Source organism: Mesoplodon densirostris, chromosome 15 (assembly GCF_025265405.1).
Source record: "Mesoplodon densirostris isolate mMesDen1 chromosome 15, mMesDen1 primary haplotype, whole genome shotgun sequence".
NCBI lineage: Eukaryota > Metazoa > Chordata > Mammalia > Artiodactyla > Ziphiidae > Mesoplodon > Mesoplodon densirostris.
This window is the reverse complement of record NC_082675.1, coordinates 20,508,612-20,650,603: the sequence shown is the minus strand read 5'-3', so window position 1 is coordinate 20,650,603 and position 141,992 is coordinate 20,508,612. Positions and strand designations below refer to the sequence as shown.

Below are 141,992 nucleotides of genomic sequence, written 5' to 3'. Positions count from 1 at the left end.
TATGAAGGGACCACGTAAACGATTGAGAAGGGAGCTTGCTCTCAACACGTGGGCCAGGAGGCTGACTTGAGCCCTGCGAAATATCCCTGAGCATCCCAGGAGCATCGTCCCGACGCCTACGCCGTGTTAACCTAGAGGCAACTAGTCGACACCACCCGAGCTCACCTGTTGACACCTAGGGACCAAAGGACCGTTGCCAACCACCTGTCAGGACAACAACTCACTTTTGGCCTTGACACAGGATCTACCCCCAGGGAACAGTCATAAAGTGGCCTGGGACCGGCAGGTAAGTCCCGGTGGTTTGTGTTGCCGCTTCGTGGAGAACAGCATTAGAAAGGGGTGTACAGGTTTCCCCTGTCTTCTCTCTGGCCCCACCTAAGGCCGCTAAGGTAATTAACCTGGGCCCCTACTGGAGAAAGGCACCATTGTATTAACCCTGTGGCCTGTTGTTTAACCACCTCTTCAATATTCAGCGCCGGCTGTGGGGACCGAGGGTGGACAGGTGGTGTGGCCTGCAGGCAGGACAGAAACCACAGGCAGGGTGGGGTGTCTCAGTGCTGTGACTGTTGGTATTTTGCTTGATGGTCATGATAGTCCCTGTCTTGTGCCTGTTGAACAGCGTTCGTTTCGACCCTGGTCTGAGTGGAGGGAATCTGTTCTCAGACTGGGCGACAGTGGTGGCCTCTCTGCGAGATGAGTCTGATTGCTGGGTCCACAGCAAGATGCCGTTGTGGTCCTCCGCTGGACTTACATGAAAAACTGACCCGACAAGCACCTGGCTTACTTGTGATGCTCCTTAGCTGCTGGTGTCTAGATTGCATTTGTGGTGTTTGGTTGCGGTGCACCCCGGCCTGACCCCAGGGATATCGGGGAAGAGAGGTGGACCAGGATTGCAAGGGTCGTGTGGGGTCTGTAGGGGTGGCGTGTATGGTCAGGCCTCTCAAGATGGATGTTCTCTTGCTCTCTGTCCATCCCCTGCTCGACCAGCCCCTGCTTCACTCACATGACCACCCAGTAGTCTTCATTATAGGGCTTCCTTAAGTCCCTGTTAACTGACCTGGCGTCAATCCCCCCCTATAAATGGCAGCCTCCTTCTCCCCCAAGTAGCTGGAGAAGATGCCATGTCCTGCCTGCCGTTGACTGCATGTGGTGAGGTGTTGCTCCAGGACCTTTTGTGTAAGATCCCCCGTCCAACAAGTCATTTGATGTCTCTCTCGCTGTCTTGGCTCTTTCTTCGGGTCTCGAGGCGGGGTAACTACAAGCCTCACAGGCCTGCAGGTGCAACCCAATGGTGCATTTAAAGTGCCTTGCATATGCTAACCATTCCCTACTCAGAGGGAGAGATGGATGGGCTGAGTGGACTTGACGCTGGCCAGGCCCCCTTCCCACAACACCCAGCAGAATCCTCTGGCTCTCCGGTGCCCTGCCCTGTCATTGCACCCCTCAAAAGGCAAAGCTCCAAATGTGGGTGGTTTGGTCTCTCCCTAACTTCCAGATGCCCAAGTGCCTTTGGGATGAATATGCCACCTTTCATGGTCTAATTATTTTGGTTGAAGATTAGTGGGATCTTAGTGCTCCTGGGGTGTAGAGTGCCGTTGTGAATGGTTTATGCATGCTGACTTTTACCTGATTTCCAACACAAGAGCTCCCTCCACAGAGAAGCCCATTTCAATAGCCTTGGCACCGCTCTCTTCAATCCCCTGGTGGCTTGAAAGCACAGGAAATGGAGCAACGGGAAACTTCTTGTCTTGACCACTTCTCTCAGGAGGGCTCATACCTGGGAACCAGTTTGTTCAGAGGCAAATACCAGAGCAGTGGGAGAACACACCTTGGAGAATGAGGTGGGTGGCCAGCACCCAACACCTACAGCTGCCAGCCAACCAAAAGCAGTTTTATAGGCGTCCCAACTATGACCACCTGTAGGATGAAAATCAGATTCACATCTGGGAAGATCAAGGGGAAATCACCATCCCTGTGCTCTAAATCTCTCCCCCGAAGATCAGTGTTGCCATTGGTAGGAAGAGAGGAAGAGGAGAAGGGGGTCATGTCTCCTGTTCAGAGCTGATTTTAAGAGACATTCATTTGCTCAGGCTCTGTTTGGGGGGGATATTTTTACCAGCCAGAGCTGGAACCCAACTCAGGTTCACCTGCTCGTTGCTCAAAAGTCAATGTTTAAGAGACAAGGATTGGTGGAAAAAGATGCATTATTCAGGAAGCCAGTGACCTGGGTAGATGCCAGACTAGCATCCCCCAAAACCAGCTCCCCATTGTCAATCAGGGGGCAAGAGCTTTTAAAGGAAAGCTTCAAAGGTGTGCGGGCAGGGCTTACGTGCAGAACGGCACACTTGGCTCCATCAGTCATCTTGAAATTGGTCACGTGGTGGTCTGGTCAGCGCCATCTCGATTGTCTTAAGAGCAGTTAATCTTCAGCTCCAGGGTTGGTTTGTTCCCATTTCCTTGAGACCAGTTCTTGGAATTGTGCAAGATGGAGCAGCTTATGTCATGGCTACAGTCTGGTCATCATGCAGTTAGCTTTTCCCCTCTGGAGGTGGTTTTAGTACCTGTAAAACAACTCAGGAGTGGGCTTCAGACACTGTTATCTGTGTCCTTCAGGGAAGAACTAAAGATTCTGTGACTCTATTTCCCTAATTATTAACTGCTTGAGCTTGCTCTTTTGGGACTCAGGCGAGGTCTGGGAGACCAGCTTTTCTACAAATAAGAGAGGGGACTCAGAAGGGCTTCTGTACCTGGCAGGGCCCTGCAGGGTCCTTCTTGGTTTCATTGTAAGGCAGATACTATCCTTACCCTTAGGGAGAGAACAGCCCAGTGGATTCAGTAAAAGAGGGGAAAGGGCTTCCCTGGTGGCGCAGTGGTTGAGAGTCTGCCTGTTGATGCAGGGGACGCGGGTTCGTGCCCCGGTCCGGGAGGATCCCACGTGCCATGGAGCAGCTGGGCCTGTGAGCCATGGCCGCTGAGCCTGTGTGTCCTGAGCCTGTGCTCCGTGGCGGTAGAGGCCGCGACAGTGAGAGGCGCGCATACAGAAAAAAAAAAAAAAAAAAAAGGTGGGAAAGACATAAAAGAATCACTGGAGTTATGATATGCATATAGAATTATTAAGGAAAAATGTTGGTAGACTCTGAACAGTGGACCTTGTACAAACAGGTGTTATGTATCCCTTTATATATTTTATTTATTTCATGTTAAGTAACTTTCATCAACCGGGTGCAGCAAAATTAACAGGTGTATCTATTGAAGGACTTAATCAGTGCCTTTAACGTAAGGATATGCCCTGGGCTTCTCTAAATCTGGCTGATTGTCAGAGTCCTCTGGGAAGCATCTCAGAAGGACAAATGCACCACAGACCTACGGAATCAGAATCCCCCAGAAGTGAGGCTAAGGAAACCACAGTGTTACAAGGCCTCCAGTTTGGTTGGTTGGTTGGTTTTTTAATGGTCAGCCAAAATGATTTGGAGATTAGAATTTGGGACTGTTAAGGACTGGAATGTCTGTGGTCCCTCCCCCCACGCCCACCAATTCATTTGTTGAAATCTAGTCCCCACTGGGATGGTACTGGGATATGAGAGTTTGGAGAGGTAATTAAGTCATGATAGTGGAGCCCTCATGAATGGAATTAATGCCTTTATAAGGGGGGTAAAAAAAAAAAAGCTAGTTCACTTTTCCTCATGTGAAGATATGAGAAGTTGGCAATCTGCAACCCAGAACTTACCAGGATCCCACTATGCTAGCACCCTGATCTCTGACTTCTAGCCTCCATAACTATGAGAAATTTCCATTTATATACCATCCAGTCTATGGTACCTTGTTATAGCAGCCCAAGTTCAGACAGGGACTACAGGAATTTCCCAATCTTCTCGGACTCCTGAATATATGTGCTGAAACACTTCAGTATACATTAGTCTGGATACCTGGTCCTAGCTGTGTTTATTTCCCTATTGCCATCCATTCCCCATTAGGAAATCTGTGGGAATCCCAGTCCAATCCAGATGTGCATATTAAAGACAGCCTGGTTCACACACAACCACAGCCCAGTGTCGGGAGACAAAAATCACTGAGAGCATCAGAGCAGATCATGCACCTTGGTCCTCTGGATTTCCCCTTTGCAGAGCCTCTTGGGGAAGATCTGGTTTTGCTTTTCCTAACACACAGGTGCAGATGCTGGCATGATCTCAATGGCCACACTGAGACAACAGTGGCCGATGAGACATCCAGAGGCTGGAGGTGGGGCTGCCTGGGTGGTCCCTGACGGGGTCCTGAAGCAATCACAGCAATGAGGGGGTCCTATAGGGGATGGTCTTTAAAGATAGGGGGCCTTGGGTGTCCCTGGTGGCGCAGTGGTTGGGAATCCGCCTGCCAGTGCAGGGGACACGGGTTCGAGCCCTGGTCTGGGAAGATCCCACATGCCGCGGAGCAACTAAGCCCGTGAGCCACAGCTACTGAGCCTGCGCTCTAGAGCCTGTGCACCTCAACTACTGAGCCTGCGCGTCTGGAGCCTGTGCTCCGCAACAAGAGAGGCCGCGACAGTGAGAGGCCTGCGTACCGCGATGAAGAGTGGCCCCCACTCGCCGCAACTGGAGAAAGCCCTCACACAGAAATGAAGACCCAACGCAGCCAAAAATAAATATAAATAAGTACATAAATTTATATATATAAAAAAAAAAGATAGGGGGTCTTGGTCATGTCTGAACTCGTGGCCCCGTCTCTCCTCTGCAGGATTTCAAGGGGCTGACCTTGACTTTTGGCTGATTTCCTCCTGGAGTTCCCATGGGCAAACTGTCTCCCGACAAGCCTCACCCCGGTATTTACAGCAAGGCAGCACAGGGTGCTGGACAGTCACGGAACTTGTCAAAATCATTACCTCCCCAGTTCTTCTCTGGACAAGTTGTTCACTTGCAGATTCCTCACCTGCAAACAGATAGAATAAAATCTACCTCCCAGGATGGGAGAGATTAAGCAGATGTGTACAGAGTAGATCTCCAATCAATGGCAGTTATTCCTTACTCCCTTCTTCCCCCAAAGGGCTCTTCATTAGAGAGTCAGGGGAAAGAGGATGATTCTACCACCAGCCTGTGTGTGACATTGGACATCTCTCGGGCTCTGAATTTTGGGGAATACGTTTGTTGGAAAGGAACTGACATTCAAATTAACTCAAGAGGGGGAGGTAGGGAGAAAGAATAATTTTTATTAAATGCAGGGGTGACTCATAGAACCTGAGCTGGAACACAACTAGGTCTCAGAAAAGGGCTGGAAATAGGGGTCAGGATGTGCTAGGAAACCTGTATCCCTTCTCTGTGCCTTCTCTCACCCTTTCTCCTCTCTTGGCATTGCTTTCGTTTATAACTACTTCCCAGCCCACAGGACAGATAATGGCAGTCAGCACTCTCCTGAATACCCATGCTGGGCCAAGGGACCACTTCCCTTAAACCTACTTCCAAATTCCCAAAGGCTTTCATTGGCCCACCTTGGGCTGGGCCTTACCCCTGATCCAATCAACAGGGTCCAGGGGTGGGGCCATGTTGCACAAACACGGCGATTCCTATCGTAACAAGGTGGATGTAAAGAGGAAGGGACCATCTCCGGAGCAGGAGAACTGGATATGCCAAACAATAAGTGACTTGTTGGGATGAACGAGGCATGATACCTGGCCTCAGGGAACTCAGTTTCAAGAGGGAGGCAGACCCAGGGACAAACTCCATTCCTACTTAGAAAAGGCCATCCAATGATAGGATTCAGAGGACCACATAACCAGCCTGTGATGGGAAAAGTTCTCAGAAGCTGCACCGACCACCGCCCCAAAGCCATCATAGGACGTGATGAGCTAATTAATCACAATTATTATTTATGGCAGGGCCAATCCACCTGCTCGTGTCTCAAGACATTAGTTATTGCCAGGAATGATGAATCCCAGGATGTAGAACATGCTAAAAATATTAATCTACAAGTGAAAATGATTTTAATTGGATTTCGCCCTCGGGGTCGTGTCAGGGTCCCGCTTTCAATCAGACTTGTCCAGTCAGCAAAGCGGACCCCAGCCTTTCAAATTGAAACTGTGATTGGCTGGCAGAGGTTAATAGAAATGTTGGGAAATAAATAGGTTATTGATTGATCATAACAATCAACTGGCTCCCGGCTTACCTTGCTGACCTCGCCCACCCAATTTTATGGGAAAACTCGGTTAGCATCTAATTATAGATCACTTTTACAATACTGTGTATTAATGAGCAGATTATACAGTGAGGGAGGTAGGGGAATTCTTACTGGAGAAGTTTCCCCCTGGCAGAAAAATATGATGAGACTGCCTGCTTACTTGGGGACTATGCATGAGAGAAGGGAGGGTCCTAAGAGGGATAGTTGCTCTCCCCACATGTCTGCGAGAACCTCATTCCTTCACTCAACACACATTTAGTGGGATGAGCTTAGTGCAGGGAGCCTGGGGACCGTATTCGATACAGCCCCTCTGCTCAGGACCTCATTCTGGGATGCGTTGCTTCTACACTGCTGTATTTAAAACGGATAACCAACAAGGACCTACTGTATAGCACAGGGAACTCTGTTCAATGTTATGTAACAACCTAAATGGGAAAAGAATTTGAAAAAGAATAGATACATATATATGTATAACTGAATCACTTTGCTGTACACCTGAAACTAACATAACATTGTTAATCAACTATACTCCAATATAAAATAAAAAGTTAAAAAAAAAAAGAATTACTTGGCAGGCAGCTTGTTAGAAAGGCAGATTCTTGAGCCCACTCTGAGATGCTGATTCAGAGGGGCCTGCATTTTTAACAAGCCCACCCAGCCTCAGAAATTCAGAGGCAGTGGGGGAACCTCATTTTAAGACACAATGACCTGGTTGGAAAAAAGATCCACACGAGGAAACAAAAGTCAGAGCACTGGGTGCCGGGCTGGAAGCTGGTCCAGGGTCCAGCGGGACACGAGGCAAGCAAGGTCAGCTGAACCTGGGAGTCTTCACGGGGCAGGTGACACTGGCACTGAGTAGAAATTTCCAAGGTGAGCCTGAAGAGCAGTTTGCCCCCACAAAGTGTCACTGTTCACAGGCACCACCAGTGGTATGGCTGGCTGGCCCCACCAGGGAGACAATCAGCGTCTCTTTGCCCTCCGAGGGGCTAGTAACCTGGTTGGGAAAACAAGCGTATAAAATAACTTTGAATCACCTCCTCTGTTCCACGTGATTCCCTGCTTGCCCCCTACCCCACCCTCGTGACCTGAGCCCCAGCCTCTTGCACCCCAGCCTTGTCCCTTGCCCTCCAACACACCAACCCATCCCCACCTCGGGGCCTTTGCCCCTGCTTTTCCCCCTGCCTGACACTCCCTTCCTCCTGATGTCACATGGCTGACTCCTTCCCAGCAGCTCAGTGCCACCACCTGACCTTGTCCACCCCCCCCGGACACACTTCCCCATCGCTCTCCTCGACTTCTTCCATAGCAGTGAATGGCCGGAAGTACCTCACATGTTAGTTTCCATGTCTGTTTCCCCCACTGATCTCTGAGGGTGCTGTGCGCAGACAGGACGTGGTGGCCGGAGGGGCCTCCTCCTGGGCCTTGGGGAACAAAGAAGCCAGGCCAGGAAAAGACAGATGAAGGTTGTAAGCTGAGACCCAGCACTCCAGGCAGATGAAGTTGTAAGCCCGTGATTTACCCACTCTGCCCATCATTTATATATCAGATTCCTGTTCTGTGTAAGAAAATGGGAGTCAGGAAAGGAAGCTGCCCCGGCTGCCCAAGATGGAAGTGCTGGAGGTGTGGGTGAGGGGAATGGCAGAGGGATGGAGGAAAACGGACAGAATCAAGAGCTATCCGTGACTTCTCCCAGATTTCGTCTTTGGGCAACCAGAGATGAGATGTGGGGCTCTTCACTGAGATGGGAGATGCTGGCAGAGGACCAGGATGAGGGAGGAAACATCCTGAGTTCAGGCAAGAGAGAAGCAAAGACATTTCTTAAAAGGAACTGTATCTATTGTCTGTTTCTGCATAAGGATCCACTCCAAGACCTAGTGGCTTAAAACTAGAATCATTTCTTTTGCTCCTGAACCTGCAACTTTGGAAAGGCTCAGTGGGGACCGTTTGTCTCTGCTCCATGAAGCATCAGCTGGGCCAGCCCAGCTAGAGCTAAAGGATCCGCCTTTGAGATGGCCCAGTTGATGGGTCTGGGGGCTCAGCCAGGGCTGTGGATGGGGAAAGGGGTTGGGGGCTTAGGTCCTCAACATGCCTTTTCACAGCTGCTTGGGCTTCCTCACAGCATGGTGGCTAGGCTCCAAGTGAGCAGGACTCGGCCTTGGAAATCACATACCATCACTTCTGCCATGGTCACAAACCCACTGAGCTTCAAGAGAATGGAAGGAGATGGGAGAGATTGGAAAATACAACCAACCACAGTGACAATAATAACGAACATTTGCTGCACACTTACTCTGCACCAGGACCTGCCCGTGCATGGGGTCCTTTCACCCTCATGATAATCCCAAGAAGGAGGTCCCATTATTAACCCCATCTTACACATGGGGACACACAGGCCTGGACAGGTGAAGTGACTTGTCCCACATGACACAGTATCTGAGTTCAGATTTGAAACTGGATCTTTCCCACCCGCAGCTGGCTCAGAGCAGAGCTCAGTCTGATTTTTCTGTACCCTTCAGTGCCCAGCACAGGACCCAGCCCCAGACCCCAGGGGGCTGGCACTGGATGAGAGGCTGAAGTCAAGACAGTGCAAGACCAGCAGGAGCTCTGTCACTGCCAGACTGAGAACCTGGGAAAGCTTCGAGGCATTTGAGGCCTGACCCCAATGGCAAAAGGTGATGTCTGGTATGAGCTCCCCGGTGGCCCAGCGGCCCTGAGATAATTCCTGGGAAAGTGCCCCCACGGCCCTGTGCTTCCAAGGCGCTCCTGTCCTGGGGCCCAGGCTGGAGGCTCCAGAACATTCCTTACATTCCAGGGCTTTTCTCTGGGAGGAGGCCTCCTTCCCACAGGAGAGGACTGGGAAGATCCTTGGGTTTTAGGCTAAACAGCACCAGCTCTCCACGGCAGCCTCTGTCTCCCCACCGACCCCAGCTGTGTGGCTTTGACCCTCTTGTGACCACTTGGCATTGGAGATTCTGTTTATCTGCCATGGGACCTGGTGAGAAATGCCCACAGGGAGTTGACCACCAGGACCGCGGCTCCTGGGGTGCCTGCATTCAGGTGGGCTCAGGAGCTGGGAGGACAAGGCAGCCTGAGCCCCATTTCAGTGACTTGGCCCAGTTGCTCCCCCGTCACATTCTCAGGCTGTTCTACTTTCTGCCTGGATTCCGTTGGCAAACCTTACCTACCTGGCGCCAGTAGAAACCACAGATGTGGGAAAAAGGGATTGGGGACCCTTCACATGCTGATACTTTGCATCTCCTCTTATCAAATCCTCACAACTTCTTAGAGGGACATGGTGTTATCCCCATTTTACAGATGAAGAAACTAAGGCTTAAAAAGGGGAGATCACTAGCTGGAGGTCATGCAGCCAACGAGGGGTGGATCTGGCTGCTCCTGAGTCAGCTTGGGGCACCGCCCACTTTCAAGTTTCCAATGGCTCCCCATTTCATTCATTCAACAAAATCTTCTGGACCCCCAACTCTGTGCCAAGCACGATGCTGGGTGCAGCACAGGGTATAGCCATGAAGCAGGCAGGCATCATCCGTATCCGTATGGAATTCACAGACCAGAGGAGGCAGCACATGAGCAAAACAAATATGAAATCACAAACTATGTTCAGTTCTCCAAGGACAGGGAACACCCCGCAGGGAGAAGGAGTAACAGGAGAGAGAAGCCGGTGTGGAGACAGTGACTGGGCTCAGTCTTACTGGGAAGATGGACTCAGCATCTGGGGATGATGTACCCCTGTCGCCATGGTAACCATCTTGGACTTAGGATTCCCCATCCTCCAGCTGTGCATCTCTGGGCAAGTCTCTTCACCTCTCTGAGCCTCAGTGCCCCCCTCCCATAAAAATGGGGGTAGGGAAGCCCACCTCTCAAATACTGTGAGTGCTCCAGGAGCCAACACGTAGAAACCATTTAGCACAGAGCGTGGCACGCAGTAAGCACATGGAAAATGGCAACGGCCATCTTATGTCAACCCGGGTGGGCTGAAGCATGGGGTTTGGAGGTGGGATGAGGAGAAATGGTCTTGCCTGCAGGCAGAGCCCACAGCATCAGCTTGGTTCTCGGAATACTCTAGGGGGAGAATATTAGGGGACCCTGAATTGTCAGAAACACCAGTGTCGTCAAAATAAAGTGACCCCTGCTAAGAGAACCATGGTGAAATGGAAGCCAAAATCATAGTTTGCCCATTTTGCAGAGAAGAAAACTGAGGCTTCAAGAGGAGAAGTCACTTGGCTTGGCTTCTATTAAGAACAGAAGCCCTCAGCAGAAATGAGCAAAGCTTTTCCAAAGCTTCTGTCCAAAACTGCATTCTCTCCCGCCTTTTCCCTTCCCCCACCCATACCAGGCCCACCCAATGCCCTGAAACTCTGGAATCCAAAGAGTATCCCCACAGAGCCTCCCCCAAAAGCCCCAGAGAGGAACCAGGTTTCCAGTAGAGTGCGGTGGTCTTGGTGCAATGCCGTCACCTGCTGGCCATGCCTGAGAACTGCAGCTCTGGTTCAGCCACTTTGAGCACCTCCAATGGGCTCTGGGACCCTGCCTTCTAGGAACGTACAATAAACAAGACCAGAGACAGACAGTAAACAAGGAATCAGAGGAGTAAGCAAGGTCATGTCAGATGGGCACAAGTTTTCTGCAAGAAATAAACAGGTTTCTGTGACAAAGCAGCAGTTCTCAAGGTGTAGTCCTGAGGTCTGGGGACCAGAGAGAAATTAATTTGTCCATTTCATCTCCTTCCCTCACAAGTGCACGGTGGAGTTTTGCAGGGGCTACATGGACATATGACATTGCAGCAGATTGAATGCAGAAGCGGATATCAGAATCCAACAGACTCTGTCTTCTATTAAGCCAGACATTAAAGAGATTTACCGAAAAACAATGTCTTCTCACTAACTTTGTTTTGGAAACAGTTGTTTTTCATAAAGTGTTATTTATGTTAGCATGCAGTGTTTATTTTTATTGTCTTTTTTTAGTGAATTAATAAACAAGTCTTCTAAAAGTCTCAGTTTTCATTTCTATTATGGTAATGAATGGATAAACCAGTCTGTCTAAAACATCTCAGTTCTAACTTATAATATGGTAGACTCTCTCTATGCCGATTTCTCTCTCCTCTTTTTCTCCCTGGGAGGTGTTCCCTGTCCTTGAAGAGCTGAGCGCAGCGGCCTCCCCTGGGCTGTGAGTTCCACAAAGGCAGGGGTGATACCTGGGCTGTGAGTTCCACAAAGGCAGGGGTGATACCTGGGCTGTGAGTTCCACAAAGGCAGGGGTGATACCTGGGCTGTGAGTTCCACAAAGGCGGGGGTGTTACCTGGGCTGTGAGTTCCACAAAGGCGGGGGTGATTCCTGTCTGCTTCTATCTGTACCCTGGGCACCCAAGGTGGTGCTTCACACACAGTAGGGATAAGATCTTTTTAAAATTTTTTATTGGAGTATAGTTGATTGACAATGTTGTGTTAGTTTCTGCTGTACAGCAAAGTGAATCTGTTATACATATGCATATATCCACACTCTTTTTTAGATTCTTTTCCCATATAGGTCACTACAGAGTATTGAGTAGAGTTCCCTGTGCTATACAGTAGGTCCTTATTATCTATTCTATATATAGTGGTGTGTATATGTCAATCCCAACCTCCCAATTTATGCCTCCCCCCTTCCCCCTTGGTAACCATAGTTGGTTTTCTACATCCGGAACTCTATTTTTGTTTTGTAAATAAGTTCATTTGTACCACTTTTTTAGATTCCTCTTATAATATTCCTCATATGATATTTGTCTTTCTCTGTCTGACTTACTTCACTCAGTGAGACAATCTCTAGCTCCATCCATGCTGCTGCAAATGGCATTATTTCATTTTTTTATGGCTGAGTATTATTCCATTGTATATACATGCCACATCTTCTTTATCCATTCCTCTGTCAATAGACATTTAGGTTGCTTCTATGTCTTGGCAATTATAAATAGTGCCGCTATGAACATTGGGGTGCATGTATCTTTCTGAATTACAGTTTTCATTTTTTCCAGATATATGCCCAGGAGTGGGATTGCTGGGTCGTATGGTAACTCTATTTTTAGTTTTTTAAGGAGCCTCCATACTGGTTTCCATAGTGGCTGCACCAACTATTACATTCCCACCAACAGTGCAAAAGGGTTCCCTTTCCTGCACACCCTCTCCAGCATTTATTGTTTGTAGATTTTGTTTGTTTGTTTGTTTGTTTGTGGTACGCGGGCCTCTCACTGCTGTGGCCTCTCCTGTTGCGGAGCACAGGCTCCGGACACGCAGGCCCAGCGGCCATGGCTCACGGGCCCAGCCGCTCCGCGGCATGTGGGATCTTCCCAGACCGGGGCACGAACCCGTGTCCCCTGCATCGGCAGGCGGACTCTTAACCACTGCGCCACCAGGGAAGCCCTGTTTGTAGATTTTTTGATGATGGCCATTCTGACTGGTGTGAGGTGATACCTCACTGTAGTTTTGATTTGCATTTCTCTAATAATTAGTAATGTTGAGCATCTTTTCATGTGCTTTTCGGCCATTAGAAGGTTTTGTTGAATGAATGAAATGGGAAACCAGTTGAGCCTTGTGAGTCGGCAGAGCCCAAGCGGACTCGGGGGTGACCACTTACTATATGGTAGGATATAAAGGGGTCCTAGGACCAAAATATTTGAGGACAAAAACGATAGAATCACTATGGATGGGGTGGTCAGGGGAGAATTCTATGAGGAGATGACATTCGGCTGAGACCTCAGGGCCACAAAGAAGTCAGCCATGGGAAAAGGGAACAGCCAGTGCAAAGATCCTGGAGTGAAAAAAAGATAATTGCCTTAAAGAAACAGAAAGGCAGGCAGCCTGGCATCCCAGAGAGTAGGGCAGTGCCCAATATACAGGATGGACTCAGTAAATGGTTTCTAGGTGAATAAAGGGAGAGAAGGAAAGAGAGAGAAGGTGAGAAGAGATATGGATTTTCTCCGAGGCACTGTCCTAGGCACAAAGTAGTGCTATTTAAAAAATAAATTGATAGTGGTGATGGTTGCACAAGTGTTACCATTGTAACTTTGTAACTTTGTAATTCAGTACCACTGAATTGTGTACTTAAAAATGATTAAGGGGGCCTCCCTGGTGGCGCAAGTGGTTGAGAGTCCGCCTGCCGATGCAGGGGACACAGGTTCGTGCCCCGGTCCGGGAAGATCCCACATGCCGCGGAGCAACTAAGCCCATGCACCACAACTACTGAGCCTGCGCTCTAGAGCCTGTGCTCCGCAACAAGAGAAGCCACCGCAATGAGAAGCCCGTGCACCACAACGAAGAGTAGCCCCCGCTCGCCGCCAACTAGAGAAAAGCCCGCGCACAGCAACAAAGACCCAACGCAGCCACAAATAAATAAAATTAAATAACCATTTTTAAAATAAATTTATTTAAGATGGTAACTTTTGTGTGTTTTCCCACAAATTACAAATGAAATCTGTACCCTATTTTGTTGACTTTTAAGGCCATGGTCTTGAGAAAAGGCTGGCAGAGCCCACTCCTATTCCTTGAAAATGCCACTGGCTCTCCCCTCCCCACCCACCCCACCTCCAAATTATGCACCCACCTGCCTCTTAAGCCACAGTCATCCTTTGGGTGTGAGGTAGTTTTAATATCAAAATGGTATTTTCAACAAAAGAAACTACATTCGTGGGTGAAAACAAAATGCCAAGTTCAAACTCCATTGCTGGATCCACATAAAAATATTGTTTTTAATCAACAGCAGAATTTCTGTCCCCACATTCAGCATCCCCGGAGGCAATGACTTGGAAAATGTCATTTCTGGTCTATTCAAGTAAAACAGTGGGTCCCTGGGTAGATTCTCAAGAGGGCCTTTGGGGTCTTTTGTAGGGATGGGACCAGCCCCATCCCCTGCAACATATCCCTCCAGCTCAATACGTACATATCAATATCTACACAAGCACAGCCCCCCGGCAGGGACCACAGTCACCAGTCCCTCCACGCTGCCTATTAAAGGATTAAGCCTCCCCTTCCAGCTGGGAGGCCAGCTCCCGACGTCCTGCTCCTAACGAGCTGGCTGTTCAGTGGAGTCAAGGCCAGGGTGAGTATCAGCACCCCCAGGTCAGGGGGTGGAGGACAGAGCTGCCTTCTTGGGCTCAGCTTCCTCTAGTATTAAGTCAAGGACACACACACTCACACAGAATCCTAGAATCCCACCACCATCATCAGTCTCAAAGGTGGCCTAGTCCCAATACTTCTGCCTCCAGAAGGTTGGTTACCCACCAAGACACGTTTTTCCCTCCCTGGGACCAGCCTCTCGGAAGCTTCCTCCACGCATGCCTGCCCCCGCTTTGCAGCCACCCAGGACTAACAGGGTCCCTCTCCAGTGAGATTCTCCCAGCCATTAACCACATGCCCTCGGATCTTCTGGAGTGGCATGACACCAGGGGCTGGGGGTGATGTGCTTTTAAGGCTGTTCTTCTTCCAAGCTGTCATTGCTCCCTCCACCAGGCCCCTGCCTGGCAGGAACACAGCCCACCTTATGTATCTTAAGGTGGATTTGAGGGTCCTCCTCCTTTCAAGAACTTTGAACCAGTTTTCTAAAATTTGGCGAGAACGTATTAGAAGCTCCCCAGAATTCCACCTGTGCTGAAACAGTCACACGGTCAGCCTAGAACTCAAATCTAACCTCTCACCTCCTCAGATCACATCCAGAGCGCACCGCCACTGCCCCTGGGATAAACTCTCTGGCAGCACCATCTGGTATTTGTCCACTTCCCACCTGCCTCCTGCTGTGCTCTCCACGACCTTTCCAGAATTTCTTCGATCCTCTCTGATCCCCAGAACTTTGTGTCCGCCATTCCCGCTTCCTGGAACCCATCCCCACTACACTCTGCCCAGCCAGGGCTCGGCTTAGATGTCTTCCTCTTAGAAAATTTACCCTGACTGCCCACACCTCACCCTACCCCACCCCCACTAAATACGCTAGCATTAAAGTTCCTGAAGATTGTGTGATGTTTAATCACCAGTCATCCCCAACGCCTAGCACCGTGCCTGGCACGCAGTAGGTGCATCTCACCCTTGTCTGTCTCCTGGGTGCTTTCACAGCCCCACCATCCCTATCATGGCACCCATCTTACTGCATTACCTGTTTATTTTCTTCATCTCCCCCACTGAGTTAGATGAGCACTGTGGAAAAGCCCATGCATGGGTCGCAGACCCAGAGCAGTGCTGGGCACATAGTAGGTCCTCAGCAGCATCAAGTCTTTGTGGTTGAATAAAAAGGCCCCCAGAATGGGAGATGCTTCGAGTGAAATGGGGCAAGGCAGCCACTAGAGGGCAGCAGGCACAGGCTTTCCCCAGGGCAGGCTCCACCCCAGCCCCGGTTCTGCAGGCTCCTCTGGATGCATTCTCCTCTCCTTCCCTTTGCAGCTCAGACCTCTGGATCGCCCTTCAGGCCTCACCACCAGCTCTGCTAAATTAGCTCTGAGTCCCTGCCTATCAGAGAAGCTTTGAACCCCAGAGCAGTATTCAGTGACCCAAGCAACTTGCCTGCAAGGCCTCCAGGCAGGCCTCTGACCCTGCCCCTGAGCTGATTCAGTCCTCCAGGCCCTGCCTTGAGCTGTCCTCTCCCACAGACCCCGACTACCAGACTGAGCCAGCAAAACTGCCCCCTCTTCCCATCCCCCCCCCCGACCTGGTGCCCCCTCTTACTCCCACCCAAGAACCCCTGGACTCATTGCTTCTCCTCTCTGCTCCCAGAGGATCCTCCCCCAGCACTGAAGAGATCCAAACTCCCTTCCAGCCAAACTCTCATCATCTCAGGGCAGCTAAATTGCACAGAAGTTAGAAGAGAAAGCTGAGCTAATTTACACCAAGGTGTAAATGAGTGATAGATTTACAAGCGGTCTGACTATTCCAATCTAAAATTTTATGTCCTAGAGCTTCCAAAGCTCTAAAGTCCCCACATCAAGGACTCTAGGCCCTCACCTGATGACTGATAATTCCATACACAATGGCATATCCTCTGTACACACCAGACAGGCATATTTAGGGCCACCAACACTGCATCCACTATTGCAACTATCAGGCTATTATTTAAAAGAATCAGAGCCCAAATGCAGGTTATAAGGTGTTGATAGCATATGTCCAGTGGCCAAAATCTTGGGAGGCTGACTTTGTTTCTGACCCCACCTCAGCAGACACCACTCCTCCATCAGGCCTGAGCCACAGCCCAGCCCCTCCTTTAGAGTACTGAGAGCTTTCCTGACTTCAGATGGCTCTTCACCAGAGCAGTGACCACGTCCAACGACTAGCTCCGCCTCTCCCTGTGTTAGTCACCCAGTCCCAGCCATGCCGACATCCAAGCTGTTAATAGTAATAGTAACGAGATGGGTTAGACCTGTTGTTAGTCAGAAAGAAATCCACAAGCCGTTAGTTTCTGCTGAAAGGAACAGACCAGGAGGGTAGGAGTTAGTCAGGTGAAGGAGAGGTTAAGAGCAGGTCAGAGCCAGGCCAGGAGGCTGGAGTCCCCAGATGGGTAGGGTTGGCTGTTAGTGGTCAGCCCTCTGGGGCAGCCAGGGCGAGACAGGGATTAGCTGGGTGAGAGCAAGAGTTAGTGCAAAGGAGCCAGAGATTAGCCCAAAAAGACCAAGGTGCCCACTGGAGGTGAGGCATAAAATCACCCCCAGGTGTGGCCCTGGCTTAGCGGCTGGCGGGCTCTGGGGAGGCAGGCTGGTGTAGGGACATGGGTGTGAACAGGACAGGGAGCCAGGGATGAATTTCTGGCTGGCCCGACGGTCTGCAGGGCTCCGTGGGCGCCTGGGGTTCGTTTGCTGCTTCCCGCTTTCTCCTGCAAACCCCGAACCCAAGATCTGCTTTCTTGCCTGGTTTCTCAAACTTCCCTCCTGTGGACTGCCCTTCTCAATGACTTCAGTAGGAAAAAAGGCCCACATCTACTTCCAGTGTGGGAAACCCGGGTCTCCCAGCTCCAGGGATGGGAAGGGCCCCTCTAGCCAACTTCTCGTTCTAGGAAAGGCCCCTCTCACTGATCTCTTGGCCATTCCTTCTCAGCACCTTGTGATAAGGCCAAAAGTCCCCTCTCACTGACTTCCGGTGTAAAAGATACCCCTCTTCCCATCCTTCAAATGTGGGAAATGCCCCCTCTGGCTGACTTTCCTGTACTAAATGTTCCACTCAGTGATTCTCAATGCGGTTAAGACCCTTTCAGCAACTTCCAATGTGGGGAAATCTTCACTTACTGACTTCCGGTGTGGGACACGCCCCTTTACTAAGTTCCTGTGCGAGACACACCCCCTTGCTGACTTCCTGTGCAGGACACGCCTTTCATTAATTGCACCGCGCCTCTACCGGCCACTTGCCAATAGAGAAGATTCTACCCTCGCTTCCCTCCAGAGAAGGACACACAGGCGCCTTCTCTCTGCTCCCTTGTCTGGCAGGAGCCCAGAGCTCCGCATTCTAGACCCACAGGCCTCCACACTCACACCCCAGAAGTTGCCCTGCTCCCGTCCACTCCCAGTGGCAACCAGCCTTGTGCACAGAGGAGGGATGCTGTGCTCAGAGGTCGGCCTCCCTCCCACACCCGCAGGACCACCTCTTCCTCTGGGCCACTGGTGTGGTTAGTAGAACCGGTCCAGTGGACTCTGAACTCACAGCCAATCGGGGCAGCAAAGTGGGGCATCTGTCTGCAAGGTCAGCCCCAGGACATCTGCTTGCCAAAAGGAGGGGGACCAGCCCCGAGGGGGGGCCCAGAGCTCGGCAGGGCTGGGGTTAGTAAGAAGAGAAAACAGAGTTAGTAGGGGCTGGGTTAGTAAGTCAGAGCACAGCACCAGCGGACAGGGGCACCTCAGCAGACACACACTGGGAGTCGCTAGGAGAAAAGGAAGAACACACGCAGGTCCATTAGTTTGTTAAGGGGTGGTCGGGGTGCAGTTGAGGCCCCCCGGGGTTAGACGGGTTAGTAATTGAACAAAAGAGCTGTCTACGGAAAGAAAGCTGAAGAGGAGGAAGAGTGTGGGGAAGAGACGGTTAGGGGTTCAAAGCAAGTGTCCAGCCCCAGGCAGAGGGGTCTGTGTGCAGACCACCCAGAGTGACCAGGGTCTGCCAGGGTACATGTTGGGTCGGGTTTTCTGGGTCTCCCACCCCTGCCCTCATATATATGTTTTAAGCATCTGCCATGTGTCAAGAGCTTTATATTCCTGGGAATTCTCACTGCCACCTGTGAGGTGAGGAACAGGCCTCCCATTCTACTGCCGAGGAAACTGGGGTTCAGAGAAGTGAGGTGACTTGCTCAGAGTCACCCAGCAGGAAGCAGCAGAGTTGGCGAGTCCTGTTTGCGCGCCCTGTCCTGGAATGTGGGTCTGCACAGAGATCCCAGGCCCTGGGCAGGGGCTTCCGGAGCCTCGTCTGCCCCACATCCTAGCCCCTGGAAAGGCCCACGAGCTGCAGGGTTAGTAGGGTCTGGCTGCAGGGGGTTAGTAGGGCATGCTCGGGCCTGGTTAGTGGGTTAGTCAGTTGGCAGAAGGCCAGGCACCTCGTCACACGCCACAGCGTCCCGGCCGAGCCCTGGGTTAGTAGGTTAATCACACCATGCAACACTGCCCCAGCCCCTCCAGCTGCAGCTCCAGAGGCCTCCCGCCCCCACCAGCCAGGGAGCCGGGTCTGACCAGGGCAGGGGGTCTGCCTCCCAGCTCCTCAGCCCCACCAGAATCAAGGCTAGCCACGTAGACGCTGCCCAGAGGAATTTGGCTTCCCTACTTCTCAGCTCTGGGCCTCAGGGGCCCTCCCCCACACACTTCAGTTCCCCTGAAAATGGACCCTGCTGCTTCTGGCTGGAAACCCCCTGCCTGGTTCTGGTCATCCCCTTCCCAGAAGGCTGGATCCTGTCACACTCAGGCACGCGCACACACACCAGCATCTTCCCGCAGAAAGTCTGTTGCCCTAGAGCCACCGGGTCCAGTGGACAGCTTCTCCGTCCCTTATTGCCAGGCCTCTGGCTACTCCAAACAATGGCCTGCCCTCCCCCAAATACTAAAACTGCATAGAGCTCACCTGGCTCCTGGAACCAAGTTCAGACTTCCCAGCCCCAGGGAAAGGGCTGCCTTTCCAGCCGCTGCTGAGTGTGCCCTAGTTTTGTCATCTCTTTTCACAGTTGTAATTTTCCCACATAAACCCCCATGTAGACTCTCCACGGTTCTAAGTGATGCTCTGTAAGAAAAGGGTTCTGTTGCCAGTAAAGTTTGGGGGGAAACACTTAATCTTCTGTCTGTCCTTGAGTATTCACAATTCCCATCAGCACTTTCAAAGGCTCTGATAAGCCCCTGCACTACAGAAACCTACTGAATTTGAACTTTTTTTTTTTTTTTTAAAGAGCAATGACGTCTCCTAGAACTTACTTTGGGCATCTCTGCTCTAATTTTCCCTTGGAAACTCTCAGCTAAACCACATCTTTCTCATCCTGCAAGGTCCTGATTAGTTCAGCCTCGCTGGGAAGCCTTTTCAGCCTACTCTGGGGTCTTACTCCCACCCACTCAAGCACCAAGAACCTGTGCCTCAGTAGACTGTTTTCTGCCCCATCCCCTAATTCTCTGTGTGAGCTGGTTTTCTCCCACTCGGCATGGCTGTGAAATCCTGCAGGCTTGAATCATGGCCATATCTACACTTATATTCCCCTCAAGCGACTAGTACAGGGAAGGGCTCACGGTAGGTGCTCAATTCTGATGAGAGGGGTAGATATTAAATCCCCCAGGAAGCCTTTGGAGCTACTATGGAGGCCATGCAATGCAGCCAATTCCTCAATCTGATTAGAGAGGGATATTAAAAATACAAGAGGGGAAGCCCTAGTCAGAAATGCCTCTGGATCAAAGATGAGGAGTTTACAGTCCAGAGTGCCAAAAAGAGAGAAGCCCTAAATCTAAACTCCAAGATGGATGAGAGTGTTTATTGAGCACCTACTAAGAGTCAGGCACTGTGCCAGGTGCATGATCTCACTGACTTCTCCCTGTGCCCCACCCCCACCCCGCGCCCAGGTGAGCAGATGGCTCCAGTTTCAGAGGGGAAATTGGACTCACAGGGGTGAGGTGAGTTGCCAAGGTTGTACGGCAGACTGCGCACCCTCAGACTCCAAAGCCCAAGCTCTTCCCGTAACAGCCCTCTGCTGGGGGCTCCTCCTCGCTGCACTGGGTCTGGTGTCTCCCCGAGGCCTCCAGGGCCACCCTAGCACAGAATCTCCCAATGTTTCTACTTCCCATGCCTCTATTCCTCTTCCTCCTCCCTACTGGAGGTGGGAATTCTAAAGGGGAGTTGGCTCCAGCTGTCCATGTTTGTGGTGACCACCTGCTGTGGACTGAATTGTGTCTCCCCCCAAATTCACAGGTTGAAGCTGTGACCCCCAATGTGACTATATTTGGAGATAGGGCTTTTATGTAGGTAATTAAGGTTAAATGAGGTCATTAGGACGAGGCCCTAATCCCATAGGACTGGTGCCCTTATAAGAAGTAGAAGAGACACCAGATACCTATTTCTCTCTCTCTCTGTCTCTCTCTCTGTCTCTCTCTTTCTCTCTCTCTGTCTCTCTCTCTCTCTCTCTGCATGCACAGAGAAAAGGCCATGTGAGAACACAGCAATAAGTTTCTATCTGCAAGCCAAGGAGACAGGCCTCACCACAAACCACCCCTGCCACTTTGATCTCGGACTTCCAGCCTCCAGAACTATAGGAAAATGCACTTCTGTGGTTTCAGCCATCCCAGTGTGGTACTCTGTTACGGCGGCCCAAGCTGACTAAAACAGGTCCCCTCCCCGCCCTGGGAAAAGGACGTTGGGGCTCTTAAACGTGCCTAAGGAAAGCCGAGGCAGCTCTTGTGCCAGCACTGGGACTGGCCCCGCTGCGGGGGCTGGAGGGAGTGGAGAACGAGGAGGGGGGTGTGCAAGTGAGTCTGCGCCGCGTGATGGGGAAGCTGCATGTGTGGGGAGCCTGCCCTGCCTGCCTTTGCTCCCCAGGGACAGGGGTGTGGCAAGGGGCAGGGTCTGAGATTGGGCTGGGGTGAGGCTGATTCCAGACCATTCCCTTTGGATGTCGGGAGCAAGGCCAGGTGTCTGTCTCTTTCTGGTGAGCGCCACCACGCACACCCCTCCCCACCTCCAGCCTGGGTCTCCTCATGTCTTGGAAACTCTCTCCTTTCAGGAGAGCCCCTCCCAGAGCTCCATAACACTAGGGAAATGCCCAAGCTCCCCCCAGGCCCACCTGCCTCCTCCTGGTCACCATCAGGGAGAGAAGCAAGAAGCTTCACAACCCATCCAAGAAGCTCCCACAAAAACGAGAATCACTCACACAGCAAACGGCGCAAGACAGACTCCAGCCCGTGGCGCCCCGGGAGCTGCATCCACCCTCCATCCCACTGGGAGCTCCTCCCTGACTCCCGTCCCAGGTTCCTGCCCCTGTCCTGTAGAGTCCTTGGAGACCCAGCCTTGGCGAGGGTGTGGTCAGCGGGGCCTTGGCCCAGGCCCAGCTCTGCCTGGTCGCTGGCAGGGATTCAAGGAGAAATTAAGTCCTCACGGGGTCAGGGAGGGCCTCGAGGCCTGGACTGTAGGGCCCAGCAGGCAGGTCCAGACAGAAGCGGAGGGGACGGTGGGCTGCCAGCCTCCCTCACAGCCCTCGCGCTGTCGTCCAGAGCCAGGTCCTGTACCCGGCTGAGCACCAACCAGGAGGGGCCTTTATCCCCAGGGGGCTCCAGCCCAGGAGTTGGGACGGATGAGGTCTCCAGGGAATTGTCCAGGGTTCCAGAAAACCACCAAAGGCTGCTCCCTGTGTCACCGTGGCCAGAGTCCAGGGTCACCCGGGAGTCCTGGAGAGGCAGCCGGAGCAGGCACAGCAAGTGAGGATGGGGGCCTAGCCTGCACCCCGGCTTCCCACAGCCGCACCTCTGAGGGGCCCCTTCAAAGACCCCCAGTCTCCCTCCTGTGCCACCAAGACTGAGACGGGCGGCGTGAGGGCTTCGGATGCTCATAACGCATACAGAGGGTGCCCCATCTTGGCAGGGCTCGCATAAGGGCTGTAAAAGCAATAAAGGGGCCCCGGAGCCAGCCCACAGGCTTCACGGGTGGACAAGAAGCAAATGTCCAGGTGGGCAGAAAGGGCCTTCAGAGTCCTCGGGAGGCTCGGCTTCCCTTTACAACATTCCCGCTGAGGGGACCTCGGTACGCCTCTCCCCCAACACACGTACACACACACACACACACACACCCCTCCCAGGACAGGGAGCTCATTCCCTCACAGAGACTGTGATAAAGCACGTTCTTACATGAAGACCTGAGGGGGCGGGACCGCATCTCATGTTGACCTCCGGATCCTCAGCTTCTAGCCGGGAGAAGGCGCTTGGTCCATGTTTGCGCTGGATGAAGGCATGTGCTGAAATCTCTGCCGTGGACCCACCCGCAGTGCTCTTGATTCAGTCCCATCACCTCCACAAGACCACGCACGACGGCAGGAGTGTTTGGGCCAGACCTGGGTACCTGGGCCTGGATGGGGGGAGAATCAGCCTCCAAGAGACGAAGCGCAGCGGAACCCCTCCCTGACACCTACCCGGGCTTACCTGGCAGCGTGCAGCTCCCAGCTCCTACCCTACGCAGACCCTACAGGTCCATCCTGGAAGACAAAAGAGCCAACCACAACACAGGAGAAAACCGCACCCAGGCCCCCTCCCCAGCCCAGGCCGGGCCGCAAGTCTCTGCTAACAAGATGGCCCCGCCCCAGGAGCCAGGGAGGCCGGGCCCAGGCACCGCGCCCACCACCTCCCTCCCTCCCTCCCAGCCCAGAACACCCCTGGCTCCCTTCAGCCGCCTCCCTGTTCCCAGCTGGCAGCGGAATGTGACCCCAGAGAAAGGGGAAACATCTTGAGAGCAGCAAACAGAGCCGGGAATCTGGAGGTGTGGTCCCAGCTCTGTCACCCCGTGTAGCCGTGGGAAGTCTGCCCCTCTCTCTGAGTTGTGGAGCCCATCCCGTCCGGACACTCACCCAAAGCGCACAGTAATAACCCGTAGTTTGAAGCAGTGGATGGGACGTAGGAAGCGCCCTTCTGCTCAGCCTCAGTTATCTTTATGCCCCCGCCCTCATCTCCCATTCTCTCTTCTGATGCCCCAGAAAAAGAAAAGCTTGGGGAGTCAGATGGTGGGCTGGGGCTCTTCGATGACTACCCCAGGTCTCCAGTCTGGAGAGGACCAGAGAAAGCCCATGAGTCATGAGCCAGGACCATCTCCCAGGCTTTGCTTTCAGTGACAGCTAAGCTGTCTTCATCCACTAGCAGACCTGCGCCAGGAGAGTCAGGGGCCCTCCTGGCATATTTTCAGAGCTTGCTGTCAGCACCTGGACTTAGGGCATGGGTCCAGAGCTGGAGATGTACTCAGACCCTTACACGGCGAAGCACGTGCCATAGGGTCACAGTGCCAAGGTCCCCACTTGACTGCCAGGCAAAGGAGTCCTAGCCAAGTTTTATAAACATGATGACAGAGGGTCAGAACTGAGAAGGGAAGGGCCAGCCCAAATCACCAGGAGTCCCCAGTCTCCTTCTGACACCAGATCTACAGGTGCTCAAGATGAAGTCATTAAACTCAGTTCCTCAGAAGTTCCCGATGGTGGAGTTTGTAAAATACTAGCCTTGATGCCAAAAGTGGGGTAGGAAAATTACTTTCTGGGGCCCCATAAAACGGGGACAAGCTCTTTCTTTGTGGCATAGAAGTGAATGAGCCGCAGCACTGATTTCTCCCCCGACTTGGGGATTCGGGGATGCTGTACTTTCAGGTACAGACCAGGAGAGGGCAGGCTGGTAGGCTGTGGGCTGGTAAGTTTGAATACTTATCTGCAAGGCTGCTTCCCAGTGTGGTCCCGAAGAAAATTCCTTTCTTTTTCCTCTATCCCAGGAACCTGCTGCACTCTGTAAATAGACCCTGCATTGCTCAGAGGAACATTGTTTAAACACAATAACCCTTTCCCCTGACCCTGTAGACCCAGAATCCCTGTTATGAATAAGGCAATAGAGGTTTCAAGGGGAACTTTAGCTCCTGCATCAAGCTGACAGCTGTCTAGGAGGGTATAAAGGGCTCTGAGGTCAAACAAAACATGGGTGAGATTATGGCTTCCAAACCCCACGTACCCGATGTATGACTCAAAGTTAATTATTCTCGAAGGTTTAGCCAGTGCCTGGCACACAGTGCATGTTCCAAAAATTATTTTCCCCAGTTAATGATTTAAACTTTGAGTAAATCTTTGTGTAACACTGATGTCCCAGAAATATGGGCCATATTTATCCTTCAGGATTATATGTCTCCAGGGGCAGGGGCTGTATACACCCCACTTAGGAGGCACGGATTAAATTTAAATCCCCTGTCTTGGTGAATGGATAAATAAGCTGTAGTACACTCATATAATGAAATCTACTCACCAATAAAAAGGAACAAACTATTGCTACACACTATGACAGGATAAACTTTGAAAATATTATACAGGGTGAAGGAAGCCAGGCCCAAGAGACCACATGCTGTATGAGTCCATTTATATGAAATGTCCAGAAAAGGCAAACCTATACAGGCAGAAAGCAGATTACCAGCTGCCAGGGATTAGGAATGGGCTGGGTTTAACAGTAAATGGGGGTGAGGGATCTTACTGGGCCAGTGGAAATGTTCTAAAACTGATGTGTAGTGATGGGTACAGAACTTGGTAAATTTACGAAAAAGAAACATTGAATTGTGCACTTGAAATGGGTAAGTTATATGATAGGCCTCCATGAAGTTAGACAAAAAAAGGGTGAATTACTGACACAGGTGATAACAGTATGAACCTCAAAAACATTATGCTGAGCAAAAAAAGCCAAGAACAAAAGATTCCCTAACAATGAAACGTTAGGAAAAATGTCAAATCTATAGGTATAGAAAGCAGGTCAGTGGTTTCCTGGGGCAGGGGCTGGGAGGCGATTGGCAGGGGGACATTTTAGGGTGATGAAAATGTTCCATATCTTGATTGTCGTGGTGGCTACACAGGTGTATACAGTTATCAAAACACATTGATGCTTTAAATGGGTGCTTTTTTTTTTTTTTTTTGCGGTACGCGGGCTTCTCACTGATGCGGCCTCTCCCATTGCGGAGCACAGGCTCCGGACGCGCAGGCTCAGAGGCCATCATCCCAGACCGGGGCACGAACCCGTGTCCCCTGCATCAGCAGGCGGACTCTCAACCACTGTGCCACCAGGGAAGCCCTAAATGGGTGCATTTTTACTGCATGTAAATTATACCTCAATATAGTTCGCTTTTCAAAACTCACTTAGATGTGATGACAGAGGGCAAGAATCAGGAAGGGTCAGATCGAACGCCACACAGGGACCTGGTGGTGGGCTCCCAGGTCCCAGCATCTCAGCTCCCACTAGCCCACACAGACTCCACCCCACCCCTACTTCAAGCCAAGGTCGGGGGCCCCATCAGGAAAGCTTCGTTCCAGGGATTGGACACCAGAGAATCCTAGAGGTCCCTCCTATTGCTGAAATCCACAAGGTCTCCTGTGTGTGTGGATTTCGTGGTGGACCTGACCACACAGCATGAGGCTGGTCTCCATCATCCCCAGGGGTGCACAGAAGGAGAGGAAGGGTCACCTTGGTTACTCCTTTGATGCTGTTAGGGTCCTGGTGGCCACGTGAATGTGTCTGGTACCACATGGTGGGCAGGGAGATGCCTCCATCTGTCATTGAGAGAGAAAGAAAGAGAGATGGGGGGATAAAGATGTAGCCATGGGCACATCAGACAATAGATGCCAGGGTCCTGTTCTGAAATCACAGCATTTGCCAAAACTGATCTCCTTGGGTGCAGATTAGAAGTGAAATGAGAAACCAGGAGGTATCTTGGTGGGGCCAATGCCAACCAAAACATCCAAATGCGTTGGAAAGGACTTAGGCTTTACACTGTGGCTTCCCATCCTGCTCTGCCACCTCTAGCAAATCCGTTGCTTCCCTGGGCTGGTCTTCTTATCCACGCAATGGGGATAATGATGGTGCCCACCCCACAGGGCTGTTGTGAGGATTACATGAGATGATAACTATTATTTATTAGCTTGCGTTCTCTTATGATCTTATATTATTATGACTACCGTTGTCCACAGTGCTCATTAATACCATCCATGGATACTCATTTTTTTCCCCTAAAATCTGCACTGTTCCTGGTAACAGACGACCAGCTGCCAGGAAACATGCATTTGGTTGCATTTTAGGATCCCTCTGGGTTTGGGGTTATTTTTTTTCTCTGACTCTGGAATAAAATAGCTGCTCAGAGAGCTGAGGCATAGGAAAGACGTTGGCCTAAATTGCTTTGGACGAGTGAGTGCTGAGACACAACAGAAGTTCCTGGGAATAAGCGGATGTGCAGGGTGCCTTGCAGGAGACTTGCACAGGCAGAGGCTTCTGCGCATGCGCAGAACACACTGTTTCACAAAGTATTCAAATACAACCTACACAAAAGAGGAGCTTCAGTATTCACCTCTTCCTCAAACAAGGGAACCCCCGAACTGCGGGTGGGGGATGCCTTTACCTGACAGAACAATGAATGGGGTTTTTATTCCCATTTTACAGATGAGGAAACTGAGGTTCAGAGTCCAGTGCCTTGCTCCACGATTACCCAGCTAGAAAATGATGCCTCTGGATCTAACCAGGCCTGTTGAACCCCTAAGGGGCAGAAGGCTCCTGTTCAGATATGGGGGTGTGGGTTAAAGGAGAAAAGATCTGAGGAAGGGATGTATCAAATGCAAACAATAGTCATTAGTGTTAGTGTTACTGTGAGGGAATCCCTGATGATTGCTAAACCATCTGGGTCAGTTTATTCCAGTGGCTTCTGTAGTCTTCAGGCAACTGATTATGTTCACTTTTAGGAGAGGAGGTGGCGTAGTGTAATAGATGCACAGACACATTTCACAGCCATACTAGTTCCAGGTTCAAATCCTGACTCTACAACTAACATGCTGTGTGACCCTGAGTTAGTCACTTCACCTCTCTGAGCCTCAGTTTCCCATCCGTAATGCCCAATTCCCAGCCTTATCGTGGAGTCTCCAAGAGGCAGCACCCAGCAAGAGCCTTGGTAAACGGTTAATAAATGGCAGCTGGAGTCAGTTACCATTAATCATCTACTCCACACCCCTGAGTACAGGATGGCTCAGCCCCTCCCTCCCCTCCATGACTCACCTGGTAGCTTCCAGAGCGGCCCACCTGGCACAACGAGGGAGCAAGGAACACCTGCCTCATCTGATCCAATCAGCCTGGAGAGGGATGAGGAGACATGTCACCCTCAGCCGGCCTTTGCCTCTGCCCCTGAGTATCGCTGGCTATTGTTCCACGGAGCTCCAGCTGACAGATGAGCCAGGCCTCAGACACACGGGGAAGGATCCTTTCCAAACAAAGGACTAGCCTTTAAGTTATTCACCAGCCCATTGAACCTGCACAATGGCCCCAATGCCCCAGAAACACTGCTGCTCGAACAGCCTGAGTTTCACCCAGGAGAGGAACCGACAGCCCAGTACAAATAAAAGCAAATAACGAAGTTTTCTCTACAAGATTCAGGGGCGGTAGAAGTGACCTGAGCTGACAGTTGATGCACTAAAGCAGCAGTGTCTTTACTGGGTGTCGGGCACTTTACACATACTGGTTCAGAGCCTCACAACAGCCTTTTAAAGCAGGGATTATGATTCTCACTTGACAGATGAGGAGACTGAGGCTCAGAGAAAGGAAGTTACTTCCTCCTGAAACTGACAGAGTGCAGGTGGGGAGGAAGATTCACACAGAGATCTGTGTAACTCAATGCCTTCTCTTTCTACCACACTGCAATGCATCCAGGAGGGATCAATTCAAAGAGCAGAATCCTGCCCTGGGTGGAAGCAGGGATCAGGTCCAGAGAAAGGATCTTAAACGCAGAGATGTTAAAAACAACTGGCAGGACCAATAATAAGGAAACACCAACCCGCTTACAATGATTTCTGCCAAGGGCATAAACACACAGAGAAACACCTCTGATGTAACTTTTTTTTTTTTTTTTTTTTTTTTTTGCGGTACTCGGGCCTCTCACTGCTGTGGCCTCTCCCCCCGCGGAGCACAGGCTCCGGACGCGCAGGCTCAGCGGCCATGGCTCACGGGCCCAGCCGCTCCGCGGCACGTGGGATCGCCCCGGACCAGGGCACGAACCCGCATCCCCTGCATCGGCAGGGGGACTCTCAACCACTGCGCCACCAGGGAAGCCCTCTGATGTAACTTTTTAAAAGCAGTATACATAGAGCACAATTTCAATTAGTATCTTCAGGAATAGAAAATATACTGCAGGGGAATATGTGAAAATAGTAAATACAGTAGTTATTCTTGGGTAACGAAATTATGGAGTTTTCATCTCTTTTTTTTTTTTCAGTCGTTTGCAAATCTTCTACAGTTACCATGCATTCTATTAAACTCACTATGGTCGTTTTAAAGATCACCAAAAAAATTACATTTTTGAATTCATTTTGAATGTCAGCATAGAGAGTGTTTCTTCTAAAGCTCGTGGTACGAAGTTATGCTTCCTTGTGGGGGACTCCGAAGACTTCACCCCTCTCCTCCCTGAAGGAGTGGAGAGATGCGCCAAAAATGCAGCAAGAAGGTTATAGGGTAGATTTCAGAAACTTACTCAATGGCAACGGTCATTAAATAATAAAATAGGTAGGCAAGGAAGGCATAGGAAATGTTACCCTTAAAATTCTTTCATCGTGAAATTAACCAAACTCAAAGCTAACCGCTGCCAAAGTGTCCCGGAGGATACCTTTTTGCCCAGAGTGCTACATCGTTCTGGGCTGGGGTGAGGGGAGAGGTCTGATCATCTGCATGACGAAGGGGAAGAGGGGATCTGAGTAAACATCCAGATGCCCAGCCCCACCCCGGTCCTGCTGACTCATCCCCCTGGCCACGTGGCCTGGACATCTGCCTATGTGAAGCAACGCCCCTAAAGTCTGAGAACCACTGTCCTCAGGTTTCCCAGTCTGTCAAGAGGAATTACTCATCCCTACCCTCCCCCACCAGCCCAGGCAATCGCGAAGCTCCCAGGCGCTCCCAAATGGCACTGCGCTTTGGAAGGTAGAGCGCCGTAGCCTGAATGAGCGTTTGGCTCTGGGCCTCACTCAGACTGAGGCTGGCACCGAGAAAAACAAAGCCGTTCTCTCCCCACCTCTCCCCGCACTACCACCTTCCCCCTCCCCTCCCCCGCTTCCCGCCGCGGCACTGCAGTGGGGTGTGCGCCCCAGCAATCCCGGAGCAGGGCAGCCACTGGTCTGGAGTCTGGGATGACGGTGAGGAATCTAGGCCCCTGGCTTCCCCTTTCACTGCAGAGAAGCAATTTCTCTCACCGAGCCTCCGGTGGGGGAGAGGAGAGATCTGGCCCCCTCACTCCTAAATTCCCAGCCTCTCTAGAGAGTGTGTTGGGGAGGAGTAGGTGGGCAGCTGTTGGGGTCTGAGGTCCCCCCAGACCGTTTTAAGGATGTAACATAGGCTTCAGAGTTGGACCCATCTGGATTCAAAAATCACTGTCTGTGTGACCTTGGACGTGTAGCTAACCTTCTCCGGAGCTCAATTTCCTCATCTTTAAAATGGGGATCTTACCATCTCCTGGGACTGTTGTGACAATGCATGCAAACCACTAAGCGTGTTGCTGGCACACAGAAAGCTCTCCATAAACTGATGTATTATTATTATCATTGTCAATATCATTATGCTTCTCAATGAAGAGGTTTTCTGACCCTCTCCATCCTTTTGGAAGCTGGACATCTGGAATTTGAGTCCCAGAAGTGGAGCATGGGCAGGTGCGGGGCGGGGGGCCGGGGGAGGGGCTTGGTGTGAAACAACAGGGACTCAAGAACCACGCTCCACCATCCCACCCCCATCTCCAGTTCTGAGACCATTGAGGGTCCCTCCAAGGCTTGGCCAGCTCCGGTGGGTGGAAAAGGTCCAGGGGGACCCCTCCTGTTCTATCTGGTAGCGGGGGGAGGGGAGGGTCTTTGTTCCCCCTCAGATCAAGACTGAAAGACCCCCATGGGCACTAGACTCCATTGCGAACCTCCCCGCCTCTTCCCCTATGCCCCACCCAGGCCGGAGTCCTGGCTTCATTTGACAACTGCGGGCTGGAGAGGCTCTTCGTCCAACAAATGAGGGGCACTTCACGCAGTGTTTGCCACCCCTGAACCCTGCCCGGGACCCTGCACCCTGCCCGGGACCCCGCGCTCGGGAAATTAGGCTGTTCCCAGCGTGCAGACAAGGATGCTTGGGAAGGGAGGGCTGTTAGGATGGGGCGGCGGCTTACCTCGGGTCCGCGGTCCTGCGGCGCCAGTGCAGAGGGCTCTTTGTGCCCCAGCTCACAGCGCAGAACTGGGGGAGCCCCTGCAAGCGCCTCCCATCGCAAACTCCTCCCCGCACTCGTCCGCAGCCTCCCTCCCTCTGGTCCCCCGAGCGCAGCCGGCGTCGTCTTTGTAGCTGCTGCAGCGCCCATGAAATTTTAATGCGGGAGCGGCTGGCGGGCGGAGGCGCCCCACCCCCGGCCCTCGCCTCTGCCCTCCTCTCGCCTCACCGCGCCCCTGCAACCCCACACCCTACCCTTTGCCCCCTCCCGGGGGTCGGGGCCGGGGAGGCGGGGTGCGGCCGGGCGTGGGGGGAGCGCACAGCCACCCCCGCGGCACAAAGGGGAGAGCCGGGCAGCACGCTCTGCCTCCAGCGTCCCAGCCAGCAGCGGTGCCATGGCAACGCTTGCCAGGCTGGACTCGACAGCGGAGAGCGAGCGCGCAGGGATGGAGAGACGAGAGGCGAGAGGCGCATGACTGCGGACACGGGGAGCAAAAGCCTGGAGCCGCGCATAGGAGGACGAAGAGGCTGGTGCCGGAGTACCAGGTGCTTAACCAGCACGGCTTGGCTTGGGTGTATGCGTCTCAATTAACCCTGCACGTGGTTATGGTGGAGTCAAGGTCCGAACCCATGTCTGAGACCTCATGGCCATGTTCGTGCCACTATACCGCTTGGCCTAACAACTCTTATAGGTGTGGCTTTTTTTTTTTTTTTTTCCCCAAACTGCCCTCTCCTTTGTACCTACTATTTTTCTAGAGTAGCAATGTTAGAAAATGGTCCTAGAGCAGTCGTTCTAGACCGGATCCTAGACAGGCGCCATTACATCACTAGGAATGGAGATACTCAGGCCTCTCCGCAGAGCGACTGGATCAAAAACGCTGGCGTGGCGGGCCCAGAGATCTGTGTTTTAACAAGCCCTCCGGGGGATGCTGATGCTTGAGAACTACTGTGGCTAGACAATTCCAGTGGCCTCTGCAACCAGGCTATCCTGGGTTTAAATTTCAGTACTGTCCGTGCCCCTTAGAGGATGACCCTAGGCAAGCTTCACTCCCTTTCTGAGACTCAGTTTCCTAGTCCACAAAGTAGGGATAATAATGGAGTCCACCTTATAGGGTTGTGTGGGTTAAATGCAGGAATACATGGGGGGAGGGGTGCTTAGCACAGTGCCTGGCACTTAGTAAGGGCTCAAAACATATTTTTATTCCTATAATACTATGACATCTCCTTTCATTTTCACCCCTCTGTGTATATTATTTATCATCTTCTCTGCTCCGAAAAGGACATTAAGGCTCAGAGAGGCAACCAGAGCTGCCCAGGTCCCTGGTAAGGGATTCAGGTGGGATTTGAACCCACCATTTCAGGTTCTAAGTTTACTAGCTATTCACTCTACTACACATCTCTTGCTGGGACCCCCAGCCTTGATCTTCAGAAAATCCAGACCCAGTTCAACAAACCTGTAGCACATTTCCAATGTGCACAGCCCAAGGCCATTGCAGGAACCGCGAAGATGCCAGGGAGGCCAGAGATACTGCCTCCACCCAGACAGACCTGGCAGTCCTGCCAGAGAAGTAAGACTCACGTGGAACAGTAAGAGAACAGGCATGATGGGGTCTGGTCACAGCATAGCCCAGAGTCCACAGCCAAACTGCTGTCATTACAGGTCTACAACTTTCCCCCCTATCACCAGACCACAAACATAAAAGGAAATGGGGTTCAGCGTGACAGGTTCTAAATTAACACAAGGGATGCACGGGGATCACTCCTTTCTTTGTTAAGTATTCCCAAACCACCTATTTCATAATCAGTTCCCATATCCTCCTGAGGATCCACCTGTCATTTCCAATATCCATTTGGGGAAAAAAAAAAAATCAAGGCACTTGCTGCTCCCAAATTTTCAATGCTTCTCCTGTTCTCTGGGGCTTCTCAAAGATGAACAATAATGATCCTGTGATCCTATTCCCAAGCGTCTTTGGTTCTAGGGATATCTTTTCAAGGAGAGCAGCGGGAGGAAGAGAGGGGCAAAAAAATCATCAGAAGCTACTGTGGATTTGCTGGGAAGACACCGTGTCTAATACAGGTGGCTTCAGCATGATCCATAAACTGGATGATGCAAGGAGAGGGCAGACCCCATGTCCAGCGGGTGCTGAAACCAGTGAGGTGTGGTCCTGCCTGCTGCCCTCTGTCCCTGGTTCTCTCATTTCTTTATCACGGGCAGCTCAAACTGGTTCTCCTGAGGGATTCAGTCGGTTGCCTTTCCTCTGTTCACCTGCTGAGTACTTTTGCAGTGAACAAAACCTTCCCTTGAATTCTTCATTATCTTGGGAAGGGGAGGGACCCACGGTGGTCTCCTTCATCTCCTTTATGCTCCGGGCACCGCTGCCGCCTCCTCTGGGATCCACGCCTCGTCTGATATCGAGAGTTGGCATCCTTCTTGTCTCTAACCCTCACCTTATCCTGCGGGTAGACCCATGACATGGCAGAGTACATCCCCAAGATGGTAGATGTCATTCTCACCACAACTCACCAAGAACCCCATCCTCCAGGGGACATTTACGGGGCTAACCTGGGCCCCGGGCAACCCACAAGTGGATAAGAGCCTCAGATGGCGCCCCAAAGGGAAGTGTCAATGTCTTCTCTTCTGCCTCTCTTGAAAGTGGCTTGAGCTGCTTATAATGGAGTGCCGGTTGCCATGGCAACAGGAAGAGGCGCCATCATTCTGGAGATCCATTTCAAAATAAAGTTTCCTCCTGTAAGCTGGACCAGGTGGTTACCTCACCTAGTCACATGAGGCTCTGCAAGCCTAGGTAGTCTTGGACTCATTACACCTGCACCCCCCACCCCGCAGCCCAAGATTTCCAAGGGAATTCTGACGCTGGTAACATGTCCAGGAGAGGGGACTCTGATTTCTCTTTATCCCTAGAACAGCCCCTGGAGACATTCAGGTGGCCCAGGAGTCCAGGGTTCCGATTACAACTCTGTCATCAGCCTGCCTGCTGCCTCTGAGTAGTCACTTACCCCACTGTGCCTCCTTTCAAAAAAGTTTTTAAATTTTTGATTTTATTGAAGTATAGTTGATTTACAATGTTGTGTTAATTTTTGCTATACAGCAAAGTGACTCAGTTATAGATCTATATATTCTTTTTCATATTATTTTCCGTTATGGATCATCACAGGGTATTGAATATAGTTCCCTGTGCTATACAGCAGGACCTTGTTGTTTCTCCATCCTATATATACTATTTTGCATCTGCTAATCCCATACTCTCAATCCATCCCTCCCCCCACACCCACCTTGGCAACCACAAGTCTGTTCTCTACGTCTGTGAGTCTGTTTCTGTTTTGTAGATAGGTTCATTTGTGTCGCATTTTAGATTCCACACATAAGTGATATCATATGGTATTTGTCTTCCTCTTTCTGGCTTACTTCGCTTAGTATAATAATCTCTAGGTCCATCCATGTTGTTGCAAATGGCATTATTTCATTCATTTTAATGGCTGAGTAATATTCCACTGTATATATGTGCCACATCTTTATCCATTCATCTGTCGACGGCCATTTAGGTTGCTTCTGTGTCTTGGCTATTGTGAATAGTGCTGCTATGAACATAGGGGTGCATGTATCTTTTCGAATTATAGTTTTTTCTGGGTATATGCCCAGGAGTGGGATTGCTGTATCATATGGCAACTCTATTTTTAGTTTTTTGAGAAACCTCCATACTGTTTTCCATAGCGGCTGCACCTAAAAAAAAATTTAGGTGAATTTCACATAATGTAAAACCAACCACTTTAAAACAAGCAGTTCAGTGGCATTTAGCACATTCCCAGTGTTGTGCAGCCACCACCTCTATCTAGTTCCAAAACACGTTCATCCCCTCCAAATACTACCCCACACCCACTAAGCAGTCATTCCCCATTCTCCCCTCCTGCCAGGCCCTGGCAACCCTGAATCTGCTTTCCGTCTCTTATGGATTTACCTATTCTGATTATTTCCTATAAATGGAATCATATAATATGTGTTCTTTTGATTCCGGCTTATTTCACCAAGCATAATGTTTTTGAGGTTTATCCACATGGTCACGCATACCAGCACTGTGTTCCTCGTTATGGATGAATCATATTCCATCATATAGATACAGGATATCTGTGTGTCCATCCATCCGTTGATGAACATGCGGGTTATTTCCACCTTTTGGCAATTGTGGATCATGCTGCTGTGAACATGTGTGGACAAGGATTTGTCTGAGTCCCTCTTTTCAAGTCTTTTGGGTACATGCCCCTCTGTGCTTCATTTCCTTTTATACCCCCCCTGACCCTGCACCTGGTCAGGGCATTCTGGAAAGGTGACAAGATGGGCTTCATCACCTTGTTACCTAAACTAATCACACAGACCCCCTCCGCCTCCCCAGCACCACCTCTCTTCCTGGCCACACCTGCCGTACCCGCTAAGGAAGGGCTCTGAGAAAAGCCAGATTTCATCTGCCCTCCAGCCAAGCTATTAACCAAGCCTGTGTGCATCCATCGGGGCCTCAGGGGAGCTTCTCTCTGAGGGCTGTTCCCCGGAGCCAGCAGCTCCCAGCTCACTCAGATAGAAATTTCATTTTGACTCATCCTCGCTGGGGGGAGGGTGGAGCTCCTTAAATTCAGGGGAAGGTGCTTGTACAGCAGAGGAGAGGCGCCTTTGGTGTGGCCCCGAAAAGCATATGCTTTTCAACTGTTCCCCTGTGACCTCTGCCTTCCCTTGTCATCACCTTCAGAAGCAATGAACTTAACCCCTGGCCCACTTACTTGACACTATTCAGCGGGCTTTACCCACATCCCCTGCCCCCGGCATTGTCTGAGGAAATGTCAACATCATCTCCATCTGATAAGGAGAGAGAAGCTCAGAGAGGGGGAGGGATTTACCCAAGGTCAGCCAGCTAGAAAGCCTTGAAGCTGAGATTCAAACTCAGCACTGTTTCCGAAAGCTGCGCTCAGATCTCTGAAAAAACCATCTGCATTCACGCTCACCCGATCCTTCCCCTAGGAAGGATGCAATGGCCCACAGTCAGCTCAGCCCCACCACCTTGCTGGGGTCCCTTCATTGTCCTGCCCTGGGCATGCACAGCAGCTGTTAATATCCGTCCAAGAAGCACATCATTGGTTCAGGATCATTGCCACGGGCGAGTAGAGTTCAGGTTTTCCAGTTTTATCTCTGTCCTGCCCCCAGTGGCTGCCTTCCTGTGCAAAGGCCAGCAGTCCCGCTAGATAAGGCATGGACAGGAGCCTGGACTATGATACATACAGACTCCAAGACAAGGATTCAGGTACATGTAGTTTATTTGGGAGGTGATCCCAGGAAACATTGAGAGTGGAGTAAAGTAGTGAGACAAGGAAGAGAAAAAAGCCAGACTAGGTGGATTAGGGAGTGCATCACTCTGCTAGGGCTGTAACAGAAGGCCACAGATTAGGGGGCCTCGGCCACAGCCACTATTTTCTCACAGTTCTGGAGGCTGGAAGTCCAAGATCAAGGTGCCAGCAGGGCCGGTTTCTCCTGAGGCCTCTCTGCTGGGCTTGCAGACAGCCAGCTTCTCCCTGTGTCCTCACCTGGCCGTTCCTCTGTGTGCACACCCCTGGTGTCTCTGCCTCATCTTATAAGAACCCCAGTCCTGTTGGATTAGGGCCCCATTCTCGGACTTCATTTAATCTTCATGACCTCCATAAAGGCCCTGTCTCCAAATACAGTCACACTGGGGCCATGTTCAATTCATCCTATGAATTTAGGGAGACATAATTCAGTCCATAACAAGAACCAAGTTGTTGTGGCAACTAGGACACAGTCCTGCTGGGGTCCCTCTAGGAGACTGGGTGGGACACGCCTGAGTTGTCCCACCTGAGGTCCAGGAAACCAGGGTACTTACTCACCGACTCTTATCTGTCATGGTTGAAGGATGCTCCCCATGCATCAACCCCTTGCCACCTCCAGGCTGCCCTTGGTGCAGACCAAACACATGCCCTTGGCCAGAGAAAACCATCAGCAGGGAGTCACAGGGGCCTGCAGTACGAAGCCACTGGTGTGCCTGGGCATAGTGAGTGTCCAGGGGACATCCCATGGGGTCAATGGATCATGCATACTCCCATCACCCACCACAGCCCCATGCCACTCAGCAGAGCCCACCCTGGGCTCCATGAATCCAAGGTCTCCCCAGTTTGAGGAGCTTCCACCCTCTATGTGCCAACCTGGCATAGGATGGTGAGTAACACAGGGCCCTGCCCTCTAGAAGCTCCCAGCCTAGTCAAGGAGAGGGCAGAAGTCACTGTGAGCAGAACATCACAGAAGTTCAGGGAGCTTATGGGAATATACATTAGTGACCCAACTTGTCTTTGAAGTCAAGAAAAGGCCTACTGAGTGCCAGATGCTGTACCAGGGACTGAGAATTAAAAGTCACAAGATGTATAACTATTCTTTTTCAGGACCTTTTCAGTTTCAAGTGGCAGAAATAAGTCCACCACTATAATGGTTTCAGGCACAGCTGTTTCCAGGTGTCCAAACAACATTACCAGGCATCCATCTTTCTCCAGCAGTGGGGAGGCACTCACCAAAAACTGCCAGGCTTTCTGCCACCCGGGTCTTTGTCTTATTTCCTTTCTCTGACTTCCTCTCAGCTCGGTTGGCAGCTAAGACATTAGATGCGGGAGTCAGGCAGACTTGAGTTTGCATCTGCCCTTTATTCAGTATGTGACGTCCCTCTGGGTCTCAGTTTCCTCTTCTGTAAAATGGGCATAACACAACCTGTCTTGCAGGGCTTTCCAAAGAATAAGTGATTTGATTGCAGAAAACATATGGCATGGTTATGGGATTAGTAAACATCCTCTCTCTCTGTCTCTCTCTCTCTGTCTCTCTCTCTCTCTCTTTCTCTCCCTTTCTCAGTTGGAAGGACCATTACAGACTATCCAAGACTTGGAGTTCTTAGCCCTGGGAAATTATTATAAGTGGGTCTTACAAACACCACAGACACCAACCCTGTCTGCAGAGCGTATAAGTAGCAAGTCCTATCCACAAATCACTTGCTCTTTTACATGTGTGTGTCCAAGCTGTTGGTTTAACTAAATGCAGGTTCATGTGGACCCCACACCACATTCACGGTCACTTTCTTTATCATCACCATCCACAGGACCTGAAAGTGTACTCTCAAATTTATGGAGTCCACGATCAGTTTTCCTGTGAGGAAGAGACCATCGGATGGCGAGGTTCGGGGCCTACTGGTGTCCCGCAGCCTCTTTGTTTACGGTGCCCAGAGCAAGGCTCCGAGACCAGGCGGCCTTGCCCGAGGTCACGCGAGCCTTCCCCCCTCCCTCGCTCCTTGTTCTGCGCAGACCTGCCTCTGCCCTCCTCTCCTTTGTCCCCGGTGTGTGCGTGCCGTGTGGGCCTGCCTCCTTGCGGGGCCGTGCCCTGTGTCCCTGCTGCTTCTTTGTCTGGGCCTTTGTGTCCAGAGAAGGCGGACAGCATGTGTGCCATTCTCATCCATCCCGTCTCGTGATCCATCTGCAAACAGAGCCCCTCCCGACGCCCCGCACCTGCTCCCCAGCCGCTCCAGCAGGGGCTGCAGCCAGCCTCTCCTGCTGCTGTGGAGAGCAAGGCGCCGCCTGCAGCCTGCGGCACAGCCGCTGCCTCCCCATCCTCCCCACCCCTCCCGCCTCGGCTCTTTTGCGGTAAGGGCAGACGCTGGCAGAGCCAGAGGTGGGGCCCGGAAGGAACTGGAAAGGGGGAGATGAGCCCTGCAGAGCCTCGCTCCCAGCTCCACTGCGCCCGCAGCCCCATCAGTGCATCCTCTTGTCATTTCACCAAATCCTCCTCACCCCACCAATTGCCACCAGGGTCTCTCCCTCCATCGTCCCCAGCTGGGACCTCCAGCTTCCACGCCAGGGCCCTCCAATCTGTTCCCCCTGCTCCAACCAGAAGATTCTCGAAATGCAAAGCTGACCTCATCACTCCCCCTGCCCACAGCCCTTCAGGGTCTCAGGATGAAGAGGAAGCTCTTTACCTTTCCCAGCAAGGCCCTGCCTTGGCTGATCCCTGATCATGGCTCCACGTCCATCCCTCACCAAGCTCCTCCTCCAGCCATGCACCGCCCGGCCCCCCCCCAGCCCTGCCCAAGCATCCTTGTCTCCGGTGAAACCTTCTCCAGCCTCCTGGTCAAAGTCAAGGCCATTAGTTATACACACTCCTTGATTGACCCATGTCCCGCTCCTTCAGGGCTGATTTCAGTTTGAGATTATATATTCATTTGCTTGTCTGTTGTGTACACGCACACGCACACAGACACACACACACAACACGCACACACCAGCTCGCAAGATCCTTCATGGAAGGAACCTGCTGTTTTTCCACCTTCGCATCACCAGAGCTTGGCCCAGGGTCTGACTCACAGGTGGCCCTCCATGTATGTTTGTCAGAAGTCCATCTGAACCTTGAAGTGTAAATGCTACAGTTCTGGAATGCCTCTCAGAAACCATTTTATAGATGGACAAACAGAGACCCAGAGAAGGAAAGTGACTTACCCAAGGCCTCTGTTCCAATGCAGCCGTGCTAACGGTGTAATCTATGTCCCCAGGGTCCCCAGCTCCTTCTGTCTTGAAAGATCACACTCTCCTTTAGAAGCCAGTCAAGCAGTTCAAGCACCTACGCAGAAATGGCTGCAGAAATGCTGTCCCCTTTCTGGAACTGGTCTGGCTCTCGTGTGTTGGTGGTTGTGTCTTCATCTCTTGCTCCAAACACCTGCTGCTGTCGCCTTGAGCCTCTCTTCCTGTTTCCTACCCTTCCTGTAGCCTGTAATCCTCTCCCCACACTCAGATGCAGTGTGAACCCCATCCTCATTGCTCCCCAGAGCAGAAGTCTCTTGGGGAAGAGACTAAGGAAATTCGGGGCAAATATAACCGTTACTGAGCATTTACTGTGTTCCAGCTCGTGAGTTAAATGCTTTAAATGTGATGGCTATAGCAGCCCAATGGCACTGGTACTGATATTATCCCCATTTTACAGATAAGGAAATTGAAGCTAAGGGGCACAGTTAGAAGGTGTCTGAACCAAGATTCAGCCTCAACAGCCTGCATCCAGCTCCTGCCCTCATGGAGCCTCTTCCCCATCCTGGCCCCATTACACCTTCCTAGGCTCTCAGCGTTCCCCCCCACCCTGAGCCGCCGCTGGTATGGGACCAGCAGTGCATACAGTCCTCCCCACCTCCCGTGGCTCCTTCTTACCCAGGCGTCCCACCCCCGTGCAGCCATGCTGCAGCCTTTCTGCAGGAACAGTACACACTTTATTTATGAGATGTACCTGGACTCTCTGCAAATTAGCTGGGAATGCCGCAGCGTCTGCAGGCAGGAGGCAGAAGGTTCTGGAGGCCAAAAGTCTTCCAGGAGGTAGACAGGGACTGGGCTCAGGGCGCCAGGCTCAGGCAGGGGCACCCAGTAGGTCTACAGAGCACAGAGTGGGTCTGCAGGCAAAGTGATCTTTGCTTTGGATCCCCTTTGCAACCTGACCTGCCCTAGGCAAGCAGCAGAGAGCCCAGGGCAGGGGGTTGGAGAGATGGGAAATAAGGCAGGCACTAATATTTACCCGGCATCTCCCCAAACCCACACAAAACCCTATAGGGCCGGGATTCTTGTGCCCACTTTATAGGGGAAAAAACTGAGGCTTGCAGAAGGTAGGAAGTGCTTTCTGAATTTTTAATCCTGCTTTGTCATCCCTCTTCCCCACAAAGAGGGAAATTAAGGTGGTTTATAAGGATGCCCTCAGCCCAAGCAGAAAACTAAATATAAAATAAGATAGAAAAATGAGGCTCAGAGAAAGGAATATGGAGTCAGGGATTAAGCTCCTCTTCCAAATGCCTGCCACAAGGTAATTTAGTTGCCAGTAGTGGATTGTACGTTGGTCTGAGCATCCTGACAGCCAAGGCAAAGAGGGAATGCAATTCGTTTCAAAAGTGCCCAAGGGGGCTTCCCTGGTGGCGCAGTGGTTGAGAGTCCGCCTGCCGATGCAGGGGACACGGGTTTGTGCCCCGGTCTGGGAAGATCCCACATGCCGCGGACCGGCTGGGCCCGTGAGCCATGGCCGCTGAGCCTGCGCGACCGGAGCCTGTGCTCCGCAACGGAAGAGGCCCAAACAGTGAGAGGCCCGCGTACCGCAAAAAAAAAAAAAAAAAGGTGTCCAAGGACTACAAGGAGAAAAAAAGATGTATAGAGACCCAGGTGTGGCAGAGAAACAGAGAAGGAATCTCAGGCCCCTAATCAAATCTCAGATTCCAAAATTCCTAGAAACTGCCGCATCGATCCCTATCCCACCACCCCTTTCCCCATCCCATCCTCCCTAGGGCAGAACAATCTCCTGACAGCCCCTTGGAGCGTGTGTTTTTATATGTGACCACCAGGTGGCGGTGCGGCGCAGGTCTTGGGCGGACGTTTGTTAGATCCGGAGGCAGCCTGGTGGGCTGAAGAAGCCGGGAGGTGCCTGAGGGACCTCCAGGAGTTGGTGCCCAGGCTTTGGTTGAACCTCAACGAAGAAATCGGTCTCATACTCGGCAGAATTAGGCTGCACTGCTTCCCCACAGGGGGAAGGAGGAAGAGCCCTGGCCAGAGTGTCGGTCCCCAGTTCGAGTCCCAGCTCTGCTTCCGGTTCTCTGTGCAAAGGAGCACATTAGCTTGCACGTCTCAGCCTCAGTCTTCTCACCGGAGCAAGGGTGTGAATAGTGCCTGTTGGGGGAAGAGGAGACTGAGACTGGGATGGAGAATGATCGTGGTCACTAAGGTCGAGAAAGGCCAGAGGGTGAAAGACTGAAAGCTTCTGAGCTACGGGCGAGAAAAAAAGGGGGCCCACGTTCCCCGAAAGAAAAGCCACCAGGGCCCCTTTTTAGGACAAGGAGGGGAAGTGGTCAACTCCTCTCTGTTTCCCCTCTGGTGGGTTTGGAAGAGCCAGGACTTTTTCAAGTGTAAATTACAGAAACCCATCTTTAAATGTGTTAAGAAAAAAAAATAAAACCAAAAACGGGGAGAAGATGTTTTTCGGTTCATGTGATGAGGAGCACAGGCGGCATTTGCGTAACAGGAGGGATGGACTCATTCTCTCCGTTTCTGGTCTCTAGGACTTTCCCCACCTTGGTTTTGCTTTCAGGGCTGCGTTCGAAGGCAGGTCACAAGCTTACACCTGTAAACTTCACAAGCCCAGCACGTAGAAAGCGTCTCTTTCCGAACGGTTCCAACCAAAGTTCCAGAGCAAACTGTCATTGGCTCCCACTGGGTCACGTGCCCATCCCTTGGCCCAATCACAGTGACCGTTACCTGGGTCGCTGGTGTCTTCTTCACCTCTGGAATCAGGTGAGTCAACCTCATTGGATGCGTTGATTCAGAGAGGAGGATGGGCAATTCTCTAAACCGAAACTGGGGTGAAAAGGGCAGACTGCCACCTCAGGGAGGAAACGGTCGTGACCTGCTGGCCTGCCTCCCCCAGGTTTTGTGTCAAGAGAAGATTCAGGAGGCAGGAAAAGAGCCTCTGCACCTTGAGATATTTCACCTCCATTAGTCTTGTAATTAGGCGACAGGTAAACAGCCCCAGGAAGTAGGGATGGGGGGCGGTCATCACCCACTGAGTGGGCTTGTGCCAGACTCCGCCCCCCACCCCGGGTGCTGTGGCTGGGTGGCGGCTTCCCAAACTCAAGTCCCTCAGCTGGTGAGCTGGGGGCGATGGCCTGCTTTGGGGGGTGAGTGGGGGAGGAAATGGTTGAGTGCCTGGCCTTGTGCCCAGCTTGACGCAAACCTCAATAGATGCTGTTTCTTGACAAAGGGCTGCGGTGATGAGCTTTGTTACTGTAATCATCATTGCTTTGGTCCTTGTTAGTGATGAATACGTGTTCCACCCAGACGCTTATGGCAGGATTTGCAGGATAAAGCCCAATATCTCCCTCCCTCCCTCTCTCTCTCTCTCTCTCCCCCTCTCCCTCTCCCCTCCCCCTCCCCTCCCCTCCCCCTCTCCCTCTCCCTCTCCCTCCCCCTCCCCCTTCCCCTCCCCCTTCCCCTCCCCCTCCCCCTCCCCCCCCCTCTCTCTCCCTCTCCCTCTCCCTCTCCTCTCTCTCTCTCCCTCTCTCTCTCTCTCTCTCTCCCTCTCCCTCTCCCTCTCCCCCTCCTCTCTCTCTCTCTCTCTCTCTCTCTCTCTCTCTCTCTCGATCTTCCACTTCTCACCTCCTTTCATTCTAGGTGGTTTCTTTACTTTCTATCTGACCGTTCCCACCATCATCTTTGTCACAGCCTCTTTGCTCGGTAAGACAGTAGTGTGAGGACCCTGTAGACCAGAGAAAGAACCGGAAGGGCGGGGGCGGGTGTGCAGAGCAAGTGAAGAATAAGAAAGAGAAACGTCACACAATGTCCCATCTCATTTTTTACAGCACTTTTTTTTTTTTTTGGTATTGTCACTGTTTTTTTTTAATTGAAGTATAGTTGATTTACAATGTTGTGTTAGTTTCAGGTGTACCGCAAAGTGATTTAGTTATACATATATACACATATATGCGTGTGTATATATATTCTTTTTTACATTCTTTTTCATTATAGGTTATTACAAGATATTGGATATAGTTACCTGTGCTATACAGTAGGTCCTCGTTGTTTATCTATTTTATGTAAGTAGAGTGTACCTGTTCCTCCCAAACTTCTAATTTATCCCTCCCCTTTCCCCTTTGGTAATCATAAGTTTGCTTTCTATGTCTCACAGCACTTTCTCAAGTATCAATTTCCCCTTTATGAGATAAGGAAATTGAGGCTCAGTGAGGCAAAGCACCTCCCCCCCCCCACACACACACCAAAGGTCATCCTGTCTGGAAAACTCAGGATCCAGGATTCAGACTCAGGTGTGTGCAGCCCCAAATGTGTTGCCATCCTCTGTGCCATGCCACCCACGTGGGGTGGGAGTATCTGGGTGATGAGGCTTAGGAGCAGCCACGTGGATAGTGCTTGCTGTGTGGTCTTAGACAAGTCCCTTTCCCTCTCTGGGCTAAGAGGACGCTGGTTTGAGATCCGCAGTCCCACACCCTTTGGTCGGTCATGTTCTCCAAGTGTGGAATTCTGGATGATGGGTGTTCTGTGCTTACCACTTACTTCTGAACAAAGAGCATCAATAATTCAAATTCCCCTTCCTTTAAAACCTAGGAGAATTTGTCTCCCAGCAAGATATGAAAAATAATTTCACGCTCTCTTTCCTTCCCTCCCAAGATCACCCCTGAAAAATTGTCTCTTTATTGCCTGTCTCTCCAGCCGTCATCTCACATCTGGGGTCCCATTTTTTGTAGTTGCCAGTCTCACTCTTGGCTCTGACTGGGTCTGACTCTTAATAGGGCCGCCATCAAATGCCAGTGAGGCTCCCCCTATTCATTCATTCATTAAGCAAATATGGCCTGCTTTGACCCCAGGAATCCACAGCTTTCCTATGGTAGATGAGAAGTTCCCTAGTTATTCATACTGAAGTGTGAGGGGCTACTTTCTTAACTATTTTAAAGGAGGACATGAACCTAGTAATTTACTGTTTATAAATCCCATTCGTGCCTAGTATGTCTTTAATACTCCATGAAACCTTATACAACCCGTAGTGAGCTCAATGCTCGTACAGGCTGGGTGGCCTCAGGCAAGTTGCTTGACCTCTCTGAGCCTCATGTTCTTGGTGAGTTTTATAGGGATAATAATAATGTCAAGGAGTTATTGTGAGGTTTAAATTATACCCCATGTGAAAGAAACCAATGCAATATGTATCATCAATGTCACCATCATCGTCATTATTATGAGGAAGGCATACCCCAGGTAAGGGGGTTGAGGTGGAGATGGGGGGCTATGAAAGCAAAAAGACAGAGAAAAGTAGACTAATACTAATAACAATACTGAGAATGATACCAACAACTTCCACCAACTTTTCCTGAGAGCTTACCAAGTACCTTGTATATGTTCTGGGCACAGGCATGTGTAATATGTCATTTAACTTTTCACAAACAAAGAGGTGGGTATCGTGTTTCCCCCAGTAACAGATGAGGAAACTGAGGTGACAAGCTGGTAAGCCCAGGATGCAAATCCAGGGCTGTGATGGCCTCTGCCTCAGAGGGTGGTACCAACTCAGAGCTGTCGGGTTCAGACAGCTGCCCCTGTATGGTGGGTACAGCTTTAGGGGTACAACCTCCCTACATCCAGTGCCTTCTAGGGTCTCAGGGGCTCAGGGTGAAGACAATTCTGTTTGGAAGATGGTGACCAGGCCCAGCCTCCATCCTAGGCCTCAGCAAAACCTCAGAATCCACAGAGATTGACTTTAGGACCTTCTCTCTAAATTGTCCTCATCCCTATGTCTTTCTAATGCCCATTCCCTAGGACTGACCATGAAACCACTTCCTGGATAGTATCCCTGCTCCCATAGCAGCACTTATTATTTCCACAGTGCCTTTCCTAAAGCCCTGGTGAATGCCGGGACCTAAACACCCCCCCAAAACTAATTCATACTAGGCTGTGAATGACTATCACAGCTAACTGCCGCTTTTCCCACCTATATTTCTCAGGTCACTCATGATGCAAGATGCTCCACCAAAAAAATAAAAGATAATAATAGTTGTGTGGTCAAATAAGTTTGGGAAACTCTGAACACTATTCTCCCTTCCAGAGAGTCATAATACACAGTAAGTTCTTGCAAGCTGTGAGAACTCCTGCAATGTTGATACCAATGGTACCCAAAGCTATAGGACATAATTTTGTTTCAAGGAACAAAGTAACGATATCCCCAAATGGCCATTGATAAATCCTAACTGAGGAACCCTGGAGTGTGGGGATAACATCAGTGTCCCTCCACCTAGAATGTAAATCCTTCAAGGGAAGGGATTTGTATCTGACTTGTTCCCTTTTAGATCCTCAGTGCCTGTAATGGTGTTTGGTACCTAGTAGACGTTTGATCAAAGTTTGTTGAGTGAATAAATGAATGAATGAATGGAGGTGAGTTGGAGAACGTCAGGAGGTCTGTGTTCTAATCCCGACTTTGCCTCTAACTCACTGTATGTCCTTGGGCAAGTTCCCATCCCTCCCTGGTTTCCATTTCCCTACATGTAAGAAAGGGATGAGGCTACATTACACATTTACAGTGGGGGCAAGAGTGCCCCCGAAGAGGTGAAAATTGGTTCTTGAGGAGCAAACAAACCAAAGAAACCCCCCAAACCTTATTCTTTTTATGTATAAAGCACAGATATACATATTGGCCATACACAGATATACATTATATCTGTGGTATTAAGATTCCACGGAGGAGAGGGGTGGCAGTTTGGAAAACAATGTCTAAAAAGACTCTGGAGGGTGGCAATAATGAAAAAAAGCTTGAGAAACACTAGACTTGATCTAGAAGGTTCCTTCTAGGTCTGACAGTCTATGAATCCCTGATTCTAAGTGAAAGGATTGGTGGGAAATGTCTGAGGAAACAGGGAACAGCAAGAATCAAAAACCTCAGGCAGGAATAAACTTGGTGTTATGGACTGAAGTGTTTCCTCCCAAAATTCACAAGTTGAAGTCCAACCCCCAATACCTCAGAATATAAGGGTATTTGGAGAAAAGGTCTTTTAAGAGGTAGTTAAGTTAGGCTTTTAGGGTGGGGCCCTAATACAAGAGGACTAGGGTCCTTATAAGAAGAGAAAGAAGCACCAGGGGTTGACGCAGAGGCAAGGCCACGGGAGGACACAGGGAGAAGGTGGCCGTCTGCAAGCCAAGGAGAGAGCTCTTACCAGAAACCAACCCTGATGGCACGTTGATCTTGAACTTCTAGCCTCCAGAACTGTGAGAAAGTAAATTTCTGTTGTTGAAGCCATCCAGTCTGTGCTATTTGGTCTTGGCAAACATAGCGAACAAATACACCTTGGATGTTTAAGGAAGCATCGCTATAGGGACATGAGGTCAGAGAGACCACAGGGGAGGCAAATGATGGCCAGCCTTGTAGGACTAGGAAATGTTTTGTTTTGTTCTTGGAGTGGAATGGGAAGAGTGGGAGGGTTTTGAGCAGGGGAGCGAAGATCTGCCTTACATTTTTAACAGGACCACTCTGGCTGCTGGGCGGAGAACAGGTTGTTCAGAGGCGAAGGTGGGACCAGGGAGACTGAGGAGAGAGGGGAGGATGGCTTGGACCAGGGTGGGAACAATGGGGATGGTGATAAGGGACTGGATTCTGTTACATTTGGAAGGTGCAGACATCAGGATTTGCCAGTGGATTGGATTGTGGGTGTGAGAGTTTTTGGATTATTCCAAAGGTTTGGCCAAGACAGCTGGAAAAGTGTAGCTTTAGTTTTGGATGGATTCTGTTTCAGATGTGCATTAGACATCCACTCGGAGGTGTCAAGGAGGCAGCTGATATTCAGGGATGGAGTTCAGAGGAGAGGTCTGAGTAGAGACAAGCTCCAGGGAAGAACTGCCTCCCCATCCCCGTCCCATCATCTGCCCCAGGCCCGTTCTTATCTATCCTACAAACCTGTGCTTCCCCATCACAGCACGTATCACAGGATACTATAGTCCACTGTAGACTTGTCTGTCTTCCCCATCCAACTGGATGAGAGAAAGGACTTTGTGTATCTTGTTTACCGTTTCGCAGGGCCTGGTGCACAGTAGGTCCCAAGCAAATGATTGTTTGAATGGATGGGATGCCACAAAGAGGGGTTAAAAATTACTGAAGTGCAAATGTTCCCAAACACTTCCCTCCCCTTCCTGAGCCAGATAATGTTATCTTTTCCAACAGGCTGTTCAGAACCCCACCCCTTCCTGATTCTGTCAGACTTACTTATGACAGAGGAAGATTGTCTAGAAGAATAGCCAGATGGCCTATGATTGTTAAGACAATCTTTTTGTACAGAACCAGGAGAGAGGGTAAGGAAGGGTGGGGATGGGGAATGTATGTGTAGATCTTGCCACTCAGGCTGCAAATGGAATAGGAGTTTATTTCTTTGTTTTAAAAACTTTTAAGGTGGAAGATGTTAAATGAGACTCCAGGGTAGTATGTGTGAGAAAGAACTGGGGAGAGAGAAAAGGAATGTGAGAAGCTTTAGGGGAGAGAACTGGCTCCCTCCATGCATGGCTTTAAAAAACACAAGCTTGGGACAATTTATCAGGAAGACAGCAATCATAAGTATATGTGCACCTAATAACAGAGCATCAGGATTCTTGAAGAAAAAAAACAAATCAGGGGGGCTTCCCTGGTGGCGCAGTGGTTGAGAGTCCGCCTGCCGATGCAGGGGACGCGGGTTCGTGCCCCGGTCTGGGAAGATCCCATACGCCGCGGAGCAGCTGGGCCCCTGAGCCATGGCCGCTGAGCCTGCGCGTCCAGAGCCTGTGCTCCGCAACGGGAGAGGCCACAACAGTGAGAGGCCCGCATACAGCAAAAAAAAAAAAAAAAAAAAAAAAAATCAGGAAGCAAAACTGGACAAAACTAAAGGGAGAGGCAGATAAAGCCAAATCATAGTAGGAGATACTAACAGCCCTCTCTGAGTAATTGATGAAAAACTGATTTTTAAAAAATTTGGCAAAAAGATATAGAAAAATTTAACCAACATTGTGAACCAGCTCAACCTAATCAACATTTATAGAACACGATATAGTAAGCCCCCTACATACGAACGAGTTCCGTTCCGAGAGTGTGTTCGTAAGTCCAATTTGTTCGCAAGTCCAACAAGGTTAGCCTAGGTACCCAACTAATACAGTCAGCTATTTACTGCTGCTTTTACTCTTGCTTCTGGACATCCTAGACCTAAAATAGATACTGTACTACTGTACTCTATACAGTACTGTACAGTAAAGTATACAGAAGCACAACCACTTGTAGAGGATGCACGCATGTGACAATGTATGCCAGACACGTGAACTAACTGACGTGACTGGACATATGAACGCACGTTCGCGTCTTTGAAAGTTTGCAACTTGAAGGTTGGTATGTAGAGGACTTACTGTAGCTAACAACTGCAGGATTTAAACAGTTTTCAAGTCCATCAAAAATAGACCATAAGCTGGGCCATAAACTAAGTTTCCATTCATTAGAATATTGAAATCTTGAGTATGTTCTCTGACCACAATGGACTTGAATAACAAATCAATGACAGTAAAATATCTAGAAAATCCCAATAAAATATCTAGAAAATAAATATTTATATACCACACCTTTAACCCATGGGTCAAAGAAAAAAATCAAGGGAGACTAGAAAATATCAAACTGAATGATAATGGAAACACATCAAATCAAAATTTCTGGGAAGCAGCTAATGTAGTACTTGCAGGGAAATTTATAGCTCTCAACGACTATACTGGGGGGAGAGAAAAGAGGGGCCAAAATGAATGACCCAAGAGTCTACCTTTAAAAGCTGGACAAAAGAAGAATAAAGTAAACCCAAAGTAAATAGAAGAAAGGAGATGCTAAGGATGAGAGCAAAGCTCAGTAAAATAAAACACAAATGACAGAGAAGAATCAACAAAGCTAAAAGTTGGTTCTTTGAAGGGATTAATAAAATTGAAAACCACAGGCTAACCCTAGACTTTTTTTTTTTAATTACTTTTAGTTTTTCGTGCTGACTGTGCATGGACTGGCCCACATGGGTGCTGGGGTCGTACGGGTTACAGGGGGAGGCAGAGGAGAGAGCATGTAACAGCCTCCAAAGCTCCTCTGTTCCAGACAAGCACATGTTCACTGCTCAGCGCTGGCCCCCCTGCTCACTGCTGGATCCTTCGGATGCTCTGCACCTGGAAGGTCTGGGCATGAGAGCCCCACTCCCGGAAATGCTTGTAGTCGCCTGAGTGGTGGTCACACTCCAGCACATACTGAAAACCTCGGTAGCCAGGAAACTGGGAGCCAACCCAGCTGGAAAAGGGAAGAGGCAGACTGTTACCCTGAAGAGGCAGCAGCATGGTGATCAAGACAGGCACAAGGGGACCCCATGCTGCAAACACACTCCAGCCATCCTGGACTTCCTTCCCTGGCATTCCTGCCCAGAATGTGCCCTGCTCTCCCCACCACTGGGCCCTTTCGATCACGCTGTTCCCTCTGCCAGTAACACCATTCCAACCCTTCTTTGCCTGGTTAAGTTGGATTTATCCTTCAGGTCTCAGCTCAGTCATCACTTCATCAGGGCGGTCTGACAGTCCCCTATTGTACCTTTGTAGCACTCATGTAATTAGGTAATTAACAGATGATTTGTAAAAATGTCAGGCTCCTCTGCCAACAGGAAGCTCCTGGGTGTAGGGGTGTGTGTGCCTGGTTCATCATTATCTAGTGCTTAACATGATGCCCAGCACAGAGGAGCTCAATAAATATTTGATGAAGAAAGGGAGGGAGGGAGGGAGGAAGGAAGGAAAGGACAGAGGGATGGATGGAGGGAGGAGGAAGTGAGGAGTCTTATTCTTTCCCCCTCCCGCCTTATTCAGGGGTACCTCCAAGGAAAGGCTATTCTTTTTTTTTTTTTTTTCCGCGGTACGCGGGCCTCTCACTGTTGTGGCCTCTCCCGTTGTGGAGCACAGGCTCCGGACGCCAGGCTCAGCGGCCATGGCTCACGGGCCCAGCCGCTCCACGGCATCTGGGTTCTTCCCGGACCGGGGCACGAACCCGTGTCCCCTGCATCGGCAGGCGGACTTTCAACCACTGCGCCACCAGGGAAGCCCGAAAAGGCTATTCTTTCAATTCATTGACCCCCGCATTGTTTAGGACTAGATAAGGATTGGTGTCTCGTTTTCTGAGCTTCCCTTTCCCTTTCTGTAAGAGGGAAGTGGACTCAAGAATCACAAGAGGTCCATCCTACTCTGAAACAAGATCCTCTGGTGCTTCCCAAGAAAACTAAAAAAATAAAGTAACCCTACCTCCCACCTTTGCCCCTGCCAGCCAGGAGCCAAGGGGTACCTCAGAAGGTGACTCTCATATCCTATATAACTGAGGATCTTACACCTCAGCCATCCCCTGGGTGAAAAGGGTGGGAAGGGTCAGTGAGTCCTGGGCTTGAAGCTGGACTCAGTTACCTACCTGCTGTTGGATGTGGAGCAAGTTGCTTAACCCACATCTGTTTGTTTACTGCTGGGCATCCATCCTCTCCTCTTCTGGTGACAGACCCTGTCACATCCACCTGCCTCAGTCAAAGTGGGAAAATCCTCACTCTAGCAATGAGCATGTGACCAGGTCTAGCCAACCAGAGCACCCCATTCCTGTGGGCATGGTGATTGGTTTAGAGTTGAACCCGTGACCCAAGCTGGACCAATGAGAGCCTTTCCTGGAACCTTTTGTGGAATCACTGAGAAAAAGACACTCTCTTTCCCTGGTGCTGGCTGGAATATAAGGATGAAGCTGCCATCTTATCTTCACATGAGAAGAGCTTGCCTAAAAATATAGCCACACTGGAGCAGGCAGAGCAAGAGGGGGAGAAAGATAGATCCCTACTGTCGCAGCTGGATCCAGCTGTGCCTGAAGCTAGTTACAGGGGCCAATAAATAACCTTTGAGCTTAATATCAGTGTGATCTGGGTGTCTACTACTTGCAATCCCAGAAATTTTGCCTGATAGCTCCCTGTGCCTCAGTATCCTCCTCTGGAATGTGGGCATCAGATCCCCAAAGTCCCCAGCATACTGTTTTCACAGGAGGTGTTCCCTTCCCTCTCAACATCCTCTCTGTCCCTGCCAAGCAGAGCCTTGCATCCACTTACGCCCCCGAGTTGACGTGGAAGGAGCCCACTTCATTGCCATCCCAGCCCATGGCCTGGAGGGAGGAGTAGTCATCGCTCAGCTCTCCTTTCTTGCCCAGGAAGTTCTCTTGCTCAAAGATAGTGAGCCTCGAGTCGCGGTGGTTCTGCAGGTACAGGGAACAGAGTCAGAGCATCAGGTCCTCAGTCGGAAACCCAGGAGCCTCTGCTGGTCCCTACACCCCTGTTCTTGTCTCCAAAATCAGCCTTCCTTGAAACTTTCTGGAAGGACAGTAAGGCAACAGGCACCAGAAACCTTACAAGAGGTGTACTGCTTGTCCTTCCAGAAATTCCTGTTTCAGAAATTTACACAAAGAAGATAATCAAGGAAAAAAGAAGCCCTGTTGATAACAGGAGGGGGCGGGGGAGGGAAGGGAAGGGGGAAGAGAAGGGAAAAAACAACCTGAATACCCGATAACAGAGGATCAGGTACACTGGGATATTGCACTACGGTTAAGAGAAGGGTGTGGAGGGGCTTCCCTGGTGGCGCAGTGGTTGAGAGTCTGCCTAACGATGTAGGGGATGCGGGTTTGTGCCCCGGTCCGGGAAGATCCCACATGCCGCGGAGCGGCTGGGCCTGTGAGCCATGGCCGCTGGGCCTGCATGTCCGGAGCCTGTGAGAGGCCCGCGTACCACAAAAAAAAAAAAAAAAAGAGAGAGAGAGAGACAGAAGGGTGTAGAGATCTGGGTTCGAATCCTGACTCTCCACTTAGCAGCTGACTGAGCTTAATCATCTAAAGAAAAAATGTATGGGGACTTCCCCGGTGGTGCAGTGGTTAAGAATCCTCCTGCCAATGCAGGGCACACGGGTTCGAGCCCTGGTCCGGGAGGATCCCACATGCCGCGGAGCAACTAAGCCCGTGTGCCACAACTACTGAGCCCGTGTGCCACAACTACTGAGCCCGCGTGCCACAACTACTGAAGCCGGCACGTCTAGAGCCCGTGCTCCGCAACAAGAGAAGCCACCGCAATGAGAAGCCCGCGCACCGCAACGAAGAGAAGCTCCCGTTCGCCGCAACTAGAGAAAGCCTGCGCGCAGCGACAAAGACCCAACGCAGCCAAAAATAAATAAATAAATTTATTTTTAAAAAAACAAAAACACGTCACACAGCATTTCTGAGCCTGTTTCCGCATCTCTAAAATGAAACTAACCACATCTGCTTTTCAGGATTGTTTTGAGAACGAAATGAAACCAGAAGTTGTAAACTGGGTAAAGGCAGAGATTGCGTCTGTGAGAGTCCTTCTGAGTCCCCGTATTGGCGAAAGGCCTGGGCCGTTTGTAAAACAAATGAACATTCACCAAATGATATACTAGGGCGCTATGGAAAATGATGCCATAGGTGAGATTTAATCATCTGGGAGAGTGATTGTGATATACTTGCAGAGGGAGAAAAGCTGGTTTCCAAACTTCAGGTTTGTTATGATTCAATTTTTATAACCGAGTGATACGCATGTATAGATATATAGATATAGATGGATATACAGATCTAGACATAGATACTGATATCAACACTGCAGATATAATCTGTGGGTAGCATATAAGACCAAGGAAATCTCCAGCACTGATAACAGTGAGCTTTTGTCTCAGAGGTGTGGGTGTAAGTGACTTTTATTTTCTTATTCGGCCATATCAGGTTTTCCCCTGAACTTTAGGTGATAAATATGTGTGCCATGTGATTTAAAATCCATAAAAGTTGTTTTTGAAGGAAAAAAAGTATACCTTTCCAAGCCTCAGTTTTTTCATCTGTAAGATGGGAGTAATAATGCCCACCTCCACCCATACTCTGTAAACAGTAGCAAAAATATAAAATCAAGAACACTGATAATGAATTAGGAACAAGAAATAGAATGCTTCTTCCTCACTTGCCCTGCCATCTCTGGCACCCAGACTCTCCCACTGTCCCTCAGTCATGAAAAGGACACAAAACACGGAGGAGCTCATATTATAACCAAAGTTGCAGTGGGCAGAACGTCTGTGGAGGGCTCTGTCCAGATGCTATACGTACATCCTTTTACCCCACAACATAGGTACTATGGCCCCATTTCAAGATGAAGAGACTGAGGCTCAGGGGAGGGACTGCCACCTCACACAGCTTGAAGCAGTGACATGAGGATTTGAACTCTAGGACATCTGGTTCCCAAACCCCCACTGGAGGGGATCAGGCCCCCCCCCAAGGCCCAGGCAGTGGCAGGACTCACAGCGCAGGCCACGGGCCGGAAGGAGGTGAGCCTCTCGGCGGGGTAGGACGTGTTGCCACTCCAGGCATCCCAGGACGGGTACTCACCCCGCTCCAGCACATACTGCTGCCCTTGGAAGCCGGCGTGCTCAAAACCCACCCACCTGCGGACAGAGGGTAGAGAGGGCAAGAGGTTAAGAGGCCCCCCACCCTGAGTTCTAGACCAGTGGTTATCAGGCAGGGGTGACTTTGTCCCCCAAGGAAGCATTTAACAATGTCTGCAGGCATTTTTACTCGTCATGCTGGGAGGAGGGAGCGGAGGGTTTTGCAGCTGGCATTTAGTGAGTAGAGGCCAGGGAGGCTGCTAAACATCTTCCAGTGCACAGGACAGCCCCCCAGCACAGAATTACCCGGCCCCAAACATCCAACCTGTTGACATGGAGAAGTCCAATCTAGACCTAGTAGCCCACTGCCTCGCTGTGCGTCCTGTAGGTAGGGGACCAGCTCTGTGCAGGTACCTGGCACTCCTGCACGTGTCCCTCTAGGCCATGTAGATGAGGCTTGACCACATGCTGACTTAAGCCTTGGCCATCTCATTACTCTCTCTCTCTCTCTTAACAAAACATATCTCATGCTCAGAGCCTCAGTCAGGCAACAATGTTCAACTACGGAATGCTAGTATCATTATTATTATTTACTATATTTAGTTATAGTTACCTTCTACTTTTGGTGAGTGATATTGGCTTTTGATTTGTGCCTAACAGGGACATTTCAGACCCAACACTGGGTTTTAAAGGTCTGCCCCCGCAGGGCTGCCTCATCCAGTGGGAAGGCTCTGTGTGAATGGCGCCCCTTACATTTGAGCAGTGCACAACCTGCACGACCTTACACTGCCATCCTGCACACTCCCCAGCATCTCAGACCCAAGGAAGGCACACCGGTACAGTTAGAGCCTGGGAAGATAACACCTAGAACATCTAAAAGTCCCAGCACCCCTCTCTAGATCACTTCCTGTCTCCCCCACCCCGATTCCAATCCCCCTGGACTCACGCTCCACTCAGCACTTTCAAAGATCGCACAGTCTCAAAACCAAGCTCCAGCACACTGGGGCACTCAGCTGTGAACTCATGCCGCCGGCCTTGGAAGCCCTCCTCATCCCACACCACGATCTATGCGGGAGAGAAAAGGTGGAGACGCGCTTCAGAGTCCCGTGAGCGGTTAGGGCTTCACCCCAGGACTCAGGGTGGGGCAGATCAGGTAAATCAGGGATTGCAAACTCAGATGCCTCCAGGGGCCAGGAAAGGAGCGTGAGGGCTGAAAACCCAGGAGCACAGGCCCTGTGGAAGTGGGTGGCGTCTGCTCAGCGCCACCTACTGTTGCCACATGATAATGCGACCAACTGTTCAATTTCCCAAGACAACCCCTATATCTGGACTTTTCTGTGGACCTTCCATGTTTTCAAAGGCTGATGACAAACTCAAAGGTTGGTGGGGTTTTTTTTTCTCTTTTTTAACACAGAGGAAGTCAAAGAAATCATGCCCAGAGACTATGTGCAATTACCAGTTTGCCATCTCTGCCAGAGAGACCGTTGAATTTGGGACCATAAGACACAAGTTCAAATCAAGACCCCAGTGTGTGAACTTGGGCAAAACCCTCTCTCTGTTGGAGCCTTGAATGCATCCTCTGTGAAATGGGCCCTCATTACCGCCCACCAGGGGTGAGGTGGGGATTCAATGAAGGTGGGGGCGGTGGTCCCCAGGACCTGGGTTCGACCTGTGCCCTCCCACTTCCCAGGCATCTCCCCCTTCCCGTGCCTCTTCCTACCTTCCAGTGTCCTGCTGACTTGGTGCACTGCAGAGACATGTTGCTTGTTTCCTACACAAGAGAAGAACGTGATAAGCTTCTGCCCTGACTCTCTCCCCTCCTCGAGGCTGAAGTCTAGTTTGGGCTGATTGGGATCCAGATGGGGTCCAGATGTGCCTGAGGTTGGGGGCAAAGTGCGGCTTTGGCCTGTCCCTCTCCTACCCTTTCCATCTGTGACCAATACCATCTCCTTTTCTTCCATCCTACCGCTATCTCAAAATGTACCCATTCTGGGTCCCATTCCTCTGAGCCCTGCTCTGTATTGTTTTATCTGCCCACTATGGGAAATTTTCTGCGGCTGCTAGTGGGCGGATGTTTCACCCCAGGCAAGAACCAAGGTGCTCAGCTTAAGAGAGCCTCCTAAAGACAGCATCTGACCCAAAAAGGGAACTCTAATAGTGGAAGTTGAGGCAACAGGATTGCAGGAATAATTCTGGTTTTAAATGGGGGTTGCAGGTACTGGTCTTGATGTCGGGATCCTAGTTAGGATGCCTTGGTTAGGATGAGGATGGCATTCAGGATGGCACAGTGATGTCCCCAGGATTGGGGACCTGGGCTCCCCTCCCTCTGGATGCTCACCCAGAGCTCAGATCCCACTCCTCCGAGCCTGGGACTTACCGAGATGGACCCAGTGAACATGCCAGACCTGGCACCAGCGGAGGTCAGGCTCTTATAGGCAGGGAGGAGAGAGGGCCCCTGGGGGACAGAGCCCTGACTCAGCAAGCGAGCAACGGGAACAAAAGCCAGCCCCGGCTGGAACTCCAATAGAGAGGTGTCAGCAGCATTGGCTTCGGCTGGGAGGGAAAGGTCAGGTTGCCCCCACTCAGGGATTACCCATGAAGAAGGCAAGAGGAGGAAGGTCTGCCTTAATCAGCTCCATGGGACTCCTGACTGGAGAAGGATAACAAGCGGTAGACACAGAGTCTAAAAACCTTGTCCTTCCTAGCTGTGTGACCTGGGGCAGGTCATTTCCCCTATTTCTTCCTGGAAAATGGGACAAGAATAAACTATATCACAGGACTGGTGTGAGATTATGTAACATGCCTGGAACAGACATTCAACAAATGCCTATACGTTTCCCCCTCCCAGGTCCCTTCCTCTTCCGGTGGGGGCAATCAGGGTAGGCTTCATGGTGGAGGTGGCATTGAAACTAGGCTCTGAAGGGTGAGGAGGATTTGTACAAAGTGAGATGGAAGGAAATGCTTTTGCTAGGCAAAGCTGCAGAGGTAGGAATATGGGGCTGGTGGCCTGATGGTGCTGGAGTTCAGGGACCCTGAAGGAGAGCAGAGGGACACAGGCAGGAAAGGTGGCTGGGCCAGGGCCTCCAGGGCCCACAGAGCTCAGACAGGAGTCCAGAGGGCTCTGTGGGCAGAATGAAGGAGCTGGTGGGTGTGAACATGCTTTGCAAACTGTACCGCACCTGTTGAATATCCAGGGTTTGTAGAATTCGCTTTGTGCGCCCTCTCCCCACACTCCCACCCTCTGAGTTGGCCTAAGAGGGGGCTTTTGCAGCATGGGAAAGAGCATGGCTGGAAACCAAATCACTCTGGGTGACCTGGAGGATGTCCTATGTCAGCTCATGGCATTTAAAATGGCAATATTAGTTCCCTCCTGGGAGAGTTAAATGTAGCCCTATCAAATGCATAACTTTAATATTAGGTTGCCATGAAGATTAAAGGCTAAGAATGTAGGCTCTGTAGCCAGACTGCCCGGGGTTGTGTCCCACTCTTGTTGGCTGGGTAACCTTGAGTATGTTACTTAATCTCTCTGAGCCTCAGTTTCCTTATATGTAAAATGGGTATAACAAAGTAAATTGGGTTTAGCCTAAGAGATAGGGGTATTGTGAGGGTAAGTGTGAATTACACATGAACAGCACTTGCTGTTCCAGAACTTCGCCTGGAACATAACATTCATCACGTGTCTCCATCATCATTGTCATCGTCATTGCTAATAAAAAAAAATTACTGTTGACACATCTGCACTCCCATGTTTGTTACAGCATTATTCACAATAGCCAAGAAGTGAAAATAACCTAATTATCCATCAATGGATGAGTGGATAAAGAAGAGGTGGTATATAGATATAATGGAATATTATTCAGCCTTGAAAAAGAAGGAAATCCTGCCATTTGCGACAGCATGGATAGACCTTGAGGGCATTATGCTAAGTGAAATAAATCAGAGAAAGACAAATACTGTATGATTTCACTTACATATGGCATCTGAAAAAGACAAAATCAGAGAAGTGGAGAGTAAAATGGTGGCTGCCAGGGCCTGGGAGGTGGGGGAAACAGGGAGATGGTGCTCAAAGGGTATAAACTTCCAGTTATAAGAATAACAAGTTTGGGGACCTAATGTACAACATGGTGATTATAGCTAATACGTATCATATACTTGAATGTTGCTTAGAGAGCAGATCTTACATGTTTTCCCCACAACAAAATAAATGGTAACTATGTGATGGGATGGAGGTAGCAATCATTTTGCAATTTGTAAATGTATCAAATCAACATATGGCACACCTTACACTTACACTATGTTGTGTGTTATTTATATTTCACTAAAGCTGGGGAACATGATTACTCTTAAATACAGGAGGGCATCGTTTTTTTGTTTTTTGTTTTTGTTTGTTTGTTTGCAGTACGTGGGCCTCTCACTGTTGTGGCCTCTCCCGTTGCGGAGCACAGGCTCCGGACGCACAGGCTCAGAGGCCATGGCTCACGGGCCCAGCCGCTCTGCGGCATGTGGGATCTTGCCGGACCGGGGCACGAACCCGTGTCCCCCGCATCGGCAGGCAGACTCTCAACCACTGCGCCACCAGGGAAGCCCCAGGCATCGTTTTTAAGGGCTTGGGTTCAGGAGTTAAAAAGATGTGACTGGGACTTCCCTGGTGGTCCAGAGGTTCAGACTTCACCTTCCAGTGCAGGGGGTGTGGGTTCGATCCCTGACTGGGGATCTAAGATCGCACAGCCTTCGTGGCCAAAAACCAAAATAAATAAATAAATAAATCAGAAGCAGTATTGTAACAAATTCAATAAAGACTTTTAAAAAAATGGTCCACATCAAAAAAAAAAAAAAACTTAAAAAAAAAAAAGATGTGACTCCCAATTCCATTTTACAGATGAGGAAACAGGCTGAGAGAGGGGAAAGGGACTTGCCTCGGTTTCCTCATCTGCAAAGAGGATTAATCTCAGAGTCCCCACCATCATAATGAGGCTTATAGGAGCCAAGTCAATCAGATGCTCCCAGTGGAGCCATCCAGCATGGGGCCGTGCACCCCCTACCTCTGCCCTCACTGTTTGGCTGGCAGCCCATTACCACAGGGATCATGGAACTGCCCCAGACATCTTGACCTTGAAACCCAGACCTGTGGGTGGCCCCTACCACAGGCATCTTGGCCCCCATTACAGTGGCTGCCCCATGCTGCGGTCGCTGGCCCCCTCCCAGGCCTTGGCCCAGGATGAAAGGCTGAGGGGGAGGCCAGGAAGTGAGGCGGGAGTGGGAGGGCAGAAGGCAGAGCTGGCCCCAGGCCACGGTGACCTCCAGGCGCAGCCGGGGAATCTGGGTTCCTGGACCCCCATAGAAGAAGCAAAAACCTATGCAGAATCCCCTCTCCCCGCCCCACCACCACCTGGGGCCAGGGAGTCAGACTGTAGGCTGGCCTGGCCCAGCAGCGCCCCTGGGTCCCTCCAGCCCTGGCTCTACTATGAGTTCGCCCTGTGTGACCTTGTTGAAGTCCGTTGTTCTACCTGGGCCTCAGTTTCTCCATCTGTGATATGGGGGGATTCAATGATGTGACTTCTGGCATCTGTTCCATTGCTCTGACTCTTTATTGCTCTACCTGACATCCGTCTCTCTGTCTGTCTCTCTCCCCATCACCGTCCATCTGCCCCTCTGTATGTCCATCTCCATCATCCCTCTTTCTCTGTCGCTCTCCAATTCTCCCAATCTGTCTCCCTATTTCTCTCTCCCAACCTGGTTTCCCTAGCTCCCCTTTACCCGGGCCAGTTCCTGACTCTGACCTCTCTGTACCCTAGTTTTGCTCATCTGCCAAATGGGTATAATGAAAGTGCCAAATAAGGTGGGTTGTCCTGGGAACTGACCAGAGGGCAGCGGTAATGCATTTAGCGCTACTCACAGTCCCCTTCTTTCCTGTGTGGCACCCCATAGGGATACCTGTGCAGCACCCCATAGGGATACCTGTGCAGCACCCCATAGGGATACCTGTGCCACTGATAACTGCAGACACAGAGGCCCCGAGGGATAGAGACTTGCCAAATGCCACACAGTGCAGAGTGGCTGAGCCTGGACTCAAACTCAGGTCCCCTACCTTCTGGGGTCTCCCCTTTTCCCTGCCCCAGGATTGGCAGCCAGCGGGGACCCTGTGGGCCCATCCCCGGCTGGGGTTTGTGAGAGCGGCATCCGGGCAGGGGCTGGGCAGAGGCGAGGCGATGTGGCTACTGGCCAGGGTTTCTGCTGTGCCTGCTGGGCTCACAATGGAAAGTGCTGCTCTTCGCAGGAACTCGGCAGGGTCAGGGCTCTGAGGCCCCTGACTCTCTGCCTGGGGCCTGCTGAGCCAGCTCCCCCTTTGTGCCACAGACAACAGGGTCTGGTGTCTGCCAGACTATAAAATGGGGGGTCGGCCCCTGTCACCCACTGCACCAGCCTGCCCTCCTGCCTGCCCTCCAGCAGGAAGTAGCAGGGCCCCAGGTAAGAGGGGACCCACCGCAGCTAAGGGCCCCAGGGGAGGGGAGGGGACAAGACAGAGGCAGAGAGAGGGGGAGGCAGAGAGAGCAGGAACAGAAGAGAGTCAGGGAGACGGGGTAATCAGGAGAAAGGCAGAGAGAGAGAGAGAGAAAAGATAAAAATAGAGACAGGCAGAGAGGAAGAGAGGGAGGGAGGAAAAGAAAGAGAAGAAAGACAAAGAACAGAGAGAGAGAGAGAGATGCAGAGGTATAAAGAGAGCAAGATACTGGGGAGAGAAACAGAAAGAGAGACAGAAGCATAGGCAGAGAGAGAAGTAAAAACAGAAATAAACAGGAAGGCAGCAAGAGGGAGGGGGAGGGGAAAGGGAGGAGGTGGGGGTGGGGGGTGGGGAGGAGAGAGAGAATATTGAAGGAATGAGCACATGTCCAGAAAGGAAGGAACCCAGCTACCATACGAGGGGAATGTTGATTCATAGACTGACTTGGCTGGGGTCAGGGTGGGGGTAAGCAAGCGCCTGGAAGCCACAGATGTGGCCCAGATGTGTGGCCTTGCCCATCGTGGGCAGAGCACCCCAGAGTCACCGCAGTCTTTCTCGGGGGGAGACACAGGGAGGGACCTGCTTGCCCCAACCAGCTCTTTCTTACAGAAAGTGTTCAGGAATCCACTGCCAGAGGGTCTTGATGATCTGCGCCATCAGGGGGTCCTGGAGCCCCCTGGAAATTGTCTCCAAAATTAAAGGGGGCATTTTTTTCCCCTGGGGACAAGGACAAGGCGTTCTTCAAACACTCAAAGGCGTCCATGACCCCAAAGTAATGAGGAACTACTGGAATTGACCAAAGTCCTCTCCACCCAAAGCCTACACAGCCACAACCTCCTTTTAGAACCCTGCCATGGGCTAAACACGACCTCCTGGAGCCTTCTTTCGCCCCAGTCCCAGGCCTGTGTCTGCACCCACACACCCGTTCCCAGGCAGTACCAGAGGCAGAAGTTTGACTGGGAAAGGAGAGAGGAACATGCATCCATGCAATCTCTGAACAGATGTTAATTGAGCATCTCCTGTGTGCCAGGTGCTGAGCCAGCTGCTGGGGATGGAAGGATGAAGCAATCAGAATAAGTAAATGGCAAAGCCCAGTTGCTGGGTTTGTCTGCTTGCACTGAAATGGGAGTCCTACCACTTAGTAGCTATGTGGCCTTGGGCAGGTCATCCCCCACCCCCACCCCACAGCCTCAGATTGCTCAGAGGAGATAAGAGGTTAGGTGAGGGACGGAAGCGTTCATTCATGAATGTAACAGAGCCTGGCCTCCCTCAGGCTTTCCCTAACAAGAAGTCCTAACGGGACTTCTTGTTATGAATCTGCTGAAGCAAGTTGAGGTTGCCCAAACCAAGAAGCATGATAAGTGGTGAGAAGCATGATAAGTGGTGAGAAGCATGATAAGTGACTCCGGGGGTGGGGGCAGAGGAAGGATATAGCAGGGGGACAGCGAGGACACGGCCTGGTGGAGGCACCGGGAGGGTCTGAAGCCTGGAGAAAAGCATAACAGGGATGAGTGGTCCCCAGACAGGAAATCCTTGACGGCAAAGGGAGATGGGGACAGAAAACTTCCAGGCTTCTGTTTTAGAAGGAGAAAGACTAGATGAATTCAGAGAAGCCTGAGCACACAGGGTGATGGGGGATGAGAGCCGGGGAGGCAGCTTGGGGGCGCCATCCCTGACTGAACCCAGGCCGAAGGGTTCTTTACAGACTTTTGCAGCTGGGAACCATGTCTCAGCCAGCGGCCAAGGCCTCGGCAACAGCTGCGGTGAACCCAGGGTCTGATGGGAAGGGATCAGCCCCGGGCTCCGGCTCCGCCCAGGCCCCAGCCCAGCGGGTGCCCGCTGCCAAAGGGGACCTGGCTCCCGGGAGCTACAAGGTGAGGACCTCGGGGCGGGGTGGCTGGGCTCCACCCCGCGCTTCCTCTCCCTCCTCCCCTTACCCCTCCCCTCCCTCTTCCTCCCCCTCCTCCGCTCCCCTCCCCGCCAGTCTGCGCAACCGGCTTGCACCTGCTTACAGTTTGTCGCATGCAAGAAACAGATGGAGGAGAGAAAGCGGGCTGGCTTAGCATCAGGAAACGGCTGTCCCAGGAGGTCCTCCAGGGCAGAAGGCCAGCCTCAGACCCTCTTGAAAAGTGTTCCAAGCGGTCGGTCAGGCTGAAAGGGCTCCTGGAAAGCGAGGCACCCGGTCCCCTCGGATTGGGTTGGGTTGGGTTTCAACCTGGGGTGCACAGAACTGGGTCATTTCACCACCCTTGGTTCATGACAGGCTGTCATGCAGTCCACCCCTGGCCAGATTTGTAGTCGCTTATGTAATGGTTAATTTCAATTTAATTTTTAATAATACAACACGCACCTGCAAACCCACCACTTGTGTGAAAAGCCAGGACTTGGGTAAACATCCTCAATCTAACTTCAAAGTGTTCCCGCCCCACTCCGTTCCCACCTCTCCAGCCCCCTACCTGCCCCACACCGTCCTGTGAGCCCACCTCCTTCCTCCGCTACGCGAGGCAACTGCCATCCTCACCCCGTCCATCATCTATCTGCTTGCTTGCTTTTTTATGTACTTTGATGCATTGTTCTTTTAAAAGTATATAAGTGTATTTTATTTGTTTTTAACTTACTGAAATATACCGTATGTAATCTTTCTGGATTTTTTGTTTTTCTTTTTTCTTCCTATGAGATTTCTTTTTACTTCCTATGAGATTTCTAATAGTCACTGATACTGTTGTGCATTGCTGTGGGTCATTCGTTTTGGTTGCTGTGTGATGTTTCAGAGTGTGACCGTCAATCCTGGGTGATTGGTAACTTTGCTGTCGTGAACGGCTTGGTTAGGGTGTTCTTAGCCATGTCACCTGCAAGAGTTTCTTTTGGGCAGATAAGTGTAGGAGTGGAAGGGCTGGGTCAAGGGTATGTGAACGTCTCTCCCTTTTACAGCTGGAAACTGAGGCTCAAGAGAAGGCGTCCACTTGCCTCGGCTCAAGTGAATGGCAACGTTTTCCCAACTTGGGACAACAAACAGATAAAAACCAAAATTGGATGCTTAGTGAGAGGAGGGGATTAGCCCACATTTACACAGGGGCCCCTGCTTCTGGCCTCCCTTATGGTTTGGTGGGTAGACTGGTGATTGTTTCCTGAGCATCAGCTCTGTGGCAGGGGCTGGGGCTTGGAGATAAAGAAATGGATCCACCCCATTGGTCTTTGGAAGGGTTGAGTGAAAGGGGAGAGGGGTGCATAGAGATACCCAGAAGCAAAGCAGCAGTGACTGTGTAGTGTGTTACTTGTGCTGCCGATGGGATGAGCACAGTGGGGGGGGAGCACTCAACCAAGCTCACCCAGGGAGAGGGTATCAGGGAGGGCTTCCTGGAGGAGGTGACATCTGCACCTAGGACAGGACAGGGGACATGAGCTCCAGGATGGGAATATGTGATGAAGAAGGCATTCCAGACAGGAGGAAGAGCACAGATAACGGCCTGGAAGGAAGATCCATCAGTTCCTAAAGATGGTACAGATATTAAGTTCACAGACCTTGGCTCATGGCAAGCTCTCGTGTGATCTGGGCACAGCCTGCTCTTATTTACATAGGTACTTAATGCATATTTGACCTGGAGCCTCTCCCTGCTCACTCTGCCCCCTTGGCATGGGGGCTTCTCTCCTGCAGCTGGTGGTCTTTGAGCAGGAGAACTTCCAGGGCCGGCGGGTGGAATTCTCCGGGGAGTGCTTGAACCTGGGAGACCGCGGCTTTGACCGAGTGCGCAGCCTCATTGTCATCTCAGGACCGTGAGTGTTGGGCAGTGGAAGGGCACTTCCACAGCCCTAGTAAAGTAATAAGAAATAACCGTAGCTGCCATTTACTGGCCACCCGCTCCACTCCATGCCTATCACCATGCTATTAGAGACACATACAGTCATCCCTCAGTATCCGAGGTGGATTGGTTCCAGGATACCCAGTAGATAACAAAATCCTCGGATGCTCAAGTCCCCGTAGTACAGCCGAACCTCCGTATCCGCAGATGTAGGATGCATGGATACTGGGGCCAACTGTATATTATTTCCAGTACTTCTTTCAAACCCAAGAGGGAGGAAAGAGAGGTATGATTCTCCTTCCCATTTTACAGGTGAGGAAACTGAGACTCTGAGAGGTGATTTGATTAGCATAAGGTCACACTGACAGTAAGTCATGATTCCAGGCTCCAGAGAGATGTTTTTTCTGCTATAGAAGGAACCCTGCCCATCACTGATAGCAGGAGGAGGCCAAAGAGCCAGGTGTCCATTAGCTGTCCCCTCTCCTGGGCATCAAGCAGCCTTAAAGGTAATAATAAGCATCTGTTGAGTACCCATTAGTGCCAGGCACTGCCTGAGGGTTTTACCTAGATGATCCTACAGTGCTGTATGAGGTAGGGGTGATTCTTATTCCCATCTGACAGATGAGGAAACCGAGGCTCAGAGAGGTTAAGTCCCTTGGCCAAAGTCACCTAGTGGTAAGTGGTAGAGCCTGGGTTCAACTCAGGTTGATCAGTTTCATCTCTAGCGCTTTAATCACCATGCTCCACAGCCTGCCCCTAACTCTCTGGGCTTCTCTGGGCCTTAGTGACCCCCATATAAAACAAGAATAATTGTCCCTTGGACATAGTGGCTGCACCAACTTCAGCCCCTGTGCACTAAGCTCAGGGTGCGGGGCCAGCCCCCAGATAAGACCCACAGGGCCCCCTTGCCTCTTGTCTCTCCAGCAAAAAAGCCCTCAAGGAGTGTGATCAGCCTGTATACCCAGCATACAAAGAGCAGAGATAAGCTTTGAGGTCAGACAGGTCTGGGTTTGAGTCCCAGCTCCCCTGTTTGCCTTCTTCAGTGCCCAAGCCTCAGTTTCCTCATCTCTGAAATGGGCAGAGTAATGGTCCCCACTACCCTCCACTGGATTATTCTAAGGTCTGAAGGTGATAATGCAGCATGGGCCTGGCACTTTGGGGGCGCCCAAACATGGCAGGTGGCAGTGAGGACTATTTACCCTCCCTGTTGCCCTGTGAGTTTAGCCAAGTTACCCTGGGCCAGGGTAGGCTGGTAACCTCAGCCCCACCCTCAGACTGCCCAGCTGGGAGCAGAAGCTGCTGGATGTGGCCAGTTTGGGTTTCCAGGCTTTTTTCATTGTCTATGACTCAAACCCAGAGTATCTCTCCTTAAACAAAGATGCAGCTGGTCTTTGGTGTGTGCTCTGGGACTGCACCTGATGGGAGAGAAAAGATCCTGTGTTCCAGGGCCCTGGCTCTGTGTCAGGACCAGCAGGGTCATGGGAAAAGCAGTGGTGGGAAAAAAAAAAAAATGAGGGGATGAGGTGGGCAGGGGGAGGGGAGGAGAGGTGTGTCCTCACATAGATGGGGAGGGGAGGCATGCCTGCCTGAAACCTAGGAGGCCTCAACTGACACCTGACACCATCATGTGACTTTAGACCAGTGACTTAGCCCCTCTGAGCCTCAGTTTCCATATCCGGGAATTCAGATTCCTGCCCTACTTCTCTCCTTGCTTGTAAGACTCAAATGAACTGTAGGAGATGAGAAAAGGCACTAAAATAAATATTGACAATTCCTCACTCATGTAACAGGTCCTCATTGGGCATTATGACTCCTGAATAAGACAGTTTTGGGGGAGGGTGGCAGGGTGGCAGGACCACATCACCGTCTGTCTTTCCATAAGCTCAGATCTCCAGCAGCTTCCCTTCCTCTTTAGTCGTGAGAGATATTACTGATTATGCTTTCTCTTTTAAACTCTCACAACCTCCTGACAAGGTAGATGCAATCATTTCTTCTCCTTTTTGGAGGCTTAATGAGCTTAAGTAACTTGCCGAAAGTCATACAGAAAATAAATGATGAACTGGGATTAGAACTCAGGTCCATCTGTTTCCAAAGTCTATGTTCTTAACCCCTACAAGGCACCATCTTCCAAGGCTCCCTTCCCATCCACCCATTCATCCATCTATAGATCAACCCATCCATTCATCCAACTGTCCATTCATTCTCCACCCATTTCTTTATCCCTCTATTTACCCCTCCCTCCCTCCATCCATTCTCCATCATGCATGCATCCATCAATACACTCATCCATAGATCCAGCCATCTATCCTTCTATCCACCTACCCATCCACCTGTCCATCCACTTGTCTACTCATCCATTCAACCTCCCTCCCTCCCTTCCTTCCTTCCATCCAGCTTCCTTCCTTCCTCCCTCCCTCCCTCCCTCTCTCTTCTCCTCTACTCTAGACTAGGGAGGACTGAGGCAGATTCACCTCTATTGTGGAAGAATAAATCTGCATCTTCAATTCTGTCACTCCAGTGTGAGTTGGCGCATTCCTCAGACAAGACTTGAGGCTCCTGGGACACATTCTGTTTCAGTCTGTGGTGGTAGCCCATCCCCCCTCCATCTGCCCCATCTCCTTCTGGGTAGAGGAAGGTCCCAGCAGCCCCCAGGGAGACAAGACTAATGTCAATGACCCCTCAGCCCTCTCATGTTCCCTCAGAACTCCTGAACACATAGAGAGCAAAGTTCAAGGGGCTCCTTAGTCTCAGCCTTCTCATCTACGAAATGGGGATCATCTTATCTCCCCCAGAATCCCTGGTCCCTCTAACACAAGCTCAGTGCCATCCTCAATCAGGCTGCACTGAGAAAGCCCCCATCTGACATCAAGCTTAGTTAGTCCTTTTAGAGAACTGAACACCTGCATATGCACAATCACATTTAATTCTCATAGGTATCTGAGAGGTGAATATTACTATCATTTCCCTCCCACTGCCCTCATACCAATTACTGTCTTCTGCATGCCAGGCCAGTCTTTACCAAAAATACAGGTGGTTCAGGCACCTGTATCAATTTTTCCCAACCCCCATACCTCCAGGACTATTATTTATTTAATATGTTTCATTTTAAATGACCCTTTTTTGACACAAGTAAACATATATCAAAAGAACCTTTGCATCACTTTTACAAATGGACAGCTAATATCATCTGCTATAAGTAAAAGATATCCATAAACAAATTTATACAATGAGCACAGTATAATAGCCTGCTCAAGGCTCTGGGTTGGTGGCCTGTTCTTCCTTTGCTACAAAGAGAGATTAATAAGTGTTAAAGACACATTAGTATCCAACAAAGGCTTTCTCCTAGCTGGAATCCGTTTTTTTAAAAATGTCTTCTTATGTGTTATTTCTCCCAAGTCCTTATAATCCTTAAATTATGTGTAAATCCTACATCTGGGGAAACATTTTGCTCGTATAATTACACACATTGTCTCATTTAATCCTTCACCAACTTCAAGAAAATAGGCATATTAGATGAAGAAACCGAGGCTCAGAGAAGTGGAGCAACTTGCCTGTGGTCACACAGCCAGTCAGTGGCATAGCCTGGGATCAAACCCACCGGACTTGGGGCTGCCTTGCAAGGGGAAGATCGGCTTCTGCTAACGATTCCTCTCCTCTCTGCCTTTGCCCCTCCTGACTCTCCCTGCCCTCCCCATCTCTCTCATGTCCAGCTGGGTTGCCTTTGAGCAATCCAACTTCCGGGGGGAGATGTTCATCCTGGAGAAGGGCGAGTACCCGCGATGGGACACGTGGTCCAGCAGCTACCGCAGCGACCGGCTCATGTCCTTCCGGCCCATCAGGATGGTGAGTGGCTCCTGTACCGGGCCTGGGGGATTAGTGCGGCAGGGCAGGAGCAAGCATGAGGTCTGATGGCCAGGAGAGCAAAGGAGTCAGGTGAGCAAGAAAAATAAAGAAGGAATGGTGGGCAGGGAGGTGCAGTGACCTCTGAGTTGTCCAAGGCCAATGGCTCTTGTGCTCAACAATTCATAAGGCATCCCTGATACACTCATCGTGTGTCCAGCTCCTACTAGGAGCCCAGGGCCAATGGAACCTAGATTTTTCCTTCTCTGCTGCTGTCAAGAGTGGACTGAACCTCCCAGATGTTGTCTTCCTTAACTCTCTTTGTGGAATGTTTCTAATTGCCGACTGCACATTAGACACTCCTGGGGAGCTTCGAAAAATCCCAAGGTCCATCCAAATCATCAGACATGCAGGTTGAAGCTCGTGTGATAGCTGAAAAGAGGGATATTGTAGAAAGGCACCATGAAAGGCACCTTATCCTGATGATAAGACTATATACTGAATTAGCCCCTTTATAATGTTTAACTAAAGTAAGTAGCATAACTTCAAGAAGACTCAAAGCCAAAATAGGTGGAGTTATCTCCAAGCCAATCACAGGTTTCTTCTAGAATTATGTTGATGATGATTCATGAACCAACCACATCTTCACTCACCAGTGTTAGTGTCTGATGGTAACCAGCTTTTGCCTTCTGAGATGGGAATTTTCATGAAGAGTTTTCATGCATGTCCATTGGAGGCTATCACGTGCCCACAGCCAGCTGTTTTGGCATCACCAAACTTACCTTAATGGATTATCCATTCCGATCATTCCTAGTGTTTTTCTCAAATTGAGGCTGAATTATCAGCCTTAATAATGGACGCTTTGCAAGAATTCGTAGAAATCTCTCAGTCGATGGTCCTTATAAGGCAGTCTATGTCAACGGACCTTGTTTGGAAGAGCGATCAGCTAGGGTATTTCCAGTAGCTTCTAGAACCTTGCTGTCCAATATAATAGCCATATATGGCTATTAGACACTTGACTCTTGACTAGTCTGAATGGAGGTGTGTAACAGACATGCCAGGTGTTGAATACATAGTAAAAAAGAAGAATAAGAATGTAAAATACCTCATTAATATTGCCATGTTGGCTACATATTGAAATCATCATAATTTAGACACATTTGCTTAAATAAAATATATTATTAGAAAAAAATCCCCGAGGGGGAGGGAGAAATCCGGAGCTTGGGATGAACACACGCACACTACTATATATAAGATAGATGACTGACGGGGACCTACTTTATAGCACAGGGAACTCTACCCAATATTCTGTGATAACCTATATGAGAAAAGAATCTAAAAAAGAGTGAATATATGTATGTATAACTGAATACCTGAAATTAACACAACATTGTAAATCAGCTATACTCTAATAAAATATTTAAAAAAAAGAAAAAAGAAAAAATTCCCAATGCCTGGACCCCACCCCAGACCAATTAAATCCACATCTCTGGGGCTAAGTCGCAGGCACTGATATCTTTTCATGCCTCCTAGGTAGTCTCTGGGTAGCCAGGGCTGAGAGCCACTGGTCTAATTCCTTCTCTGTATCCCTGCCACCATCCTAATGTGGCCCTTCTTCTCTCACACCTGGGTGGCTCCAACTCCCTGCCAGCTGGTTCCCTGACTCCTTTCCAGCCCTCTCTCCTGGGAAGTTAGAGGGATCTTTATCTCAGCCATCTTCCACCTACAGTCATTCATTCAACCACAAACACATTGATGTGTTTCTGCCAGGCTGTGTCATAGGCTCTGGGTGTGCAGCTGTGCTTGTTGGGACAGGCAAGATTGCTGCGCTCGTGGGAGGCAGCTACTGAAAACCTAATCACAAAAATGAATCGGTAATGGCGAACAACTGTTGCACGTGCTGCACGGGGGCCATGCAGTGTGCTAGGAGAGGGGAAGAGGAAACCGGGGCTCTGATGTTGGGGAAGAGGGGGTGGGAGTGGTCAGGGGTGACCAGGAGAGACAGCTTGCAAAGGATGGGAACTGAGTCAGCCATGTGAACAGTCTCCCAGGGAACAGTTAGGGCAGAGTTCCTGGAATGAAGATGGAATGGGTGGGACCAAGGAACTAAAATAGGGCCACTGTGGCTGCAGCAGAGGGAGTGGAAGGGAACAGGGTGCAAGATGGGATGGGAGGAGTGAAATGCTTCTCTGGAAGGTTCTGCCCTTTGCTGGCTGTGTGACATTGATCAAGAGCCTTGACTTCTCTGAGCCTCTGCATCCCTGATCATCATAATAAAAATAATAAATTTGCTTGGAGCACTTGGTGTATGTATGCCAGACATCATGCTAAGTGCTCTGTATGGATTAACTCCAGGAGGCAGAGGCTGACGCCCCCTTTTCCCAGATGAGGAGGGCGCTTTGAGGCTGGACAACTGCAATCCTGCGCGAGTCCCATGGTGGCCTGAGCAGACTCTGCTCTCTCTTTCCACACCCAGAAGGCCCTGCTAAGTCACTTCTTTTTGCCCCATTCATACTTCACAGCCCTGACCCAGTCTCTCCTTCCCCAGGACGCCCAGGAGCACAAGCTCTGCCTGTTTGAAGGTGCCAACTTCAAGGGCAACACCATGGAGATCCAGGAGGACGATGTGCCCAGTCTCTGGGTCTACGGCTTCTGTGACCGCGTGGGCAGCGTAAAGGTCGCCAGCGGAACGTAAGAATCCCTCCTGTGGGCCCTCATCCCCTGCTTCAAACTCAGACAGATTCGGGCGCCGTTCCCCTTACAGGATGTGACATCAGACATACCGGAAACGTCCCAGCTCCTCCTGAATTCTCTCTGTGCCAGTGGCTGGGATTCCACAAAGAGAGCTTCATCCCTCTGGGGAGTGGAGTCATTTGTTGACGAACTACATATCAATGTAAACAGACCTAGCAAGTCGTTCTAAAAAGTGGGAAGATGGAGCGAATAGGGACTCCTAACCCTGTATTTGGGTTGGAGGAATAATTAAGTACAAGGGGCAGAGTTGACATGAGTGGATGAGTCTGGATGTGTCTAGGGAAAGGGAATATTCAGGGAAATTGTAGCCTCTAGGGACATGAGTAGAATGACATCTGAGAGGTGAGACTGTGTAATGAAAGGTCCTTAACCCCATCACTTAACCCCACCCCAGCGCTGTGGGACCTGGGTGAGCCACATGCCTTCTCTGTGACTCAGTGTTGCCATCTATACAATGAGCTCAGCAGACTCCTTATTCCGAAGGACTCCTTCTGCTCTGAACTCTCAGGATTTGAAGCTTTCAAAACAGAGCCCCATGTCCCCATGTCCATGAGAACACAGGGGAGGGCTGGATACCCGAAGGAGGTCACTTTATCGATCCCCCTGCCTCCAAACAACCATGCCAGACACCCCTGGTCTCCTCTAGGCAAATGTAAGGTGTCTACCTCTCCACCCCAGACTCTTTCTGAGCTCCTGTAACACCGTCAGGGCTCTGACTTTTTTCTTGCTCTTTTCTCCTTCCCTGAAACCCAGTATCCCTGCATTTAAGCAATCTGAAATTTACTAAACATTGCCTGTGAGCCAGGCTCTGTGCTCAGCACACTGGGGGAGGCAGAGATGAAAAAGGGCCAGTTCCTGCCTTCAGGGGGCTTACTCAGTCTAGCAGGGAGATGTCAGTACACCTGTGAGATGATGTCCAACAATAATAGGTAAGAGATGGTCCCCACAGGAGGTCAGAGGAGGAAGGAAGGTTTCTGGGACCGGGGTATGTGTGCTGGAGTGGAGGGTGGGTCCGAGGCTTATGTGGCAAGGCTGAAACTTAAATCAGACTTTGAAAGATGGGCAAGGGGGTCTGGGAGAGGCCTGGAAAGACCCTCCCAGCAGAGGCAAGGACAGAATTAGAAATAAATCATGGATAATAACTGGTATTAATTACTTACTGTGGACCAAGCACTGCACTAACTACTTTCAATGAATAGTTATTGAGTCTTTACAACACACCAGTGAGGCAGGTATGTCATCATGCCCACTTCATAGATAGCAAGCTGGTGTTCTGATAAGTCATCTACCTAGTAAATGGCAGAGCTAGGATTTGAACCGATTATATCCGATACCAGAATGTGTGTTCCCAACCACTACACGCAAATTCACTTTCATACAAAGGAAACCAGTTTTTGAAACAAAGCTCCCCCTTCTTATCTGCCTCATTGCTAACCAGTCCCCAAGCCCTATCTTCACTCCCTTTAATCCTGTTCTCTGAGCTCTGGGTCACCACTTTCAGTGGGATGTGTATTAATCTCCCTACCATGTACATGTAACCCACTTAGTAAGTACTTTAGATGCATTTTCCCATTTGGCCCCCAAACACCCTAATAAACCAGCTCCCATGACCATCCCCACTTTCTAGAGGAGAAAACTGAGATCTTTCAGAGAGGTGAGATCACTGGCCAAAGCCAGCAGGAAGCCAGGAAGGGGTAAAGCCAGGACAGAGGAGCCCCCGGTGAATCCAAGCCCAAACCCTCACAGGTGAGGGATGGAGAGCAGACTGCAGGGATGGATGGATGGATGGAGAACTGACTGGTCAAGGTGGGGGTCCAAGTGCCAGGTAGTGAGGCTAGCCATCTCCGTGCTGTCCTTGCTTTCCTACCAGCTGGGTCGGCTATCAGTATCCTGGCTACCGCGGGTACCAGTACCTCCTGGAGCCTGGTGACTTCCAGCACTGGAATGAGTGGGGAGCCTTCCAGCCACAGATGCAGGCTGTGCGCCGCCTGCGTGACAGACAGTGGCACCGTGAAGGCTGCTTCCCCGTGCTGGCTGCTGAGCCCCCCAAGTGAGTCTACATACCACTTTTCTCTCGTGGCCCACCCTTCCGGCGGCTCATCTTCCCCATGCAAATAAAAGTTCCTGAAGCCAAAATGTCTCCTGGGTCTGTGAACAGACAGATGCCTCAAGGTCCCCTGTCATTGCTGGCATGTGATTTCCTCTGTCTTGATAATTATAATAATAATCAAAACAGTGAGCACTGCTAAGTTCTTTACATTCTCTTAGTGTATCTTTTGGACTACTCTAGGAGGCCGGTATTATATAATTATTCCTATTTAACAAGTGAGGACATTGAGGCTCAGAGAGGGAAACTGACTTGCCCAAGGTCACACAGGTGTCAAGTCAAAATCTGAACCCAGGCAGTCTGGTTCCAGAGCCGCGCTCTTAAACAAATCTGTGTTTTCAAATTCTACTCCTTCAGGTACCACTCTCCTGATTTTTGCCTTCTCTGCTTACCACCTGTTTTGTTAGTTACTTAACATTTTTATTTAAATAAATAATATTATGTGCTTAAATGCACTGACTTGTAAATAAAATTTGATAACACTACAGGATGTGGAAACAGGCATCATATGGTATAGATAGAAAGCAGTCATATAAGTAAATACAATTTAAAGAAGGCCAAGTATTGAATTCTCAGCAGACACCACCGCTTGCTGAAGGTTTTAGCCTGCAACCTGCTTGCTCTTTGACAAAATGGGTGATTAGCAAGAGTCAGAGAGAGGTCTGAAAGACACGCTTGCCCAAACTGAGATGTTTCTCCCTGATTTAATCAAAGAAGAGTAAAAAGAGGTTTATTTTCTTGTATCTGATTTAGTGTTATTTAATCCTGGGTCCAAGTTCCACCTAGAATCATCTCTCCTGCTACAAATCGCACATGCCCTGCTCTGGAAATCTACATCAGGCAGTATTGACTCCTGAATCAACAAGTAGCATTGATTGATGTTATTAACCATTAATCTATGCAGGAAGCCTAGGGGAGGTGTTGCCTGGAGGACGGGATATTTGAAGAGGGCCTTGAAGGATGGAGCAGGAGCTTGCTTGGTGGTGAATGAGGGAGATGACATCCCAGGCAGAGCAAACAGTATGGTCCCTGCTACACCGTATGGCACCTTTGTGCAAATGATAAAAAGATGCTACTTCCTCAGGACATTTGACTGCCATCTGCCAGAAAGTATTGGAATAAATCTGTGATGTCTACCATGTCATTATGGTACCCTTGTGCAGTGCCCAACCTGCACAGCTGTACTTGGCAGCCATGGAGCAACATGTGCAAAGGCACAGAGGCTGAGAGAGCTTGTGGTGGGTCCAAGCTTATTAAGGTGGGAGGAGTAGTTTGGTGGTTGTGTGGATGGATGTCGGGGGTGGGAAGGGAATGCTAAGTGTGGCAGAAGAGGAAGCCGGAAAGAAAAGTGGGGCCTCGTGACACCCCGCTCCGTGGTTTTGCTGAACTTCAAAGTTGAAGCATCACCTCAGATCTTACCTTCTGAGACATGCATTTTCCATCTTCCTCCCACCCTAGTTCTCCCAACCTCCACCCTCCAATTTGACCAGCATCTTGTGTTAGAAGACAGGCTGTCTTGTCTTGGACCAGAAGATAGGATTCCTGGGTAGGAATCAGGAGATATGGGTGTCAACACTGCTCTACTGCTAGAAGCTACCAAGTGTTGGGCAAATCACTTCCATTCCCAGGAACTTATTCTTCCCATCTGTAAAATGACAGCTCCAATGTTCATCCAGCCTCAAGATTCTGATGCTGGGATTCTATGGTTCCAAAGTTCTGTGATTCTCCAAGATTCTGTAATTTATGTCTAAGTGTCCACTATTCTCTGATTCCGGTGTCAGGCTACATAGGTTCCCATGCTCGGTTCCTAAGGTGTGTGAGTGCAGCTCTAAAATTCTACTGTGGTGGAATCACACAAAACCAACTTTCACATTTCTTCAATGCTAAGACTTCATCGATGGCAAGATGCCCCATGATCTGATGATTTGAGAAAGAAAAAGGGAATTACTATCCATTCAAATATAACACAGCTGCTTTCTGATCACTTAGAATTTTTATTTCATCTGTATTGAAAGAACTATTTTAAACTTACTTAGACATAACTTTTTCAGTGTATCAATCTTGTGAGTCCTATAAAAGAAAAACACAATAGGGGACTTCCCTGGTGGTCCAGTGGTTAAGAATCTGCCTTCCAAAGCAGGGGACGCGGGTTCGATCCCTGGCCTGGGAACTAAGATGCCACATGCCGCAGGGCCTGCACGCCGCAACTACTGAGCCCATGTGCCACAACTAGAGAGCCCATGTGTCACATACAAAGCCCACGCGCTCTGGAGCCCGTATACCACAACGAAGAGCTCATGCACCACAACTAAGACCCAATGCAGCCATAAATAACTAAATAAATATTTAAAAGAAAGAAAAACACAATAGACATCCATCAATGAAGTGAGTCCTTAAATTTCTTTGCATTCATAGTCTAGACCTTCCAGATTGCTTTCAACTCAAAGCTGTTGATGTCCTTATTTTCTCACAGGTGTTATATAAAAAATATGCATGTTAGCATTGCTGAAACAATATACACACTTGGCAAAACAAACCAACATAACTTGGAAGAAAATAACAAAGCAATTATTTTATATTTAATTTGTTTTATCCATACATTTATGTAACTTTTGCTACTGAATTTATGAATAAATAAAACACAGTAATAGAAAACAGAGAACAAATAAAAATTACAAGCAAAAATAAGTAACAAAGATAAAAAGAAACAAGTAAAATAAAAGAACATCTAAAAGGGCCAGGAGTGTGACATGAGAGTTATAAACCTATTGTTCCTTCCGTGGGTCCTAGTTCCAAAACGTCTCTTGATATGTGAGCATCTCACCACCTGGAACAGAATTTCAGAGCTTAAATATGTCACATATTTGCCTCAAAACAGAAACTTTCAGTTTCGACTTCATCAGGTGCTCAGCAGAAGTGATGATGAGTACAATGCTGGAGGATAGCAGTAGAGCTGGACTTGACTGAGTGGCCGTGGTGCCCACAACCTTCTCGGGGGCTTCTCAGCGCTGTTTTGATTCTGCATGAGTTTTGCTGTAAACGCTGGCTTCAGGATGCAATGCCTGGGCAAGCTGGGACGTCACCATGTTTCCACGCTAGATCTCAGCTCATGAATCTTTGAGTCTCAGGCCTTTGGGAAAATAAAGCACCTTGATTATGGAACATCGTCTCGCACCCACAGTGACCGGAGGCAGCCCACAGCCTTTAGGGCATAGAGACATGGACACAAAGTCAGGGATATGTGTGCAAGAGCAGGATGGGGACGGGAGGACCACCTGAGGCATGATCCCTTTTGTGCCAGCGCTAGATGGTGATGGATACACAGCAACTGAGTTTTGGAAAAAGAGCATGGTGCTAGAGGTTCTAGAGAGATGAGCATATTTTTAGGGCCACGTTGCCATGACAGCCAGTCATCTGGATCAAGAACCCAAGATCAGGGTACTTTGTGAAGCCTGGGTACCCAACTAGGAAGGATAACCCCACATCCTTCCAGCAAGAGGAGGGAACCTGCCCCTCTATCCTAGCTTCCTGCCTGCTGCTGGGCCACCTCCTTCCCCCACTGTCCTGAGTTTGCATCTCAGCTCTGACATTTACTAGCTCTTGCCCTTGGTCGAGCCCAGTTACCTGACGGAGCCTCTGTTTCCTCATGTGTAAAACGGGAGTAATGGTAATAAAATCTTAAGGGTTGTTGGAAGGAGTAAATGATTAGCTTCAGTGTAATTCTTATAAGGTGCTTAGAGCATAGCAAGCATCTGAATCATCATCGGCATCATCTTCTTGAATGTCAGAGTTGGAAAGGGGTTTACAATCCACGTGATTGATTGATTGATTGATTGATTGATTTAGCCACACCGTGCAGCATGCAGGATCTTAGTTCCCTGACCAGGGATCGAACCTGTGCCCCCTGCATTGAGAGCTCGGAGTCTTAACCACTGGACCACCAGGATGCTACACTTATTCTTCCTGCTTTCGATGAATATTGACTGAGGGGCTCCCATATGCCAGGCTTTGTCTAGAAGCTGGGGAGACAGGTTGGGGAAGAGAGAAGAGGCCCCTGACCCAGTTGTTCACAGGCTGGAGAAGCAAACAGTAATGAGCTCGTTCATCTGCCTTCAACGTCCCATCAATTCCCTGGCTGCCTGGTCCAGTGCCCGTCTCATCAGGACATTCGCCAGGGGTGGGGAGGTGGGGCTAGGCTTCCTCAAGGAGGGGACAGCCAGCTTGAGACCTGAAGGGGTTCGCTGAGTTGGGGTGCTGAGAGGAGAGGTCCAACCTAGAAACCAGGCGATCATTCTGGTCCCCTTCTTTAGCGCCACCGCTGAGATCTGCCAGTTTTGTCTTCCAGACATCTCTGGAACCCGAACACATCCCTATGCCCCAGTGACCAGCTTCCCCTGGAGAATTTTAACAGCCTCCAAACCAGTCTCCCTGCCTGTCCTCTTCTGCACAATAGCCGGATGATCTCTGCAGAAAGCAAAGCTGGCACGTCCTTCCCCCGCTGAACGCCTTCCATATCTCTCCACCTCTGCAAGATAAAGTCCTGACTCCTTCTAGCCCACAAAGCCCTGCAGCATCAGCCCCTGCAGACCCCTGCAACCTCCTCTCACCCGCCCCACATCCTGTCCACTCTGCACTTCATTCAGGGCCCCTTGACAAAGGTCCTTCCTGCCAGACCTTTGCATCTGCGGGGCCCTGTGATTAGCACAATCTCCTATGAACTCTCAGCCGTGCTTCAGGCCTCAGTGTAAATGCCCCCGGCCCTCCCTCCTTGGACCAGGTTGATCACCCTGTTCCCAACTCCACGATGCTTGTTGGAGGGTCCAGATTACCCCAACTGGATGCAGGACCCTAGACCTCCTGTTACTTGCTGACTCCCAACGCCCAGCACAGGGCTCTCAGGAAATGCATGTTGCTAGAATGTTCTTAAACACATGCCCCATTCAGACCTCTTCCTTTGATCTCCATTTCTCCACCCAGAAAGGGACATTATAAAACACCCAGCAGGCCTACCCCGTAGTGAGTCATACAAAGCCTGTGATATGTGCACAATAAACACTATATAACATTGTTCCGTTGTTTCCAGGCCAGTAACAGCTGGCTCCATGGAAGCAGAAGATTTCATTTTGTCAGTTCCAGCACTTTGTACATGGCAGGTACTATTTATTAGACATATAAATGAATGAATTAATGAGCTATGAATAAACACATGGTTGGCCATGGACAAAATACTTAATATCTGTATGTCATCTTTTCCTTATCTGTAAGATGGGGATGATAATAGACTTCTCACAAGGTTATTAAAGGTTTAAGTGTGTAAATATAGAGTGCTTAGAGCAATGCCTAAATAGTATGTAATTATATAGATATACTATAAAGGTTATAGATTATATATAGATTATATAGATATATTCTATATAGATTATATAGAATTATATAGATATTATATAGATATGCATTTGCTGTTATGGTGGTAACTACTATAGAAATTTATTTTATTTTTTGTTTTAATTTTTTAAAATTTATTTTTGGCTGTGCTGGGTCTTCGTTGCTGCACGTGGCATTTCTCTAGTTGCGGCGAGCAGAGGCTATTCTTTGTTGTGGTGCGCGGGTTTCTCATTGCGGTGGCTTCTCTTGTGGAGCACGGTGGCTTCTCTTGTTGCAGAGCACGGGCTCTAGGCACGTGGGCTCAGTAGTTTTGGCTCGCGGGCTCTAGAGCACAGCCTCAGTAGTTGTGACACACGGGCTTAGTTGCTCTGTGGCATGTGGGATCTTCGCGGACCAGGGCTCGAACCCATTTCCCATGCATTGGCAGGCGGATTCTTAACCACTGCGCCACCAGGGAAGTCCTAGAAATTTATTTTAAATAGGTAATATATACAAATGGTTAAAAAAATATATATATGTATATATATATTCAAACAGAACAAAGAACAAAGTTTCACAGTGAGAAGTAAGCCTGCATCCTTTCCTCCCCTTCCTTCAGGTATTCAATGCATATGCATATGATGCATAGATAGATCTATTATCTTCCCAGTTTTACAGATGGAGAAACAGAGGCACAGAGAGGTTAGACTGAGTTGAGCTCTACTAGCCTGGAGTTTTATTTTATTCTTATCTAACAGGGTTTCTCAACCCTGCACTACTGACATTTTAGGCTGGATGGCTCTTGGTTGGCAGGGTGGAGGGCTGTCCTGATCATTGTAGGATGTTTAGCAGCATCCCAGGCCTCTATCCACTAGATTCCAGTAGAAACATATCCCCTCCAACCCCCCAGTTGTGACAACCCAAAATGTCTTCAGACATTGCCAGATGTCTCCCTGGGAGGGTGGTGGCCCGTAGGGCGAAATCACACCCTCCTTGAGAACCAGTGATGTATATGAATTGTATGATAGCCCTTCCCAGTTTTCCCTTTGTTTTCTACAGACAGTAGCATTAAAACTCTCTGCTCAGGGTCTAGTTTTCTTCTTTTACACCACTTCTTGGCGATCATTCCACTCCCCTGCTTGTAGACAGAGGGAACTTCTCTTAAGCAGAGTAGTAGCAGTGGGTGGAGGAAGCGATGAGCTGCCCAACCTGTGGGTAAACCAACCGGCAGACCAGAGTTTCCGGGGGGGGCGGTCAGCTGCCAGGGACGCCCCGCCCCACAGCGCGGTCTGGAGGCGGGACGGGGGTCGGGGAGCGGCCGTGGGCGGACTTGGGGGCGGGGCCACGTCCCGGACCGCCCCGTGTGACGTCACGGCGCCATGGTCCCGCCTTCCCCGGCCGGGGCGGCTGGCGAGCGCAGAGTCGCTGGGCACGCGGGGCTGCCGCGGCGTGCCTCTCGTGGTAGGTGGCTCCGGGGCGGCGAGGGGGGACCTGGGCTGCAGCTGCCGGCAGGGGGCCGCCTGCGGGTCGGCCTCGGGCGGCGGGGAGCCCTCGGTCCTCGCGGCTTCTTCCCGGGCCCGACGCAGCTGCTCGGGTTCCGCGGCTGGGTGCTGGGAGGGAGGCGGCGCGGGCGGGCGGGAGGTTCGCGGATTCGCACCCGCCCGGCGCTGCGAGCACTTTCCCCCGGGTGCGGCGGACACCCGGCCCCCGTGACCGCGATTCTCGCTTCGGACCTTGCTCGGGGAAGACGTTCAGCGTGTGTGTGTTTCGGGGGGGAGGCGGCGTGTCTCCGCTGTCTGAGCCCCCGACCCCTCCCCGGCGCGCCCCACACGCGGGCGCCTGGACGCGCGGGGGGCGCGTTGAAGTTAACTTGCAGCCGCCGTGGAGTTACGAGGCGTACCTAAAGTGAAGGGGTTGGGGGGCGGAAATCGCTGCCTGGGGAGGGGGACGCCAAGAGCATGGGCTAGGGGCAGCCCTGGTGAACTTGGGGGTCACCCGCAAGGAGGGGGGGCGGAGTTTGACCAGAGGATCCCACCGCCCAGTAACCTCCCCTTCTCAATGTGAGCTGAACGGGAGGTGCCTCGTAAAGCTGGGACGTGAGTGGCAGCAAGGGAAAGGGGGCATGGTCACCAAGGTTGGGCACGCCTAACCTGGCAAAGCCTGTTATTATTATGTGGGACAGAGGTCGAGGTCTGGCTTTTCCACTCAAAGGCTGGTCCCCTCGGGAGGAAGGGTGGGAACCATCCGATTGAGTGCAGTAGTTAGAAGGGCTGATCACTTTGCTTCCCCTTTTACAGATGGGGAAACTGAGGCTCAGAGAGGTCTTGTGCCCACGGCCCTAGGTCCAACAGCTAGGATGTGGCAGAGCTGAAACTCACCCTTATGTGGCAGAGCTGAAACTCACCCTTAGGCCCCCTGACTTCATGCGGTCTTATAGAGGTGTTGGGGCGGGAGGGCTGGTAAACTCCTACTCATCCTTCAGAAGCCTGCTTGGGCAGCACCTCCTCCTGGAAGCCTTCCCTGGCACTCCCCAGGCATTGTTGGGTGCTTCGTGTTTTGAATCCCACAGAGGTGTCTGGCCCTTTCCCTCACTTATTAACCTCTTTGCAGGTCTGGCCCCCATTCTGGGCTGTGGGCACCTCTCCCCATATCCCATCTCAAATCCCTTCGTTCAGCTGCGTGTCTAGATGGTTAGGCCAAGCTTCTGTGTTTGGACAAATTTTGGTGTGACTCACTCTGGTTTAGTAGTGATGTGGCCTGGGCGAGTCATTCCCCCTCACTCAGCCTCAGTTTCCATGACTGTGAAATTGGGTTTATTGTGTCATTTATAAATCAACCGTTTTAAAACTCATCGAATCCCAATTGTATAATATTGATACTATTATTTACTTAATATATATATCACCTTCTTTTTTAAAATCTCATGTAATTTTTTATAGTAGCCTTATTGAGATGTAACTCATATGCCATACAATTCACCCTTTTAAAGTATTTAATTTAGTGGTTTTTAGGATTTTCAGAGTTGTGCAGCCGTCACCACTGTCTAATTCTAGAACATTTTCATCACCCAAAAGGAAACCCTGGGCCCATCAGTGTCACTCCCAATCCCCCCCCACCCCACCCCAGCCCCTGGCAATCACTAATCTACTTTCCACCTCTATGGATTTGCCTGTTCTGGACATCTCCTATAAATGGAATTATGCACTATGGCCTTTTGTGATTGGTGCTTTTCACTTAGAATGTTTCCAACGTTTGTCCATATGCTAGCATGCAGTACTTCATTACTTTTTTTTTTTTTTTTTTCTTTTTGCGGTATGTGGGCCTCTCACTGTTGTGGCCTCCCCCGTTGCGGAGCACAGGCTCCAGATGCGCAGGCCCAGCGGCCATGGCTCACGGGCCCAGCCGCTCCGCGGCATGTGGGATCCTCCCAGACCGGGGCACGAACCCGTATCCCCTGCATCGGCAGGCGGACTCTCAACCACTGCGCCACCAGGGAGGCCCTTCATTACTTTTTTATTTCAGCATTTCATTCTTTTTAGTGGCTGAATAATATTCCACTGTATGGTTATACCACATTTTATTTATCCATTTATCAGTTGTTGGACATTTGGGTTGTTGCCACTTATGGGGCTGTTACGAGTAGTGCTGCTGTGAGCATTCGTGTACAAGTCTTTGTGTGGCGTATATTTTCAGTTCTCTGGGGGTACAGCCCTAGAAGTGGAATTGTGGGGTCATATGGTAATTCTGTGTTCCACTTTTTGAGGAACTGCTAAAACATTTTCCAAAGCAGCTTCACCATTTTATAATTCCACCAGCAGCAGATGAGGGTTGGGATATAATCTTAAACAAATTTAGTCTTCAGCAGTCCTAATCTTTGAAATCACTGGCTTTGATGTGCTAGTTAGAAATTAACACACGTGAAATTAACGTACATGAAACTAACACACGTGAAATTAAGCTCCTCCTTAGCAGAGTAACTGGGAATGCCTCTGGGACCATCAGTTAGGGAAACAGATCAAGCCTGTGGGCCTCTTAGCCGAGGTACGTGTGCACTGTGTCCCTTCTGTTCTTGAGCGGGACCAGAGGAGGCCATGAGGAACCCAGGGCTCGCAGTGCCCAACCCAAGACCCAGCTCAGGATCTGGTGGTGCCTTTAGGGACCTCTGCATGGGATGAAGGTAAAGCGGGGGGAACAGCTCAGACCTTCCCACACCAGGCCAGCAGGAGTCCCTTGACAGCTGAGGCTCCATGTGGAGGCCAGGGAGACCCTTGGCGGGTTTCCTTCCTTAAGGGAAGGCCTGTCCCTTGGCTCGGAAGTAGGGTCTGGTCCTGCCTGTGTTCCACCCGCTACCACTATGCTCATTCTGAAGGTAACCTCCCCTGGTGGCCACGTGGTTCCCTTAGATATACCCTAAGTGAGCCACTGCTTATTTCCAGAGATGCCACCCCTAGGCCTGAGGCCAGCAGTCCTGAGCGACAGATCCGTCACCCGTGACACGCTGGACACACAGACACCCCTGTCCCTCCTCTCGGGTGTCGTCCCCCTACGAGGGATGCCCACCTCTTCCCACATGCTCTTTGCCTTCCATGAGGCCAGGCTGCAGGGAAGGTCCTGGGTCAGAGGGTGCCAGCAACACAGGATAACAAAGGGGCTTGAAGGTCATCCGTTCTTCACGAGGTTCAGCCTGTAACCTGCTGGTTCGGGAACTTCAGCCAGCCTTGGGCTCTGCGTTCCCGGGTCCCAGCCACCGGCCTCCTCCTACCTGGGCAGCTGCTCTTTGGGAGTGCTGTGGAGACCAGGCCTTCTGGTGGCCGTGTCCAGCCCCTCCTGCTTTTATTCACTTGTGCATACTTTCGCTCTCTTGGCCTTTTAGAGTCCTGATGTCCTGTGCATGAAGAAGGCAGCCTGGGGAAACGGAAACAGGGTTGAGGAGGCTAGTCAAGGGGCTGCCCCTTGCTGGGCCTCAGTGTACCCTGCTGGGGAATGGGCATGGACTGAATGCAGTACCACCTTGGGAATCATAAAGTGTTCAGATGCTTTATCGACGTGACTTTGTGGATCAATTTGTAGCAGGAGTGGCAGGTCAGAAGTAGCTGGTATTGACGACTTGAAAGCCCGGGTGTGGCCTGCGTGGCTTTGATTTGCCATGTGGTGGCGTGGAAGCTTGTCTGGGTAGCTGGCTCCTGGCCTCCCCACTTACCACCCGTTCCTACTGGCTGCAAAGCCCCTTGCTCTCTGCAGACACATCCACCCTGAATGGGGCTGCTCCAGAGAAGGTTCTGGGTTGCCTGCCCCTTCCCATGCCCCTGCTTGGGTCTCCTCCACCCTGGGCTGCCGCGGCCCGAGGAGGACTTGTGGGAATGATTCATTCAGAGCAGCCCGAGAGCTGGGCCTGAAATTGCAGGGAAGAACCGAAGAGGGCAGTGCCCATGTGCCCTGGGGAACGTCTGGGGCTGCCGCCCGGAGAAGCTGCTTGTTATCCTGCTTGCTCAGAAGGTGGGCAGCAAGGGCAGGGCAGCTGCCCTGGCTGCCAAGTGAATTTTGCATCAACCAGACTTTTTTTTTTTTTTTTTTTTTTTGCGGTATGCGGGCCTCTCACTGTTGTGGCCTCCCCCGTTGCGGAGCACAGGCTCCGGACGCGCAGGCTCCGGACGCGCAGGCTCAGCGGCCATGGCTCACGGGCCCAGCCGCTCCGCGGCATATGGGATCCTCCCAGACCGGGGCACGAACCCGTATCCCCTGCATCGGCAGGCGGACTCTCAACCACTTGCGCCACCAGGGAGGCCCCAACCAGACTTTTGACCCACGTGGCTGTAGCCAGAAGGTGGGCAGGTGGCCAGAAAGCGGGCTGGGTGATAGCATCCTCCAGGGCTCAGGCCTGTGTTAGAATCCAGCCAGTCCACTTAGGGGCGATGGGTCTGGGTTCCCTAGCTGCCTTCCTATGCCTCAGTTTTCTCATCTGCAGAATAGAAGCGCAAATGGGACCTACCTCCTGCAGTTGTTGGCGGGAGGGATCGGGGATAAAGTATTGGGGTTGGCCAAAATATTCGTTCGGGTTTTTCCGTAACATTTTTTTTCCTTAATTTTACTTTATTCATTTATTTATATTTTTGGCTGCATTGGGTCTTCGTTGCTGCGCACAGGCTTTCTCTAGTTGTGGCGAGCGGGGCCTACTCTTCGTTGCGGTGCGCAGGCTTCTCATTGCTGTGGCTTCTCTTGTTGCGGAGCTTGGGCTCTAGGCACACAGGCTTCAGTAGCTGTGGCACTCAGGCTCCGTAGTTGTGGCTCACGGACTCTATAGCGCAGGCTCAGTAATTGTGGTGCACGGGCTTAGTTGCTCCGCGGCATGTGGGATCTTTCCGGACCAGGGCTTGAACCCATGTCCCCTGCACTGGCAGGCGGATTCTTAACCACTGCGCTACCAGGGAAGTCCCTTTCCATAACATCTTATGGAAAAACCCAAACGAACTTTTTCGCCAACCTAATACCTACCCTTCTGTCAGGCAAAATGCAAGGCCCCAAGGTCAGACAGGATCTTTGGAGACACTTGAACGTGTCCCTTTGTGAGCCTCGGCTTCCCCATCTGTCCAGAGGCAATAATTATAAATAAAATGTCAACAGGGCTTACTGGGTGCCAGGCAATGTTCTAGGTACTTTATGTACTTGAACTCATTTAATTCTCCCAGCAGCCCTCTGAGATGTACACCCTGAGGCACAGAGAGGTGAAGTAATTTGCATAAGGTCACCCAGCTAGGAAGTGGGAGAGACAGGGTTTGAATCCAGAGTCTACACTCTTAATTTTCATCTTACCCCCTTCTTGATACCCTGTCTTAATGCCTAGCACACAGAAAACGCTCAGAAAATGTCAGTTGCTATTATTACATTATTATAGAATTATTCTTACATATTATATGATTGTAAAATTATGTTATTAATAATTGTTCGTCCCTTTTCCTGCCTCTTTGCCCACATTCTTTCCTGGACAGACAGAACAAGCAGGGCTCTTGGCTTGTGAAGACTATATTCCTACCCCCCTTCCCAGTGTCCCCCCACTCCCCCAACTCTCATGAGGGGGCTGGACAAGAGCTTGGAGGCAACTGAGTCTCAGCTCTGATTCCACGTTGCTGTGTGACATTGGGCAAGGTGCTTCCCCTCTCTGAGACTCAGTTTCCCCACCTGTGAAATGGGCAGGTAGGGCTGTAACAAGCTGCCAGTCAATGGCTTCGCCCTGCAGGTTGGTTTTTGTGTAGCTCCCACAGTGCTGTATTTTATTTTATTTTAATTAATTTTTATTGGACTGTAGTTGCTTTACAATGTTGTGTTAGCTTCTGCTGCACAGCAAAATGAATCAGCCGTACATATACATATATCCCCTCCATTTAGGACACTACCAGTGCATTAAGTAGAGTTCCCTGTGCTATACAGTATGTTCCCATCAGTTGTCTATTTTATACATAGTATCAATAGTGTATATGTGTCAATCCCAATCTAGTGCTGTATTTTAAAATGAGAAAACATTCAAATATTTTTAGAGAATAATTCCAGTGTCTCACTTCTTATGGAAACTCGAGAGCTTGGGCCAAACTAGAGTGGCCTGAAGCTGCCCCATCGATGGCCTGGGCTGTCCTGGTCGCTCCCCATGGTCCCCTGGCCCTGAGAGCCCCCTGGCCCAGTGCACGCCTTCAGGGCTCTGAGGACACCAGGGACCTGCCTGGGTGTCACTTGAACAAGCAGATCTGTTGCTTTAAAAAATAATATAGGGCTTCCCTGGTGGTGCAGTGGTTAAGAACCCGCCTGCCAATGCAGGGGACACAGGTTCGAGCCCTGGTCCGGGAAGATCCCACATGCCGCGGAGCAACTAAGCCCGTGCACCACAACTACTGAGCCTGCACTCTAGAGCCTGTGAGCCACAACTACTGAAGCCCACGCATTGCAGCTACTAAAGCCTGAGTGCCCTAGAGCCCATGCTCCGCAACAAGATAAGCCACCACAATGAGAAGCGCACACACCACAATGAAGGGTAGCCGCCGCTCACCACAACTAGAGAAAGCCCACGTGTAGCAACAAAGACCCAACACAGCCTAATTAATTAATTAATTAATTAATTAAAAAGAAAGTTAAAAAAATTTGATACATTTTTTAAACCACTGGTTTTGATGTTCTCCAAGAGTCTTTCCAGCTCTGCTTTTCTAGGTCGTTGGAGGCTGTCTGAGGCCTCTGATACCTCTTCTGCCACTGTAAACCCTCAAGGCTTTTAACACACCCTTGTCCCCATCCCACACTCCCCGGGTGAGGAGCCCCTGTCTCTGGGCCCCAGGGTCCCGCCTTACCTGGCCCAGGTCCCTGCTTAACCCACAGAGTTATTTGGGGCCAGCCGAGGTCCCTCTGCCGTGAGCGCTGGCGGGTGTGTGTCTGTGTACCAGCGCATCCACGCCAGCTGCACAGCTGCTGGGACACCATCCAATACCCTCTCCCTGTCCTCACAGGGTACCAGGGAGACATTCTTGTTATGGACAACTCCATTTCCTGGAAACTGAGACTTGAGCCACTTTCCCGAGGTCACACAGGCCTGAAGTGACAACATCGGGATTCAAACCCAGATCTGCCCAACTCCAGTGGCTGCCCGAGCGAGTCATCCATCCATCCCATCCCATCACTGCACGGAGAGCCATGGAGTGATGTCTGCAGTAATTGGCGTGTCCCCTGCACCTGGCCCTGGGCCTGGGTCCTACTGCGCACTCAGTAACTTGCTGAATAGGGACATGCTACAGGTTCTCAGCTAGAGGCTGGGTGCAGGATTCAGGAAGCCACCAGGTCCCACTTTTTCCGGAGTGCATCTTCTGGTGGAGGCAGCAAACAAGAAAAAGGGTAAATCACATCTCTGACCCGAGGTGCTGAGCTGGGAAATTGGGGACCACACCTCTCAAACACTTTCACGAATCCCCTAGAGCTCTTGCCAAAGTGTAGATTCTGACTGGGGACAGGGCCTGTGACTGCCTTTCTAGCCAGCTCCTAGCAGACTCCAGTGCTGCTTGTCTAAAGACCACACTTGGAGCAGTGACAGCCTATATCAGAGGTCAGGAAACTACAGCCCCTGGGCCAAATCCGGCCCATTTGCTTGTTTGTGTAAGTAAAGTTTTATTGGAACACAGCCACGCTTTTACTTACATTTTGTCTATGGCTGCTTCCGTGCTACAACAGCAGAGTAGAGTAGTTCCAACAGAGACCCTGTGGTCCACAGGACTGAAAATACAACAATTATTGGGCCCTTTACAGAAAGTCTGGCAGTCTCAATCTACTCATCTCTTGGGTTCCTTCAAGTAATAATATTTTGTGATTTGGTGAGTGTAAGGTGGTAATAAAAAGAATGATTGCAGTCAACATTTGAGGGCCTCCAGGGTACTTAGCTCTTTACGGGTAGTTCACTGCTGTATCCATTTTATAGGTGAGAAAACTGAGGCTCATAGAGATTGGGTCACTGGCCCAGAGACTGGGGGGCCAGGAGCTGGGTGAGGCCAGTTGGAACCAGGTCAGCTCATTCTTTTTACATGAGAGCTTCTGCCTGGACATTTTTTATGGAGCACAGAGAAGCTTTTGTTTTGATTTCAACCCGTCCAAGGGTGCTCAGGTACCTTCATTTCTTTATTTGTCTGTTCTTCCATTGAGTCAACAAATATCCTCGCAGCCCATGCTGGGAGTTGGGGGCCTTGCTGAGTCCTGAGAAGATGTGGGGGATGCCCAGCCCTTCGCCTTCCGGTGGAGGAGGCCATGCAGGCTGCTAAGCGTTTTGAGGGACATTGACACAAGGATGGGAGGCAGTCAGGGAAGGCTTCCTGGAGGAGGGGGTATAAATTATACCAATAGGAGTTAGCTGGGTAGAGGAAGGCAGGAAAGGTTTTCTAGGGGAAGGGAACCACAGCCACAAAACTGGGGGCTTTGTAGGTTAGAGTTCATGACACTGAGATTTAGTATGTTTGCATGTGTATGTTGGGGGTGGGAGGGTGTTAAAATTGGCCAGGTCAGAGAACCTGGATTTTACCCTGGAGAATGAAAAAGAGTTTTCCTCTCCAAGTCCCCTTCTACCCTCTGATGACTCCCTGGACAGAGTCTTCACTAGGTGCTACCTCAATGTTTCTCTCCAGAGTCCTGTGGATTAACAAAGAGCAGACCCCCACTGGGCCCCCCTGGGGTCCTTGGGCAGGCGGCAGTCTCCAGCTAGAAGGCAGAAGGATCGCTTCCTTTGCGTGTGTTTTTGCAGTTACTTTTTAATTAGGGTGTGTTTTTAATTTAAGCTGGGGGGTGGTCAGAGTTTCCTTTGAAAATGTTTTAACGATATTGAATCCATTTAACAAAAATATTAAGTAGGTGAGAGTAAAGGGGGTTCTGGCTGTAGCCAGCGTCATGAATGAATGAAGGTGGTCTTCAGCAGGTGGGAATTTGGGGAGCCCCATGGCAGGAGGGGGCCAGACCAGCAGCAGCCTTCCTCTTAATATGCTGCTCTTTCTCTGAAGCCCCAGGGGCCTTGACCTGGGGTGGGGGTGGGGAAGGACTCCATTAGCCATGGTGGTGCCGGCGTGGGTCCTGGTTCTCGCTGGGCAGCTGAGGTTCCTGTTCCAGGCTGCTCCCTCTCCCCGTCTTGCTCCTCCCCCACGCCCTGTGTCTGTCTTCGTCTCTATTTTTGTTGCTCCCTGTCTCCGATCCCTGTCTCCCTCTTGTTTATGTCTCTCCCCTGACGCTGTCTCCCTTCATCTCTGTCTCTCCTTGTTTCTGTCTCCCCACATCTCTCTCCCACCTCTGTCTCTCCGCATCCCTGGTTCCCCCATCTCTATCCCTGTCTGTCTGTCTGTCTGTCTGTCGTCTCCCTCCCCCACCTGCACTGCTTCCCCTTCTCCTCCTCGCACGCACACACCCTAACACCGCTCTTCCTTGCTTTCCCTTCCTCCATCTCCGTCCCACTTCCTTTGGCTGTGAATGATATCCTGCCTCAGAACCATCAGAGCCCTTGCAGAGCCCGGGGACCCGGCCAAGCATCCCCAGTGGACATGTGGGAGACTTGGTGTGGGCCACTTCCCCGGTGAAGAGAGGGAGATTAGGAGGTCTGTGGAGGCCATGCCATAGTCCAGGGTTTGGAATCCAGCCCTGGCCCCGGGCCCTTCGCCCGGCCCAGCTGGCCCCAGGGCTGTGGGGGCCCGGGGTGCGGAGAGGAAGCCTGGGTTGACAGCAAGAGGGCTGAACGCCGATTTGGGTTTGATCGAGGATTCTGGCTCCCAGGAGTAGGTGCAAGGCCCACGGGATGTCGCCTTCGCCCTTCCTCGGGCCACCGAGAGGCTGTGAGCTCCACAGGCAGGCACCACGCAGTGTGTCCTTGGCTCCCCTTGAGCACACAGTAGGCCAGCAGTGCATGTTTAAGGGCTGAGAGTTTGGGGGAGCATAGCCAGATTAGAGATTGGGTCCAGCCCCTCCCTTTCGCCAACACGGAAACATGTCTAGAGAGTTGAGGTGATTTGCTGAGGATCGTGCAAACAGGTTTGGAGCACAGAGCAGAGTCTGGGTCCCCGACCCCCAGCAAGGCAGGGAGAGCAGGTGGGTGCTCTAGTGGCCCTCTGTAGGTGTCCTGTGAAAACCACCTCTTAGGAGGCGGGAGACAGGTTTGAGGCCACCTTGCCTCCTGCTGGGGGACCCTGGGCAAGCTTTTCCTCCCTGGAGGTCCTCTCTGTCTCTACACACCCTCCAGGTGATGATGCACAGTCCTGAGGATTGCAGACAGGGTCAGGTCTCTGGGGTTGGAGGCTGCTGACTTCACAGTGGGTGGACAGCGTGCTTGTTCTCAGCAGGGTCTGTGGCTACCCTGGCCTTGGGAACCTCAGTCCTCTGGTTATATGTTGCGTTTGGGTCACACGGAGGATGCTGTTATAATCACAGGCCTATTGTGGGTTCGCTGGGGAAACCCAGAAGGAGAAGACGTAGCTCCCTGTTGCCTGCAGAGGACGGAGGGGTACTCCTCCTCCCCCGACTCCAGGCCCCGATATCGGCCCCCGCCCGCCTCTTGCCTCCCCACCCCTTGTGAGAGGGTTCCTGGTAGTGCAGTGCCTTTGAACAAGCAGCAGCACCCCCTGGAGGGCTTGTTTTACACAGCTTGCTGCACCCCATACCCAGAATCCCCCATCCAGCAGGTCTGCAAGGGGCCCGAGAATTTGCATTTCTTACCGGTTCCCAGGTGCTGCAGGATGCAGCTGTCTGGGAACCCAGTTTGAGAACCACCGTAGTAGTACATGCTCTAAAACCAGGCAGTGTAGGCTTAAGACCCTGCTCCACTATCTCCCTGCCTTGAGCTCTCAGGCGAGGACTTTACCTCTCTGTGCCTCGGCTTCCTCGTCTGTAAAATGGGATAATAACAGCACTGGTCTCGTAGATTAGCTGTGAGAATTAAATGAGCTAATACGTGTATACTGCCTAGAACAGTGCCTGGGCACGGAGTAAGCGCTATATCCATGTTTGCTGTTATTACAATTACTGTTGTTGTTATTTTTATTACCATTATAATTTCCCTTCTCCCCCACCCCCACCCCCACCCCCAGACTGTTCCGCTTACGGGGAATCCTTTGCCGGTCTCCTAATTTCCAGCGCAAATTCACACCTCCAGGCCTCTGTGATCAAGCTCTGCCCTCCCCCTGGGGTGCTTCCCCTCCCCTCTGCACCTGCTAAGACCGCAGCCCATCCTTTTAGACTCAGCACAGATTCCTGCTTGGGCCTCACCACGCCCCCACCCTGCCCCAGCCAGAATCCACAGCCTTCTGACTTCCCTGATCACATGACTTGCTTCCCTAATCCAGCTCTCATTTCATTCAGCCCGTCATCCAGTTACTTGGGCATCAGTCTCCCGTGGTGACCCACAAGTTCTTTCAGATCCAACTTCTCCAGGCTTTGATGGCACAGGAAGGTCCCCTTGGAAACGTTACCCCCAAAGTACAGCCTTGATGTGTTTCAAGGAGTCTGGCCCCATCGGCAGCCTCCCGGGTTGCGAGGTGGAGCCCTGTTTGGGATGTGGGATTTCCCTAATTCGTAAGAGCATGAGCTTGGCGTCTGAAGGCCCCAGTTCAAATCTGAGTTTTACCATTTAGTGCTGTGCCGCCTTGGGTAATTTTCTTAGTTATTTGTACCCTTCACATCTTCAGTTTAAAGTGACACTATCTATCATCATTGATGTCAGTAGGTTTTTGTGAGGATTCAATGGGGTCTCATTTATGCAGCGAATATTGAGCACCTTCTGTATACCAGACTCCATGCTAGGCACTGGGGATCCAGCAGTGAGCGAGACACACCATCCCTGCCCTTGGGGCGCTGACGTTTTAGGGGGAAAGACGGACGCACAGGGAGATGTATTAGAGTTCGCCAGAGAAACAGAACCAATGGGACCTATATAGAGAGACAGATGTATTTCAAGAGGAGACTTATTGCAGGAATTAGCTCACCCAGTTATGGGGGCTGAGAAATCCCATGATCTGCTATCTGCAGGCTGGAGACCGAGGAATGCTGCTGGTGTAATTCAGTCCGAGTCTGAAGGCCTGAGAACCAGGAGCATCTGTGTGTGAGGGCAGGAGATGGATGTCAAGCATGCATCTCCAGCAGAAAAAGAGCAAATTCCTTCCTCCACGTTTTTGTTCTCAATGGATTGGACGATTCCCACCCACATTGCTGAGGGCGATCTTTACTCCGTCTAACAATTCAGACATTAATCCTTTCCAGAAACACCCTCACAGACACACCCAGAATGTTTGACCAGCTATGTGGGCATCCCTTAGGTTGCCCATACAATTAACAGGTTGACACATACAATTAACTATCACAGGAGAAGTACAGGAATCACAGTGGCATCGCTCCAGGAGGATGTGCTGGGAAGGAGGTGGTCCGTGTGAAGAACTCTGGGCACAGTCTGGCAAATAAGAGGCCCTCAGCAACTGGTAATTGTGATTATTACTATTGTTATTACCGTAATTATTAGAGGAGATGAGAAGGGAAGGGAGGTGTCATAGGAAGAAGGTATAGTGTCAGTGACAGTATAGGGACAAGAAGGCACTTGGTGTCACAGTCATGATATTCGTAGCCAGTGTTTACTGATGCCCCAGTGTGTGCCAGGTATTCCGCTGAGGGCCTCCTAGGGACAAAAGTCAGCTCACCCTCCAGGGAGGTGCATTTTTATCCCCATTTTCAGACGAGGGGAATTGGGCCTCTTATCTGGGGAAGTGGAGGGATGGGATTTGAACCCGGCCCGTCTTCGGGGGGCCTGCGGGCTCCGTAGGTGAGTGGTGGGAGGTGAAACTGGTGGGGCCGGGGCAGGTGGGGAAGGCTGGACTCTTGCCTTGAACCCCAGAGGTCATTTAGCATGTCTTCCTGCTGGAGACCCTGGGTGGTCCTGGGCTGCATGGGGCGGGGAGGTCCACAGCACATCATGTTCTCATCTTATGGTCCAGAAAAACCAGTGTGGGGTAAAGCCCCACACGGATGGGTGAGAAGGGATGGCTCTTCCCTGGCCCGCTTCTGGTGAGGTCGGCTGGTGGGTGGCAAGTTCCCCGTGGGGCCGGGGGTGTGGCAGGAAGTCGTGGGCACAGCCAGACCCATGGCGGAAAGCCCACATTGTGGAGGGTGAGGCCACCCAGGTGTGTGCACCTTTACTGAAGGGATGTGATTGCATACTGTCACTGTCTCCCAGCTCTGCTGTCTGGGACCTTCTCCACTTAGAACTAGGGACAGCAGGAGCCCAGATGAAGTGGGTAATGAGGACTCAAGAGGTTTCTCTGTGTCTCCATCCATTCATTTCTCAAATACCTAACTCCCTATGACTTGCCAGTTTCTGGGCAAACAGCTGCATCTTGATCTTTTTGTGTGTGATGTCATTGACACCTCACAATGACCCATGAAGCAGGCATCAAAAGGAGCCCTTATTTGGTGGAAAGATGGGGCTTTTGGGTCAGATGCACTTGAGTTGGCTCGTGCACAAGCTGTGAAACCTTGGGCCAGCCCCTTCCCCTCTCTGGGCCTCAGCTTCCTCACCTGTAAAATGGGGATCATTTTAGTGAGCGTCTCTTGAGTTCCTGGCACAGTTATAGATAAGGTTATGTGGTGCCTGATGCATAGACGTGCTCAGTAATTCACAGCAATCAGGATTGTGTTGTTCACCCATTTTATCGATGAGGAAACTGAGACTCAGAGAAGTTCAGGGACTCTCTCCACAGCATCTTGCTCCCTGGCTCTGTTCCTATGGATGTCTGGGCAAGTCTGCAGATTCAGATACTCTCCAACAAGGTCCCAGGCCCCCTCAGAGCCCCAAACCATTTTCCTTTAAGGAAAGGCCATTCACTCACTCTGAATCTGGCTTCCAGAATTCAGTGAACTGTGAGGAGACAGTTCTCCTTATGGGTTCCTCCCTTTGAGTTTTGAAGTGTTCTTATTCTGAGCAGCTCTTGAAGCTCTTTGAAATTCTTTCTCTTCCACCTGCTCTCAGGAGCACATGAGAGGGAGGAGGGTCTCCCAGTCCTGGGCTGTGTTTGTCCAAGAGAGAAGCAGCAGGGCAGGTTGATGTCCCAGGAAACTAGATTCCCAGGGATGTGCTGCTTGCAAATTGTGCTCTTAAGACCCCCGCCCAAATCCCATCCCTGTCCCCCGCTCAGATGCCCTAAAGATCACCTGGACGAAAGACCTGTCTTATCTGGGAACATTACATCAGCAAGTATTTATTGCCCGCTTGCTTTGTTCTTGGTCAAGCCTTTCTACCTTTTTGGCTGTCGGCCAGTGCAAAACCTCTACAACAAAAAAGTGCAATCAGAAAAGCCATAAACTACAATTAAGGGGCAGGGGAAGGGGGAAGTTAATCAAAGACTTTCTAAGCATAAAGTATCAGAACAACCTTCTGACCTCTGGTAAGGATATTCTCTGGTTAGTTTTCGCTTGAGGAAAACTCAGATCCACACCCTTGGGGCAGAAGTGAGAGTGGTTAGCTGGCTCCAGCCATCACTGTGAGTCTTCAAATAAGACTTTGGAAATCAATGTTGCTTAGATTGTCAAAACAAATTTTTAAAAAAGTCATGCTGGGGCCTGGGAGAAGACCACTTGAGTGGTAAGTGTGCAAAGGTCAAAAAGAGTCTGTTACGTGTCTGTATCAGTTGGCTTTGAGTGGTAAAATCCGAATTTAAAATAGTTAAGGTGGAAAATAAGGGAATTTATTGAGTTAGGTAAATGGTTAAGTCCACAGGTAGACTGCCTTCACGTACAGCTGTATCCAGGTGCTCCACTGTCTCAGAGCGCTCTCTCTTTTGCCCTCTGTCTCTCAGATGGGCTTTCTTCTGTGACAGCTTCTTTCTCAGGCATGCTCTCCCCAGTAACATCTCCAGTCATACATCCTACTAATTTAATTTAGCTATCTCAGCTCTAAGAGAACTATTTCTCTAATAATTCTTGCAAATCCTGGGATTGATTCCTATTCATCCACCTGGAGTCTCTTACCCATCCATGAGCATCTGTACACTCTTACTGACCAGACCTCAGCTGCTGGTCTTGGGCATGGGGTCAGCCCTACCCCAGTCACAAGGACAGATCCCAGAAGACTGGAGAATGTATTCTCAGCAGGCAGGTTGACAGATGCCCACACCAGTGGCGGAGCAGCAATGAAAGGGAAAGGCAGGGTTTATGGGAAAGGCAGGGTTTATGTCCTGGGGGAGAAAGTGGAAGCAGGCACTGCCCTTAATGGAGTATTTAATCTGCTCCAATATGGTATTAAAGCCTTTATGTGTATTTAGTTGCTCTCCCCTTTCACAGGTAAGAAAATGAGGCTCAGGTTAAGTGACTCACCTAAGGTCACAAAGCTGACAGGTGGAGAATTCAAACTCACCTCCATCTTCCTACAAAACCCATTTTTTTCCCACAGCTCCCTGATACCTGGGGAAACTTAGTAACCTGCAAAGTGAGCTCAAAAAATAAAATATGAATGCCTTTGGGTGGGCCAAGCTCTGTGTTAAGTTTGGGAAGAGAAAAAAAAATTCTCTTTATGACTGCAGGACCCCTCAGTCCGTGAGCTCCCGACATTCAAGGAGGTGCAAACAGCAGTTTTCATAGAGAATGGTAAGGGGTTGACATAGGGGACCGGGAGACATAGTGGAGTGCTTACTACAGACTGGGTGTTCAGGGAAGATTTTCTGGAAAAGGTGACGCTTAAGCAAAGGCAATAACAAACAGGCCAAGGCAAGGATGAGGAGAGGGTATGTAGGTACCAGTTAGTTGGGGCTCTTGAGTAACAGAGACAGAAACCCAGTTTCCATGGAATTAAGCAAAAAAGTAAATTTATAGGCTCATGTAAAAAGTTGAGGGGTAGTGATGGCTTCAGGCATGGCTGGATCCAGGAGCCCAACTAATACCAGTGATTCATGTCTCTGTCTCTCAGCTCTACCTTCTTGGGTTGGCTTCAGTCTCAGGAAGGCTCTGAAGTGGTGACTAGAAATGGCCCTGTTCCCTACTTGTTTCGCCTCCCCAGAGGATCTTGCAGGAGTCTCTAGCCAACTGCCATTGACCTAGATTGAGTCATGTATCCATCCCTGAACCAGTACTGTGACCTGGGAGCAGAATGCTATCATTATCCAGGCCCGGGTCAGGTGTCCGCACCTGGAGTCTAAGGTAGACTGAGAATGTGGATAGGAAAATCAGGGGTGCGTGGCACCCTCCAGGCTGATAGTAGTTCTGTTTGGCCAGAGCTCGGGGTCAGATTGTGAGGCCCCCATAAACCATGTGAAGAATTACCTCCAGAAGGTAGTGGGGAGCCTTGGGGAGTCTCAGCAGTGTCGTACAAGCAGAAAGTGACAGGCCCGCTGTGTAGAGATGGGCAAGAGCAGGGGGCCAGGTCGGAGGTGATGGCAGTTCGGGGTGCTGGACAGGGCTGAGTGGTGAGCTGGATCAGGCTCATGGAAGGGAAGGGGTTCACAGGGACCTGGATTCTCTGGCTTGTTCGACAGGGAAGCCTGGAAGGGAACCAAGGTCAGGAGATAACGTGATGAGTTGAGGTCGCCCTGGGAAGTTGGGTATTTCATGATTGCTGTGCAGAGAGGGGCCCGGAGAGGGGCCCAGGGCGAGAATTCTGTTCAGTAAGTATTTTGTGCTAAGTATGCACTGTGCTCCACTCTGGCGAGCAAAGCACTCAAGGACCCCAGACAGTAAGTATGGGAAGTCAGTTACGGGCCGTGTTAGCTACTGGGAAGTGCTGGGGAGAAAAGATGAATGGTGCGGGTTAGGGGGGTCTGGGGTGCTGTGTCGGTGGGGGCAGGTTGCAGTGTGAAATGGGTGATGGGGAGGGGGCATGAACGAGGACAGGAAGGCCAAGTGGATGTCTGGGGAAAGGGCATCCAGGCAGTGTGCGTGTGTGTGTGCGCGCGCGTGCGCGCATGTACGGAACAGCAAGGGGGCCGTGTGGCTGGAGGAGAGCGAGGTAGGGCAGGTGCGGCATGAGGACAGAAGGCAGTGGGCAGGGTCGAGCCTCTAGAGCCTTTGGGCTGTGTGGGGACTGGCTTCTCCCGAGTGAAGTGGGAGCCATGGGAAGATTCAGAGCAGAGGAGGGCCGAGACCTGATTTCCATCTTCATCCAGTCACTCTGGCTGCTCACTGACAATGGATGGAGGAGACTAGGGCGGAATCAGCGAGGCCGGTTAGGAATTAGGCAGGCAAGAGACCTGGGTACCTTGGTCCAGGGTGATGAGACATGGATACACAAAATACAAATGCCCAGCAAGTGTGAGTGATGTGGAGCAAGTGGGTTCTGGCCCTGGTTTGGTGGGGGGTTTTTTTCTTTTTTTTTTATTGTGTTAGAATATGCACAGCATAAAGTTTATCATCTTAACCATCTTTAAATGTGCAGTTCAGTGGTATTAAATGTCTTCACATCGCTGTTCAACCATCACCACCATCCATCACCCCAGTAACTGTTTCATCCATCTTGTAAACTGAAGCTCTGTACTCATCAAACACTGGTTCCGCATCCTCCCTCCCCCAGCCCCTGGCAGCCACCATTCTGCTTTCTGTCTCTATGAATTTGGCTGCTCTAGGCACCTCATATAAGTGGAATCATCCAGTATTTGTCTTTTTGTGACTGGCTTATTTCATTTAGCATAATGTCCTCAAGGTTCATCCATGTTGTAACATATATCAGGATTGCCTTCCATTTTAATGCTGAATAATATTCCATTGTATAAACTACCACATTTTGTTGATATATTCATCTATCGATGGACACTTGGGTTGCTTCCACATTTTAGCTATCGTGAGTAATGCTGTGAGTAAAAATATCTCTTTGAGACCCTGCTTTCAATTCTTTTGGGTAGATACCCAGACTTGGAATTGCTGGATCATATGGTAATTATATTTTTAATTTTTTGCGCACCCTCCATACTGTTTTTCACAGCGGCTGTACCATTTTACATCCCCACCAACAGTGCACAAGGGTTCCAGTTTTTCAACATCCTGACCACCTTGTTATTTTCTGTTTTTCTAGGTTTTGTTTGTTTTTAACACTAACCATCCTAATCCGTGTGAGGTGGCATCTCATTGTGGTTTTGATTTGCATTTCCCTGATGATTAGCGATGCTGGGCTTTCATGTGCTTGTTGGCCATTTGTATGTCTTCTTTGGAGAAATGTCCTTTCAAGTCCTTTAGCAATTTTTGAATCGGGTTACTTGGTTTTCGTTGTTGAGTTTTAGGAGTTCTCTATAGATTCCGGATATGAATCCCTTATCAGTTCTATGATTTGCAAATATTATTTCCCCGTTCTGTGGTTTGCCTTATTACTCTGTGGATAGTGTCTTCTGAAGCACAGAGTGTTTTCATTTCCATGAAGTCCAGTTTCTTTATTTCATTTCTTTTATTACCTGTGCCTTTGGTATCAGATCCAAGAAATCGTTGGCTGGCTCTGTTTTGAAGGTGCAGTTGCCAGGATTGGCTGCAAGGTTGGGTTGGGTTGGAAGAGACAGAGAGGGGTCAGGGCTTCTTGCTGCCTCTGAGGCTTTTGGCCCGGGCATAATGAGCTGCCCACCCTGGAGTGGGGTGAGTTAGGGGGAGAAACGAGGACATTAGCTTTGGATACGTTAAGTTTGAGGTCCCAGCTCAGCGCCAAGTGGAGGTGACGCGGAGACAGCGGATGGCCAAGTCTGGTGTCGAGGAGAGAGATTTGGGCTGGAGATGACAACACAGGAGTCATCAGCCTGTGCGGAGCAGAGGAAAGCCTGGCGGGAGGGAGGGAAGACGGTGGCAGACAAGTAGCAGAGTACGAAACCTTTTCTACCTATGCCAGAATGGTCGGCATTGGTCCAGCATAAGGAAAAAGCCTGAAAACTTTCTCGCACCAAGCGGGAGTGAGAGAGCAAAACAAGCAGACATCACCTCCTTGGCCCCTGATCAGAAGCCACCCCGGCCTGGTGGTTCATTTTTTGCGTGTGGGTTTGGGGAGTATGTGTGCCAGGCACTTGGGTGTGATTGGCAAAATCGGGGGCCGAGGCTCAATCCACTTTTCTGTCCCTGGCACCTGGCACCAAGCCGGGCCCCGGGAGAGTGTCTGGCAGCCAGAGGTCCTTGAATGAATGAATGGAGTCCTGTGTGTTCCTCTGGAACAGACAGGAAAGGTGTGTGGGTGGGAGGATGCCCAGCTGCATTTGGCAAAATGTGATTCTTTAAGACTATTTTTATTGAAGTCAAGCAGACATACAGAAAGGTGCACACATCGTAAGAGGACCGCTCAATGAATTTTCAAAAGATAAACATGCCCGTGTGTACCCAGATCAAGAAAAACACATGCCCAGCACCCGCCCCCCAAGACACCTATGCCCCCTCCAGGCTCCACGAAGGGTGACCACCATCCCAAAGTCTCCTACTAGAGAGTAATTTCACCTGTCTTCGTACTTTATTTACACACAAAGTGCTTTACATACATAAAAATGCTTTACATACATAAAAACTTACGTTCTCTCTTTTATACTGGCTTTTGGGGCTAATATCGCAGCATAATATCTGAGCGATTTACCCATATTTTGTGAAGTTCTGGCTTGTTTTCTCTCCTGGCTGTTCAGTATGGATGGATTTATTTGTATTTGCTTATTTATCCATCCTTTTGATAGTGAGCATTTGAGTAGTTTCCAGTGGAGGGCGGTTGCAAATAATGCTGCCAGGAACATGACATGTGCTCTGCGGTGAACAGTTAGATGCATTTCTTTTTTTTTTTTTTTCTTTTTGCGGTATGCGGGCCTCTCACTGTTGTGGCCTCTCCCGTTGCGGAGCACAGGCTCCGGATGCGCAGGCTCAGCGGCCATGGCTCACGGGCCCAGCCGCTCCGCGGCATATGGGATCCTCCCAGACCGGGGCACGAACCCGTATCCCCTGCATCGGCAGGCGGACTCTCAACCACTGCGCCACCAGGGAGGCCCGATGCATTTCTGATGATATATACTTAACAGTGGAATTGCTGGTCATAGGGAAGGTGCAAGGTCAGCTTTTGTCTCTTATGCCAAAGAGTATTTCCAAAGAGATTGTGCCAGGTTACTCTCCCACCTGTGGAACATGAAAGCTCTGATCGAATCACATCCTTGCTAACACTTGGTATTATCCTCTTTTTTTCTGTTTTTAAACCATTCAGAGGTATAATGGCCCCACACTGTACTTTTATTTTGCATTTATTTCCCTGCTGGATAATGAGATTGAGTGCCTTTTCACACGCTTATTAACTATATAGATAATGTCTTGGATGACGTGTCTCTTAAAATTTGCCCCATTTCCTAATGGGTTGCCTGTCCTGTTCGTATTGATTTCCCAGAGTTCTTTATATATTCTGGATACAGATAGCTTGTTTGCCATATATATTGCAAATATTTTCTTCCATGTGTAACCTCTTTTGATCAGTAAGAGGTAGAACTAGGAGTTTTGAGCCTCCAAGTCATTGATTTGAACACAGGTCAAGCCCTCACCTGTCTGAGCCTCAGTTTCCCTCTCTCAACACTCTGCTAGGCTAGAGTGTTTAGCCTAGTGCTTGGTGTGTAAACGGAGCTGGGACTGTTATTAGCACCTTTGCAGGGATGAAAGCCCTGAACTGAAACAGGCAAAACTAGCCCCGTGGAGCTTTTCAGCATAAGTCATCCCTGTTTCTTGGGTCAGTTCTATAAATATCTATTAAGCATCTACTATATACCAGTCGCCAAGCTAGGGATTGAAAATACGGCAGTGAACAAGACCCAGTTCCTGCCCTTGGAGGAGGTTGCACCAGGGTGAGTGCAGGGGGCTGTGGGAACCCAGAAGAACACTAACCGGGCTAGGGCATCATGGAAGGCTTCCAGAGTAGGCGAGCTTCATAGTAGAGTATACTTGGGTAAGCCTCTTCTGTTTAGGTGCACGCTTGGGTGCCTTCTGTGTTCCAGGCACTGGTTTCCAGTCAGGAATGATTGTGTCCCCAGGGGACACTTGGAGATAGTTTTGGCCGTCACCACCTGGGGAGGGGATGCTACTGGCATCTAGTAAGTCGAGGCCAGGGATGCTGCTATACAATGCACAGGACAGCCCCATAACAAGAATGATCTGGCCCAAATGTCGATAATGGTGAGGTTGGGGAACCTCTCTAGATGGACAGTGCCAATGCCACGTGAAATTATTATAAGGGGGATCAGCAGAGGGACCAGGAATGTGATCTTGTGCAGAGGATGTCAGAGAGGGCTTGAAGTGGGGGATGCCGAGGAAGGACGCGGATGAAGGAAGTGGAACTGGCAGGAAATGGGGGCTGCTGAGGAAGGACACGGATGAATCACGGTGATGGGAGCTCAGGGCATGCTTGGAGATTCCACTCGTGTCTAGGCCAGGCCTGGAAAGGAGGTGTGAGAGGGCTGTGGGGACCGGACAGTGAAGGAATGAACCTGTGTGTCTGCTTCGGGAGCCACAAGCCACTTGTGGCTGTTGAGCCCTCGAAATGTGGCTAATGCAGCTGAGGCACTGAATTTTCTATTAATATAATTTAAATTTAGATTTCAAAACAGATACCCCATTCCATTCTTGGAAAACTTTTAAATATGTGTAGAACCGTTCGGGGATGTGGATGTACTTTTCCATCTGTGAATTTTATGAACTTTAGCTACAGATTGGCTATTTCTGCTGACAGTTGATCATCCAAATTGAGATGCACTGATGATAGAAGATACAGCCCCAATTCCAAAGAATTAGTACTAAGAAAACAAGTAAATTGTCTCATTAATCTTTTTAATATTGATTAATAATATTTTTTGATATACTGGGTGAAGTAAAATCTATTATGAAGTTTTTAAGTTCACCTTTTTCTTCTTACCTTTTTAATGGGGTTGCTGGAAAATTGACTTTCACGTGTGGCTGACCTTGAACTTCTACTGGACGTTGCTGTTAGAAGCCGGGGGGAGGAGCTGCAGCGTCACGCCGAGGCTGAGGGCTCGTGGGAGGGTTTAGACAGGGGGCGACATGGTCAGGTTTCCGTGGCACCTACACCCTCTGGCCACAGTGGCTAGAGAAGATTCCAGAGAACAGGTCAAGACCAGCCATAGGGAGACCGAATAGCCTGGAAGGCCTGAGCTCTGGCCGCAGAGAGAAGCTGTGATGTCCCAGACAGGTAGTGTCCACTGCCAATCCATGAACAGGTGGCCAGGCTGGGCCCCCAGGGAGGAGGAGCGTTTGGGGAGAAGTGGGCACATCCTGGGACTGACCAGTCCTTCAAAGGGGCCTCACTGCTAAGATCCGGTAGGAGAGACCTCGGCCGGTACAGGTCCACATATTCCTGGTGGCCACTGCTCCAGACACCCACCAGCCCCAGCCAGGCCTGCACCCCTACGCTGGCGGCTGCCTGCACCCCACTCAGGTTGGATACCCCGCCTCTTGCTGCCTGGCCCTGCTCTCCACTGCTTACCAGTTGTGCGACCCTGAGCAGGTGGCTCTCCCTCCCAGCGGGCCACCGGCTCTGCCTGGCCTCACCCATGTTGTACAGAGAGTACAGGCGAGATTATAGGTGCTGACAGGTGACGGGTCTTCCTGGGCTGGGTCTTTTGGGGATGACAGCATGGAGCCCGGGGGGAGGAACATCTGGTACGTTCTCCAGTTTGCAGGGCTTTCCCATCCTCGATCCCTGCACTACGTTCCCATTTCACAGCTTTGGAAGCTGAAGCTCAGAGAGGCGAAGCAGCTTGCCCAGTGTCACACGGCACAGCAGAGGCAGGATTCTGATGAGGAGACTGACCCTATAAGGTCCAAGGCCACCGCTCTCATGGCCATAGCTTGGTGTGTGATGAAGGGCAGGGTGCGGCACCTCTCTGAGCCTCAGCTTCCTCATCTGTCAAGTGGGGAGGATGGCGATGCTGAGCACAGCCCATTGCCGTGCAGCGGTAGTAAGTTGAATGCAGCAGCGCAGTGCCAGCCCAAGGCAGGGCTCCAGATGGCGGCTACTGTTTGTTGACTGATCTGCACATAAGTCCTCATGGCAGCTCTCCAAAGTGAGTGGCATGAGCCCATTTTTCAGGAGAGGAAACTGATGTGCAGCTAGTGAGAGCAAAGCTGGGGTCCCCACCAGCTCCTTGGCGCCAGAGCCCTTTCCTTCCCCTATCCTTGCCCTTATCCCAGAGTCCTGGCATCACCTCCTGTGCATTAAAGGGCAGGTGGGCACCAGGATCCAGCTGGTCCTTTGTCCTGGATGACTGGACATGAATGGGCACAGGGCAGCCTCCCCGGTGGTATTTACAGAAGCTCGCCTTCCCTCTACAGAGCTGCTCTCCCGCAGGACGTCTTCCTTTGCTAGGTAAGCAGCTTTGCTTTCTGAGAGCCAGAGTGCTTGGGAGGGAAGCTGGCATGGAACATGCCCAGGATGTGGCCAAATCCTAAAAGCCAGAGATGGCAGAGGCCTTAGAAGTCATCAGCCCCGGGTTTTGGTTGTCTAGCCTCAGTCTGCACATCTGGAAAATGGGAGGAATCGTCAGCTTGGCAAAAACAGTGACATCTGACAATACAGAGTTGGTGCAGATGGGGGAATTGCAGACTGTTGGCAGGAGGGTCTTTGGAAGGCACTTCTGCTGAAATGTAGAGGATGCCTGGCCCCCAAGCCAGCCAACTGCTTTTAGGTGGCTACTTAGAGTGGAGCCGTGCTTCTCAAGTTTTAATGTGCGTGGGGATGCCCGACGGCTGGGTAAAATGCAGACTCTGATCCTGTACCTCTGGAGTGGGACTAGCAAGCTTCCAGGGAACCCTGCTGATGCATTATCAAGGCCGTGGGGTGCCTCTCACTCACGAGCACAAGGAGGCATGTCCCTTTGTGATGGGGCATGTTGCATCAAAGATGAAAATAGCCTAAATGTCCATCAGGAAGGCTTTGGCCAAATGAATGGTCAGCCATCCCTGCCGGGGATGCTCTGGAGCAATTAAAAAGAGGGAGGGAGACCCATTGGGGCCTGCACATTGATGTGTCTTGTCTCCTGAGAGGATGGCAGTACTCTCTGAGTGCCAGGGCTTTGCCTGTGTCATTAACTGATGTGGCCCCATGCTAGAACAGGGCCTGGCACACAGTAGGTGCTCAGGCGGTGTTTACTGAATGACAGAATCAGTATGCTGACATGGGAAAATCTCCCCAACCTGGTGTGGAGTGAACCGAGCCAGTTTCAGGTTATGTGTGATCCAGGGCCTCTCAGCCCTAGCATTACCGACATTTGGGGCTGGATGATTTCTTTGTGGTGGGTGCTGGGCATTGTAGCATCCCTGGCCTCTACCCATCAGATGATCCCTAGAGCCCAGACTGTCTCCACACATTGCCAGTTTGCCCCAGAGGGGCAAAATCAGGCCCAGTTGAGATCTACTGTGTGATAGGACAGTATGTGGCTAGAAGGAGGAAGGGTGAATGGAAGGACGAAAGGATGGGTGTCAGGGAGGGTGGGAGAGAGGCCCTATGTGATTTCCATTCAGATATGATTTTGGCTGTAACTTCATGGAAAGCAGGTGTGGGGGGCTCCTCCCTAAGATGATCGACAGCGGTTACCTCTTAGAAATGAGGCAAGAGGACAAGACTGGAGAGTTTGCTCCAAGGAGACTTAAGCCTTTTCTATTATTTTTAAATATGGAGATTATAACTGTGACTGGAGTAATTAAATAAATTTAAAAAACAGGGATGGCCCAGGGACCCACTTCTAGAGTGCAGGGATTTAGTGAGAGTACACACCTGAAGTGCTCAGCACAGCGCCTGGCACCTAGCAGGAGCGCAGTCAGAGGAAACCATTGTTGTTTTATTGTGTTGCATCCCTCTGGCAGCCCCTAAGCATATGAAGCAGTTAAGCTCTTCTTTCCATATCGGCAAACTTGAGCTCAGAGATGGGAAGGGACTTTCCCAAGGTCACACAGCAAAGTAGGAGCTAGGCTTGACTGAAAATCGGTCTTCATGGCTCTGATGTAGGGGCCACTTCTCCTCTGCCACCCTGTGTTCCCTGCCGGGCATCTGGACCTCCTGGTCACCACATGTGAGGCTGTGTGGGCTGCTTCAAGTCCCCCAGCTTGTTGATCACCTGATGTCCACCAGCCCAGCTGGCACCCAGGAAGCAGGCAAGGCCGGAGGTGGCAGGGCTGTAGCCTGTGGCAGTTGCACTGTGGTTTGGCCCAGCAGCTCTGGGAGGACTGCCAAGGATGTGGAGCCTGTGATGGAGGACCTTGGCGGAGACAGTCCCTGTAGGTGGGCGCTGGCTGACAGCCCTGTGCAGCTGCAGAGTCATACTGCTCCTCTCCTGCTCAAACACCTGCCATGGCTCCCTAGTACCCAAGTCGAAATTTCCTTCCTGTTGAGTTAGCATTCCATGCCCTACAAAAGATTCTCTATGACAGTGCTAGATTCCAAATACTAACACTGGTAGTAATAATAATAGTAACAATAATAATAATAGGGCCTAGAGTACCTACTGTTTGGTAAGCATGGTACAAAGTGCTTTTCATGCATTATCTTATTTAACTCTTACAAAAGCCCTATGGCACTGCTGCAAGTCTGATTCTCATTGTACAGAGGAGGAAACTGATGCCCACAGAAGTTAAGTGTCTTGCCCAGGGTCATGTAGCTCATGGCCCCGCCAAGATCTGCAGCCTGACTCCAGAGCCAGGCTCTTAACCAGGAGGCCAGCCTACCTCATCTTACTAGGAGAATGAACCAGCATGATGCCAGCAGGGAGGAGCCTGGGTCGGTGTGTCTGGAGAGCTGGGCCCAGGCCTGGTTGCACCATGACCTTGCTGTGTGACCTTGGCCAGACTCTCTGGGCTTTCACCAGGTTTCCTCCAAGGCCAGCTCTACATTCCGAGGCTTAAGGTCTCAATATTGTGCAAAAAACCTAGAAATCACCCAATTTCTTTTTTCCATTCTTTTATTTTATATCACACCATTGATAAATATCCACTGTAGAATAGTTAGAAAATTCAGAGAGAAAAAAGGAGAAATCAATGAAGCTCCAGTTAGCAGTTTAGGGTATACCTTTCTGGAGTATTTTCCCAACATAAATATCTACCAGAGTGGAATCAGATAACCTTTTTATCACCTAACATCACATCCCAGATGACCCATTGGGTAATGAATCCTTTTTTTATGGTCGTATCCGTAAAAAATAGCAGGTCTGTTATTGTTGTACTGTGGAATATTTAATTAGGGTGTCTAGTTAGAGATGATGATAAATTAAGAGCTGGCATTTACTGAAATCCTCCTCCTGCTGGGTCCTACCCTAAGCACTTGCCTCAGTGGTCATCACAGCAACCCTCTGAGGTGGGCAGCTCAGCCTCATTTTACAGATGAGGAAACTGAGGCTGTTGATGTTAACCAGGCCCAGGTCTCCTGGCCTGTCCTTGGCAGAGCCGGATGTGGCCCCAGCCCTTTCCGAGCCCTCCATGCAGGCCCTTAACCACTGGGCCACCCTGCCATGTGTCTCACCTCCCATGTTCTCAGATGCCCTGTGTCTTTGAGGTGGGTACACTGTGACTGTCCAAGGAAAGGGAATGAAGTGGCTGCCCACTGAGCCCAGTGTGTGGAGAGGTGACACATGATGTATACAGCCAGAGCTCAGTAAATGCTCATCTCAAAGCAGAAGTTGCAGTAGGATTTCTCAGGGCAGGTGGAGACAGAATCACTCCAGGAGGAGTGGGGCTTTGTGGGGACCCATTTCCACCACTCCACATGGATTTCCTCAAGGGACTCCCAGCAGCCTCTGCTGTCAAGGCCGGGGGTGTTTTGGGGGGTGTCCCAAGCTCGCCAGCTCCTGGGTACAGTGTGAACAGAACTGTGTTCTCAGTTTAGGGTTTGCAGATACACGGGTTTAGTCTGGAGGGACCCCAAGACCCAGAGCTGAGATTAGGTATATGTGGCACTTGACTTGGGTACAGAATTTAAGGGAGTGCCCCAAAGCTCAGCAGTCAAGATAAATACTATTTTAATGCAAATTAAAAAAAAATCAAAACCATCGGGTGAACCTTGAAAACATTATGCTAAAGGAAAGAAGCGAAAGACCCTGTTTTATGTTATTCCGTTTATATGAAATGTTCAGAAGAGGCAAATCCATAGAGACAGAAAGTATTGGGTTGGCCATAAAGTTTTTTCGGGTTTTTCCCTAAAATGTTACGGAAAAACCAGAGCGAACTTTTTGGCCAACCCAGTAGATTAGTGGTTGCCAGGGGCTGGGGGGAGGAGGGGTAGGGGGTGTAGCTTGAGTGTGGTGCTTCTCCGTGGGGTGATGAAGATATTCTAAAATTGATCGTGGTGATGTTCGCACAACTCTGTGAATGCACGAAAAACTGTTGAATTGTACACTTTAAATAGGTGAATTTACAATATATGAATTAGAGCTCAGTAAAGCCGTTAGCAAAAAAAATATCCATGATGAACAATATGTCCACATTTTAAACAAAGACAGGATCACTATTACTGATTTGTTTCCCTTTTGCCTCAGGCTCTAATACAGCTTAGCATAGCGCCATTATTTATCCTATTTAAAAATATGTTTTGTTCGTCATTGTTTTTGGGCATTCGTTTTTAAACGTTGCATTAAGATGTTATTGATCTTGATTACTGAGTTGGGGGCACCCCCTTAAATTTTCCGGTCACGGCCTCATCATCCCGACCCTGCCAGGCAAACCTCTCGCTCTCCGTTGGGTGGCCAGGCGCTCCCTGGCCACTTTCTCCCTTCCAGCTCCCATTGGGCAGATGAGGCCGGTGAGGCCCATGGCAAGAAGGGCTGTGAGTTTGCCTGGCCTGAGGCTAGAGTGGGGTCTCTGTGTCACCTCCTCTGGCCCAGAGCATTTGGCCTCTTGGCCACCTTCTTCCCTCTGTCCTCTGTCTCCTCTCCTTTGAGGTGGTCCCTGGATCCTCCGACACCTCTCACCTGGCCTCGCCTACTAAGCCATCCTACACTAGAAAGAGCCGTGTCCACCCCCAGAGCCCCAACCTCACCAGCACGCGCCACTTCCCACTGCCCCCAGGATAACCCCAAGCTCCTTACTTACAGCCTGGGCCCCGCCAACCTCCTTTCCCCACCCTCTTGCCCCCCATTGCTGACTTCTGTCTCACAGGTTCGTATGGAACCCATATTTATCCAAGAGCTACAGCATCAGCCTCAGCCCTCTGTGCTTTCTCACAGTTAAGCCTCCATCTCACTTAAATCCTCGCCGCAGCCTTGCTAGTAAGAGTTGGTGGACCCATTTTACAGATGAGGAAACTGAGGCACAGGGAGAGGAGAGGACACCGCTAGGGGCCTGGAGCAGAGGCAGGTGTACACCCGGGCTGACTGACCACATACCTGGGACTCTGTCCTCTGCTGGCGGTGGAGATGCACACACCTTGTTCTGCTTCCCCTCAGGGCCCTGTGTGCAGTGTCTGAGGCCAAGGTCACCCCCACTCCGGTCCCTGATGTCCTCCACCCACTTCTGACTGGAGTTACTCTCCAAGGTCATGTGCTGGCGTGTGAGGCCAGCATGGGTGGACGTCACATGCCTTTCATAATAGTTCTATTGTCTCTGATTTTTATTTATTTATTTTAAAAATGTATTTATTTATTTTTTGCCTGTGCCACACGGCATGTAGGATCTTAGTTCCCTGACTGGGCCCCCTGAAGTGGAAGCGCAGAGTCTTAACCACTGGACCACCAGGGAAGTCCCTTTTATTTTTTAAATAAAATCAAAACGGCTAAACCACACCCCAGGATATGCCATTGAGCTTTTCCTGGTACACACCCTTCCCATGCTCTCGTTCGATGGTGGAGCGAGGGAATGGGCAGGGAGGGGGAGGAATGGGACCCAGGGCCCTCCTGAGGCAGAGGTGCGGCTCCTGGCTCCCCGAGTCACAGTCTTTGGTTCCCGGGGGCCCAGGAATCTGGACAGGAAAAAAAAATGACATCTTTATTTATACTAATATCTCCAGACATCAGTGTAGGTGACAAATGGCAGTCATAGTAGTAGCAGCAGTAGTTGGGCCTTGGTCACCAATAGAAACCATATGTATGCTCATATCATATTCCTGTTGCCGCAGACACCTCTACCCATCACAACACGCAAATGACAGTCGCTATGAGACCCACCCCTCGATCTGCTTATTCATGGCTTTAATCAAGCACTGTATAGGTGACGGTATCACAGCATCTTCATCAGTGTGTTCTTAGCCAGACTCCACTATAAATGGTTTCCTTTTACTCTTACGTAATTGATTCCATTTAAAAACACTCTTCTGGGAAGGGGTCCATAGATTTCACCAGATGGCTGATAGGGTCCATGGCAGCGGAAAGGTCAAAGACCCGATTGGGCGTGGGTTTAAGTCCTACCGCTGCCCAGCATTGCCCTGAGAGCATGGACAGCCGCTTCCCTAGTCTGCATTTCTTTTTTTTTTTTTTTTTTTTTTGCGGTACGCGAGCCTCTCACTGTTGTGGCCTCTCCCGTTGCGGAGCTCAGGCTCCGGACGCGCAGGCTCAGCGGCCATGGCTCACGGGCCCAGCCGCTCCGCAGCATGTGGGATCTTCCTGGACCGGGGCATGAACTCGTGTCCCCTGCATCGGCAGGCGGACTCAACCACTGCGCCACCAGGGAAGCCCTGCATTTCTTATTTGTGCCCTGATCAGAGAGGTGCTTTCTCCCTCTGGGCTGTGAGAGAGTCAGTGATGGTGCTGGACGCTGCCCCGTGCGGGGTCCGTCCGGCTGACTGTTTGGTGTGGCCCTGGGAGCTCTAGCACCCGGATGTGCACGCCCCCTGTCCTGGGGTCCACCCCCCTCTGGGTGGCTTGTCTGTCTGTCCTGTGTCTGTTGCCCTGACACTCCTCACTGGCAGACCTGTGTCTCTCCTAAGAAACGATGTCACTAAGCTCATGCCGCGTGCCAGCCTCACGACAGCCCACCAGGCGGGTGCACTTTGCACCCTTATTCTGGAGAGGAGGCAAGTAAGGCCCAGAGAGGAGAAGTCGCTGGCTCAGGGTCACACAGCTGGTGGGTGGGTGAGCCCAGATTGCACCTGGGCCTGTCCGGCTCTTGGCCTCCATGCTGGGACCACTGCAGTCCCCGAGCCTGGCCAGTATATAGCCCTCAAATGCTGAATTCAGTGCCCCACGCAGTGTTTCATAGCTCAGGGGGAGGGGCAGTGCTCGGTAAGTGCAGATCCCTGGGCTCCGTCGGGGAACTTCCAAGTCAGAATATTTGGGGGCAGGACCCAGGAATCTGTCTTTTAAGAATTTCAGGTGATTCTGATGCGCGCAGAGGTTTCGAACCACCTTAAAGGGGAGAAATAACAGTGATACAGTAACAAAGCTCTGAGCGTTGTCAGTTCACGTTAGCACCCACAGGTGAGAAAACTGAGGCACAGGGGAGTTAGGTAACATCGCTCTTTACCTGCTCTGCTCCAGCCAAGGCTGTGCTGCTAGTAACCACCAGAACCGGGACTCCAAGCCCAGAGTGTACAACTCCCACTGCAGTGCCCATCCCACCCCCCCACCCCTACTTCTGGAAACTTCTAGACAGGAATGGAGACAGGTTGTGTGTGTGTGTGTGTGGGGGTGGCGTGGGTGAAGGAAGCCCGGGCCTTGCAAGGTCACCCTGGCCCTTTCCTGTTTATACTCTTTATCAGGCAGGGGCCGTGTGTTCCTGAACAGGAAGCCCAGAGGGAGGGCTGCACCAGGCGCTGGGGGCAAGGCTGGGACATGGGAGCCAAGAGGCCGAGCTGGTTACTGCCCTGGGCAGCTGCATGACCTTGGACATGCATCGCCCCCATCCGTGAGATGGGCAGGGTAGAGGTCTGGGGGTGATGGTTAAAAGCTTGGCTTCTGGCATCAGACAGAACCGGGTTCCACTTCAGGCTCAGACTGTTCCTATCTGTGTGACCTCGGGCTGCACACTTCACCTCTCTGAGCCTCAGCTTCCGCCTCTGAGGCTAATAAGCGTGCCTCCCCCTACTCCCCGGGTTGTTAGAGGCAAAATGCACAGCAAAGTGCAGGCACACACAGGTCTCTCTCCTTAAATCTTTACTTGGCAACAGGCCAGACACCGGATGATTCTGTGTGCGCACGTGCATTTCTTTTTCTAAAAAATATCAAATATTTTCCTGAGTTGTCCATTTTTCTCACCAGAGGCCGGCTGCCTGAGTCCTCCCACTAGGCCTTCTGAGATTGGGCCCAGAACCCGAATATACACCGGCTTCCACGGTCACCCACGGCATTTGCGTTTTGTGGGTTTGTCCCGGTTCCCCTGGGAGCTCATACAGAGCAGGGGCCTGGCCCACGATGGCCTGAGGGATGCATCGAGGTTGCCGCCTGATTTCGTAAATAGTCTCGGCTGGAACCCAGCCCTGTGCGTTCCTGGATGTGTTGTTTCTGGCTGCTTTCACGGTGCAGAGGCAGAGTGGGTAGCTGTCACAGACCCTCTGACCCACGGGGCCAAAATCATTGGCTTCCTGGCCCTTCACAGAAGTTTGCCAACCCCGCCTCACTGGGCCACTGGCTTCTTCGTCTTCGTGTTCCTTCCAGTCTTCATCCGCGTGCTGTGATGACAACGATCATAATATTCAGTGCTGACGTTTCTGCACGTCTGTGCTGGGCACAAGGAAGTTATGGAATTCCTCATGACTCTCTTTGTCCCAAATGTTACTCCCATTTCTCAGATGGTAACACTGAGGCTTGGAGAGCTGGATTGATGGAGGACACCCAGCCTCTTGAGTACAAGAGCCAAGAAGTAACCTCCGCCCTCATCACTCCCCACCCTGAGCTTGTGCCAACAGGGTGCTGAACTGGGCCTCTGAGAGGGAGGCAGGGTGGCACGTGGGGGTCCAGCTTTGATCATTTTAGGTTAAAAACACATGCAAAGCTCATCAAGAAAGAGAGGGATCTAGGAGCATGGGCTATGGAGAGAGAGGAAGATTTGGGTTTTCCTTTTACTCCCCTGCTTACCAGCTCTGTGGCCTTGGGCATGTGAACCTACCTCTCTGAGCCCCAATAAAGAGTTGGTTAATAAGGGGGCTTCCCTGGTGGCGCAGTGGTTGAGAGTCCGCCTGCCGATGCAGGGGACACGGGTTCGTGCCCCGGTCCGGGAAGATCCCACATGCCGCGGAGCGGCTGGGCCCGTGAGCCATGGCCGCTGAGCCTGCGTGTCCGGAGCCTGTGCTGCGCAGCGGGAGAGGCCCCAACAGTGAGAGGCCCGCGTACCGCAAAAAAAAAAAAAAAAAAAAAAAAGGTTAATAAGGGAGAGTCAGATGGGGTCATGGACAGGGTGGTGAGGACAAAATCCGTGATATATGTAAAACCCTTAGCTCAGTACCTGGTGCACAGAAGGTGCTTGGTAAGTCTGAGCTAATATTTCTAAGGCCACGCTGCAACCTGGCTTTTCTTCTTTCCTCTTGAGCCACCCCATGGTGCTTCTTATGCTCAAGCCTCATCCAAAACCTCAGAATTATTCTTTTGCCTCTTCCTCTTGCCCTGTTGGATTCTGGCAGGCCCTTCTTGGCTGGCTTCCCTCCCGGGTGGGTTGGAGGTCTCTGATCCCCAGGGATCCTGAAGGGGGAGCTCCCGTCTCTGCTCGGGAGGCTTGGAGCAGTGAGGTCTCAGGGCCCAGCAGGGTAGGTGGTCGCCATGGTGATGGAATGTTTGGGAGCTGGTCCCCACTGAGAGGGCTTGCGAGGCTGATGGCTGAGCTTGGGCATGTGGCTACCAGGTACCCCTCCAAGGCTCCTCTGCAAGTGCCATGACCTGCCCCCTGAGCTGGCGTCCTGTGCTCCAGCCCCCCACCCCTGCCCCCCAACCTTGGGAACCTCTTGAGCTTGGAGAAATCATGCAGAATTGGAAAGTTCAAATGAGTCTGACCCCTTAGGGCAGGTCTTCCCCTCCTGCCGGGGGCATTACACAATCACAGTCGTGATTACCTGACATGCTGGTTTCCTGGATCCCCACTAGAACATCATCTCCGTAAGGGCCGAGGCCTTGGTGTGCCGCCCTTGACGTGTTCCAGCATCTACTTCCAAGCATAGTACGTGCTCAGTAAACATTTGGGGAATGAATGAATCCGGCCTAAGGGCATCTTGAAGACTGACCAGCCCCCCTCCCCTCCCCTTCCTTCCCGTGGTCATTCAGGGCAGCCCGTGGGTCAGTGGGAAGGGAGGAAGTCCTCTCCCATCCTCTCCTGCTGCCCCCATTTTATGAGCCATGTGACATGAGACCAAGGATGTTATTGTTAAGACAGAACCAGATTTGGAAACTGGCTTTCCCTCTTAGTAAGGCACACCTGCTATGTGCCAGGTTCTGTTCTAACATGTTCTAACATTTGTGCTTCCCAATACTCGTATGAGGCTAGTTCCACATTTACACTAGCCACATTTCTAGTGCCCTGGTGCCATACATGAGCCTCCTAGGAGGTATTGTTGTCATCTCCATTTTACAGAAGGAAACTGAGGCTCAGAGAGGTTAAGTGACTTGCCAAGATAACACAGCCAGTAACTGGGGGAGCCAGGATTTGAGCCCAAGCAGTCTGACCCCCTACTATGGCTGGCATACAATTCAAAAAATACTAGCCAGAGCTTCCCTGGTGGCGCAGTGGTTGAGAGTCCGCCTGCCGATGCAGGGGACACGGGTTCGTGCCCCGGTCCGGGAAGATCCCATGTACCGCGGAGCGGCTGGGCCCGTGAGCCATGGCCGCTGAGCCTGCGCGTCCAGAGCCTGTGCTCCGCAATGGGAGAGGCCATAACAGTGAAAGGCCCGTGTACCGCAAAAAAAAAAAAATCCTAGCCATTTTATTATTATATAGATCAAGGTAATATAACAACACCATGTGTTCTTTTTGTTTGTTTTTTTTAATAAATTTATTTATTTATTTATTTATTTTGGGCTGCGTTGGGTCTTTGTTGCTGTGCATGGGCTTTTCTCTAGTTGCTGCGAGCGGGGGCTACTCTTTGTTGTGGTGCGCGGGCTTCTCATTACAGTGGCTTCTCTTGTTGCGGAGCATGGGCTTTAGGCATGCAGGCTTCAGCAGTTGTGGCTCGTGGGCTCTAGAGCACAGGCTCAGTAGTGGTGCCGCACGGGCTTAGTTGCTCTGCCGCATGTGGGATCTTCCCAGACCAGGGCTTGAACCCAGGTCTCCTGCGTTGGCAGGTGGATTCTTAACCACTGTGCCACCAGGGAAGCCCAACACCATGTGTTTTTAGGAGAAAAATATTATCACCTACCACCCCTGTGGCATTTTGAGTCTGTTCCCTTCTCATTTTTCGTACATGGGGTTTGTGTTTGCTGGTTGGTTCGGTTGACTTGGTGGTTTCGCTTTTTGGCATAGTCGTGCTTACCCTGCACCCCCATGGGCCTTTGTCATCCGTAAATTGGAGAACCAAGGCGCCCCCTCCCCACTCCGCCCTGCCACTGAGTTATTGTGAGGATAAAATGAGGTATCAGTGTGGAACACCCTTGGTCTCGTGTTAAATATACAGTGGTGCTTAATAAGTTGCTGATGTTCCTCCTACAAGAAAAGGAGGGCTCAGTGACCCCTCCCCATGCCTCTCATGTGTCTTCCAAGTCTGTGTTGTCCAATAGAACTTTGTGTGAATGATGGGAATATTCTAGATCAGGGGCCTGAAAACTTTTTCTATAGATGACCAGATAGTAAATATTTCAGGTTTTGCGGAACATGCAGAATTTTTCTTATTGCTGCTGCTTCCCCCTCCTCCTCCCCCCAGCCCCGCCCCGTGTCCTCTTCCTCCTATTTCCCTTACAAAAAAAAAATATAAAAGTCATTCTTAGCTTGCAGGCCTTACAAAACAGGCTGAGGGGTGGATTTGGCCCAAGGGCCATCATGTGCTGACTCCATCCTAAATCTGCTCTGCCCAGTATGGTAGCCCCCGGGGGGCCACTGGGCTCTTGAATTGTGACCAGTGCCAATGAGGAGCTGGATTTTAAATTTTATTTAATTTTACTTTATTTATTTATTTTTAATTATTTTATTTTATTTTATTTTATTTTGGCTGCATTGGGTCTTCGTTGCTGTGCACCAGCTTTCTCTAGTTGTGGCGAGCGCGGGCTACTCTTTGTTGAGGTGCGTGGGCTTCTCATTGCGGTGGCTTCTCTTGTTGCAGCACATGGGCTCTAGATGCGTGGGCTTCAGTAGTTATGGCACGTGGGCTCAGTAGTTGTGGCGCACAGGCTTAGTTGCTCCGTGGCATGTGGGATCTTCCTGGACCAGGGCTCGAACCCGTGTCCCCTGCATTGGCAGGTGGATTCTTAACCACTGCGCCACCAGGGAGGTCCCCATTTTACTTAATTTAAATTTAAATACGGACCTGTGGCTAATGCGTCATGTCGGAGTCTTGGCGTCTGCAGCTCTGAGTGCCTGAAGGCTCTGACAGCCCCGTTTCACCGCCCTGAAAGGGGCCGTGGGAGCTGCCCGCCTGGCAGGCCTCTTGAACTCTCTGGCATTTCAAGGGCCGCCTCAGGGCAGCTGGGCCTGAGCCATCTCGTCTCCGTCTCCGGAAAAGCTTCAAGGGCCCTGGTCCCTAATTGTGTTTGTTGTTGTTATTCCAAGAACCAGGCTTCTCTTCACTGGCCACCCATATGCCCTGGGAATGCCAGGCCTGTGTATTCTGTAGCTGGGAGGAGGGGGAGGGTCTGGGAACCCTTCTCCTCCTGGGGTTAGATATACTAATCCCTGGTATTTCAGGGAGAGGAAAAAAAACTGTATAGAGGCAAGGAGAGGGCGAATAGGAAGGGAAAGAGGACCCCAAAAATGGTCCTACGCCCAATGTATTTGCATCATGGCACAAATAAAATAATTGCTGAGATTTTTGAGTATTTGCTATTGTCTTGTTTAAACCTCCCAATAGCCCATTTTACAGCATAGGAAAACCGAGGCTCAGAAGAACAACAATCTACCTAGTCAGGGAATCATCCAACTCCAGAGCTGCATCCTTAAACCCCCCCACCCCACCTCTTGGGCTGGGACTAAGCAGAGGGAAGTTGAGCCTCAGACTCTGTGACTCTGTGAAGAGATTTTTGCTCCCAAGCCTCAATTTTCACATCTGTAAAATGGGAGAAGGCAAGAATTGGACTAAAAACCTGCCACCCACCCCCTCCCCCAGTAAATGGTAAGGACATAGTAGTGACATGTACACCAGGATCCCCTTGGTTCCCCATCAGCCAGGCTTCATGCCAGACCCCGTGAGTTCACGGCCCATTCCTTTAATGCAGTGGTTAAGAGCTGGGCGTCAGAGTCCCACAGATGTGGATGGCGATCCTGGTTCCCCGAGTCAGTTGCTCTTCCTCTACCTGTAAAATTGGGAGTACTGTACTTTCCTTGTTGGGGGATTAAATGGCACCAGGCACTCACAGCAGGCATTTGGTCAGTGTTAGGTGGCAGTGGCGGCACGGCATTGCCCAACTCCAGGGGGCGCCGTATTTGTCATAGGCTGGGTCCGCAGTGCCCTTGGGAGTGGAGCAGTGCACAGCCTGTTCAACCATATCCAGCAATTCCAGATGGTGATTAGTGGTACAGTGGTGGTGGTTGTTGCTTCTTGTTACTTTTCGTGAAATCCAAGGTCCCTGGGCCAAGAAGAAGGGAGAGCCCAGTTGTAAGAGACCCATGACTTGCTAAGGCAGCAGTGCCTTAGCTCAGGTTCTCAGCTGACACCCCTCTGCCTGAGAAGTGGGCCAGTTCACTCCCTGGCTGAGTCAGTGAATTTAGACCCCAGCTTCAACATCTTGGGCTGAGGTGGCCTGTCCCTGCTTTGCCGCTCGTCCCCCAGAGTCACTGTCGGGCACCCTTGGGAAGCCCAGCATCCCCTTCTGCCCCTCGGAGGGGGCCCAGCCCCTCTCCATAGCACCCACCCCTAATGCACCTAATGCAGCGTCTCTTCTGCCTCTGCAGGGCTCAACCCGTGGAGAGTCTTAGCAAGCAGCCACGAGGGCTAGATCCCAGGGATGAGAGTGTCCAGGGGAGGTAAGTGCTTCCCGAAGGTCCCCCAGAGACCCAGCTCCTCCAGGGACAGCCCCCAGCCTCCTGATTGGGCAGCCGAGCAAACTCCCCCAGGCAGCTCTCTCCTCTGTTAGAAATCCAGTGCCAGACAAAGCTGGATCCCAGCAGCATGGAGAGGGCAGGCCTCTGCTCTTCCTCACCCCTTAGGAAAATGATTCTCCTGGTGATGGGAGAAGGCTGAGTCCCAGAGGAGGCAGGACTTACCCGGCGTTAGTGAGCAGATTCAAGGCACGGCCAGAAACAAACCCTCTGCGTGCCACCTTCCAGCATCAGTGTTCTTGGTGTGCTTGCTTTGCCCGTCACACAAAAGCTCCCTGAACCTCATAATAGCTCCCTGAGAAAAGCTTCTTATCATCCCCCCCTTTTTTGGAGGAGGAAACAGAAGCTCAGAGAGGCGAAGTCCCTTGTCCGGCTCTCCAGCTGGCAAGTGGCAGGGGCTGGATTTGAACCTGGGGCTGTAAGACTCCAAGTCTGAGGGTCTTAGCCACCATCCTCACTGCCAGGATGCCGGGACACCTCCCTCAACAGGGTCCAACAGGGTGGTGGGGATGGAGGGCCGGCCGGAGACCCTGGGCTGGGCCCTCTGGCCCATCCTGGAATGGGCGGAGTCTCTGATTCTGGGTGGTCAGGAAGCCACCTTCTGCTTCGCAGGCTCCCAGCTGCTTTCCCTCTGCCAAGTGGCCCTGCCTTTGCTTCTCAAGCCATCCTCCAGGTCTGTGCAGTCTCCTCCTCACGACTGACTTGCCCGCTTTGAGCTGTTTTCTTCTGGCGACTGAGATGAGCCCTTCGCTGGGTGCTGTCCAAGGACAGTGAACAGCTCAGCCTCAGCCTGATCTGACCTAGGCCTGCCACTCCAGCCACGCCATCCATCTCGGGCAAGTTGCCTCTTCTCTCTGAGCTGCTTGCTGGGCAGGAGGCATCCCTACCCCAGAGGTGGTGGAGAGGATCCTGCTACGTGAGGCATGGAATAAACTTTAGCAGAGGACGTGCTCAGTAAATGTAAAAACACACAACTCAGTGCTTTGTTTTGAAGTGCTGTAGCCAGATGAATGCTCAGTATTAAGCAAAACTCATGAGTTGATAACATTTTTAAAAATTCTGTCTATCCCTTCTTCCAGGCCTTTCCCCCTGGTATTTAGTATCCAAATCACTTCCAACCCCAAACAGAAGCTCGAAGAGTACATAAACACACACACACACACACACACACACACACACACGGGCAGGCACACTCTGTCTATCCTTTTTGGAAACCACTTTCCCAAATTATCCCCTTTTCTCCCTTTCTCTGCATCCCCCATCGCCATCTGTTCCCAAAGCTTCAGTCTTTCACTCCCCACAAAGTGTCAGGAAGAAAGGGTGATTGTACTAATTCAAGCTAAAGTGTGATTGACAGTCCCCCAGGATTTTGACACTGAAATAATAATCATTGGAAGAATTCTACTCTCAGGTCTAAGGGGAGAATTTCAGTGAGCATTTAAAGAAGCCGAGAGCTCCATAGAGGGATTTCTGAGGGACTTTATGTCCTGTCCAGCCTGCTTCCCCACTGAAAGTAGCCCTGGAATTAGATTTCCCCATGCCAGACATGAATCCAGTGCACACATGAACTGCCAACAGTTTCAGCAGCATATGATAGGCTCAGGTTTCTGGGGAGAGGGTCCCCAGCTATTTTCTGATGCTCAGAGATGCCAGCAACCTCCGGATGAGACTCATCTTTGCTTTGTCAGTCGCTTCTAGAACCCTCACAGCAGCCTTTGAGGTCAGTGGACCCACCCGTCTTTGCAGCTGAGGAAACTGTGGCTTAGATGGAGGAAGTGACTCTCCCAAATACGCATGGCCAGGAAATGCCAGGGCCTCTTAGCAGTTTCGACCCCAGGCCCCGAGGCTGTGTGCTTCTTCAGCTTTGATGTTTATTTTCCACTTGCTGTGGCCTGAGGGGCCCCAGGCAGCCCAGGCCCTTGTGGCTGGATTGGTCCAGCTGCCAACCGGGTCCTTTAGTGGTTTCGGCTGAACCTCCCATCCAAAGAAGAAAGCCGCCTCCCACTGCTTTCCCTCCAGACCCTGTCCTATTCGCCAAGCCACCTGAAGCCCCCCGTCATGCTGGGCTCTTTCCTGCCTGTGACTTTGCACTGGCTGTTCCCTTTGCCAGGAACTCCCTTCTCTCTCTTCTCCACCTGGCTGTTCACAACTTCCCTGTCCACTGCTCAGAACTCGGCACAAGGGCTGCCTCCTACAGGAAGCCTTCCCTCACCTACACAGGTCGAACCTGTCACCCCCTCCCTAGTGTGGGTCCACAGTATGAGTAGACTCGGGGGGCTGAGGCTGTGTCTCTTAACTCCATAGCCCAACTCCCGCACACAGTAGGAACTCATGAAATGTTGGGGTAGATGAATAACCAGTCAGTGATCATGGCTAATATTCTATCAAATGCTCCCTATGTGCTGGGCACACTCTTAAGTTCTTAAAGGGGGTCATTTAATGTTCATAATAGCCCTTTGAGGTGGACACTCTTAGACCCATTTTACAGGTGAGGCTCAGAGAAGTGGAGTCTGTTGCCCAAGCTCACATAGCCACACAGGAAATGGCAGAGCTGGGATTTGAACCCAGGCCTGTCTGACTCCTTGAATGCCCAGAGACCTCAGGCCCTCATTTGGATTCTAGAAAGAGGTGAGAGAGGAAACGAAGGTTCTGAAACACAGCGGGGGTGAGGCAGAGAAGGACTGGGGGGTCGGAGGTGGGCTGTCTGTCCAGCATCTGGGTCTGCACCTTTTGCGTTGGGCTGAGGTTGCATAATCAAAGGGCTTTGAGGGTGAATTGGGGAGGAGGACAGATCTGACATTTGAGTGACTAGAGAAGGGGTGGCTGGGCTGGGTGGACCCCTACTCTTTGAAACCAGCCCCTACCTAAAGAATTGTCATTGAGGTCTCATCATCTTTATTAGTGACATTTGGGAAGGGTGAGGAGCTAGGCTCAGGGTCATAGTTCATGTCCTAAGTCATCCCCTCCCACTGTTCGCACGTCACCCCCCCGGTCTGAGCATCCCCAAGTCTCCCCAGGACACGGGCAGGAGCCTCCTGACTGACCTCCCCGCCTCCATTCCCACCCCTGCAGGCCCTCTCCCCAGGGGCTTCCCTTAGAGTAAGTCCAGCTGCTTCCCCGTCCCCTGAGGACATGCCTGGCAGCTGCGCCCCATCTTCCCCTTCCCTCCCCTCCAGCCCCAGAAGCCTCCTCTCGGGTTCTTGAACACGCCAAACCCTCTCCCATCTTGGGGTTTTGCACCCTCCGTTCCCTCTGCCTGGAGCACCCTTCCCACACGTTTTCACACCGCCGGCTCCCTCTCCTCCAGGTCTCAGCTTGGACGTCACCTCCTCCAAGAAGTCCTCCTTAACCTCCCTCTTCCTTCCCCTTCTTGATCTCTCTCATGGTGTCCAGCTTATTTCTTTGCAAGCCGTTGTCACGGTCTGGCGGTAGCTTGTGTACCGTCCACATCCCCCACTCGGTTGTAAGCTCCTTGAGACCAGAGGCCTGGCTGTCTTGTCCACTGTCCTGTCTCCAGCCTCGAGCAGGTTTGCTTCTGAGTGAAGACTGAAGGAACGGATGGCAATTCTGGAAGAAGCCCAGACCAGGATATTTAGCATCTTTTGAAAAGCCTCTCCTGCAGAGGCAGACTGTGGTCACTCAGAGCAGACACAGAGCCGGCTGATGAGCCTGCTGGCCTGGGTCAAAATCATGGACCCTGGCTTGGCCGCTTTCCAGCTGGACAACTGTGAACAGTCCCTCTGTACCTTGGTTTCCTCCTCGCTGTTCCATAATCATTTCCTAGCACTTCCTCTGTGCCAAGCCCCGCTCATTGGACCCAAGCACGTTCTGTAAATATTTGTTAAGCATCTACTAGGGGCCAGGCAGCCGGCCTAGCACCAACGTGCTAGGAGCTGGGGAGACAGCCGTGAACAGAACAGGCCAAACCCATGTCTTTATCGAACGAGTGTGCTGCTGAAATCTGATGTTCTAGCGCTTTATTATTTTCACATTTTAAAGAATTTCACATAAATGTATTTCAAGAAAGTCCATTTTTGAAAGAATTATTACTCTTTCCATTTATCAGTTGGGGAAACTGAGGCATTGAGTGGTTAAGGAACTGGGCAAGATCTCACAGCTAGGAAGTAGCCAGGAGGGATTTGAACCCAGGCCATCGGGCCCCCTGAGGTACTAACAGCGGCTACGCTTAGGGCTGTTGGAGGGTCTCACGAGTTAGGATGGACGCAGTGCCCCACAGCGTTCTGCTCTGAACGTCAGCACCCTCAGAGTTTCCGCTCTTGGGGTCTGGGTGGTAAAGCGCCTGCAGCCCGCAGGCCTCCCTGACCACCCGTGTCCCTCTCTCTCCCCAGATGTGAGCCCGGCGGGGCTCCCGCCCACCTGTCACTGAAGCACGCCCCCCGCCCCAGGCCCAGCATGCGCCTGTCGGTACGGAGGGCACTGCTGGCAGCCGGCTTCACCCTGGCCCTGGTGCTGGCGGTCCAGCTGGGGCAGCAGGTGCTGGAGTGCCGGGTGGCCCTGGGGGGCCCCTGGGGCCCCCGGCGGGCCATGCGGCCGGAGCAGGAGGACCTGGTGGTGGTGGGCACGGACCACGTGGAGTACCGCTACGGCAAGGCCATGCCGCTCATCTTCGTGGGGGGCGTGCCTCGGAGTGGCACCACACTCATGCGTGCGATGCTGGACGCCCACCCCGAGGTGCGCTGCGGGGAGGAGACCCGCATCATCCCCCGCGTGCTGGCCATGCGCCAGGCCTGGTCCAAGTCGGGCCGGGAGAAGCTGCGGCTGGACGAGGCGGGTGTGACCGACGAGGTGCTGGACGCCGCCATGCAGGCCTTCATCCTGGAGGTGATCGCCAAGCACGGGGAGCCGGCCCGCATCCTCTGCAACAAAGACCCCTTCACGCTCAAGTCCTCTGTCTACCTGTCGCGCCTGTTCCCCAACTCCAAGTTCCTGCTGATGGTGCGGGACGGCCGGGCCTCCGTGCACTCCATGATCACCCGCAAGGTCACCATTGCCGGCTTCGACCTCAGCAGCTACCGTGACTGCCTCGCCAAGTGGAACAAGGCCATTGAGGTGATGTACGCCCAGTGCATGGAGGTGGGCAGGGACAAGTGCCTGCCCGTGTACTACGAGCAGCTGGTGCTGCACCCCCGGCGCTCCCTCAAGCTCATCCTCGACTTCCTCGGCATCTCCTGGAGTGACGCCGTCCTGCACCACGAGGACCTCATCGGCAAGCCCGGCGGCGTCTCCCTGTCCAAGTGAGTGGAGCCCCCACCTTCCGCTCAGACCCCTGGTCCCGGAGTCAGAGACGCTCAGTGGGAAGGTGGGCTCTGCCCCTCCAAGCTTGGCCTTGGGCAAGTCACTGTGCCTCTCTGAGCCTCCTCTGTTGTACTGGAGAAGATCTGGGAAGAGAGTGGTTAAGAGCACAGCCTTGAACCAGATCTCCCACCTCATAGCTCTGTGGCATTGAATAAGTCACTGTACCTCTCTGAATTTTGGCTTTATTATCCAAAAAATGGGGCAGTCACTCCTCTCCAAACTGTGAATATGCTTTGTAGTGAGCTGTAGCAGGTAAAGGTTGAGAGTATAGTTTCTGGAACCAGGCTGTCTGGGTTTGAATCCCAGGTCTGCCACTTTTTAGCTGTGTGACCTTGAGCAAGTAATTCTCCCTCTCTGTGCTTTCATTTCCTCATCTGTAGCATAGGGATAGAATCAACCTATGTTCACGTGTGAACATCAAATGGGTGAATACACGTTAGGTGGTTTATTCCCGTTATCATCGTTTCAGTGTTAATCTTGCTTTTATTGGAATACTCATCAGGCTCACCTTCACTCTCATTTATTGAGTGTCTGCTGTGTGGCCGGCACTGAGTGAAGCCACAAACAATCATTATTCCTTTAATCCCCACAGCCACCTAGAACATAGGAACTGCTCTTATCCCCATTTTACAGACAGAGAAACTGAGTCTCAGGAAAGTTCCTGGCCTAAGGCCACACAGCTAGCAAAGGGTGGTGCCAGGATTTGAACGCAGGTCTGTTGGACTCCAGTGCCCGCGTTCTCAAGCTCTCTGTGGCTGGGACCCATCCTCCCTCCCTTTATGTCCCTTGCTGTCTGCCTTCCTCCTTTGAGGAGGCTGTCCCTTTCCTGAGACAGTGCAGCACCAGAGTGTGCCATCCCCATGTCTCCATCCTGGTCAGTTGCAAGCATCTTTAACAGCCCAGTAGAAGGGCAGTCCTTCCTGGGACAACGCCTCCCATTTCTTTCATGGCTGGACCCTCCCAGGCTCTGCCCCCAAGAGCTCCTGATCCCTGAGCAGAGCAGGGGGCTCTCAGCAGCTCCTGGCAATGAAGCGCCCATGGGCTGGGTACCCCCACCAGTTGGTGCTGGAGCTGGGATTTTTGTAAATCATCATGACAAGACATCAGATGACCAAAGGAATACATCCTGATTGCAGGAAATTGGGAAAATACATAAAACAAGAAGGAAAAACCACCCATAATCCCAACACCCAGATTTTGATTTGTGGCTTGCTGGTCCTTGATCAGGGTATATTGGTAAAACTGGAGTCCTGCTGGTCATGTTCCTGTGTAACCTTTTTTCACCTTGTATTTGGGACGCTTGCCCATGGCCCCCAGCACTCTGCAGTGACATCGTTTTGAATGGCTGCATGATATTCCACTACACGATCACCATATTCTATTTAACATCTATTTTTGGACACTTTGACTCGTATCAAGCCTGGCTCCTATCCAAGTTCTGGGATGTATCTATGTGATTTCTGTCCTGTGAAGTCCTGGAGACACAAGGGTTGTGGCAGAGGCCAGGCACATGTTTGATCATGTCTGGTATGTTCACTGTAAACATCTTTGCAGCAAGCATTTTGTTATAAAAGATGAAATAACTGGTTTATTGACAGTTCTGGTTTCTTTACTCTAGGAAATGATAACATATCAGTTTCTGCAAATACTTCAGTGAGCACAGTTATCCCTCCCACCTGTCAAAACCAAAAGGGTACTGAGCTGTGGTTCCAGAGCATTATTGATGACTCTTTAGCTAATTTAGATACACTTACTTTCTCTCTCCTGCCATCTTTACCAGATTTATCACACAGTATTAGATATTGGAGGCCATGTTCATAGCAGCACTACTCAAAATAGCCAAGACATGGAAGCAGCCTAAGTGTCCATCGACAGATGAATAGATAAAGAAGATGTGGTGTATATACAATAGAATAGTACTTAGCCATAAAAAAGAATGAAATAATGCCATTTGCAGCCACATGGATGGACCTAGAGATGATCATACTAAGTGAAGTAAGTCAGACAGAGAAAGGTAAATACCGTCTGATATCACTTATAAGTGGAATCTAAAATATGACACAAATGAACTTAATTCATGAAAAAGAAACAAACTCACAGATGTAGAAAACAAACTTATGATTACCAAAGGGGAAAGGGTGTAGGGGAGGGATGGATTGGGAGTTTGGGATTAATAGATACACACTACTGTATATAAAATAGGTAAACAACAAGGACTACAGCATAGCACAGGTAACTATATTCAATATCCTTTAATAACCATAACGGAAAAGAATATGAGAAAGAATACACACACACACACACACACACACACACACACACACACGTATGTATAACTGAATCACTTTGCTGTATACCAGAAACTAACACAACATTGTAAATCAACTATACTTCAATTTAAAAAAAAAAGAGGCAAAAGAAGAATCAAGCTCCTCCTATCCCCTCAAAAAGCAATGGTTACTTGATTCCTGATGTGTCTTGAAAACGGTGAAAATTCTAACAGAATCTGGCTTAGATGAGCTCACTGAAGGATTTGCAGAAACTATGTTATCATTTTCTCGTGTAATGTAGCTGTCAACCAGTGATTTTATCCTTTATGGCAGAATGGCCTTATGGCCAATTGTGGGGTGAAACTGCTTGCAGCGAAGATGTTTATGGTGCAAATACCTAGAACCGTATTTGTGATGTTTGACACACTGGCTAAAGTTGAGATTTAAATCCAGGTCTGCAGACTCCAGATCCGTGCCCTCCCGACCAGTCCACATCCTTTCCCCTCCCCAGTTCCCCTCACCCCACCTTCCCATCTTCCTTTTGCTCTATCTGTTTGCTTCTGTTCTTCGTTCCCAAGTTATCGCTTAGCTGGGATGGAAGCATCTAGAAATAGGTCCTCGATCCTAGGAGTTCCCCACCCTCTATCCTATAAAGCCTCTGAACTATTATTGGTAAGATCGTCATGATTCACACAGCTTGGTAACCAACCCTGTTGTATGGGAGAGCAAGGAAGCACATATAAGATGATGACTGTTTCATCCTAACAGCAAAATGAAAACAACCTAAATCTCCATCTTTAGGGGAATGGAAAAAGAATGAGGTATTGAGAGAGTGGGGAAAAAAAAAACCCCGCCTACAAACCAGTACTATGTATAGTATATGATTTCTGTTTTTCAATCTGCAAGCAAAACCATAGATTTTCAGTGTGTATATGTATGGGAGAGAGAGAGGTAACACTGAGACCTTAAAATGTACCAGATACTCTTTTATTATTAACTCGTTTACTCCCCAGAACAGCCCCGTGAGGTAAGTACTATTATGATTCCCATTTTACAGGTGAGGACACTGAGGCTCAGAGAGTTTCAGTCAGTCTCCCAAGGCCACACAGCCAGTGTTGGTAGAGCTGGCATCTGCACCCAGGCAGTCTGGCCCCTGAGTCTGTGCTTAGCCACTCTGTTTTTAAAAGCACAGAAAACAGATTGATAGGGTACGCTTCAGAATGCTACGGTCAGGTCCCTGTAGGGAGCTGAAGGACTCGGAGTGGTGATCCCAGGGGCTATTCGCCTTACCATTTGTGTCTTAGCATTACTTCTCAAGAACAAAATGTCCATCTTAGTCATATAAATAAAAAGTAATTTTAAAAAAGTCAGAGAGGTCAAGGAAGCAGAATTTCAACACCACTGAAGTGGTGTGCACTGTCTAGCCCTTTCTCCCAGCTTCCCACCACGTGCTTTTATCCCCATTGTACAGAGCAGGTATGTTGAGGCCGTGTGACTTGCCCACATTCTTATACTTGATAAGAGCCGAGTGGGCCCTGGGGACCAGTCCCCCCAACCTTTCCTGCTGCCCCAGAGTCCCTGAGCAGGGAGCCCGCCTGAGCACCACCTGGGTCTGCCTGTGCCCCGTCCAGCCCGTCCTCTCTCCCCAGGATCGAGCGATCCACAGACCAGGTCATCAAGCCCGTGAACCTGGAAGCTCTCTCCAAGTGGACTGGCCACATCCCTGGGGATGTGTTGAGGGACATGGCCCAGATCGCCCCCATGCTGGCTCGGCTTGGCTATGACCCCTATGCAAACCCGCCCAACTACGGCAACCCCGATCCCATCGTCATCAACAACACACACCGGGTGAGTGCACATGCACACAGGGAGATGCGTGCTCAGGCTGCAGTGGGGGTGGAGGCTCCAGCTACCCCAGAAAACACTTAGTTTCTTGATTCCTATGCAGCTGGTTTGTTTCTGTCTCAGGGACACGGTGATTCGTACGGCTGCTTGTATTTCCATTTTTGCTTGGGCCACAAGGAAGCTCGAAACCAACTGGTAGCCTGCCTCTCACACTGTTAGCATCTCATGGCAGGCCCATTTGTGCACTAATTCCATTTGATTTACCCTTTTCCCCCTGCTTCCCTGGCTGTTTGTTTGTTTGTAAAGCACTTCAAGTCTCTGTTGAGGCTGGGTGTGAATAAATCAACGATTGGTCCCTTTATTGCCCCCGTAAGGTTTACTTTTTAATTTTATTTATTTATTTTTGGCCCTGCCTCGAGGCATGTGGGATCTTAGTTCCCCCACCCGGGATCGAAACCATGCCCCCTGCAGTGGAAGCACAGAGTCTTAACCACTGGACCACCAGGGAAGTCCCTGCCCCCATAAGGTTTAATGTTTACTTCTCAGACAAATGTAAGTTTAGGGCGGTTTAAATTACTTTTTAAGTTCTCCTTGGGCTTCCCTGGTGGTGCAGTGGTTGAGAGTCCGCCTGCCGATGCAGGGGACACGGGTTCGTGCCCCGGTCCTGGAAGATCCCACATGCCGCAGAGCGGCTGGGCCCGTGAGCCATGGCCCCTGAGCCTGCGGATCCGGAGCCTGTGCTCCGCAACGGGAGAGGCCACAACAGTGAGAGGCCACAACAGTGAGAGGCCCGCGTACGGCAAAAAAAAAAGAGAAGAAAAAAAAAAAAGTTCTCCTTAGTGTAGGTGGCCAAGGGGAAATGACTTTGAGAAGATGTTTTTGGAGCATAAAAGTAGGCTAATCCTGGGTGGAACAGTTAACAAGTCGATATTATTTACATGTCACTGTCACAGCTTCTCCTTTACTCTGGTTGCTGTGTTCTGACTTCCTCAGAGACACTAAGTTAATGAAAATATCTGAAAATGGGACCCAGGCCTGAGGAAGAGCCCTCCTACCCCTTATGTCATTGAGACCCAGAGTTTTAATTTAAGCTGAGTTTGGCATTTCTTTTTTTCTTTTTTCTTTTTTTTTAATTAATTCTGAGGTCCTCTGATTCTACTTTCAGAGAACTACTTTGTGTTTGGTCTGTTGAACTGGAGAAGAAAGGGCATGCATCTTAAATTTATTTATTTAATTTATTTATTTTTGGCTGCATTGGGTCTTCATTGCTGCGCGCGGGCTTTCTCTAGTTGCAGTGAGCCTGGGATACTCTTCTTCCGGTGCACGGGCTTCTCATTGTGGTGGCTTCTCTTGTTGCGGAGCACGGGCTGTAGGCTCACGGGCTTCAGTAGTTGTGGCTCACGGGCTCTAGAGCGCAGGCTCAGTAGTTGTTGCACACAGGCTTGGTTGCTCCACGGCATGTGGGATCTTCCTGGACCAGGGCTCGAACCCGTGTCCCCTGCATTGGCAGGCAGATTCTTTACCACTGCGCCACCAGGGAAGCCCGAATTTGGCATTTCTGAGCACATGCTGATTTTAGAAAGTAAACAGTTCTTTTTTTCCTTTCTCTTTTTTAAAATTGCCTTATAACTGACTTTTTATATTATTGTAGTTTCAGGTGTACGACAGAACGATTTGATATTTGTGCACATGGCAAAACGATCACTACAATTTGAGTCTAGTTACCCACTGTCTGTCACTGTACAAATTTACAACATATGCAGTACAATATTACCGACTATAATCACCGTGCTGTACAGTACATCCCTGTGACTTGTTTATTTTATATTATCTTGTCCCCAATTCACCCATTTCACCTCCTCACTCCCAACCCAACAGTTCTTGTATTGAATCAGAAAGGGAGAGAGGCATTACTCTTTATTCTCCTTTAATTCTTCAGTGGACTCAAGGAGAAAGACTCCATTTGATGCCAACAAGTCCTTAACACGTACAAGCTTTCTCTCTCTCTCTCTCTCTCTCTCTCTCTCTCTCTCTCTCTCTCTCTCTCTCTTTTTCTATTTTTTGGCCACGCCATGTGGGATCTTAGTTCCCTGATCAGGGCTCGAGCCCGTGTCCCCTGCATTGGAAGTGCAGAGTCTTAACCACTGGACCACCAGGGAATTCCTGCAAGCTTTCTTTTTAACGGAGAGAATTTACTAACACTGAGCGCAGACGGCTCTGCCCTTGTCCTTGAAATGCAGGCCCATCTATAGGTCTCATTACTTCCTCTTCCCCGACATCAGTTGATTTTGTAAACATCTACTTGTGGAAATACTCAGGGATCCAAGGTAGATACCCAGAGTGCATGGAGAGCGTGGGTGTTGGCAACCTGGATGTGGCTTATTTTTATGATTTTTATTATTTTTGTTTTAAATATTATTAATTTTAATGTTTACTATTTAATAATAGTTATTATTCTTTAAACTGTACTTAAGTACTTTATATACTTTCCTGTATATATGCTATATTTCATAATAAAAAATTCATTAACGGGATTAGGGACTTCCCTGATGGCACAGTGGTTAAGAATCCACCTGCCAATGCAGGGGACACAGGTTTGAGCCCTGGTCCAGGAAGATCCCACATGCCGTGGAGCAACTAAGCCCATGCGCCACAACTACTGAGCCTGTGCTCTAGAGCCCGTGCGCCACAACTACTGAAGCCTGTGTGCCTAGAGCATGTGCTCCACGACAAGAGAAGCCACCGCAATGAGAAGCCTGCACACTGGAATGAAGAGAAGCCCCCCGCTCACCACAACTAGCGAAAGTCTGTGTGCAGCAATGAAGGCCCAACACAGCCAAAAATAAATAAATTAAAAAAAATTTTTTTAATTAACGGGATTAAAAAGAAGCAGCAGCAACTGGTGATGACCTTGAAATCCAGCCCCCAAATGCTTCTCAGAAGGGGTGGCTGGGACAGGATGAGGGCATCAGAGAAAGCTGGCCTCTCCTTACCTGCTTTTTTAGCCTGGGGCCCAGCAGCAGCTCCTCTGAAGTCCCTCTAAAAGGCAGAGGCCCCTGGCAGGTCCTAGACTGTGGGTCAGAAGCTCCCAGAGTAAGGCCTGACCTTGGGTGTTGTATAAAAAAAATTCTGATGAGCAGTGATGGGTAAGAACAGCTCTTTGGAGCTCTGTTGTTTATTTAAAACAGATGATGTCTCTGGGTTTCTTCCAAAGAGGTTTACTCCCCATAGAAAAACTCTGTTTTCTACTAACTTATTTAATGACACAAGTGTTAAGAGAACCACAATTCCCTGATTCACTTATTCTCATCCCTAACTGAATTTTTGTGACAAATACACTTGTACTACTGAGAAGAAATATTTTGACACTTCATCTATCTATGCAAGTAGAGAATTGATAGGGTCACTTTCAAAAATGATTTTTTGTATTTCAAGTTTCTGGCTTAAATATCCAACGGTGCAGATTTTTACGTTTGTAAGAACTCAGTTTGGTTTAAAAAAAGCCAAAAACTTGCTCGAGTATTGTGACCCTGTGTACTTTTAAAATAAAATCAAGAAAGCAAAAAAAAGGAAAAACAAAAACAAAACAAAAGAGCTTTACTCCTTAGGGGTTCCACAAGTTTTAACAAGTGCCAGACACCTTGTTTAGTCTTTACAGTGATTTTGCTGTAACTACAAAGATAAGTCCCCTCGTTGAAAGCCACAAGGGTGTGTGTGTGTGTGTGTGTGTGTGTGTGTGTGTGTGTGTGTGTGTGTGTGTGTGTGTGTGTGTGTGTGTGTGTGTGTGTAGGTCCCCTCGTTGAAAGCCACAAGGGTGTGTGTGTGTGTGTGTGCTGAAGGCGCAGAATGTTCCTGTGCTGGATCCTGGGCAGTACACTAAGTTCTGAAAGGATTCCAGTGCTAACTGTCTGTACCTGTGCTGTTCATTACAGCCACTAGGCTTGTGTGGCCCCTGAAATGTGACCAGTGAAATGTGATGAGTCCAAATTGAAAGGTGCCATGTAAGTGTGAAACACACACTGGATTTTGAGGTCCTCGTACCCCCAAAAAGCATGTAAAACTTCTCCTTAATCATTTTTATATTGATTACATAGGGAAGGAAAACTTTTCCCTTTTTCCCTTCTAGGTTCTTTGGCTGGTCTGATAATGAAATTGACATAAGACAGATTAATAGGAGAGAAAACAAATTTAATATCGTACATACAGGAGCTCATAAAAATAGGAGATTCATAAGAAGGGGCCAAAGCAGGCATCTTTCATACCTTTTAGACGAAGAAAGAATACATTTGTGAAGTACTGATAAGACAAAGACATTTGGGCTTGGGGTAGTAAATTACTGAAGAAGTAACAAGGTTTGTGTACACAGCCCTCTTGGCCCTGACTTCTCCATCTCTGGAAGGATGTCTGTCTACCTCCTATTGCGGGGAGGGTACCTTTCACCTGGGAGATTTATTCCCTGCTCTCAAGGGCACCAAGGAGGGTCAGAGTGTCCTTCTGGCACCGGCTGTTTCTTAAATAACTTTAATTCAAAATAATGAATATGCCAAAGTGGTAGATTTGGGGGCGACCTGCCCTGAACCCCATCAATTACATGTTGAAGTATTAATATTTTAGCTATATCAGGTTAAATAAAAAATACCACTAGAGGGAATTCCCTGTAGGTCCAGTGGTTAGGACTCCACGCTGTCACTGCTGAGGGTCCAGGTTCAATCCCTGGTTGGGGAACTAAGATCCCACAAGCTGCGCGGTGTGGCCAAAAAAAACAAAAAAAAAAAAAAACAAAAAAAAAAACCCCACTAGAATTAATTTCACCTGTTTCACTTTTTTTTTTAAATGTGGCTACTAGAAAATTTTAAATTACAGACTAGGTTCACATTATATTCTATTGGACAGTGCTGGTCTATCCAGTGCCTTGTATTTCGAGAGATAGTGGAAAGGCCTGGAATTTTCTGGTTTCCACCTCAGGGCCTTTGTCCTCCCTGTGCCCTCTGGCTGGAACGCTTCTTCAGAGCTTAGCCTGGCAGGATTGCCTTGTCACTCAGGTCTCAGCACAAAGGCCATGCGTTCCAAGGGGCCCTTTCTGACCACGCCTTCAGAAGAAGCCCCCTGGGCACTCCTAATCACATACTTCCCTTGTAGTACTTTCCATGGTTTGATATGTTCTTGTTTAATTGTGTTTGTTGTCACTTGTGGATTGTCTGGCCCTCCCCGCTCCAGAATGGAAGCTCCAGGAGGATGGGACTTCTAATTGTCTGGGCAATGTTGTAATGGCCCCCAACCCCCTCCCCACCCCCGAGCTTAGAATAATGCCTGGAATAAGAGGAGCTCATTAATACATGTTTGTTGGATGGATGCATGGATGAGCAGGTGGATAAGTGGATGGGTGGGTTGGGTGGATAGATGGATGGATGGGTGTGTAGATGGGTGGGTAGGTGGATGGGAGGGTAGATGGGGGGCGTGGATGGGAGGGTGGATGGGGGGGTGTGGGTGGATGGAGAGGTAGATGGATGGGAGGGTGGATGGGTGGGTACCCAGATGGATGGGTGGGTGTGCAAGTGATGGGCTTAATTTTATTTTTTGATCATTTCTACAATAGCGATAATTTTTTCTTTCCTAGGTCTTGAAAGGGGACTATAAAACACCAGCCAATCTGAAAGGCTATCTTCAGGTCAGAAACCCCAGGGGGATTTCTGCGGCACCACTAGCTTCCTCTGTGCCCTTGAACACTTCACTTCTCTCATACGGTTGATGGTTTGCCCATCAGAAAATTGGATGGGGGTGGGATTCCAGTCAGAGGCTCTCAAGTGTCTGATCCACCTGGGGCGACATCTCAGTAGCCCTTCAGCCTGAGCCCCTTCCTTGTCCCCTGGCTTGAAAGCAGTTGGAGGAACTTAGTGGGGACTTTCTGTCAAACTTTCTGCCTCTCGCCTTAAATTTAGCTTCATTTAAAGTGGCAGTTCCTGGACTTCCCTGGCGGCCCAGTGGTTAAGATTCCGTGTTTTCACTGCAGGGGGCATGGGTTTGATCCCTGGTCAGGGAAGTTCCGTGTGCCGTACCGTGTGGACAAAATAAAAAAGTATAACGTGGCAGTTCCCAGCCCAGCACAAAAATTTCATCAGTCTACCAAAAAATGAGGGTCATGTGATGCAGGTATGTGTGCAAATGTAGACATAATACAGTCCTGTGTCCCCACACGCATCCCCACAGGCTGGCCTCCCATGCCTCCTGGGCGTGTCCATGGAGGCTGTCCCTGAATCCTGTCAAGAAGAACCGCTCCCAGGACTGACAGTTGCAGCATCCTCCTCTTGGTGCCAAAGTGCTCCTTTTTTTTTTTTTTGCGGTACGCGGGCCTCTCACTGTTGTGGCCTCTCCCGTTGCCAGGCTCCGGACGCGCAGGCTCAGCGGCCATGGCTCATGGGCCCGGCCGCTCCACGGCATGTGGGATCTTCCTGGACAGGGGCACGAACCCGTGTCCCTTGCATCGGCAGGCAGACTCTCAACCACTGCGCCACCAGGGAAGCTGGAAAGTGCTCCTTTTTAAATGAAGGGTGGTGATGCTACAATCAGTAGTTTCAGTTTGTGTGTGTGTTTTATTTAACTTGGCCAGGAAAGGGTGGGGTCACCCTATGCTAATCCCCAGTTTAATCATCAAACTCACAGACTCTCATGGGTCAGGCAGTGAGATTTTGGTCCTTTGGGGATGAGTCCACACTCCCTCTGTGGGAATCAGAAACCCTTCTCTTGCCACTGTGAAAAAATATTGCCAGAATTAATCAGCACTAATTTGTTATTTGTTTTAACCCAAAGAGGATGTAACAAGAACAACACACAGAAGTGGGGTAAAGGGGAATTAGCCACCATCTGAAACCCTTTTCATTTTTACATACAGTCTTTTTTTTGCCCACCTGGATATCCATTTTTGTGTTCCTTGCTGTTCCATTGTATGAGCTCCTTTGTTGTACTTTCTTACTGTTTTTCCATCTTGGGGGTCTCACTGTGGCCATTTCGGATGGCTACATAGTTTTCTCTGGGATGCATTATGTTCCACCAATTACTTAACTGTTGCCCTATGTAATTTTTGCAATATTTTGCAATATTTCAAATGATATCATGCACCTATCATCCTGATTTTGCCTCTCTTCTGTGGGGCGAGGGCTGGGGGGGCCTCAATGGAATTGTTCCCTTCGAATACAATTGTTTTTATACGAATTTATTTATTTATTTTGTGTTGCATTGGGTTTTCATTGCTGCGCGTGGGCTTTCTCTAGTTGCGGCGCGCGGGCTTCTCATTGCGGTGGCTTCTCTTGTTGCAGAGCACAGGCTCTAGGCTCACAGGCTTCAGTAGTTGTGGCACTCGGGCTCCGTAGTTGTGGCTCACGTGCTTAGTTGCTTCGTGGCATGTGGGATCCTCCCGGACCAAGGCTCAAACCGGTGTCTCCTGCATTGGCAGGAGGATTCTTAACCACTGCACCATCAGGGAAGTCCCCAGATAAATTTTTAAGTAGTGGAATCAGAGGGTGGGAGGGTCTTTTTTTTTTTGGCCGTGCGGCATGTGGGATCTTAGTTCCTCGACCAGGGATCATACCCATGCCCCTTGCAGTGGAATCGTGGATTCTTAACCACTGGACCGCCAGGGAATTCCCCATGGGAGGGTCTTTTTTGAGACTCTTGAACTACAAGGTTAAAATTGCTTTACAGAACAGTTGGACCAGTTTACACTCTCCTGCACTGTGTGGCGTATTCAAGCTGGCCTGGGACTGTTTTTGCTCTCTTAGGAGCAAAATGTAGAGGAATGGCATATGCTCTGTCATCGTGAGCAGTCCCACCCTCTGGAGAGCTGCCCCACAAATTACGTCAAACCCCTACTTTCTGCCCTTTTCTCCTCCACTGTCCCCCACTGTGCACATGATCTCCTGCAGGATAATGCAAAACTTGGAAACAATCTTAGGACAACAGTTGAGTAATGGTGGTGTGTACATTGTATAGAATACTATGTAGCCATCCAAAATGGTAATCGTGAAACCCCAAAAATAGGAAGATAGGAAGCAAGCAAAACAAAGCTGCTCACACATTAGAATGGCAACTCATGCAAAAATGTATACTCAGGGCTTCCCTGGTGGCGCAGTGGTTGAGAGTCCGCCTGCCGATGCAGGGGACACGGGTTCGTGTCCCGGTCAGGGAAGATCCCACGTGCCGCAGAGCGGCTGGGCCTGTAAGCCATGGCCTCTGAGCCTGCGCGTCCGGAGCCTGTGCTCCGCAACAGGAGAGGCCACAGCAGTGAGAGGCCCGCGTACCGCAAAAAAAAAAAAAAAAGTATACTCAATCCCTAAACTCCCAACGCCCTCTCCTTTCCAGGGCTTTGCTATTCCCTCTGCCGGGAATGCTTTTCTACCCACATCCGTGCACGGCCGGCTTCGTTTTCATCTTTTAGCTCTTTGCTTATGGGGTGTTTTCCAACACCAACAACTAATTCTCTGATTATCTGGACACCAACTAGGTGTTGCATAATTCAGTTCAATTCTGACACTGATTTCCGGAGATAGCCTCTGACCCCACAGGTTAAGGGCCCAGTCCCACAAAACTGCCCCCACTTCAGATGCCCAGGCTACCTACCTTTCTGCCCAGCCAACTACACATTTGCAGGGTCCCCATGCCCCCCCACACACTCAGGTTTGGTAATTCACTAGAAGAACACACAGGACTCAGGAAAACACTTTACTTCCTAGATCACCAGTTTATCATAAAGGCTGTAACTCAGGAACAGCCCAGTGGAAGAGATGTGTAGGGCGAGGTATGGGGGGAGGGGCGTGGAGCTCCCATGCCCTCTCTGGGTGCACCACCCTCCCGGCACCTCCCTGTTCGCCCACCCCGACTCCCTGACCCTGTCATGTATGGATTTTTATGGAGGCTTCATTAAGTAGGCACGGTTGATTAAATCATTGGCTGTTGGTTATTAATCTTCAGCCTCCTCCCTTCCCCAGAGGTTGGGGTGGAGGGCGCTGAAATTTCCAACCCTTTAATCATGCGTTGGCCTTTTTGGTAACCAAGCCGCCATCCTGAAGCTAGGGGCCCCCAGCCACCAGTCATCTCATTTGCATACAAAAGATGCTTTTTATCACTAGGGAGGTTCCAAGGGTTCTAAGAGCTTGGTGCCAGGAACCCAAGGCAAAGATCACATGTAGGTTTCTCATTACACTCCACCTTAAATGTCATCCCCCTGTAGTGGCCTCTCCGAACCACTTTATCTGAAGGAGCCCCAACACCAGTCACTCATATCAGCCCACTGTATTGCCTGGACTTGATAGTATCTTACGGATGTGTTTGTTGAGCAGGCTCTCCCCACTAGAATGTGAGTTGGGTGGGGATAGGATGGGGTCTATTGTGTTCACAGTAGCCCCAGCACCCGGCACACAGTAGGTGTGCGGTAACTACTCGGTGAGAGAGTGTGCCCAATTCAGTGATGCTGAGAGCTGAACCTCAGGGCAGTGAGGCCCTGGTACCACCACTTGGCTGTGACCCTTCCTCTGTGTGTTGTCTTCCTCCAGGTGAACCAGAATAGCACCTCTTCCCACCTAGGAAGCTCATGATTTCCAGGTAGGCCTGCGGACGTTGCCGGGATCTTCCGACACTTCTGAGCCCAGGAGTCACTTTTCTGAAAAGCTTGTCCTTCCTGAGCCTCCCTGGGGAGGAGTGGCCACCAAGGTGGACTGACCCAGCCCCATCAGGAGGTTTCCCTGGCCCCAGCCTGGGGAGCTATTTATAGAATCAAGGCGTAGTCTCCTAGCTCTGGATCAGGGGTGTGGGCAGGGATCAGTGCTGAACCAACCAGAAAAAGGTTTATCTGGCATTGGGGAGGGGGTACAGAGGACAGGTGTGATGGGGGGATTCTAGAACCATTTTGCACAGAATACTGTCTGCCAACCCAGCTTCTATAAACAGCATCAGGTTGGCTCAAAGCAATTAATGTTGTAATAATAGTCACAAGCAGTTCTGGTCTAAGAATAACCCCTACTGCACTGGGCTGAGTGCTCTTCCTGTGTTACTCCTTTAACCCTCAGCATTCTTGGGAGGCAGGTGACGTGACTGTCCCATTTTATGGAGGAGAAAACCAAAGCCCAGAGAAGGGCGTTGACTTGCCTAAGGCCACAGAGCCACCAAAAGTCATCTCCCCCAGAGTTTGCTTTTAACAAATGATTTTAAGTGCCTATTTATCCATCCATGTTTTGCCAAGGGGCAGGGAAACAGGTTCTGAACTTGGGAAGTCAAAGATTTAAGAACTCACTCGAGGTTCAACTCTTGTTGGCCTCTGTTTTCCCCATCTGGAGAATGGGGATTCATCACTGTCCGCCTCCAAGGGTGGTCGTGAGATGAAGTGAGCTGGCCTGGGTGGGAGCGCTGGGACCTTGTGGCGGATGTGGGCACTGGAATTAAGGCTCCAGCGAGTGAGCTCACTTCCTTATGCTCCCCAGCCTCTCTGATCAGGCTCAGGGAAACCTGGGGGAGTCAGAGAGGCCAGGACCAACTTGCCTGGGTATTTGGCCTATTCTTTTAAATTGTAAAAGAGCTTCTAGCCTCGAGTCGATTTTTAGTTTCCTTATCTTATTTTTAAATAATCAGCATATTTTTTAGTTTTTCTTGAAATCCACTTTGCACCAGCCCACAAGGCTGGAGACACGAAGTCACCCTGACTATCAGTATTCCCATCTCGAGTTGTGCTAAGATCCAGGACTTCCGTTTAATTCCTAAGAAGTCTCACATTGAAAGCAGTCTTTTTCCAAGTTTTTCCCCAACTCGATTTCCCTCTCTCTCTTTCTGCAGGTTCATTAGTAGAATCCTGAACCTTCTCGTTGACGAAAGCCAGATCTATTTCTCGCATTACTCTTTAGATGAGGTCCCAGAGACAGGGTACTTTAGCTAATCATTGCCATCTGCTCTTCATAAATCAGAAAAGTGATATCTTTGAGGTCAAGTGGTGACAGGTTGAGATGTGGGTAAGGACCCAAGAAACATTTTTAAAGGTAAATTCTCTCCAGCCATCTGGATGCTATAGAAAATCTCACATGCTTACATGAATGCATGAAGACCATCTGTCCTGCAATCACACATATAAATAATATACAAGATCTGTTTCAGAATTGCGACTCTGGGCCTAACACCTGTTTTCTCCCCTTTCAGATCTTTGCAAATGGCTTCGTTGCCAGAAGAGAAGAAACTTTGCATTTGAGTGGAAATCGGACCTCTAATCCAAGCATATTGCTTGCTATTAATCTCCAAAACAGGACTGCTCACAGAGGAATGTATTTGCATATGTTTGCAAAAGCTGAATCATTGAAAACTTAACCTTGAAACACTCTATCTTAGGGTAGTCTGGGGTAGAGAACCAAGAGTGTGGAGGTAGTCCGGCTTTTGAAACTTAGGTATTTTATATTTTTCCCCTCGAGAAGTTTTTTTTAAGAAATGGATTTGCCATCCTCCTTAATTTGCAGGACTGCTTTGGTGGCTTTGTTTGCTGGGACAAGGCCCATCACCCGTGCCTCTCCTGTTGACCCTTACTTTTGAATTCAAAGAATCTATTTAAGAATTTAATATATGAGGCTTTCTTTGATTCCTCCTCGGTTCTACTCACAGAGAAAAAAATATATATATATTATTTGAATAAACTGAACAGGGACTCATTTGTCTGTGCCTTACTTTACAGAGTGAATAGATTTTTTTCTTCCATGTTGAGTTTTGTCAGGTGGATTGATGATGAACAAAGGCTGGAGAATAGGTCCACGCAAGGGCACAGCTCAACTCCTGTGTCAGGGAGCCCCAAGGCCACCCTTGGGTTTGGCGATTTGCTACAAGGACTCACGGAACTCAGAAAACCTGGTGGACTCACAGTTACGGTTTATTACAGCGAAAGGTTACGGATTAAAATCAGCAAGGGAAAAAGGCGCATAGGGCAGAGTCCAGGAGAGCCCAGGCACGAGCTCCCAGATGTCCTCTCCCACTGGAGTCTCGCAGACACGCTTGGTTCTCCCACCAACAATGTGTGACAACATGTGTGAAGTATTGCCAGCCAGGAAGGCTCACCTGAGCCTTAGCATCCAGCATTTTTTACTTGGCATCAGTCACAAGGGTATGCAGCAACTGACTGTCGTTACTTGGTCTCCAGCCCTTCCAGAGGTCACACGATACAGTGTGATACAAGACCCCCTGTAAATCACTTTGTTAACATAGACTCTATGGCCTGTTGTGGTCCAGGGTCCTAGGTATTCAAAGGCACTCCTTCTAGTGAGGACATCCCAAGGGCTCAGAGGGGAGCTCCCAGGAGCTGGTCCTTTCTTTGTCACGTGCAGGGTTTGTTGGAACTCTCCAAGCCTGCTGAGTTCATCCTTGGCTGCTCAAATGCTTAGGGATCAACCAGGCCCAGAACAGTTTGTTATCTTTTAAGGGTTAAATGTTTTACCCACACTGCCTTGCCTTAGCTCTCATGACAGTAGTGAGGCTTTGGGAAGGTAGTGACTCACAGTGGCGTGAGGTATGGATTTTGGAGTCAAGCCAAAGTACCAGCTGTGTGGTTTGCCCCCCTGTTTCTTCATCTGTAAAATGAGGAAGGTAGAACTTCCTGGGTTTATTGGGAGGGGCCGATGGGTGACGTGGGCAGTGGTGCCTGGTGTGTGAAGAGCCTGCAGTGTGAGGCAGCTCTTTCCTCTCCTTGTCTTGAGACAGAGGTGGGATGGGTAGTTGATGGAGTCATGGACACAGGGAGCTCATGATCACCCCTCAAGTGTTAGCAGAAGACATCCGGCCTCATTCACTGTTCCACCCATCTATTGCTGCATGACTCAACAGCCCCCAGCTTCGTGACTTAAAAGCATTTATTGTTGAATCTCTCAGTTCTAGGAGTTAACTAGAGTGAGCTCAGTGGTGCTCATAGTCAGATGGTGGCTGGGGCTTCTGTCCACTGAAGGCTCCTGCAGTCACATGTCTGGTGCCTGGGCTGGGATGGTTGGAGGATCTGGAGGCGTCATTATCATGTAGCCTCTCCACACAGCAAGCCTGGACTTCCTTGTAGCATAGTTAAGCAGACTCATATGGCAGCTGGGCTCCCCGAGAATAGATGCCACGCAGTTAAGGTATATGCCTGGAGCTGGTGCAGTGTCACTTCCGCTCACCTCACCTGTGTCCTTTTGAGGACGCTTGCTTTACAGATAATGTCCCAGGCCTTCAGAACCTCATCCCAGCTTTCTATCTAAGGATAGTGTTCTCAAATTCTTGAAAGATAAGTAGGGTAGAAACCATCTGTAAGAAACACTTAAAAGGAAACCAAATTTGCTAATCTCAGCTGATCTGGATCTTCAATTCTGCCAAGTTCAGGACATGATATATATTTTTTTGAACAAAACTCAAAATATTTTTAAGACTAAGCCATGTGCAACTGTAGAATGTCAATGTCCCAGAAAAGGTACTTGTGCTAGGCTTTAAATATATCATCTTTGAAATGCCACTTACAGATTGTTTCTATGGTACCAACCTATTTAAAGTTGTAACTGAGTGAGGATTCCCCCCCCCCCAAATCTTTTGAAGGCAATATGGAAACAGTGCTGTATGGTGTGAGCTGCCTAAGGGGTGATTAAGAGTGTGGACTCGGCTTAGAAATGACCTTGGAAGGTTGAAGAATTGAAGAGATGACATATGCAGAGGTCTTTGGACCCTGAACAGACAGTAGTCACTCTATAACTATTAGCTCAAGTAAGTGGACAGAAATGATGTGGGTGGGTGCATGCACCGTGTAGCAGAGAAAGGACTGGTCTGACTGTGTCCTTCAATCCTCTGTGTGGCCCTGGTACCTCCCCTGTGGCGTGGCCTCCTCTGTTGCCTCTTCTGTGAGAAGGCAGGGATGGACCAATGATTGTCCGAGAGCCCTGCCAGGCTTCTGCTGAGGAACGTTATTGCCTGGCAACCCCCTCCTGGGAAGGCTACATGTCTGAGCACCTCACTGGGAATCTAGACATGGGCCTGGATGTCCCTGGGTCCCAAATCAAGGGTTTATCTGAGCAGTGCCAGGAGACCAGGCTGGGTATGAGATCCTGAAACTACAGCTCTGGCCACCTCTCTCCTTGCTTTTCCTGAGGCTGTGCATTTGGGTCCAAAAACCTGGAAAAACCACTGTCTTTGAGGCTAGAGACCATCTATGCAGAGATATGAGATTGGGTCTTTTAAATGAAAATAGCCACAACCATTTAAGAAGATCTTACTATGCCAGGGGCTTTACATGCATTAATTAGCCTTCCCCCTTTTTATGTTGGTCCTGGGAACAACCTTTTTAGAGCAGTGCTATCTTTATCTCCATTTTAGAGGTGGGAAAACTGAGGTGTAGAGAAGCAAAGCAACCTGCCCCAGGTCCCATATCTAGGAAGCAGCAAAGTGGAGATTTGGATCCCTAAAGTTTTACTCCAGAACCTTCACTTTTTAAAAATTCTAAGTACATAGAGAAAACATTATTTCTCTTAATCATTTGAGATTTAGTTGCCTATGTGATGCCCCTCCACCCTGCACCAAATACTTTAGTATTTCCAACAAACAATGACATTCTCCATCGTAACCACAGGACAACCATCAAAATCAGGAAATGAACAGGGACACATCACTACCATGGAAACCTCAGGCCCCATTTAAGTTTTGACAGCTGCCCCAATAACTTCCTTTATAGCAAAAAGATCCAGTTCAGAGTCATGTGTTGCATTTAGTTGTCATGTCTCTTTAGTCGACTTCAGTCTGGAACAGCTGTAGGGTCTTTCATTTTCATGACCTTGGCGCTTTTGAAGATGACAGACTGGTTGTTTTGTAGAAGTCCCTTTATTGGGGTTTGCTTTCTGTATCTTCATGATTCCATTCAGGTTATGCAGCTTGGCAGGAAATCAAAGGAGTGATGCTTCGATCTTCCAGGACATCCTATCACGTGATTCCCATTTGCCCCATTCTAGGGGACACACACTTGATCAGAGCCTGTATTCTCAATGACCCCACAACCATCCAGAAGGTTTCCTTTTCCAGAAGCCACATGGTAGGGTCCATTTGGTGAAACAAATCCACTAGCATCAGTCCGTCAAGAGCAAAGTGACTCAGATCCATAAAATCTGCTGTAAAGCTATGGACATAGCTACTGAGAAGCCTGGCTTATTTTTATTTTTGACTTTGACTTATAAATAGAAGCATATACGTTTTCAGGCCCAGGTTCAACATATGGTTTATCTTGTCTCTGTGTTTCCCTCACTCTGCTCCGTAGTGGACTTTTCAGTCTGTAAGACTCTCTCCCCCGCCTTCTCCTCTACTAAAACCTCACTTTCCAGATTCTTTCCTGAGTACATACTATGTAGTGTGTGTCTGTGTAAGGCACATGGACTGGACATGTCACTGGGATACAGAGACTATTAAGTCACAGTCCCTGTTCCCAGGAGGCTGGCATGTAATTGCCTTCATGTAGGTTCTCGTTTAATTAATAACAACCATGGGAACTTAGACCCAAGTCTTTTGACTCCAAGTCCAGTGCTCTGTGTATACTCTAACAATGCCTCCTGGATCTTTTCATCTTAGAGAGTGAGAGAAAACAAAGCAAAAATTAGCAGCTAACACTCCCTAAGCACCTGTTACGTACCAGGTACAGTTTAATTGCTTACATATTTTATCTCAACCGTTTTGCAGAAGAGAAAACTGAGGCTTAACATGTAATTAATGCCTTGCCCGAGGTCCACAGTTGGTAAGTGGCAGAGCTGAGATCGGAACTCTGGAGTCTTGTGTACCCACATCGAGTCCAGAGCTGGTGAGGGATTCCCTGGGAGTGCCTGGTGCCTCTCTCTTTGTTCCCTGGATCCCTGGAGCCTAGCACAGTGTAGGCCCTCAGTACATTTTTATTAGATCATTGAATGGATTTATTTACCAACCTGTTGGAAAGGAAGAGAATGGAAAGGTTTTCTGGCGGGAATACTTGGGAATTCTAGAGTTTGCCCATTCATTCCTTCACTCCCTCAAACACCTGTATAAGGCAACTGATCTGTGCCCACGACGGTGCTCATACTGAGAGACCCAAAGATCCAGGAGACAGTCCTGACCTTCATTATTCCTA

The 141,992-nt window shown here is 50.3% G+C and overlaps 3 protein-coding genes across 7 annotated transcripts; 2 read left to right on the top strand and 1 right to left on the bottom strand.

The window, feature by feature from the left end:
• Positions 1-49,261: 49,261 nt before the first annotated feature.
• Positions 49,262-62,077, bottom strand: CRYBA4 (crystallin beta A4). 2 transcript variants are annotated; one of them, XM_060118915.1, is made up of 6 exons: positions 62,066-62,077; positions 55,272-55,322; positions 54,498-54,616; positions 53,470-53,611; positions 51,235-51,377; positions 49,262-49,409 (listed from the first exon to the last, which is right to left on the bottom strand). In XM_060118915.1, exons 1-6 carry the CDS (start codon positions 62,075-62,077, stop codon positions 49,262-49,264), a joined length of 615 nt encoding a protein of 204 aa, XP_059974898.1. The 2 variants fall into 2 exon arrangements, with proteins under 2 accessions (XP_059974898.1, XP_059974899.1); XM_060118916.1 differs by lacking the exon at positions 62,066-62,077 and adding an exon at positions 55,929-55,949.
• CRYBB1 (crystallin beta B1) lies at positions 61,778-72,501 on the top strand. The gene is made up of 5 exons (XM_060118913.1): positions 61,778-61,927; positions 63,709-63,827; positions 67,564-67,696; positions 70,242-70,384; positions 72,318-72,501. Exons 1-5 carry the CDS (start codon positions 61,778-61,780, stop codon positions 72,499-72,501), a joined length of 729 nt encoding a protein of 242 aa, XP_059974896.1.
• A 6,801-nt stretch (positions 72,502-79,302) lies between these two features.
• Positions 79,303-137,556, top strand: TPST2 (tyrosylprotein sulfotransferase 2). 4 transcript variants are annotated; one of them, XM_060119396.1, is made up of 7 exons: positions 79,309-79,379; positions 116,304-116,375; positions 120,800-121,705; positions 125,686-125,884; positions 131,499-131,549; positions 135,427-135,475; positions 137,057-137,556. In XM_060119396.1, exons 3-6 carry the CDS (start codon positions 120,864-120,866, stop codon positions 135,466-135,468), a joined length of 1,134 nt encoding a protein of 377 aa, XP_059975379.1. In that variant the 5' UTR covers positions 79,309-79,379; positions 116,304-116,375; positions 120,800-120,863; the 3' UTR covers positions 135,469-135,475; positions 137,057-137,556. The 4 variants fall into 4 exon arrangements, with proteins under 4 accessions (XP_059975376.1, XP_059975379.1, XP_059975378.1 ...); XM_060119395.1 differs by lacking the exon at positions 79,309-79,379 and adding an exon at positions 86,682-86,786; XM_060119393.1 differs by lacking the exon at positions 116,304-116,375 and having other exon boundaries at positions 79,303-79,379.
• Positions 137,557-141,992: the final 4,436 nt, after the last annotated feature.

Coding starts and splice junctions, on each gene's coding strand:
- CRYBA4 (XM_060118916.1), bottom strand. CDS start 55,949: ATGTTCACTGGGTCCATCTCG. Junction 55,323..55,928: donor TGTTCACTGGGTCCATCTCG/GTAAGTCCCAGG, acceptor TCTCTTGTGTAG/GAAACAAGCAACATGTCTCT. Junction 53,612..54,497: donor TTGAAAGTGCTGAGTGGAGC/GTGAGTCCAGGG, acceptor CTCTGTCCGCAG/GTGGGTGGGTTTTGAGCACG.
- CRYBB1 (XM_060118913.1), top strand. CDS start 61,778: ATGTCTCAGCCAGCGGCCAAGGCCTCGGCAACAGCTGCGGTGAACCCA. Junction 61,928..63,708: donor TGGCTCCCGGGAGCTACAAG/GTGAGGACCTCG, acceptor TCTCTCCTGCAG/CTGGTGGTCTTTGAGCAGGA. Junction 67,697..70,241: donor CCTTCCGGCCCATCAGGATG/GTGAGTGGCTCC, acceptor CTCCTTCCCCAG/GACGCCCAGGAGCACAAGCT.
- TPST2 (XM_060119393.1), top strand. CDS start 120,864: ATGCGCCTGTCGGTACGGAGGGCACTGCTGGCAGCCGGCTTCACCCTG. Junction 125,885..131,498: donor TCATCAACAACACACACCGG/GTGAGTGCACAT, acceptor TTTCTTTCCTAG/GTCTTGAAAGGGGACTATAA. Junction 131,550..135,426: donor ATCTGAAAGGCTATCTTCAG/GTCAGAAACCCC, acceptor GTCTTCCTCCAG/GTGAACCAGAATAGCACCTC.